Here is a 144,179-nt window from a genome sequence, read left to right as displayed (position 1 = left end):
AATCCCATAACCCTTACACCTGTCTGGGGTCCATGAAGTCAAAACAATTTTCATATTAATACTAAGGTGTTTTAATTTATGATAAAGAAAATATCAATAGGCGTAGTCCTCATAAACAAAAGCTCTTTGAGGGGTCCTCAATAATTTTTAAGGGTATTAAGGAATCCTGAGATGAAGAGCTTGAGAACTGCTGAATGAGACAAAGGCATAGTGCCAGACACATTTTTCAATACTTTAAGTATGTCTGATTTCATTTTTGTGGTTGTTCCCTTTACTAATGAAGATTGCACCCCTCTAAGACATGTTATTGTCATAGGAGCTTCAGATTTGAAAAGAATCTTAGAGACTATTTAGTCTGACAGTTCTTAACCTGGGACCCACATACAGTGAGTACATGGATAGATTTCAAGGGGCCTTTGAACTTGAATGGGAAAAAATTTGCATTTTTATTTTCACTAACTTTCGTTTTCTGTTGTAATCCTTTGTACTTTTTTATGCATTTAAAAATATCCTTCTGAAAAGGGGTCCTTAGGGGTCTAGGGCACAAGAAACCAAAGGGGTCTAGAACACAAGGAACATTAAGCGTACATGATTTAGTTCAACCCATTCATTTTCCAAATAAGAAAAACGAATCTCAAAGACAGGAAATGACTTGCCCCATGTCATATGGAGAGTGAGTAGCAGAATTAGAATTGTAACCCTTTGACTCCAACTACAATAAATTTCATAGTCTGTGGCTAAAAAGACACACACCCATATATATATATGTTTTTCTCCATGCATATACATATAAGACATGTACATGTGTGTATACACACATGTATAACACATGTCAGTGTAATGGGAATGTAAATTTATATTGTTGGCATCTTTCTAAGATTGTATTGTGTAAGATCTCCCCTGCCCCTAGGCCCTTTGATAGGCTTAAGTGCACCTGGAGCCTATGCTGGGAGGCTTGTTTTTCAGAAGATACTTTGTGATTGGGCAGTGGGTCAAGAGGGTTGTTACATTCTCTGACCCAGGAGAAGGCTGTATAAATCCTGATGTGAGGCTTTGTTTTGGGGCTCACTTTAAGAAGTGTTGTGTTATTTGACCAGATGAGACTCTGGGCAGCCATTGAGAGCGCCCTGGCTTTGAAAACCCAGATGTTGATGCTTCCCTCTCTGGTAACTGTGACTAGGTATGGATGTAATGGTTGGACAGTTGGAGGCCCGTCTGCTTGATCTGTTTGTTTCTCTGTCTTCTTGTAACTTCTGCTTGTAACCTCTGTATACTCTGAAGTTCAGGGTGCTGATATGTTTGATTGATTAAAGCAAGATTGTTAACCCATTTTGAGTTGCTTTCCTTTAGAAAAGCAGATCTAAGAACCTGTGTTGGCAGCCACCATGGGGATGCTGGGGTGCTTGCTGCTATAGTCAGAGAAACATATATGATATGATGATTGTACATATACATATATAATCATAATATACTCTAAAGTCTCTCTCTCTATATATATACATATATGTGTTTTTGTGTGTGTACATACAGTATAGCATATATGTGGTCTATACACAGTGATTCTGCTGTGGTCAATAAAGTATCCCTTGGGACCAAGGGAAACATTTACATATTATAATTTAAAATATATAAACCAGTAAACATAAATAATAATAATGAAATTTAAATATGAAAAAATCAACAGGTATATGGTAGGGGCTTGAGATAAAATGGAAAAGATTTTGGGGGGGGTCAGAGAGGTATAAAATGTGACCTAGTTTTCATACAGTGTTGAGGGCCTGACTTGCAGCCAACTTGGTGGCCAACCACCTCTGACCTTAGTTAGGTTGGTCCTTGTATAGCAGACGGACTTTCCATCACTAAGCCTATCCTCAAATAGAGAGACCTTATTCTCCTCTGTCATAACCTTTGAGAACCCAGGGCTACCTCCAGAACACAATGACACGCCAGAATTAGACTATAATTTACATCTAGGTACAAAACTGAGACCTTGTCTTTAGGAACTTGTAATCTATTCATGTTACTTTACAAATAAGTTTCACATCCGTATCTCATTTGACATTCACAAAACACTATGAGGGTTGTCGGGGCAGGTGATTAACTATATTTTATGTATGAGGAAATCGAATCTCAGAGACCTCTGATAAACTTGACCTAGTAATATTAGCTCATTCTTGGTGTTATGTAATACACGTACTTAAATTTGTCCACGTTGTTTATCAAGGCTTGCTCTTATACTTCTGTAAATGTCCTTTTATGTTTTTATGTGTTTATGATGTCTGGTATAACCCTTTGATTCCCTGGTTACTGCCCTGAGAGCGTTACCATAGAGACACCAGATTGCAGAAATGGTTGAATAGACTGTGGAAGAGTTTGCCCGTTTGGTGATTTTTTTTAAACTTGACTTTGGGAATTGTGGGAAATAAGAGTGGAAAGACCTTCCATCTTATGTACGGTGCAGGAGCAGGGGCTGCAGGCAGGATTTAACATGTGCATCCAATCTCTGGAAGCCTGTTGCCCTCACCCCTTCCTAAGGGACTCTGGTGGGCTATGATTTACAAGATGGCAGTCATCAGAATTAATGGGATGCTCATTATTCACTCTACTTTGTTTCCTGCTTGATTAGGGGAGGAAGACACTGGAAGAGAGAGCAAGATGTGTTCTTCTTGGCTGCTACCCAAAAGCAGCCAATGCCTGCTGACTTCATTTACTTTCCGACCCTATCTCCTTTGCATTCTATATATGTCTTTGTGACAGAAAATGCAAAAAAAAAAAAAAATCAGATGGTCACCTATATCCTTATTTGTGTGGCTATTGCCAGCCCAAATAGTGATTTAAGAGGATATTTTGGCTCTTAAAGGGGCAGGAGACATTAACCCTCATGCCAGAGTGAGGTAAATGTTGAGAAGAGGTGGACATGAATCCTATCAGGATTTCTCAAACACAAGAGAAAGATGTTAAAGTAAATGTGAGTTTCTCATAAACAGGGAATGTATAAGCACACATGATGATTTGACCTAACATTATCTTTTACCTTGAGGCAAATTAAGCCTAGTCAGGATAAGCCTCATGGGGAAAACAACCTATCCTTAACTTATGTCATGGAGGGGTAGGGGTGAGGGTAGAGATACTGAGGAATCTCAGGAATAATTTCCCTCAAACTACCTTATGCCCACCTGGCACCATAGGGAATATATTAGATTATATGAGTCTGGAAGCTTCTTTCTGATCCTGTCACATTTTTCGCCTCCAGTCTCTGTGTGACTTTGCCTAGAATTCACTCCTTACTTACCTTTATCTCTTAGAATCCATAGTTTCCTTCAAAACTTAGCTCAGATGTCACCTCCAACCTGAGTTTTTCCTGATCCCCAGCTCCTCCTTGAATTTGTCAGCATCACGGCCCTCCAGAGAGGTGCTATATATATATACACACATACATATATATATATATATATTTAGCATACATTTATATGTCTATATATAATATATATGTGTATATATAAAATGTCAACTGCTTAAACAATGAGTGATTTGTTTTGTCTTTGTATTAACTGGAACACAGTAATTACTTAAATAGGGGCAGCTAGGTGGCACAGTGAATAGAGTACCAGGCTTGGAGTCAGAAACACATTGTCCTGAGTTCAAATTTGACTGCAGACACTTACTAACTGTGTGACCCTGGGCAAGTCACTTAACCCTGTTTGCCTTAATTTCCTCATTTGTAAAACAAGATGGAGAAGCAAATGGCAAACCACTCCAGTACCTTTGCCAAGAAAATTCCAAATGGGGTCATGAATAATCAGACAACTGAAAAACAACAAATTACTTAAATGTTTGTTAATTGGTTAATTTTATCCTTATTTTTAAAAGGAGAATGTTTAGTTAACCCAACATAATCTCTAATTGGTAAAATTTCAGATAGTGAAGTAGAAAAAAATGCAAGTAGCGCCAGATAAGGTATGGTTAGACCAGGTAAGGTAGGAGGATGTCAGTCATAAACATTCTTCTTGGGCGGTCTACCCCAAGTGTCAGCTTTCCAAAGCTGTCAGGCACAAGGACTTTTTGACCTTCCATTTCTGAACTTCTTGGTTCTCCAAAACCTTCCTCCTCCCCTTTTATAATTTCACGCAGGTTTCCAATGGAATACAGTGAGGGTAGGGAGGAGCTTTGGTGATCACTTGTGTGCATAGATCATTTGTGAGTTGTTAATAACGTATATTTTGTTTCCATAGCTTTAGACAGCCTGCCAAAGAGGTGCTACACCTCACTTCTGGATCTTGACTCAAGAGAAAGCATCACAAAACTTAAGGGTTTTTTTGTTTGTTTTTGTTTTCCTTTTGCTTTTTTGGAGAGGGAAGGCAGGGCAATTGGGGTTAAGTGACTTGCCCAAGGTCACATGGCTAGTAAGTGTTAAGTGTCTGAGGCCAAATTTGAACTCAGGTCCTCCTGACTCCAGGGCCAGTGCTCTATTCACTGTGCCACCTAGCTGCCCCATAAAACTTAGTTTTAAAGTACTGAAAATGATAATACCATAATTCCAAATACAGTAAAAAACTGCACTTCTCCAAAATGCTTAAGAAATAAGCAAGCTCTGAAAATAATACCTGAAAAGGTAACCATTTACACTCCAATTTTAAAAAATGTATTTTAACAGCAGATAAGATTTATTATTATATGCATTCCTGTTTCCTTTATATTGAAATATTTTAATTTTTTCTTCATGGCTCTGGCCAACATTTTGAGTATCATTTCTTGATGAGTGCTATAAATGCTGGGTACTATTCCTTGTGACATAATGTGAATGTCCCACCCAAACCCAACTCTAACTTTGACTCTAAATCTAATTCTGAAGATTAATTAACTGAGTTGGCAGATGTAGAACTAAGAAGTGCTATGTAGTGATCTCCTTAGCTTTTGGTTAACTGCACTGATCAGTTGTGGTATGGTGGGTATAATAATCTTTGGGTCTTTAGTTACTTTTGGCTGCTTTATGACTATAAGTAGCTGCTTGTTTTCTGCTAAACACTTTTGATCCATGATATATTTTTTTAAAGTTTTATTAATGCATTTTGCTTATATATCACAATCATTCCCAAGTACTACCCCATGAGCAAAACCTACTGATAGTGAATACAACATTGCACAGCTATCATCTACTGCAAGGTGGGAGGTGTTTCCACATCTTTTCTCTGGGGTCAGTACTGGTTAGCAAAAGTATTTAGCATTTTATCCATTACCTGTATACTGACCATTAAAACAGGACAATATTTGGAAGATGGAGTATCAATGTCTATACAATGACAGCCTTTTGAAGGAATCTTGTTGTTCAGTTGTTTCAGTTGTGTCTGACTCTTTGTGAACCCATTTAGGGTTTTCTTGGCAGAGATACTGTAAATAGTTTGCCATTTCCTTCTCCAGATCATTTTACAGATGGGGAAACCAAGGCAAACAAAATTAAATTACTTACCCAGGGTCACACAGCTAATAAATCTCTGAGTCCAAGAACACAAGTCATTCCCTAATTGATGAAGGGTCAGAGGATATTAACAGGCAGTTTTCAAATGAGAAAGTTAAAGCTAGCTATAGGCATATGAAAAAAAAATACTCTAAATCACTATTGATTAGAGAAATGTAAATTAAAACAACTCAGAGTCACCACATCACACCTATGAGATTGACTAACATGACAAAACAGGAAAATGATTGATGTTGGGGAATATGTGGGAAAATTGGAACACTAATGTGGAGTTTTGAACTGGTCCAACCATTCTGGAGAAAAATTTGAAACTATGCCCAAAAGGCTATAAAAATGTGCATACCCTTTGATTCAGCAATATCACTACTAGGTCTGTATCCCAAAAAGACCATAAAAAAGGGAAAAGGACCCATATGTACAAAAATATTTGTAACAGCTCTTTTTGTGGTGGCAAAGAATTAGAAACTGAGGGGATGCCTATCAATTGGGGAATGACTGAATAAGTTGTATTATAGGAATGTAATGGAATACTATTATACTCTAAGAAATGATGAGCAGACTGTCTTCAGAAAAACCTGGAAAGACACATGTGAACTGATGCTGAGTGAAATGAGCAGAACCAGAACAGGGTGCCCAGTAACAGCAACATTATGTGATGACCAGCTCTGAAAGACTTAGCTCTTCTGAGCAATGCAATGATCTAAGACAGTTCCAAAAGACTCATGATAGAAAATGCTATCTACATCCAGAGAAAGAACTATGGAGTTTGAGAGCAGATTGAAGCATACTATTTTCTCCCTTTTTGTTTTTTGTTTGTTTTCTGTCTCATGTTTTTCCCTTTTGTTCCAATTCTTCTTTCACAACATGACTAATGTGGAATTATGTTTAATATAATCATAAAAAAATAAAAACACATTCCGGAAAGAAGAAAAAAATATGGAAGCAAATAAAATACCTACTTCTGTGTTTTTAAGGTTTATGTTAAAGAAAAGCCTCATCCACTGTTCCAATCAATTTTCACCTTTTTTGTTTTTCCTTCTTGTGGTTTTCCCCTTTTGTTCTGTTTCTTCTTTCACAACACGACTAATGTGGAAATATGTTTAACAGAATTGTACATGTATAGCCAATATCGGATTGCTTGCTGTCTTGGGAAGGGGCTAGGGGAAGAATGGAGGATAAAAAATTTGGAACTCAAAATCTTATAAAAATGAATGTTGAAAATTATCTTTACATACATTTTGGGAAAAAATAGTATTAAGTGGTGGGGCAGTCGGGGGTGGGGAGAAGAATTTTGTAAATCGTTATGAGAAAAAAGCATCTGAGGCCAGATTTGAACTCTGGAAGATACGTCTCCCTGACTCAAAGTCTACGACCCTATCTACTGTGCTACCTAGCCACCCACTTTTTGAAGAAACAGAGGAACAAAAGGAGACAGGGGAAAAGGAAAAAAAAGAAAAGCAGAAAGAAGGGGAGAGACAAAAGTGGGTAATCAGAGAAGCAGCAACCCTCCTAATATGGCAAATATGGTGGAGATTTGACGTTGTGCCTGAGAAGTTGATCAGGAGACTGATAGTGGAGAAGAGAGTCACAAGTGAAGAGATAGAAGATAACAATAGCCCTGAATAATGGAGGGAAAAGTGGAGAAAGAATTGCCTCTACCTTGGGAGCCCTTTATAAAAGACACAAGCTCAGCACATGTCTTTTTCCATGTATTGCCACTGGGAGCAGCAGTGAGGGCTGTTCTGAAAGTACATCCTTCCATACAGTACATAGGTGCTGCATTTACTGTATATTAAAGGAGTTAGTCTCCATCAACCCCCATGTCTTTTACTAGCCACACTATCTCTATAACTACCATATAGGGGAAAAGGAAGAGAAGAGGAGGGACATTTATATAGCTCCTACTATGTGCCAGGTGCTTTATAAATATTGTCTCATTTGATCCTCACAAAAATTCTGGGAAGTAGGTATTGTTATTTTCTCCATTTTACAGGTAAAGGAACTGAGGTAAACACAGGTTACCTGATTTGCCCAGAGCCACTCAGCTAGTGAGTGTCTGAGGCTGGATTCGAATTCAGCTCTTCCCTTATTCCAGACCCAGGACTCTATCTGCTGCATAACCAGATGACTTTAATAATGATCATATCAATGACCTGGAGTCATCAAGGCTTGGTTATTTTCAGTATCCATTGTTGAAGAAGGCAGGTTAAGTATACTATACATTTGTTAAAAAAAGATTTATATTTAAAATACAATCGTTCTGGTGCCACTTCCTTCTTTTTCTGAGAAATTATCTTATTCACAAATATTCATTTACCAATGATGTCATAGCCCTGGGACTACTTTACTTTATATGTATAGAGCAAGATTTAAACAAATAAGTATATAGTTAAAATAATAGCATGTTACAGTTTACAAAGGTTTTCTCATTGAATCCTCACAATCACCTGGTGAGGTAGTGTAGTGCCAATGCAATATTCACAGCACCAATGGTGACTATGAATATGCCAGCATAGTTCTGAATCACAAAATATAACAGACTCTTCCTATAGACGACAGAAGCAAAACATTTATTCAGACGCCAGAAAGCCAAATCCCAATTCCAGAAAGTCAAATTCATCATAGCGACAAAGAAGTTAATACACCATAACACAGCAGGGAACCACACCATCCTTTAGCCTTCTCACAAACAAATACTCACAAGCCTAGTCATCTCTTTGCCTGTGTCATCTCTCCTCCCTCCATCTAACGCTCTGACTCCTAGCTTCCTCTGGGCTCTGCTTCACCTGTTCAGCAATCTCCTCCCACCACAGGTTCCATGTGATTTCATTCAACCTATTGAGGAGCAGGGAAGATCTTTAAATTTCCATTACCATTACAAGTAGGCGGTATTATTTTCATTATTTACAGGTGAGGAAACTATGGATGAAAGGTTAAGTCACTTGCTGAGGGTTATACAGCCAGTAAATGTCTGAGATAAGATTTGAACTTAGGTCTTCCAGACTACAAACCCAACACTCTATTCACTGAACCTCCTAATTGCCCATTAAAATTTCATAACTTTCTCACTGTTCCTTAACAGCTATGACTAATAATCTTTTTCCCCTTTTGCCTTCTAAATCCTTTTAACTCCTTCTTTCACCTATTTTGGTATTGAAATTTTTACATACTTGTCTACAGCCCTGTGGTACAACCCATTGGCCTTAATGAGCCAATACAGTTATCCCTTCCATATCATAGGGTTTAGGGGCACAGTGCATAATTGGAGATGATCTGGAAAATCTGCATATAGGTTTTTGACCCTCCCCTCATATTCAAGAAGTCAGAATTATTTTGGTATTAAAAGATAAAATATGTTGATATTATGTAATGCAATACAATGCACATATTTTATACATTTCTGAGTTTCCATATTTTTTTTTAAAGCAATTGGGATTAAGTAACTTGCTCAAGGTTACATGGCCAGTTATTTCAGGGTGTGGTGCTAAATATCTGAGCCCGGATTTGATCCCAGGTCATCCCAACTCTGGGGCCGGTGCTCTTACTCGCTGTGCTACCTGGCCACCCCAAGTTTCCATCTTTTTCTGTGTCACCTTCTGGCCTCTGCATCTTGTTTGTGGCTTCTGCAAAACTCGTGCAAAGTTCCCATTTAATTGCTTATGCTGACCAGTGATATACTGAAACTACAATGGGGAAAGTCATGATGTGGAAGAGATAATAACTCTACTTTCTTTTGTCATTGTATCCTTTTTCTTCTTCATTTAGCTAGGGGAAGGATGAGAGAGGGAAAATATCCATCTCTTCCCCAGTACTCTTTCCTTATTATGAAATCCATTTACCTTAAAGAATTATTCTTATAATCCTCTCTCAAAATCTTCATATGAAGTCACTATTAGATTGTGAGCTTCTCCTGGGCCACACTGTCCTTTGTACTTTGCCTTTCTTTTTCTTTTATACCCTCAACACTTAGTTCAGTATCAGACAAATAGTAGGCCCTTAATAAATATTTGGCTATATTTTGATTGATTTCTCTGAAATTTCATCTTTTTTTTCTTTGAAAACTTGGCTTTCATTTCTAGACAGCTGCTGTTACAGTGGAAAACCAACTTCATTAGGAAGTAGGCCAACTCCCTGATTGGTTGGTTGGTTGTTATCCTTCATTCTTGAAGAGGACCAAAATGACATCACTATGCTAGAGTCAAGTTTCAATGGGTTGGGTTGTGGCTGATCAGGCAAATATGAGCTTGGAATGCTCTACCACAGGTCTGACACAAATAGTCTACATGAACATTTGGGGCGAATTCTCTAAACTTGTGCATCCTGCATTTCCTTTGAGCTGTTTCAATTATGCCTTAGTCACAGAGCACAGCACCTTCACTGATGTGGGCACACCATGCTGAGCAGTCCTGTGCCAGTGTCTCCCTTGTCACACAATCAATTCCAATGTTCTTGAGAGTGTCCTTGTATTGCTTCTTCTGACCACCATGTGGATGCTTGCCCTGTGTGAGTTCTTCATAGGCAAGTGGTCATTTTTTATTCAAACAACATGGCCAGATCATCGGAGTTGCATCTGGTTTGATGAAAATTATGGGGAAATTCAGAAGCTGCTAAATGAAAAAACGAGAACTCCACAGGGTTTGCCAGCAGAATAATTCATCCATCTCTAAGAAGGCAGCATTTAATTCCATCAAAAGTAAAGTACAAGCAAAACTTAGAGAGATGCAGTATTCTTGGCTCAGTAAGAAGGCAAATGAAATTCAGTTTTATGCTAATGGTAACAATACAAAGAGCTTTTATGATGCCCTGAAGGCGATTTATGGACCAAAGACCTACGGGTCTCAACTACTAACTGCTGATGAAGTCACATTGATTAGTGATAAGGACATGATCCTAGAGAGATGGACTGAACACTTCCATAGTGTCATCAACACACGATCATCAATCAATACTAAAGGCATTGATTTCAGGTTGAAGTCAATCCCTCCTTAGCTGAAGCTCCAACTGAAGAAGAGGTTTTGAATGTCATTAGGCTCTTTTTGTGTGGCAAAGCACCTGGTGCTCATTCTATTCCAGCTAAGATTTACAAGGTAGAGGGTCCACTGCTCACACAAAAGCTGACTGAAATTTTCCAGGTTATATGGCAGGAGGAAGTTATCCCTTAGGAGTTCAAGGATGCCTCCATTGTCCATCTCTATAAAAATAAAGGAAATAGATTGTCCTGTGACAATCACAGTGGGGTCTCTCTCTTAGTCATTGCCGGTAAGATTCTTGCCAAAATCTTCCTTAATAGACTGATCCCTTACCTGGAAGATGGTTACCTACCTTCCATTTGAATTGTCTTAGGAAGATTCTAAAGATCACTTGGCAGGATAAGGTACCAGATACTGAGGTCCTTACTAGAACTAAACTGCCAAGTAGTCAAACTCTGCTTCAGAGAGCGCAACTACGATGAGCTCGCCACTCCTTGATGGAATGGTTCTGAATGAGTTTCTTTTTAAAAAAAAAATCTTATATTTAATTAATGTCTTTTGCTTGTAGACCACCTTAATTTCTGAAAATTTCCTTCTCTCATCTCTATCCAGCAAGCCAAACAAACAAAAGTAGCAGCATAGCAAAATCTACTAACACAGAGTTTCTGAGAGTGCAGGGAATATTCTACACCCATAGACTCCCACCTCTGCAAAGAAGGGGGAGGTTATATGACTTTTTTTTCAAGACGTTTCTCCATCTATCTTTCTTAGTGAAATTTGCTTTTGCTTTTTATTTGAGGGCTCTCATCCCCCCCCATTCCTTCCCACAGGGTATTTTTATTATATTGTTGTTCAGTGATTCAGTTGTGTTTGATTCTCCATGATACTGTGGACCATAGAATGCCAATACCATCAATGGGATTTTCTTGGCAAAGATATTGGAGAATTTACCATTTCCTTAAGGCTGATAAAGGTTAAATGACTTTCCCAGGGTCATATAGCTTGTGTCTTTCTTTTTCTTATAGCTCTATATAATTATCCTCCTTATTAACTAGTTCTAACTCAAGAACTAGTTGTTTGTAAACAGCTTACAAGTTGTCTCCCCCATTAAATGGTGAACTCTTTGAGAAAGGGGACTGTCTTTTGCCTTTCTTAGTATTGCTGGAATAAAATAGGAGTTTAATAAATGCTATTGACTGAGTAAGCTTCAGTTTACATAACTTTTTAAACACATTTGAACAAGGGTTAAAAATAGAGAAGTTTACATCTTCACACCATCTTAGAAAAGCATTCAATCTTGCTTCTTTAAATGTCATCAATCCTTATTAACTAATATACAAGATTCAGGGGTAGACATGTATACAAAAATCTGTTTTCCAAATATTTGTTACATTTTCTAGCAGTGTGGGGGTAATGGAAAGAGTACTGGATTTGAAGTCGGATGAATTGGCCTCTAATCCAAGCACTTATGCTGACGAACTTGTGTCTTCAGCTAAGACACTTAATTTCTCTGAGTCTTTTTCATCATCTATAACACGAGAGTATTGAAGATCTTATGACCAACCAAAATGCTTTCCAAATCTAAAGCTATGAGGCAAAGTCATCTTGTTTCCAATCTGCTCCTCCCAGCCAGAACTATGATTTGATCTTAGACCACAGGGCACTCCAGCTTCCAAAGAAAGCGATCTGTCACTGAATTCAAGGAACGGCTAAGGCTAATGAAGTCCAACAAAAACTGGGTAGCAGGCTCATTAATAAGAGAGAAAATTGCCTTTCAAATCCAATGACATAATGCAGAGGAGGAAAAGGTAAGTGAGTTTTATGTTTCAATTCCCAGGGCCATTTATTGGCTAGAGAAATCATACTTCTTTGGGGCCTTTAACCTCCCTCATTTAACTTTCTCTTATAATAAAGAAAAATATTTATGCAAAACTAACTGATACAGCGGGCCTTCCATGACAGAATGACATATTCCACGCGCATAGTCTCCTATATCTATACTAGAAGGAAGGAAGTGTGTTTCACTATCTGTCCCCTGGGACTAAGATAGTTCACTATAATTCATCATAGTTCAAATGCTTTTTAGTGTTGCCATTTATGTCACTGTACTCATTGTATATGTGGTTTTGTCCTGCTTTCTTTGAGTACATTTATTTTCATAGAAATGAGAATAGTAAAAATGGATGGGATCAGGGGCAACGTGAGGTTAAGCAGTGAGAAGAAGCATTCCACTTTTCCCTTTGAAGTAAGTGCACAGCTTTCCTTTGTCCTGCCAGAACTTCTAATGAGAAAGAAATGAATGAATATAAAATGAAATATGGGGAAGGTTTCCAAATCTCTCCCTGTATGGTTTCCTTTCTGGATTTATCAAAATAATTGGTTGGATGTTGCTTTAAAGCAAAACTGGGGCTACAAAGTTGATGACATTTCACATTCTCTTTTAAAATGGTCACCAAGTGCTTTTAAGAATAGATTGTACCCCACAGGCCTTCTGTTACTGGGCAGGAAATCCCTGCTTTTTAGCTGCCAGGCAAGCTATGCATTTATGACCTAATGACTCAGATAGCATAGAAACATAGGATCATAAGATTCAGAGTTTCAAGAAATCATCTAGATGAGCCCCACCTTTTATAAATCATGAAACGAAGACCCAGAGGGGTGAGTGGTGAATGACTTCTCCACTGTCACATATCTATTGAGGGTTAGAGCTAGGTTTTTGAACCAGAGATTGGTTTCTGATAACAGTAGCTCTAGAAACCTTCAGCACCAGAAATCTTCCTCCTCTAATCACTCACTCACACCTCCAATACTATTAAAGGTTCCCTACCACTGACCAATCTTAACTCTTTATATTGACATTCAAGGCCTTTCATAGTTTGTCTTCAGTTTAGGATGGCAATAGGATCATGGGATTATAAACTATAAGAGAGTTTAGAGTTCATTTAACCCAATCCATATCTGAAGAATGAGTCCCTTCTATAGCATTCCTATGTGCCTGATAACTTAATAATTTGATAAGTTATTCACTATGTGCTTGAAGAGTTCTTGTTAAAGGAAAGTCACAACTTCCCAAGGCCTCCTAAGTCCCTTTTTTACTGACATTGAGCTGAAATCCATCCCACTATTTCTGCCAAGTTCTGTCTCTGTAATGGTAATTTGAAGATCTTCCCTGTGGCTTAATAGGCCAAATGTAATCACATGGAGCACATAAACGGGGACGGGGGAAGGTGGGGGTGGGGTAGGTTGCTGAAAGTGTAGAACAGGAAGGGTGGAGCAGAGGAGAGCCAGAACAGAGCTGGGAGCAAGAACCATGGAGGCAGAGCAGTTAGTGTGAGTGAGAGAGGGACATTTTTGCTTAAGGGAGCCTGTTCTGTTTTGAAGGTCTGATGGAGGGAAGGCTTGGGAATGTCACTATTTGCTGCATTGGTTATGTGTACCAACTTCTTGGTTGCTTTGATAGATTTGGCTTTCTGGTGTTGGGATTTGGCTTTTTTGGTGTTTGAATAAATGTTTTGTTTCTTTCTTCCACATGGAGAGTCTGTTACTTTTGTGATTCAGAACTACACCAGCATATTCATAGCCACTGTGGGTGCTGTGAATTTCACATTGGCATTATAGTCCCCTGGAACAAATGGGATAAGTCTCGTTCCTCTTCTACATGACCACCCTTCAATATTTATAGACAAAATTGTTGTTGTCGGGGCAACTAGGTGATGAAGTGAATAGAGCAGAAGTCCTGAAGTCAGGAGGACCTGAGTTCAAATGCAGCCTCAGACATTTAACACTTACTAGCTGTGTGACCTTGGGCAAGTCACTTAATCCCAATTGCCCTGCCCTCCCCCCTGCAAAAAAAAAAAGAAACAAAAAAATTGTTGTTGTTGCTATTGTTGTTGTTGAGTCATGTCCAACTCTTCGTGACTCTGTGGACCACACTATCCATGAGCTTTTCTTGGCAAAGATACTGTAGTGGTTTGCCTTTTCCATTTCCAGTGGATTAAGGCAAACAGAGGTTAAGTGACTTAACCAGGTCACACAGCTAGTAAATATATGAGGTCCAATTTCAACTTAGGTCTTCCTGACTCCAGGTCCAGCACAGTATCCACTGAGCCACCTGACTGCTTCTAGCTAATCTTTAGACAAAGATTGTTGTTCTGTCATTTCAGTTGTATCTGACTCTCTGTGACTCCATTTTGGGGTTTTCTTAGCAAAAATAATAAAGTGAGTTGCCATTTCCTTCTATAACTCATTTACAGATGAGGAAACTGAGGCAAACAGGGTTAAGTGACTTGTCCAGGGTCATACAGCTAGTAAGTGTCTGAGGCTACATTTAAATTCATGAAGATGAAACCTTCCTGATTCCAAGCCCAGTGTTTCATCCATTGTGCCTATTACAACCTCTCTAATGCTTCTCTTTCCGTGGAAAACATCTAAATAATCCCTTCATTCTTTTACTGGCCCCTAGAACATCTTGGACACCCTCCTTTGGGCCCATAGCTTTTCAGTCTCCCTCCTGAAATATGGCAGCCAGACTTAATACAATATTCCATAAGAATTTTGATAAGGGCAGAATATGGAAGAATTATCACCTCCTTTGTGCTGTATAATTTATCCTAAAGTCTTATCTACTACATTTTTGGCTACTGTATCTAGTGATGCATATGGGGCTTGCAGTTCACTAAAATGTAAGGGAATTTTTGTACAAACCATTGTGTAGCCAAGTCTTCTCCCTCCCTCTATTTGGGCAATTGAATTTTTTTTTAAGCAATTGGGGTTAAGTAACTTGCTCAAGGTTACATGGCCAGTTATTTTGTGTGGGTGCTAAATATCTGAGGCTGGAACTGATCCCAGGTCTCCCGACTCTGGGGCTGGTGCTCTTACTCACTGCACCACCTGGTTGCCCCTGGGCAATTGAATTTTTAAACCCATATATAGGACTTGACATTTTTCCAAATTAAATTTTATTTTCTTAGAGTTCACTCAACTAAGCATTCATAAGCAGGTCAGGCTAAATTAGGTCAGGAATATTTGGATCTGGGTCCATTCTAGCTTTGTTTCATCTGTAAATTTTATAAGTATGCTACCTATACTTTGATCCATGTGCACTGATAAAAAAAAATTTTTGAAATCAGAGAAGTGTTGATGTAGGAAGGAGGTAGCCCCTGAACTCTGTCTCAAAGGAAGGTAGGGATTATAAAAAGCAAAGGTGAAAAGGGCATGTATTCCTGCAAGGGAGATAATGGCAAAAAAATCAGTCAGCTAGTCAATTGATAAACATTTGGGTTTTTTTTTTTACTAATTAATTTATTTTTAGTTTTCAACATTCATCTACAGAAGATTTTGAGTTCTGAATTTTCTCCCCATCTCTCCCCTCTTCCCACCCCAAGATAGTGTGCATTCTGATTACCCCTTCCCTCAATCTGCCCTCCCTTCTATCACCTCCCTTCCTTCTCTTATCCCCTTCCCTTCTTTTTTCCCATAGGGCAAAATAGATTTCTATACCCCATTGCCTGTATATATTATTTCCCAGTTGCATGAAAAAACAATTTTTAACATTTGTTTTTAGAATTTTGAATTTCACATTCCCTCCTTTCTTCCCTCCCCACCCACCAGCAAGCAATTTGATATAGGTTATACATGTGTAGTGATGCAAAACACTACCATACTAGTTCAGGTTGTGAAAGACTAACTATATTTCCCTCCATCTTATCCTTTCCCCCATAGCACCAATGCAATATTTGCAGGGCCCATGATAACAATCAAAACGATGACTATAAATATCGCATGGCATTTGATCGCAAAATATACCAAACTCTCCATATAGAGGACAGAACTGAAACATTTATTTAGATACCAAAAAACCCAATCCCCAAACCCAATTCCATCACAATAGTAAAGAAATTAACAAGCTGTAATAATGCTGAGAGCCACAGCATCCTTTAGCTTTCCCACAAACCAATACAAAATCAATATTTACTTACAAACCTCTCTATCTCCTTGCCTCGACCTCCTCTCTCTCCCACCCTCTCTCTGGCTCTGATTCCCAGCTTCCTGTGGGCTCTGCTTCCCTTCAGCAAACTCCTCCCACCACAGGCTCCATGTGACTACATTAGGCCGATTAGGGGCTGGAGTTTATCTTCACAGCAGGGAAGCTTCCTGTGGACTCTGCTCCACCCTTCAGCAAATTCCCTCCATCACAGGCTCCATGTGATTACATTCAGCCTATTAGGGTGTAATGTTTACTTTCAAAGCATGGAAGGTCCTCAAATCCCCCCCTAGGTCTATTAAGGGGCAAGAGAGATCTTCAAATTCCCATTTCCATTACACCCTCCCCCCATTTTTTCTATTCTCTCCTCTGACCCTGTCCCACCTCAAAAGTGCTTGCTTCTGATTATGCCCCCCTTTGTCCTCTCGTCTATCATCTTCACCTCTTATCCCCTTCCCCCCGCTTTCCTGTAGGGTACAATAGATTTCCATACCCAACTGAGTGTGTATGTTATTCCCTCCTTCTGCCAAATGTGATGGGAGTAAGGTTCACCCACTCCCTCTTCCCTTCACTGTAAAAGCTTTTTCCTGCCTCTTTTATGTGAAAAAATTTACCCCATTCTACCTCTCCCTTTCTCTTTTTATTTTTTAGATATCACTCCTTCATATTCAATTCACCCTATGCCCTCTGTCTAGATAGATAAAGAGATAGATATAGATGTATAATCCCTCCAAATACTCTAACAGTGAGAAATGTCTCACGAGTTACAAATATCATCCTTCCATGTACGAATGCAAACAGTTTAACTCTAATAAGTCCCTTATTTTTCTTTCTTATATAACTTTTCATGCTTCCCTTGAATCTTGTATTTGAAAGTCAAATTTTCTATTCACCTCTGGTCTTTTCATTAAGAATGCTGTAAAATCCTCTATTTCATTGAATATCCATTTTCCTCTGTGAAGTATTATACTCAGTTTTGCTGGGTAGGTGATTCTTGGTTTTAATCATAGCTCCATTGACCTCTGGAATATTATAAGGGTCCTCGATCCCTTAATGTAGAAACTGCTAAATCTTGCATTATCTTTTTTTTTTTTTTAAAGCAATCGGGGTTAAGTAACTTGCTCACTTGCAGTTTTCCATGATAATTTCTTGAAAGATGAAGTCTAGGCTCTTTTTTTTAAATCATGATTTTCAGGTCGTCCTATAATTTTTAAATGCTCTCTTCTGAATCTGTTTTACAGGTCAGTGGTTTTTCCAATGATATATTTCACATTGTCTTCTATTTTTTCATTCTTTTGGTTTTCTTTTATAACTTCTTGATTTCTTATGAAATCATTAGTTTCTATTTGCTCCATTCTAATTTTGAAGGAATTCTCTTTTAGTGAACTTTTGGACCTCCTTTTTCATTTGGCCAATTTTGCTTTTGAAGGCATTCTTTTCCTCATTGGTGTTTTGGACTTCTTTTGCTGCTTGGGTTAGTATTTTTTTAAAGTTATTTTTTTCAGGATTTATTTGGGTCCCCTTTAGCAAGTTGTTGATTTGTTTTTTTATGATTTTCTTGCATGACTCATTTCTCTTCTGAATTTTTCCTCTACTTCTCTTACTTGGTTTTCAAAATCCTTTTTGACTTCTTCCATGGCCTAAGATCAATTAATATTTTTCTTGTAGGTTTTGGATGTAGGAGCTTTGATTTTGTTGTCTGGTTGTTTATTTTGATCTTTCTTATCACCAAAGTAAGATTCTACAGTCTGAGGGTTTTTCTTTCTGTTTGTTCATTTCCCCTGCCAATTACTTGACTTTTTAGCTCTTTGGTAAGGTAGATCTCTGCTTCCAGAGTGGAGAGTGTCCTGATCTTCAGGAGTTTTGCACAGCTGTTTTCAGTGATATTTCTATGGACCTGTAAATTTTTAGTTCTTCCAAGGTTTTATGATCAAAGGAGAAATGTTTACTCCTCTCCTGGTCTGTGAGTGACCACAAGCACTCTTTTCTGCCTTGAAACTGTGAGGAGGATTCCTCTCTACCACCACCACAAGCTCTGCCACGCCAACACTCCTACTCACCCCAGGATTACCATCCAGGACTGTGACCCAGATCCAAGCAAAGACAAAGCAACAGAATCCTGCCTCAGCATCAGTATAGATCCCTGCAATTTCCCTCTGATCAGCTGCTTAATCCCCCCACAGTCTGTGGGTCCTGAGCTCTGGAAGCAACTGCTGCCTGCTGCTGCCACCACTGCCATTGCCTTTCTGGGACTGGGAGCAGATCATGCTCTTCTCTCACCAAGGGCCCATAGTCCTTTCCTACTGATCTTCTTGGTTGTCTTTGGCATTTGTGGGTTGAGAAGTCTGGAAACCACCACAGATGCCAGTGATTCAGTGCCGTGAGGCCTGCTCTGATCCTATCTGTACAGATGCGGCCCATGCTGGCCTGTCTGGTGTAATAGACCTTTCCTGTCTGCTTTCCGGTTGTCCTGGGCTAGAAATTTGTTTCACTCTGTCATTTTGTGGGCTCTGCTGCTCTAGAATTTGTTTAGATTAATTTTTACAGGAGGAGTTTGGGAGAGCTCTTAAGAAAGTGTCTGCTTTCACTCCGCCATCTTAGCTCCACCCCCAATTGATAAACATGTATTAAGTCCCTGCTATGTGCCTAGCACTGTGCTAAGCACTGAAAATATCTAGAAAAGGAAAAAAGAAACAAAAGTCCCTTCTCTCAAGGGGTTTATAGTCTATGTAAATAACTATGTACTAACAAACTATATACATAATAAATTGGATATAATCAAGAGAAGGAAGTCATCAGCATTCAGGGGGCCAAGGAAAAGTTTGTAGAAGGTGGGATTTTAGCTGAGACATGAAGGAAGTCAGGAGATAGAAATGAGGAGAAAGAGCTCTCCAGGCATGGTACACAACCTGTAAAGACAAAGAGGTCAGTGTCACTGCATCACAAAGTATGGGGGTAGGGGAGAAGGGAGGGGAGGAAGAGGATGACGTGAGGGGGAGTAAGGTGGGAGAAGACTACAAAGGTAAAAAAGAGACCAGCTTATGAAGGGCTTTGAAAGTCAAACTTTATATTTGATCTGAAGGTGATTGGGTGGATAGATTAGAATCTATTGGGAGGGAGGATTGGTGCTGAGAGGGTGCATGGTCAGACTTGGGCTTTGGGAAGATTATTTTGATATCTAAATGGAAGATGGATTATAGTGGAGAGTCTTGGGACAAGGAGACCAACCAGAAGTCTATTTCAACAATTCAGGGGCTGCACCAGGGTGATGGCAGAGTCAGAGGAACGAAGGGACATATTTGAGAGATGTTAGGCTTTTGTCAGGAGATTGAATGTCATGAATGAGAAACAGCTAACAGACCTATTTAACTGGAAAAGACACTACAGGAAATGAAGCAATATAAAGTAAGACTGGAAAGATAGGTGGAACCACAATTGTGTTGGGCCCTAAAAAAAATAGACTGAGGATTTTGTACATTATCCTTGAGGAGGTAGGGAGCCATTGAACTTTGTGCACAGAATGGGGGTAGAAGGGTGTGTATGAAATCCTTAGCTCTGTATTTCAGGAATATCAACTTGGCAGCTGTGTGGAATATAGATTAAAGAGGGAGGAAGACTGGATGCAGGGAGACCAATTAAAGAATGGAATACATCATGAATGTGTGTTATCACAAGAGCTGATTGGCCCCAGGCAAGGCACAGCTTTCTTAGACCTGATGTGATGAAATGCAGGTTAGAAAAGTTTCCGCTGTGAGAGAGAGTGGCAATCATGGGATTGGCAAAGCCTCGTTTCTCTAGTAAGCAGAATGAACACAGTTAAGGATATTCTGGGACATCCAGGGCATTGCTGCAGTCTCCTAATTATGCTTTCAAAAACGGTTCTGCCAGATCATAGAGCCAAGCAAACTTACGTAAAGGAATTAGAGATACTATAACTTTATCCCCTCTCTCACAGTTACTACTATGTTTTAGTGAAGCATTTCACAAAATCACTCACGATATCTTTCAAGATGAGATGGGGAGACAAGCACAGTTAGGTTGATTTGGAACTGGTTGAATGATTAGACTCTCAATAGCTCTATTAACAATATTACTGCTGACTATGCAAAGCACTATGCTAAGCCCTGGACATACAAATGGAAAAAGCAAGATAGTCTCTGCTCTCAAAGAACTCACATTCTAATAAGAACAGGAAAAATATAGACATGTAATATATATTTATACACACATATACAGGAAAATGTATAGAACATGCATATGTATATATTTATACATGCGTGTATGAATGTATACATACATACATATTTATATTATGCATTTATTATATGTATTATTATATATTATATTATATTCCCTCTACTTGAATGTGAGATCTGTGAGAGCAGACTGCTGCTTTTTGATTTGTATCTCTGTTGTTTAGCACAATGCTTTCCACACAGTAAGTGCTTAATAAATGCTTTTTTCATTCATTCACTTACTTAAGGTTTGAAAAAATATCACTGGTTTTTCTTCTCTTTTTCCATTATTCTGACCCCCTGTTTCTCCTATATATTTTTTTAAAGTTTGTCATTTCATATATATTGCTTTCTGTAGGATACAATCAGCATGGTGCAATGGTGTACACACACAGACATACACACATATGACTGGATTTGGACTCAGAACATTCTAATCTGAATACTGGATCTCTCACTAGCCATGTGACCTTGAGCAGATCATCCAATTTAACCCCCAAATAAAGCATGAATCTCTTCTACAATCTCCTTGGCAAATGCTTATGAATGTCTGCTGGACTACCTCCAATAATAGGGAGCTCACTACCTCACAAGGCAACCCATTTCATGCCCAGATAGCTCTAATCACTTAAAACTTCCTAATATTCAGTCATAACCTTTCTCCTTTTCTCTCCTACCTTTTGGTGCTAGTTCTGTTACACTAAATAAATTTAATCTCTCTGCAAGATGACAATCATTCAAATATTTGAAGACAGTGAGCAGCTTCCCTACTTCTCCAGAAAAGCACCCGGGTAGCTTTTCACCTTTCCATAGAGCTGGCATGGTTGTAAGTTCTCTCTCCATCTTGGTTGCCCCAAGGCTATGGGGTATGTGGGGTGATCAAGGTGTACTAGCACCTCTGGTGTGAGGGCTTGCCCAGCCCTTCACAGGGCCACTTATCTACTTTTGGCGTCTATTCACCCAATTCTCACCTGTGTCTCCAAGAAGTTATAGCATGCACAGTGGCCACACTTCCAGTAAACTGTCTTGGCAGATGCACTAACCCAGGCTGAGGGTAACTGACAGGCCTCAGACTTGTCGGTGAGTTAGGGAAATGTCTGCTCCAAGCATGTAGAGACTCCTGGCAACAGAATGGGCAGATGAGAACAACTCATTCCAACATCTGTGAAGGCAGCTGAAGAGTTTATGCCAAAGTCATCTACTGCATCCTGGGCCATTGCAATCTTTCTGACTTTCGTCTTGTCACTGGACATCAATGACATTGGAAGAGAGGGTGAGGTTGAGGACTTTGTGCAACTCTGCCTTGTTTAAATCCAATTCATGTCCAGTGAAGACATCACCCTTTGATGTCACTGGTTCTCCCTCTTCAAAAATGAAAGATAAACAATGTGACTCCCCAGTTTAAGCCTGGGGATACTTACTGTGTTTCTTGTTTTGTGAACTGTGATTTTTTCTGAAGTCTGTTCCTGAAAAGTTACCCCATGGGTATTGTGGGACTTTCTGAACCTCACTAGAGAGATGCTCTAGCATATAGCCTCCACCTGCTTTTGCTGCCCCTGGCTGATGGCTTCTTTATTGCCATAGCTTCAGGAGTATTCCCTTTTATTTCTGGTACCAATACATGCTCATGGAAATTGTCTTGAGCAGAGGTCTCAAATATACCACCGGCAGGCCCCCTATGGCCAGCATGCTCCTGAGTGACTTGAACCAAATTAAAATGTAATTGGGAAATATATATATTTTTAAAGCAATCTGGGTTAAGTAACTTGCTCAAGGTTACACGGCCAGTTATTTCTGGGTGTGGTGCTGAGTATCTGAGCCTGGATTTGATCCAGGTCATCCCGACACTGGAGCCAGTGCTTTTACTCGCTGAGCCACCTGGCTGCCCCTAAGCAATTGGGGTTAAGTAACTTGCTCAAGGTTACACGTGCAGGTGTTTCTGGGTGGGTGCTAAGTGTCTGAGCCCGGATTCGATCTTCAGGTCATCCCAACACTGGAGCCGGTGCTCTTACTAGCTGTGCTACCTGGCCACCCCATAAGAAATATTTAACAATATAAACATACAACAAAAATATAGATAATGTTAATATGTGACTTTCTAAGTCACTATATGGCCCCCAGGGTTCCTTATAGATGGTTTAGTGGCCCTGTTTCTTTTTGAGTTTGACACCAGTGGTCTTCTTGTGTACCACATGAATCTATGGCACTACAGGTGTATGAGACTGTATTAAGGTAGATAATTATAGGTATATAAAATCGGGATATAAGCTTATAGGTTTAGCGCCAGAAGGGACTTTAAAGGTCATTGAATCCAACTTCCTCATTTTATAGAAAATGAAACTGAGTCACAAAGAAATTAAGGTCACTTGCCCAGTTTCACACAGTTAACAAATATATGAGATGGGATTTCAACCCAAGTTTTCCTGCCTCCACTGAAGTTCTGTGATTCTGGAGGAGAGAATGAGGCTGATTACTTTGAACAGCTCTGCTTCACACATCCAATCCATGCATATGTCAAGACATCACCCTTGTGACATCATTGGTCTTCTTGAAAATGACGGATCAACAGCAACAACAAGTAGTTTCTTCTCAATCCAGAATTAGAAAAAGCTTCTCTAGAAATCTTTGCTTTCCTACTTACAATCTGCAGTGTAATAACTGAGCTTTGCATAGTGCTTCACATTTTAAAAAGTGCTTTTCTCAAGACAGTCTTTTAAAAAAGTTCCCGACTATTATTATCCCTATTTTAAAGAGGACACTCAGGGTCTGAGTAGTGAAGCACCATGACAAAGGAAAGACAAATAGCTTATCAGAGGCAAAATAGGGATAAGAATCAAGATCTGACTTCAAGTCCAGTTCTCTTTCTCAAGCAGCAAGGTGGTGCAGTAGATAAAGTGCTGAACCTAGATTTGGGAAGATATGAGTTCAGATCCAACCTCTGACACTTAACAGTTGTGTGACGCTGGGTAAGTCAGTTAACCTCTGTTTTCTCCTCATTTATAGAATGAGGATGCCTCCCAGGTTGTTGTGAGGAAAAGTTAGTTAATATGTGTAAAGTGCTTTGCAAACCTTAAAGTGCCATATAAATGCTAGTTATCATAAACATCATTATTGTACCTCATTTCACTATGGCCAAGCCTTCACTCTCTCCCTTCCCCCCATCCATGAAGCAAACCTCTCCTGATTTCTAGTGCCTGTAACTAGGAACCTTTTTTCTTGGTCCAACAATCTTCCTTGGACTCCAGCCCACAGGCCTCAGTTCCCATTTTATCTATTTCTCCTTAGAGCTCAGAAGGAGTATAGAATTTGAGTTTAGGTATTCCTGACTCTAGATTCTACCCAATAGACCACATGGTCTGTCATACATAGATAAGTGGGACTTCTCTGGGCATACACAGTCTCCTAACATGGGGATGCCCCTGAAGGGCAGATCAGAAAAGAATGCACGGGAAAAAGCAACAGAAAGAGAAAGTGTTGTAAAGGGGCCACTAGATGGTTCAGTGAATAAAGCACTGGCCCTGAAGTCAGAAGGACCTGAGTTCCAATTTGGCCTCAGACACTTAACACTTAGTAGCCATGTGACCTTGAGAAAGTCACTTAACCCCAATTGTCCTACCTTCCCCCCTCCAAAAAACAAAACAAAAAAAGCACCCCCCCCAAAAAAAAAGAGAGAAAGAGTTTTAAAGACACAGACCAAAAGAGACAACTCTTCCCCTTGTAGAAGGGGACACAGGGGCCTCCGTGTTAGCAGAACTGTGCACACCCAGACCAGCCTGGGTTACACATAACATGTAAGGGTTCACTGGCATTGAGAAGTAAAATGTATTTGTCTGGCTCCTTCTGAATTGAGTGGAGGGGGATGGGGTAAGGAGAAAAAGAAGGATATCTGTATCTGAGATTTCACTGGTATAGGGAATTCCTGGTAAGGAAATCTCTTCAATCATTGTATATCATGTTCTGCAACTTATAGGCATAGAGAGTTGTCTGAGGCCTTGAGAGGTTAAGGGATTTGTTCAGGGTGATACAGCCTATGTTAAAGCGAGGACTTGGAAACTAAGTCTTGCTGAGTCTGGGGCCAGCTTTCTGCCCATTGTGCCCTCCTGCCTCTCTAAAAAGTGATTGTTGACCCTTCAAGCTCATAAAAATATAAGTTTTCATTATATCATAATTTGTTTATATGTACACACATATACATACGTGTATTGTATCTATTATTATGGCTCTACCTACTGATATGTATCAAGAGGTAAAGATGGAGAGAGAGCAAACATACACTATGACTTTTGCCCTGAGTCTCAAAGAATGGCCACAATTAAATGGTAGGAAGAAAAATAAAAACCACTTAAGAAGAGAGAAGTAACAATCAGAATTGTAGTGTAATGTTCTGGAAGCTGAAGAAGGGTTTCAAGAAAATATTACTAAATCATGCATACATATTCACACACATATTTATTATAAGTATTCCTGACACTAGATTTTCCCAGTAATGAAAGAAGAAAGTATGAAAGAAAGAATGAATGAAAGAAAGAAATTCAAATCAGCAAATAATTTTGGGAAAAAAAAAGAAATAATGTATCTTAAATTATATTAGGAGCCTAGGAAGATGGGGGAAAGGTATAATTTTGTGGCTCAAATAGAGGAGTAAACACAAAAACCTTTCTAAACTTCAAAAATGAACATATAACTCGTCACATTACTGAGCTCAGACTGCCTGCTGATTTTTTGCTGAAAAGAACTGAGAAGAGGGAGGACAGGAGGCAGATGCTTTGACAAGGTGAAACAAAGGACAATGTATACCTCAGCTAGTTAAAATATGCATTTTCTCCATGTTTCATGCTTGGTTTTAGCCTCAAAATGCACTACAAAAACAGATGCAGACTTTTTGACAAGTTTGTCAGCATACATCTATCATTTGTCAAAGTTAGTACCAATGGATACTGGTTTTTAAAAACACTATATTTATACCGTATATATACTGTCAAACTTACCAGAGTTTGTTCTAAGAAAGAGACAAATGAATTAGGTCATCTCCATGTTTTTAATTTCATTCACAAGCTGGTGGCACGCATTGAGTGGGAGCTGCAGTCCAGAACTGGCTTAGTGTGGGGGTTGGGTGTACAGTTATATGCCCTTTGAAGAGTAGGCGTTCCCAAGGGGTGCCAACCAACTCTGGCTGGTCAACACATTGGGAGGTGAGCTATATTAAAATGAGGGCCTTGAGTACTTGACTTAGGTCACCTTAATCCTAGTCAAAGGGACATCAATTTCATTATCACCTGTCTTGACAATAGGGAGGAATTAACATTTTCCCAGACCTATCTGGGCAACACCTTGAGCAGGAAGAGATTAGATAAAGGTGGGGTGTGGGAAGCTCTGAGTCTCCAAGGTAATCACTACTCAGAAAAATCTTTTTTTATGATACAAAGATATAAACACAGATAAACACTTGGATACACACACACTCATCTATAAATCATCCATATCTATCACTATAAGTAATATCATCTCTATCTCTTTCTCTAGAATTTAACTATATTTCCTGAAACTCTCTTCCCTTGGATTTCATGACATTGTACTCTCCTAGCTCTCTCCCAGTACTTCTGACTATCCCTTCTCTGTCTTAAATGACCTTCCTTCTCATGCCTACTAATTGGGCTCATTTTCCAAGGCTCAATCTTTGGCCTTGTAGTTCCTGTTATCCCCTGTGACAAGGACATATACAGTTGAGAATAAAAGTTCTGCTGGTTGGGATGGAAATTTATCCATTTGTTATGACCCAAAGACTAAAGGAGGATTGTGTTTTAAAGGGACAGTGTTGCTTTTCATTTTGTCTTGAAGTGATAGTGAGAAGCATGGGTACTCAGAGTATTCATGAAAGCAAGGAAGGCAGGAAGGCAGGAAGGAAGGAAGAAAGGAAGGAAGGAAGGAAGAAGGAAGGAAGGAAGGAAGGAAGGAAGGAAGGAAGGAAGGAAGGAAGGAAGGAAGGAAGGAAGGAAGAAAGGAAGGAAGGAGGGAGGGAAGGCAGAAAGGAAGGAAAAAGGGAATAAAAAGGAAGGAAGGAAAAAAGGAAGAGGAAAGAAGGAAAGAAACGTGTATTTATTAAGCATCTACTAAGTACCTAGCATCAAACTAAGTGTTTTACAAATATTTTCTCATTTGATCCTCACAATAGCCCTGGGAGGTAGGTGCAATTATTGTGCCTATTTTACAGTTGAGGAAACTTACTCAGAATCACACAGTGTCTGAGAGGAGATTAGAACACAGGTCTTTCTCAGTTCAGGTGTAGTACTCTTTCCATTTCACAAGTGTGAAAAGATGAAGGGACAGTTAGAAGAGGATTTTTTTTATTTTTTGCTTTTTGGAGGGCAATTGGGTTTAAGTAACTTGCCCAAGGTCACATGGCTAGGTTTTTTGTTTGTGTGTGTTAAGTGTCTGAGGCTGGATTTGAACTCAGGTCCCTCCTGACTCCAGGGCCAGCACTCTACTCACTACACCACCTAGCTGCCCCCTAGAAGAGGATTTGTAATGTTGCTGGAATAGGAAGATCTTCCCCACCCATTAATAGGCCTATGTGACTTGCTTTGAACTCTGGCCCAGCTCACAGCCTGAGTCACATGGAGCCCGGTATGGGAGGAGTGTGCCCAATTGAGGAGAGAGTGAGACTGAAACAGAACAGGAGAGGCAGAGCAGAGAGCAGAGGGAGGAACTTGCCTAGGGGAACTTGTTTGTGGGGAGACCTGACAGAAGGAATGCTTAAGATGTCAGTGCTGCCTGGATTAGTGATGAGTACCTTGCTAAATCTTACCTCCTGGTATCTTAATAGTGATGTTCCAGATAAATATTTTGGTTTTGCCTTTGAGGAAGAGGGTTTATTTTATGAATCTACCCTGGAAATACATATGCATATTCATAGCAGCTGCTATGGGTATCGCATTGGTGTTACACAATTACAGCAAGTGATTTGGAAGAAAAGTAAAATGGACTAGAGAGGAGAAGAAAAGCAAGGATGAAATACAGGAAAAATTGGTATTTGAGTAATTGCCTCTGTTGCTGCATCACCTTCATTTGTCAGGACCCCAGTGAGCTGTGGGATTGGAACAGAGTAATACTGCAGAACCTTCCTTCCCAGGAAACTGATAAAGGACAGTAATGTGCTTCATCCCTCCTTTCCCTACCCCTCACCTCTTCTTTCTACCAGAGTGTGCAGATATTAAATCTAAAGATTTCCTGTTATTTAAAGTTCATTTACACTCCCTATTTTACCTAATACCATAGCTGCTTTTGATAAAGATTTGATAAGTTGTAATTTCTTTGATTTAAAAGCTTTATTATTTGTGTTTAAGGAGTTACAAAGGAGGGATAGTGGAATATATATGTATGTGTATACATACAAAAATATACACATGTGTGCATAAATATATGTATATATGAGAGAGGGAGAGACAGAGAAACAGAATGGGGGAAGGAAGGAGACAGAGAGACAGAAAAAGAAGAGACAGAGATAGAAAAGAAGAGACAGAGACTGAGAATAAAGGTTCTTTTCCCTCCTCACTAAGTTCGGGACCTCAAAGAGAGAAAAATCTCATTAACTGTTATATTGGATGAATTTCCCTAAAGCACAGAGATTAAGTCATAAGTATCTAGTCTTACTGCCCCCCCGCCCCATTTGGCTAAAACTAGTGGCTTCAAAAAAAAATAGCAGTGTGGCTAATTGGCATCACAATGCCACAAGAGAGCTTATGACTCATTGGAAGGAAAAAGGTAGTGTCTGGAAAAGAACTACAATGCCTAAGTGGTGTATGGGGTGTTCAGGGAGGACTAGCAGCTCTGGTGTGAAGGCTTGCTGAGCCCTTTTCATGGCTGCCCATCCACCTTTGATGTTCACCTGGCATTCAACTCTCACCTGTGGCTCCAAGAAGCTGCAGCATGGGCGGTGGCCACATCCTGATAAAGCATCTTAACAGACCTGGTTGATAGATTAAGTCTCAATAGGCCTCAAACCTGTTGGTGTGTTAGGGAGATGTCTACCTCCCAAGCATGTGAAGACTTTCCCTAGCGGGATGGGCAATGAGAACAATTTGTCTCGGTGGTCATGAAGGTGGCTGAAGTAGGTGCTATGGAGAGCTTAGGGGTTGGTTAGGAATTTGCTAAGGTCATTCACTGTATCCGGGGCCACTGCCAGTTATTTTTACTTTTGTCCTGCCATTGGACTTTGATGACTCAGGAAAAGTGAGGCTGACAATTTTGTGCAACTCTGCCTCACTTAAATCCAATTCACACACAAGTTAGGACATCACCCCATGATGTCATTAGCCCTATTCCAAAATAGTGACAATACCTGTATTCCAAGGGTGAGGACCAAAAGCTAGACAACAGCTAGTTTTCTCTCCTCACTTTCTAGATCCTACGCACCCAGCCATACTTGTATGTTCTCTTTATAGTTCCTTCTACAGAGAATTCATTACCTTCCATTGCTTTAACCATTACTATTCTCTTACTCCAAAATTTTCAATGATTCCTGATTCTTGTGTCAAATCTAAATATGATCTGACTTTGAAAGCTCTTCATAATCTGATTCCAATTTATCCATCCAAATTCATTTCTGAGGTAATTTTCTCTAATGATATCTCCACCCCAGGTTGGGATAAATAGGACATACCTGATTAGGTTGCCTCCACTGAGATATTTTAACACAGTTAAGTAACAATGCTTTGAAAGCTAACCCTGAGAGCATGGGTATTTATCTATCACTATCTTTTCAGGATATTAAGAAGCAACGGGGTAATAAGATAAAATTTGGAGAGAGGGCTTTGCAAACTTTAGATCACAATATGACTATTCTCATATTGGATGGAACTTGGATACAAAGGGTTTGAGCACAAGTTACTATCCTACTGTTATTTTTGTATTTTAGAGTTTGGAAGACTTGCATGATAAAATGATTGCTTTTTTCTTATTAAATTCAAATATTGGGCTGTAAGTTCATCTTTGGTAAGCTCAGTGAAAGCCTCTTCAAGACAACTCCAGTAATAGACAACATAATGAGGATGATTGGTACTTAATCCTGTTCCCATATCGTTTTGATTTTTGTGGCTAGGTCTTCATATTCTGAGAGCTTTTCATTTTACATAGTTTGTAGGGTTTTGTTTTGTTTTTTGCAGTTCTACCTCACTTAAATCCAATTCACTTGCAAGTCAAGATGTCACCCTCCTGATGTCATTGGTCCTCTTGGAGAACAACAGAGGAACAGTTTGGAGGTTATTAGTTTGGAGGGCAGCTAAGTAGTGCAGATGGAATTCAAGGGCCAGAGTCAGGAAGAGCCATCTTCCTGAATTCAAATCTAGCTTCAGACACTAAGTAGCTGTGTGACTCTGGGTAAGTCATTTCACTCAGTTTCTTCATCCATAAAATGAGCTAGAGGAGGAAATGGCAAACCACTCCAGTATCTTTGCCAAGAAAACCCCAAATGGGGTCACAAAGAGTCACATACATTAATACAAAACTAGCCCTATGACCTTGGGCGAGTCACTTAACCCCAATTGCCCTACCTTCCCCCCCTCCAAAAAAAAAAAAAAGAATATGTTCCTAATTTACGGGTGGCTAAGTGATGCAGTGAATAGAACACCAGCCCTGGAGTCAGGAGGACCTGAGTTCAAATCCGGCCTCAGACACTTAACACAAAACTAGCCATGTGACTTTGGGCAAGTCACTTAACCTGAATTGCCCTACCTTCCCCCCTCCAGAAAGCAAAAAGAAAAATCTAAAAAAAAAAAGAGTCACATACAACTGGAAAATGACTGAACAACAACAAAAGAGATTATGACAATTTGGTATAACAGCATCTATTTAAAATGCTATTCTTGAATTTTTATGGGGCAACATTATGTCCAAACAATTGTGAGCAAAATTTTTATCTGTGATGATGGAAAAAATCTAGTTCTAAGACAGTTTGTTGAATTCTCAAGGAAACTTTGGGCTTCATATTTGTAGTATGGGAATTTGTCATTTGCTAGTTTATGAAGGATAATGAACTTCTGATATGCAATCTTGGACATGAGTGAAGGAAGAAAGAAATGAACAAAGGAAGGAATAAGGGAAAAATGATTATTAAGCATTTATTATGGGCTGTGTGCTGATGACACAATTTGAAAAGAGACATCCCTTTTCTCAAAGAGCTCAATTTCTAATTGGAGAGAAAGACAATGAATTTAGGAAAACTCCACATTGTGAATGTCAAGGCCTAAAGGGAAAGATAATGAGTTTTGTTTTGGACATGTTTCATTCGATGTACTTGGAGGACATTCAGTTGATGTCTATGACTAGAGGGCTATGGACAGATAGATATTCCCAACAGGTAGTAGGAGATGTAGAATTGGAGCTCGTGAGAGAGATGAGGGCTAGAAATGTTGTTTTAGGAATAACTGCTTGAGAATTGGTGAGGTCAACGAGAGAGAAAGAAGAAAGAAAAAAACTCAGAATAGAGCTTTAGCATTCTGAAAAGTTCATGGTGGATCATACTGGCAAAATACTTACCAGAATTGTTACTAATCAATACATATTCCACTATATATAAATATCAATATATTATGCATACATAATATGCTATACATATTTATACCTATTATACCTATAATTCAGGTAAAATCTAGTTCAGTTTTGTTTTCAATAATTTGAATGGTGTCCATCACACTCTTACCATTCTATTTCTTCCAATTCCTTACCTGAATCATATTAACAATAATTATAATAATAGCTAACATTTATATAGTGCTTTAAGGTTTGAAAATGTTTTATAAACATTGTCATTTAACTCTCACAACAACCCCTGAAAGAAGGTGCTATTATTTCCCCCATTTTTACAGATGAGGAAACTGAAGGAGACAGATGTTAAGTGACATATTCAGGGTCACACAGTTTCTGCAACTGGATTTTAATTCAGTTCTTCCTAACTCCAGGTTCAGCTTACTATCCACGACATCTAGTTACCTTTTTAAGTCATCAATAGGCACTTTTTTTTTTTTTTTTTGCAATTTACAAAGAAATATTGAGTTCTTTCTACCATTTACTTGCAAAATCAGCCCTTACCAAGAAATCTGGGTTCCTTAAGAATGACAATTTGTCATTTCTGGAGGTGATAACCTAGGCTTCTGTCATTATTATAAACCCCACATACCCTGTTTCTGTTAACAAAGTCACATGACAGCTTCTTTGTTAACATTGCTAATGACTTCTTATCATTACAGTTACTGCTATTACTAGGCATGGACTTATTGCCATGATTATATTTGATTACTGTATTCAACCTCACTTTGCTTGTGCATATGGCAAATACAGCAAACCAAAACTTTAGTTGCCAAAGATAAGTACTCACATGTCATATTGGACAGGAAAGCTCCCATATGTAGTGAATAACTAGGAAGATTCCCACACATAGTCTTTAAAGGGAATGTGGTCGCTTGGGGTATGGTTTCAATGTGCCTCCAATGTGCTTATGACTTCTGAATATCTATTCTTCCCCAACTTGTGCCTCAGACTTGTTAAAATGAGGATGTTTTCACCATGTCTTTACATATTCAAACTTTTCCCTAAATTTCTCCCCATACAAGTTTTTTAATGACACCAGACAAACATTTGGTAGCTGCCAGATTTTCTTTTATATAAAGGAGGAATAACATGATAGCAATGGAAGGAGAGTGAGCACGGGGGAAGAAGAGTTCACTTAGATAGAGTGAAGCCATTAGCTCACACTGCTGGCTGCCAAGGCTGAAGCAGCTTCTCCCTCTGAACTCAGCCCTCTCTTAAAGGGAGGAGAAATCATCTACCATCTTAAAACAGGGGCAAACTTTGAACAAATCTCCCCCTAGCAGGTTCATGGGAAGAAAGGTAGTTCCCTCCTTCTGCTTTACAATCTCATCCTTAGTTCTTGTATTGTTAATGTCTTGTTATTGGAATGGGAAGATTTTTCTTGCCCATTAATAGGCCTATGTGATGTCACCTGCTTTGAGCCTGAATCACATAGAAACCTGAGTCACATGAGCTTGTAGTGGGAGGAGCTTGCCAGATGAGTGGAGCAAGAAGAGGTGGATCTGAGAGAGAGAGGAGGCAGAGAGGCAGAGCGGCTAGCAGGTGAGAGAGGGGCATTTTGCCTAAGGGAGCTTGTTTGTGGGGAGGCCTGAAGAAAGGAAGGCTTGGGGATGGCAGTGCTTCCTGCATTGGTAATGTGTAACAACTTCTTTATCACCATGGTGGATTTGGCTTTCTAGTATACAAATAAATATCTTCATTTTGTCTTTGAAGAAGAGAGTCTGTTATATCTTGTGATTCAAACATAGAAATACACCTGCATATTCATAGCAGTTGCTGTGAGTATCACATTGGTGAAATAGTTCTCGTCTAGGGAGGAGAGAGATGACCCTTCTCAAAGTCAGATTACATTGTTTACAAAAAGAGTTCATCAGTTCAAGGAGGCAGCATAAGGTGAGTCAACACCCAGAGCATGGGTTGTCCTATGGGCCTTGCCTGCTTTTCTCCCTTCCTGTGGGGGGCAAAAATGACTGCGTGTTCTGTCCAAGGCTTTTCTCTCTGAGAAGACTCCAACCATGTTGTCCCAGAAAGCAAAGTTACAATGAACATCACAAGATATTTATTTTTTTCTTTAATCTTTAACTTTGCTTTATTTTAGGTGAATGATGGATTGGCATTCAATAGGCCCTTTGCAATGTCATCCAGGACTGATTGATGATGGTGGTGATAGTAACAGGTATGTCGTACAAGTTTTACAAAGCGCTTTGTAAATGTTATCTCATTTGATCCTCACAACAACCCTAGGAGGTAGGTGTTATCATTATCCCCATTTTACAGATGAGAGAACTGAAGCAGACCCAGGTTAAGTGACTTGCTCAGGGTCACACAGTAAGCGTCTGAGGCCAGAGTTGAACTCAGGTCTTCCTGACTATGGGTCGCAAGCATTATCCATTGTATTGTATTGTTGATTGATGGATTGGTTTATATATAATCATCAATGTAAGAATTGAAAACACTCAAGCAAAGTAAATGGTGCTTACTCATAAACTCATCTGTCCACTTTTATCCTCATGACAACATAAATATTTACAGGTTTTTCATTGGGTCCCTAATTATAGAAAGAAAGTTCTTGTGTATTATAATTATACTGTCAGATAATCCAATCCTATAACATATCCCCCCCCCATTAAGTTAATTGTATTAGTATGTTCAGTTCAATTATTGTTAGACATGGTATCTGTCTTCTGGTTTTTGAAGGACTGTCCCATATGAAAGAGGGATTATAGCTGTTAGCTTTTCCCCCAAAAAACTCAGTGTAATTTGCAAAAGTGAAAATTTAGGTTTGATATAATGAAAACTATAGAACAGTGTCATTCACAGGTAGAATGGTGTGCTTTGGGAAGTGATGTATTTATTCCCTCTCCTTGGAAGCCTTCAAGAAAAGGTTGTGTTGGATATGTCTTAGGAAAAAGTGGTTTGTGGAATATGCATTGGCCTCTGAGATTCCTTCCAACCCTGAAATTCTATGATTCTATAATGTTTAAAGGGGGAAAAAAAGAATTTTTAATGAGAGTCTTAAAAAACTTTCCTCTCAGAGCCATAGCATGCTTGTGTTGGTTGAAGTAAAGTACAGAGAGTTTTATCATAGAGGAATTTTCCAATCACAATATATCTCATATTTGGCAGCAGCTAATCTCAGGAGCATGGAGCACCTTTCATCCCATTACAAATCCCCATGTGAATGTAAATCCTATGCTTACAAAATAATTGAACCAGTAGTTCCCCATGAGGACGATAGACATTAATAGCACATTCAGCCAAAATGAAGGGAAGCGAGGAGCCCAGATGTGTAGCTCAGCTTTACGCTTGAGCACTCTCACCTTTGTCTACTTCTTGTGCTGTCTTATCCAAGAGGCTAGAGAACAGGATCCACTTAAAAACCTGCATTATACAAGGGCCTTTCCTTCCTAAATGTATACTTGATCTTCATGCTAGCGAAAAATGAAAATATTTTATTGGTGGCAATTATTGAAGGCAGCCTAGTATGAGCATGAAGTATTAGGCCAGGTATTACCAGATCTAGCTCCATCATATCATTGGATAAATGCTCACAGAATGAATATCCTGTCAGAACTTTATTGCAAGTTTTACTTGATTATAACAAAATATGGATACATTTTTCATTCTCTGAGATCTTTGGAAAATAAACTAAAGTAATTTGGTTAACCTCTCTGATCATCAATTTCCTCATGTGTAAAATGAGGGGATTGAGGAAGACAGATTTTTTTTAAGCCAACTTTTTCTTCTTACTACCTATCTGACGTTTTGTAAGTCACTTAACCTCTCCTGGCCTCAGTTTCCTCACCTAAAAAATGAGGAAGTTGAACCAGATAGCAGCTAAGATCTCTTTCAACTCTAAGTCAAGGATGCAGAAAAAGCTTTTGACAATTATATAACAATTTCTGTTCAAAAAAATCGAAAAGCTTAGGAATAAACTAAACATTTCTTAATTTGGTAAATAACATCTTTTTTAAATCAAGAGTTAGCATTACTTATAATGGAAAAACACTAGAGGCCTTTCCAATAAGATTAGAAGTAAGGCAAGAATGTTCATCAGTTCAACTATTATTTGATATACTGTAGAAATACTAGCTATATGCAACAAGACAAGAGAAAGAAACTGAGGGAATAAGAACAAAGAGAAAACAAAAGTATTACTTTTTGAATAAACACGGTACTTTACTTAGAGAACCCTAGCATGAACTCAACATTAATTGAAATAATGAAAACCTCATATGGTAGGAGGATATAATATAAACTCATAAGATTATTGGCTTTTCTGCACATTATCCAAAAAAATGGGAAGAGAAAGAGAATGAAACTTAATTCTAAACTGCAGAATGTATCAAGTTTACATTAGCATTCCAGCTTTTGATTATTGTTGTTCATTTGTTTTAGTCATGGCTGACGCTTCGTGACCCCATTTGGGGTTTTCTTGGCAAAGATACTGGAGTAGTCTGCCATTTCCTTCCCCAGCTCATTTTACAGATGAGGAAACTGAGGCAAATAGGGTTAAGTGATTTGCCCAGAATCACAGAGCTAATAAGCATCATTGCTGAGATGTGAAAAACTAATGAAAAATGAAAGATTCTGAATTTTTCAGAGAGCTGAGTTAATTCTGAAAACTCTTTATAAGTTTGTGCAAATGTTACTTCAATGATAGCATATTTAATGTTTTGATCAATTTTCTTGCTCCTCAGTTGTCATTGCATACCTCAATATTTAAGGCTTGTGTGATTTCACTAGCATGAATATTGCCACCCCTGACTCAGATTGCAACCCTTCTGTGTAGTAGAAAATCTATTCAATTTGGCGTAGGGCTTAGGATCAAATTCCATCTCGGCTACTTAGTACCTTTGTGGCATTGGACAAATCCCTTCTCCTTTGTGGATCTCAGTTTTCTAATTATTAAATTTTCTAATTTCTAAAGTGGAGGGGTTGGGGTAGATGATCTTTTAGGTTCCTTTGTCTCTAGACTTGTGATCCTGTGACTTAGTAGATGGTTTTTGAGAGCTGTGACTGAAAAGGGCAGCTAGAGGATAGAGTGCTGGGTCTGAAGTCAGGAAGGCTCATTTTCCTGAGTTCAAATTTGACCTCAGACAATTATTAGTTGCATGACGCTGGGCAAATCATCTAACCCTGTTTGCCTCAGTTTCCTCATCTGCAAAGTGAGCTGGAGAAGGAAATGGCAAACTACTTCAGTGTCTTTGCCAGGAAAACCCCAAATGGGGTCAGGAGAGTTGGACACAATGGAAAAAACGGAACAACAGGAACAGTGACTGAAAAAAGTCACTACCTTGAAGCCAACAGAATGATGAGTCTGTCCAAAACTAGCTAGGCTCATTCATATAGAATAACATACAGTAATAATAGTATCTAGCATTTTATACAATACTTTAAGATTTGAAAAATGCTCTTATAATTTTCACATTTTATCCTCATGACAACCCAGAGAGGCAGGTGCTATTATTATCCCCATTTTGCAGCTGAGGAAACTGAGGTTTACAAAGATTAATTTACTTTCCCAGGGTCACAAAGCTAGTAAGCATCAGAGGCCATATTTGAACTCAGTTCTTCCTGGCTCCAGGTCCAGGGCTCTATCTGTTGCCTCCTCTTTCCATATTGCTAAGACCTTCCTGAATATGCCCTCTTTTGGCATAACCTTTGAGAATCCAGGGGTACTCTTACACCATAATGAAATTTAAAAATAGAACCTTAGTGGATTATCCATTGCATCACTCCCCCAAAATGCAAAATGTTGCCATTTGTCCTAAAGTATCTGCATATTCAGAATATTTTATGATGTTTTGGAAGAAATTTTCCAGGCACTAGACTGGTAGTCAGAAGACTTCAAATCAAGTTACAGCCGTGCTGCTCACCAGATGTGTGGCCTTGAATGAGTCATTATAACTCCAGACCTCAGTTTTCTCATCTAAGAAATGAAGATAGTAATAATTGCCTAACCAGGCTGTGAAGATCAAATGAATGAATGTCTGGCAAAGAACTTTGTAAAGTGTAAAGTATTATATACAAGTGTGAGATAGCAAGAATATTATTATGCACAGTGTTAGCTATGCAGGAAGTTAATAGATCAAGTAGATGGTGTTTCCTTTTTTAAAAATAAATTTTTTTGTTTTCAGATATCATTTAATTTTTAATGTTATCTGACATATAAAGTTCTTTAAATTATTTTATATTATAATATAATGAAGCCATAATCATTTTGATAATAATAGTAATAGGCAGTTAAATGGCACAGTGGATAGAATGCTACGCCTGGAGCAAAGAAGACCTTAGTTCAAATCCTGTCTCAGATACTCGCTATAGGGCCTGCCTCAGTTTCCTTACCTATAAAATAAGGGAAATATTAGCTCTTAATCCCTAATACTGTAGTGAAGATAAGATAAGATATGTGTAAAACACTTGGCAAACCTTAAAATGCTATGTAAATGCTCATTGTTATTACTAATAACAAGGACTGACATTTATGCAGTGCTTTCAAGTTTCCAGGTTACTTTTAAATACATTATCTCATTTGAACTTCACAGGTACTATAACTATTATTATCCTCATCATAAAGATTACGAAACTGAGGTTCAGAAACGCTTTCCCCCAGCTCACACAGCTAGTGTCTGAGGCAAGATTTGAATCTTTTAATATGTTTTTATTGGATCTCATTAGATAGATACTATTCCTGATCAAGAGCTAATTATTTCTGCATTTTAAGACATAGTTGAGAAACCAAAATCCCATTCTTAGATATCATATTCTTAGTCAGTTGACTAAGAATTTACAAGGGAATTTACAAGGATTGATTTTTACCCAACTTTGATTTTCATTTGTCTTGAACTAGACACAGACTTGTACTTTCAAATGACTGAGAGCTATTTAAGGAACCTAAACTACACATTTCATTTCAAAGTCATGAACTCCTGTGAACTCTGAATGTAAGTCTTTTGGATCTTTTAAATATTTGTGTTCTAATAACTCACCATGACATAATGTACATGAAAAATTTGCATTTTGGTTTGGATGTAAATGATGAAAAAATGAAAAGGAGAAAATATTTCTTTGGTAATCTACTTGAAAAGCAAAAGATAAATATTCTCATCACAAGGCTCATTGCCTCTCAGTTAAAAATTAGAATTTGAATGAGATAGAAGTATAAGAATGATTTATCTTTTCCTTCCCTACCCCCCTGTCTCACCAAGTCAGGTTGTGAGATGGTTCTGTGTCTTTACAGCCAGAGAATAGAGGAGAGGTACAACCAAGAAGGCAGAAAAGATTATGGAATTGTACATTAAGAGCTGAGACCCTGGAGGTCGAGCCATAACTTGTTGTTCAGTCGTTTCAGTTGGGTCTGACTTTTCATGATTCCATTTTAAATTTCCTTGGCAAAGATAGTGGAGTGGCTTGCCATTTCCTTCTCTAGCTCATTTTTTTTTTTTTGCTTTTTGGAGGGTAATTGGGGTTAAGTGACTTGCCCAAGGTCACACGGCTAGTTTTTGTGTTGTGTCTGAGGTCAGATTTGAACTCAGGTACTCCTGACTCCAGGGCCGGTGCTCTATTCACTGTGCCACCTAGCTGCCCCTCTAGCTCATTTTCCAGATGAGGACACTGAGGCAAAGTGGGTTAAGTGCCTTGTCCAGGGTTATACAACTAGTAAGTGTCTGAGGCTGAATTGGAACTCACGTCTTCCTGACTCCAGGCACTGCCTAACCAATCCACTAACCCGGGCACATTTCTTTTTCCAAGGCTTGCACACTCTAGGTGGTTAGTTTCTTCACCTTGTAGCTCCATTCCTCTCCCATTCTTTCTCATCACCTTCCTGCTCCTTTCTAATAATAGTCAATCCTTCAGCAAAGCAGAAACCTTGTCAAGAGGCAGCCACATTCCAGGTGAATGTCACCCTCTTCCTTAAGCACTTTATTTCCCTTCCCCCCACTCCCTGTCCTAGGCCAAAAAAAAAATCCTATTTAATGTTCTGTTTAGAATTTATTTTTTATTTTACAGATGAGGAAACTGTCTTAGTGTAGTCAAGCGATTCTCTCAAGTCACATAAGTAATTGGAATCAAGGCAGGATTCAAACATAAATCTTGTTCCAAATCCAGCACTCTTTATACTCTCTTATGCGGCCTTTTCTAAAGTAGTGCTATTCCCAATAATCCCTATCTAGCAGGTCAGCCCCCCACACCAGCAAGGAGGACTCTTCTCAGTGGAGCTACTTCCAGAGCTAATGGCCCCTAGGGTGAGGCCAGCACTTAGCAGCACTATGATGTCAGTGATTCAGCAAACTGTCTTTGAGGGGAAAAAAGCAATCAAAGATGAAGGACTAGGGTTATTAAGGGAGAGGAGACAGCAAAGAAGTTTCTCCCTGAAAACCATTCAGTTATGTAATACTGCCTTCTCCCCAAACCCAAACTCCCACTGCTTTTCAAGTTCCTTTTGGGTACTGACTTCCCCCAATTAATTGTAAGCTCCTTAAGTGCAGGGCCTATCTTTGTTTTTGTTTTTAGTTTTTTTTTTGTATTTGTGTCCCCAGCATTTAAAACAAAACCTGGCACATAAGTAGGTGCTTAATAAATATTTGCTGACTGACTAGTACCATTGATTCTCTGAGACTTATCATATCTATTCAGTAATCAGATTAGAGAAAGAGTTTCTTAGAGAAGAACTAGAAGAAAGGGCAATCCAAAGCTGTGGTGTCAGTAGTTAAAAAGAAAAGTTAGGAACTAAGGCTCCATTATGCCTGTATAGTCCTCAACACCATTGCCACAGAGGACAAAGACCCTCAACCCAAGGGTTTATCTTCCCTGCTGTACTAGTTAACAAAGGTGATGACAGACCTCAGATTAGAATTCTGGGGTCAGACACCCTAGGCGGTATTGTTGTTGCTGCTGCTGCTGCTGTTCTTGTGGCTGTTGCTGTGGTTCATCCTTAGTTTTCTAAGAGGACCAATGACATCATGGGGTGATGTTGTGACTTGCTTGAATTGGATTTAAGTGAGGCAGAGTTGGACAAAGTCATCAACTTCATTCTCTATACAAAAAATGGCCTTGGGGCAGCTAGGTGGTGCATTGAATAGAGCCCTGACTCTGGAGTCAGGAGGACTTGAGTTCAAATTCAGCCTCAGACACTTGACACTAACTGTCTGACCTTGGGCAAGTCACTTAACCCCCATTGCCTTACCTTCCCCCCTCTAAAAGATGGCCTTTCATATCCATATAGCCTACATGAACCCCCTCTCCCAAGAAGGATTCTCAAATTGTACAGAAGAAAAAGTAGGAAGATCAGAAAGAATTACAGATCAGCAAGACAGCTTTTAAAGCTACTGGTTAAATTTACTATATAATTACAACAAAAAGTAAGTTCTATATAAGAGAAATATGAAGTTTTATGTATGATCTTTTTATGTTCTACTGTGCATATGTAGGGGCAGCTAGGTGGTACAGTGGATAGAGTGCAGGGCCTGGAGTCAGGAAGACCTGAGTTCAAATTCAGCCTCAGACACTTATGAGCTGTGTGACCCTGGGTAAGTCACTTCATTCTGTTTGCCTCAGTTTGCTCATCTGTAAAATGAGCTGAAGAAGAAAATGGCAAACCATTCCAATATCTTTACTAAGAAGATCCCAAATGGGGTCACCAAGACTTGGACACAGCTGAACAACAAAAATGCATATGTAGCTAGGTTCTTCTTCAATTGATGACTCCTATGAAAATTCAAACTGACTAGACCATATTTGCTAAAGCGGAGGGAGGGGGAAGGTGATTAATAATTTTTTGTAATGATACTGCTCTCCCCTGGCTCAATCAAAGAGAGGTCCTTATATTTCATAAGTAGACCTCCACAAAGATAAGCAGTGCTGAGCAGGGCACTTAGTAATTGATTAATAAATGCTTGTTGCTTACCTTCATAAAGTGATAAGAAGGTATTAACACCTAGGTAGAACATTAACTGGTCACCATCTATGATTATGACCTGTGACTACATCTAGTGAGCCGGGGATGGAGAAGACCAAATTTCTTTCCTCTCCCAACCCACCAGAGTAGGTAACGTTGTTTGGTAGAAAGGTGTACCTACAGATCCTTAAAAGTTCACAAATTTGGAATTTCAAGGTCTGCTAGACTGAGGAAAGTGTGACTTATTGGATGCCTTCATCCTACATCCTTTTCCACATGACTAATTGGTGTAAACTATCCTCCAGCAGATATACCAGCATTGTCTGTGCCAAACTAGAGAAATGTCAGTTGGAGAAGGAAGAAACAAGAGTCCCTAGAGAATATTAACAGAGGAGTGGAGGGCCTGTATCAATCCACACAAGAGGCACTAAGTCTCCCAGAACCAAGATTATTACACGAGGGAAACATCTCTACCAACTTCCCTTTCATAGTGGTAGGTAGTCTAGGCCTTTGTTAGTTCTCTGTCTGGGTGGTTTGTGTGCTAGGATGGCAGAACTGGGTCTTAATTGGTATCAATTAAGTAACAAAAGTCTGCTTTCTTTAAAACCTGTATCCCGCGCATCGTGAGATGGAGCAGGAGGGTCTGTCAAAATTTTAGCCATGATCAAAGGTGGAACTTGATGAAATTGGTAGCTATGTTCAGCCAGGCCAGTTTGGATAGATTCAACTACAGAATTCAAAAATTAATCCACCAGAACCAAGGTTATAACTTAAGATCTAGGAGGAACCAAGATGTACTGTCATTGTTATCTGAGTTGAAGCGAGCTATGTTTCAGGCCAGCTATCATGGCCTTAATGCCATAGGTCATCTCCTTAAGATATTGAATTAATTCTATGTTGTCCAATGGAAGTTATTATCATTATGGTAGGCCAGTGGGTAGCCTGTCCTACTAAGTAGGATAACATTAAGGGGCTGAGGCCAGTGCCATTGACTTCCAGGGCTGCCCACACTAAAGGTTTGCTGCCTTCAGAAGGGGCAAATGTATCTTGCAGGGAGTCTAGGTTCTCAGACTTTGGGGAAAGTTTTTATTGCTGCTCCCTTGCTGGATACATTGCAATATGACAAGCAACTCTGCCATTCTTAACCACAGTCTATCTATTTGGGAGCCAAACGAAGCTGGCATATTCTGTCCAAAGTCGGGTGAACAGAGAAGGGTGAATAGAGAAACCATAAGACAGATGAGATTTGAAATGGAAGAATATAGATCCAGTTGGGAGAACAAATGAAAATTAAAAATTCAGACTGATTAGGAAACCAGTTGTTACTCTGATTCTCATATAGAATCATAGATTTAGAATTGCAAAGAAATAACCTTTAAAAGGATCATTGAATCCTTCCCTGCGCCTTCCATTTGATAGCTAAAGACACTGAGGCACAGAGGTTAACTTGCCTGGCCATGGTCACACCAAGAAGCAAGCAGCACAGTCAAGATTAGGACTCAAAACTTCAAATTCCGAATTCAGAGGGCTTCTCATTGTGCCATAATTCCATTATATTGTCTCTCATGGAAAGAGATTCAGGCCTGAAGGTCCATACTAGATCAGGAAGTAAACTTTAAGGAGTGCTGATCACCTGATTATTTTTCTGATTTAATCTAATCTTCTCAAAAGATGTGTTATTGTGGATAGAGTGTTGGGTTTGAAGTCAGGTTCAAAGGCTTACTAGCAATGTGACTCTGGGTAAATCACTTAACCTCTATCTGCCTTAGTCTCTTCAACTGCAAAAATGGGAATAATAATAGTTCCTCCCTCCCAGGGTTTTTGTGAAGGTCAAATGAGACGATATTTTTTTGTTTCATTCTTTCCTTTCTCCCTTCTTTCCAAGCCTCTTTCTTTTCATGGAGTTACTGGAATTCCTAGAGTTCCAATAACTCCATAGAGTTACTGGAATTCAGTTACTAGAATTCCTGATTCCTTCTGCCTCTTGTCAATTATGTGCAGTTGTGGTCAAATAAGGCTCTTCATGACGCCTTCCTTTTTAGCTGATCCTTTAAGACTATATGCTCAAGAAGCAAGCAGAAGGTTGGATGAAGCCAAAGAATTATTTCTTACCAGATAGCAAGTCTGGGGCCAATGGCAACAGGCATGCTCAAGGTTTCAAAATACAAGTCAGCTTTTGAAACAGACAAGCACTGTTTAGACAGCAAGATGGGATCAAAAGAATTCAAAGGGGGAAACGAGGCCAAGCATGGTCAATGGTCAAGCACAATTTCAGGGGCACAGGTTTATAAGTGGATGTGAGCTGATGCTCATTATAATTCCACCTAAAACTCACTCAGAGAGGGGCAGCTGGGTGGCACAGTGAGTAAAGCGCCAGCCCCAGAGTCAGGAGGACCTGAGTTTGGTTCTGGCCTCAGACACTTAACACCCACAGAAAAGAAAAACTAGCTGTGGAAACTTGGGCAAGTTACTTAACCCCAATTGCCCTCCAAAAGGCAAAAACAAACAAACAAACAAACGAAAACCACCTCACTCAGGGCAAAAAATCACACTCCTATCCCTTTAAGCCCTAATGTTTGTGGAAAATCTTCCCTCCTCAGTGTCCCTTACTCCTATGCTTCTGCATGAGTTAGCTACAAAAAGCTCTCACTTTCCTGACAGTATTTCCTATAATGGAAATAAAGAGATTTCGCATACTGGCAAAGAACTCCAGAGTGAAGGAAGACTATTTTATAGGCACAGGGGATGGTGTCAAGTATTACGGTATGGAGTAAAGTAAAATCTGCAATGTACAGTTGTCAATGTCCTCTGACAGGGTAGTAATGCATCAAATCAGACAGAGACTTGTGTCTTAAGAGACAGAGGTTAGGCAGTAGTCAGGCCAAAAATAACAGAATACCCCCAGGCTGGTAAGCAAATACACATTCAAGATAGGTAATAGCCCAATTTCCTCCACTGCCTAAGTGCCATAGAACAATGGCCACCACCACCACAGTCATAATAGTTACCATTTATATAGCACTTTCAGGTTGGAAAGCACTTTACATGTTATCTCATTTGGTTCTCATAACAACCCTGTGCTATTATCATCCCCATTTTATCAATGAGGAAACTGAGGATAAAAATACCCACAACTGCATAGCTAAGAAAGAGATCGAGGAAGGATTTGAACTTACTCCTCCATCTCACTGCTTTATAGTGATTGGACAATCCTGTTACAGATTGTGGGTACCCACTTCCACCACATTCTACCTGTACATCCATTGTATCTAGCCCCTATCCCTGAAAAGCTTTCTCAAGCAATGCTGTTTAGTACAAAACTCATCAATACAATAAGATTGAGAACTGAACTCTCCTCCTTCTATCTAAAGGCAGTATGTTATATACCCTTAAACTTTTGAGATTTCCCTTGGAATGGATCCAAGATCAGGAAATCAGTTTTGCACTATTCTTGGAAACTGTTTCAATTCACTTGTTCCAAGAGACATTCTTCCTAGAATGACTTAAAATATTTGCTGTAGGGGTGGCTAGGTGGCACAGTGAGTAAAGCGCCGGCCCCGGAGTCAGGAGGACCTGAGTTTGGTTCCAGCCTCAGACACTTAACACACACACACAAAATCTAACCGTGTAACATTGGGCAAGTTACTTAACCCTATTGCTCTACAAAAAGGCAAAAAAAAAATATTTGCTGTATTATTGAAGATAATTGCAGGGCTGCTGCTGCCATGAAGAACATCCAACCCCGTGTTTTGGGTTGGGCTACTTGAGATGGCACTTGGCCCAAATACAGATCCCATATTTCTCTTGCTTTGATCAAGAGCCTTGCTGTTAGAGAGAAAAACTCATTGATAAAAAGTAGAAATTGTTGATGCCAGACCTAATAAAAGCACAACATGGAATAAAAAAGACTAAGTATCCCATTACAAAATACCAAATTTTTTTCTATTTGTCCCTTAATTTGAAACATATAATAAAAGGGTTTTTAAATATATCTGTTGGTACTAATGAGGAGTTGAGAAAATGTACCTTTTTCCCTTCTTTGCAAACCTGGGAGATTATAGATGCAGAGTGTCATATATACTGTACAACTCAGTTGATGTGGTGATCGGTTTCAGGGAACTAGTTTTTCTCCCCACTTTTGAGAATCTTTGTCACAAGAGAAGTTTTTCTAGGTAGGGAGTGGGGAGGAACATATATCTATATCACGTATTTCTATATCTATATCTGTATCTCTCCATATGCATGGAAATAAAGATGATATGAAAATGGAAGATACCAATGCAGGTTAAAAAAAAAATAAAAACATAGCTGTTAAATAACTGGCATGTCAGACATTCCAAATATGGATAGCTTTGCTCCAGTCATCAAAAGTGGCAAAATAGTTCTCTAAATTCTCAGAAGGCCAAAAGGAGGGGGCAGAGTCAAGATGGCAGAGTAGAAACAGGACTTTCTCACAGCTCCAGCTCCCACCTCCCCCAATTCATGTAAAAAATGACTCTAGACAAACTTTAGAGCTACAGACCCCACAAAATGACACAGAGAATCTAACCTCCTGCTGAGGACAGCCCAGCAGACCAGCAGCAAGTGGCCAGCTCAGCGCTCTGGGAGCTGACCCCAACCCTGCTCAAGCCGGAGGCCTTAGCCTCAGGGTGGGCCTGATCAGCTGCTGGCTGGAGGGACTTCAGATCACTAGTAGCTGTGGTGGTTTCCAGAATTATCAACCCATAGATGCCAAGGACAAATGAGAAGTCAGTGCAGTGTGGACTTTGGGACCTGGGAATTCAGAGTGCAATCTGGCCTTTGTCCCAAGGGCAAAAAGCGACTGAGATGCCACGGCCATGAAGCCACCGCCATGTGGCAGCTTCAGCTCCTGGTCTGCAGATTGTAGGGGGACCAAGTGACCATTCTGAGGAGTAATCACTCTTGATTTAACCTGCTTGGATCTGGATTGCTGTCTAGGGTGGAGGTTTTGGGGTGTGTGACCAGCTTGCCAGAGCATATGGAAGCTTCAGAGAGGGTACCCATCTAATTCCTCCAGCAGCTGCGAAAACCCCAGTGTCGGGGATGAAGTTCCCATTTCTGGTAGCAGAGTTCTACTGTGGCAAAAAGCCCAAAAGTCAAGTAATTGAGTGGCAACATGAGCAGGCAAAGGAAGCAAAGCAAACATAGCAACCCAACTTTACATTCCTATTTTTGGGAAAAAAAGATCAAAGCATGAAACAGAAGGAAGACAGCGAAGTCAGAACTCCTGCATCAAAGCTTCCAAGAAAAATACGAGTTGGTTACAGGCCATAGAGGAGCTTAAAAAGGATTTTGAAAATCAAATAAGAGAAGTGGAGGAAAAATTGGGAAGAGAAATGAGAACAATGCAAGAAAATTATGAAATGAGAGTTAACAACCTGACTGAAGAAAACACCTTAAAAAATAGACTAACTCAGATGGCAAAAGAGGCTCAAAAAGTCAATGAGGAGAAGAATGCCTTAAAAAGCTGAATTTGCCAGATGGAAAAAGAATCTCAAAAGCTCACTAAAGAGAATCTTTCCTTCAGAATTATATGGGAGCAAATGGAAGCTAGTGACTTTATGAGAAATCAAGATACTATTAAATAGATTCAAACAAATGAAAAAATAGAAGACAATGGGAAATATCTCATTAGAAAAATCACTGACCTGGGAAATAGATACAGGAGAGATAATTTAAAAATTACTGGACTGGGGCAACTAGGTGGTGCAGTGAATAGAGCACTGGCCCTGGAGTCAAGAGGACCTGAGTTCAAATCCAGACTCAGACACTTAACACAAATACTAGCCATGTGACCTTTGGCAAATCACTTAACCCCAATTGCCCTCCAAAAAGTGAAAAGCAAAAAAAAAATTATTGGACTACCTGAAAGTCATAATCAAAAAAAGAACGTAGAAATCATCCTTCAAGAAATTCTCAAGGAAAATTTCCCTGATGTTTTAGAATCAGAGGGCAAAATAGAGGTTGAAAGAGTCCACTGATCACCTCCTGAAAAAGATCCCCAAAAGAAAACTCCTAGGAATTTATAGCCAGGTTCCAGAGTTCCCAAATCAAGGAGAAAATATTACAAGCAGCCAGGAAGAAACAATTTGAATATTGTGGAAACACAATCAGGATAATTCAGGACCTGGCAACTTCTACATTGAAGGATCAAAGGACTTGGAATATGATATTCCAGAGGGCAAAGGAGCTGGGATTAAAACCAAGAATAACCTACCCAGCAAAACTGAGTATAATGTTTCAGGGGAAAATATGGTTATTCAATTAAATAGAGACTTTCAAGCATTCTTGATAAAAAAAACCAGAGTTGAATAGAAAATTTGACATTCAGATACAAGAAGCAAGAAAAGCATGAGAAGGTAAACAGGGAAAAGAAATTATAAAGAACTTATCAGAGTTGAACTACTTATATTCCTACATTAAAAAACAATAATTGTAACTTATGAAAGTTTTCTCAGTATGAGAATAGTTGAAGGGAATAGAAATGTATATATGTGTGTATGTATATATATATGTATGTGTGTATATGTATACATGCATATATATGTCTCTATAGGAGGGTATATGGGCATATGAATACATATGTGAGTGTGTGTATATATGTCTACAGGTATACATAGACAGAGTGCACTGGACCAATTAAATAAGAAGGGTGGTAAAATTAAAAAGGTGAAATTAAGAGGTGATAGAGGAATATAATGAGAGGAGATGGGGAGAGACAGAATGGGGTAAATCATCTCATATAGAAAAGACAAGGGGAAATGGTTACAATGGAAGGGAGGAACAGGAAGGCAAAAGGGAATGAGTCAACCTTATTCTCATTGAATTTGGCTTAAGGAGGGGATGACATACACACTAAATAGGGTATCTCACCCTACAGGAGAGTAGAGGGGAAAGGGGAAGAGAGGGGGGATGATGGAAGGGAGGGCAGGCTGGCAGGGAGTGAAGTTTGAAGTACCCACTTCTGAAAAGGGAAAGGATCAAAGTAGAGAATAAAACAAGTGGAGGGTGGCATAGGATAGAGGGAAATATAGTCAGTCTTCCACAATATATCTACTATGGAAATATTTTGTGTAGCTACTCGTTTACAACCTATATTAAATTTCTTATCTTCCCAGTGAAGGTGGGTGACAAGGCAGGAAGGGAAAGAATCTGGAATTCAAAGTTTTAAAATCAAATGTTTAAAAAAATATATATTATTACTAATATTTTACATGTAACTGGGAAATGAGATATACAGGCACTGGGGCATAGAGACCCACCATGCCCTACTGGAGAGTCGAAGGGGAAATGAGGGAAGATATGGGAGAGAGCAGAGTGGGAAAAGGGATATTCAGTGGGAACACTGTTTTGGGGTGGTGGGTAGGGAAAATTGGGGAGAAAATTTGTAACTCAAAATCTTGTGGAAATGAATGATGTAAACTAAAAAATAAAAAAGAGAGAGAAAAAAAGGCCAAAAGGAGACTGGAATACATTGTTGTCACTCACAGATGTAAATTACTTGCAATGTTCTTGACTGTATCTTCAATTGTAGCATGAAAGCACGTCAGTGAATTTAAAAAAACAATTATTAAGTGCCTACTGTGTACCTACAAGGCACTGTGGTAAGCACTAGAGAAGAGAGAGTGGGAAAAAAAAGAACAGAGTAGCAAATTCAAGAATGTGCATCAGAACATGTCAGAAGCCTGGAATGATGGATTTTTACTATTTCCTTGCACGATCTGCCTTGATCAAGAAGTACAGGGTTTTTTTTTTTTACTTTTCTATAATTTCTGATGGTAAAGACCTGGTCCTAAATTGTCCTCATAAACTCCTTTGTTCCCATAAACATAGCCATAAAATAGTCATTTATCAACACTGTCAACACGTTATAGGCTGATTTCAGGGTTAGTTTAACAAATAGCTTTCAAAAAACCCAAACTTTTAATTTCAGTCTGTATTATTAACACTTTCTTATGTTTAGACAATAAACAAAACAATCAACTGTAGCAGCTGATGAATTCTGAACTGAAAATTGAACAGTAGTTCTAATGGGCTAGTTAGAGCTGTCTCCTGCACATGCCTGGTTTAGTTTATGTAGCTCTCACTCATGGAAGGCCTTTTAGTTCTACATTTGAACCTCAGCCATTGGTTCCATCCACTATATAGCCACTTTTGATTACATTCTATAAATCCAATAACATATACCTGTTGTTAACTTTACTATTATTTGGTGTGCACTTATTTCCAAAAAAGGGGTTTGGGGGCAGGTTTAAAAATTTTTTATCATGAGACTATCTGAGAATATCATGTCTATTTTCTTCCCTTTTTTGGGGGAAGAAATGTTTGCTTTTCTATGGTTGTCTTAGGGTAATGGGCCCAGTTAATGTGTAGGTCTTTCTTTGTTAGGATACTTTCTAAATCAATCATCGTTCATTTTACAATTCAAAAGCATACATTAAGATCAGTATCATGTAGGTCTTAATTGCTTTAAATGTGTTCTTTATACCAAGCTTTGATTCAAAGATGCCATAAAATATTCAATCTAGGCCTTCCCTCTCAATATCTGCACCTTGGTTAAAGGATAGCAGGGTATCTGTAGATATTACCTTTGTCTTTTGGTGGTTTGATTTCTAGACTTGAGCTTGAAGCCATCACTCTCAATCTTGGTAATATGTTGTAGATTTTACATTTACATTTAAAGAGTCCAAAGGCCATTTGTATCTCATTGGAAAAAGATTCCACAAGATAAGAGATGTTTAAAGTGTTTATCAGTGGAGTCATATAGCTTGATGTGATATGTCATACCAAACAATTAATAAGATGTTTTTGTCTGACTCATTTAATTTGGAATTCATACTTAATTCTAGTTTTCTCTAAAAATGTCATGTTTTATATTAATTTTTCTTGACATTTGATCAATGACATATTTTAAGTAGAGAATAGTTTTACATTTGAATATCAAAGACTCTAGTGTTCTTATGAAATTTTCATCTTGTTAAAAAATATACATATATATTTACTATATTTTACAATATGTGAATAAACTCTGAGTTTGCAATTCAGTTTGGAAATAAATCTATGCATATATTATATATTAATATATTACACATGTATACATTAATACATATTACATACATACTTTCAGGCAGCTTGTTTGACAATTCTAAACTAGAACAAATTACTCTTTAAATCCCTAGGATATTTTGACACACCCTTTTTGATCCTTAGTCAATATATTGGACTTTTAAAAATAGATTTTTCTCATGATAGAAGCTGTAAATGTCTCATATAAAGTACATAAGCATGTAATAGACATGTATCTGGACAAAGCCACATATGGTAGATATGTGATTCCTTCTATTAAGAAAGGTGGAATCAGGCTCTCTCTGAGAAGAAGATGGTGAAATATCTTGTTGGTAATTCATGGGCCATTGTGAAGCATTTTAACCAGTAATTATGATTCTTATCCAACCCTACCCCTTTCCAATTCTGAAAAGAGACTGGAGTTTCATAACCTTTCTTGTTATAATTGTTTTGTCATTCATTACATTAGATGTGGTACAAGCTTTCTTTTTCTCACTCAATCCGATCTACATTTTCATTCAGTTGGACTTCTTGTAACCATATAGATGATTAGAACACTTCCACATACTCCTTTCTCCAGAATTCTCTCATTCCTTTGATCTTTTTACTCCTTAAACCTCCACAGTAAAGTTTTTGATGGACTTATTTTGTTCTCCCTTAAATCTTTTGACTTTTTACTTGCAGTTGCTAATTGAGCAAATTTAAAATTTCTAATATGCTTTTGTATTACAGATTCAATTTCATGTATTTCTTTTATGTCATCCTTATTGGCAATGTGGCATTCAAGTTTTCTTGAATATCTGGGTGCACCAGCTAGATATTGAGATAATCTTCTAATAACTTTTTATAGATCTTAAATAGTTCTCTCAAGTCATTTCTGCCATGATGGTGCTTGATGCCTATCTTTAGGGGTATTACTTTGTAGTTCCCCCTCTCCTTCTAAGGGTCTTTCTATGCCAATTGCTGCCATATACATACACTCTTCTGTGTAGATCCTGAAATGTTTTTTTTACACCTTCTTTCAAATACCACAGGAGAATTTGTTCATTTTGGGGTGATTGTAGTAGATAACAGCTTTTGGAATTACAGTTTTGTATAATTAGTCTGCTAATCGGATTCATGTTAACAAACTTTAAAAAGACTTTTTGGAACTCTAGTTAAAGTATGCCCCTCTCCTTTTCAAAATTATCTAAGTCATCAGTGATATTTTTGTTATCTACTCAGGGGTATTCTGGTAAATGTTTAATGGGCTCTCTGGGGGAAAAAAAAAGGATGTGCGACTCTTTTAAGTTTAATATGGATCATTAATATTTTCTCCCTCACTTTCTTCAGTCTAGACAATCAACAAAGAAATTAAGCAAGCCCTGATTTTTGGCCTTTGCTACAAATTTGTAAATGCTTATGCTAAAAATTTAGAAATCGAGCTCCAGCAAACCCCTCGATTAGTTCCATATTAGGAATAATTTCTGGAGTATGTATTAAGTAAAGATTTTAAGGTTCTTCAACTTTTCTCTTTTTTAGGTATTTCACCTAATCTAAGCTTATAGATATGATGATGCTTTATTATTACCCTCACTGTTCAGCAACACATTGTTGTGTGATTTAAGGGTACAATTGACAATAACAACAAAAAGAAGTATGAAGTTCTTGCCTAGAGTTAGTGAGATAATTTCAATTTTGCTCTGAAATAGCAATGGTATATAATGAATGAATTAATAAATGAAAAATAATTTATTAAGCGCTTACTATATGCCAAATATTGTACTAAGGATGCAAATAGAAAATAAGGCAGTCTGTAGAGTTCATACTGTAGTTGAGAAAAGCATAAGCATATGAGAGTATAGATGTAGTCCGGGTGGAAAGCACCAGAGATTCTCATGGTGTATCAACAAGGAAGATGGGAGGTATCAGGAGTCCCTTGGATGTATTGAGGTGTCAATTCTACCCGGCAGGTAGCATGGAGGGGACTAGCCCACCACTAATGGAACTGGGGGAAGTAGGACTTATGGTTAAAGTAGAGTGGGGAGTATGGGTTCCCTCTAGCAAGGGTGAGGATAGGGATTCAGGGTTTGGCCAAGGGAGGAAGAGAAGGGAACATTTGGAAGAAAAATTGGTAGTGGGCTCTGGGATAGTGTAGGGTGGGGAAAAGGGTGGTCTTACTTGGGACCAGCACTAACTGGGCCTCTCTAAGTGTACCTGACTGGAACACCATGTAGTGCAAGGAGAAGCAAAAGAATTCATGCATTCAATTCATTTCATGACCATTTGTGGTTTGCCTTTGGTGGTCAGAATCATCGGCTATGTCCGATTTATTCTAATAAGAGCAGCACTTTGATGTCAAGCTAATATCCATGACAGTTTTGAGTACGGCCAGACTTCAACCCTTTGCTACTCCATCTATTTCTTTTGACTCTTAGGAAGAGTTCTAACTCAGTGGTGTCACCAGAGCCCAGCTAGCCAATGTCAGGATTCTTGCCAGGCCTTAGAACTACTGTAACAGGCTTAGGTCATATGCAATCCCAGCTGAATATCACCCTGGCTAGCAATTCCTATTTTACCTCTTCTTCCTTTTTTATTCCCCCTCCTCATCATGGCATGGAAAAATGGGTTGGATTTCCATAAAATTACTATTATTTTCTATTCCTGAAGACCCCAACATATTAAACAACATTTGATTAAATAAGAATGCTAACACCCAGAATTCTTCCTCTAAATAGCAGTTGAGAGAGTTGTAATCAGGCCTAAGATAAGGCATCTAAGTGCAATGGAAACAGCTCTGAACTTGGAATCTGAGTTCAAATCCTGATTCTGTTAATCACATGTGATTTTGGACAAGTCATTTAACTTCCCTTGAGCTATTTCCTCAATGGTAAGATGAGAAAGCTGAAATGAATGATTTCTAAAGTACTTTCCAACTCTAGATTTTTATTACTTTCATATACAAAAAATCATTGATCTTCATATTCCCATAACTGTAAAGATTACACCCAAATTTTACTAAAGTTTTATACCATTCATGGGGTCCATCTCCAAATCTGTGATACTATGATCCCATCTATAGGTTAAAGGGCCTTAGAGGTTGTATAACTAAGATTCTTTGGGTACTTCAGTAATTATATTACTTTGGATGGAGTCCAAAATGAGGAAATCTCTTTATTTCAATTATTGCTGTACACTTTATGTGTGTATATATGTGTGTTATCACCAAATACATGCATTTAAAAAAGTTTTACACAAATAAGTTCAAGGATGCTTGAATAATAGAAAATGCATGGTTTGAGAGAATAATCTTTGAATTATAGATCTCCAATCATATTCTCAGTTTTTTCTTTTTTAAATATGTAACGCTTCACGAATTTGCGTGTCATCCTTCCTCAGGGACCATGCTAATCTTCTCTGTACCGTTCCAATTTTAGTATATGTGCTGCCAAAGCCAGCACATATTCTTAGTTTTTGAAGGCTAAAATAATGAAATACAAGCTCTAGAAGGTTCTAGATCCACCAACAGGGACTGCAAACCCTATACACTTGAGTGAACGATCCTCATGAACTGGCTTGGCTAAAAAAAAATATTATTATATGGTGGCCAGGATTCTAGTGATTTAATCTTCTCTATACTTATCTAGATTAGTCCATATATCTGTCTCTCTGTCTACACCTGCACATGCACGCGCGCACACACACACATTTCCCTGAAATACAGGTAGGTGATGCACTAACAATACTGAACTTAGAGTTAGGAAGGCCTGAGATCAAATCCTGCCTCTAAAACTTCCTAGCTGATTAACCCTGGGAAAGCCACTTAGCTCTCTTAGCCAGTTTCCTCATCTGTAAAATGAGAATAGTAACAGCACTTACCTCACAGACTTGCCCTGAGTACACGGCTCTGCAAATCTTAAAGGGCTAAGTAAATGCTAACTCTAATAATCGCTGGGGCAGCTAGGTGGTTCAGTGAATAGAGAGCCAGGCCTGGAGTTAGTAGAACTTGAGTTCAAATCTAGCCTCAAACACTTACTAGCTGTGTGACCCTGGGCAAGTCACTGAAGTCTGCCTCAGTTTCCTTATCTGTAAAATAAACTGGAGAAGGAAATGGCAAACCACTCCAGCATTTCTGCCAAGTAAACTTCAAATGGGATCACAAAGAGTTGGACGTGACTAATCAACAAAACAAATAACTGTTATTGTTATATGTAGAAATACATCCATCTGTATATATTTATATTTCTGTGTATACATACATACACACACAGCTATCCAGACTACATCTATACGGTACATTACTGGGCTCATACCTGAAGTCTCTTCAGGCTAACCAAACCTGTGAAGGTTGGCAGTGTTCTGGCATGGCCTTTGAGAAGACAGGATCACCTCCATAAGATTTTGGGGGAGGTTTTGAACAATTTTTTTAAATTGGGAATCATAAGCTCATAGATTTGGGAACTAGAAGGGACCTTAGAGGTCATCAAGCCCATTTTTTGGGATGAGGAATCTGAGGCTGAAAGAGGGCAGAGCAATTTGCCCCAGGGTTACACACCTAGCAATTGTCTGAGGAGGGATTTAATCTCTGCCAAACCCAGCACTTTGGCCACTGGGCACCCAGCTAGGGGTGGCTCTGCCCCTGTGATTTCATAGGTGTGGGAAAATTCTGGTGAGGAAACTCCCTCCACTGATGTAGATGCAAATTACCATCTCTTGGAGAGTTAACTAGGACACCAGGAAGTTAAGTGATTTGCCCAAACTCACCCACACACAGAGGCTTTGCTTGAATCCAGTTCTCTCTGACTCAATAGCCAGACCTCAGTCTCTGCAAAGTGATTAGTAAATGGACCACCCTGGAGTCAGTAGGACCTGAATTCAAATGTAGCCTCAAACACTTGACGCACTAGCCATGTGACCTTGGGCAAGTTACTTAACCCCAATTATGCTTTGGTCCCCCCTCCAAAAAAGGAAAAAAAAAGTAAATGGTTGCTGCCATTGACAATCAGTCATGCATCCATCTGTCCATCTGTCCACCCATCCATCTGGCCAGCATTTAAGGAATGCCCACTGTCTGCAGAGAATCACAGCTGGCCCTGGGCAATACAAAGGCATTGAAACACCTGAACTATTCTTAAGCATTTTTTTTCTGTTCCATTTGCAAAGTACTTTGTGCTGTACTCTCCCTAAATGTATGGACTTGACTGATTTATTAAGCAAAGCAAAAATTCAACAAGAAAATGAAGCACATGTGCTTATTAAGTAGGTCTTTTGTAGATTTACTGATTTCCCCATACTGGAATAGCCTTTCTTCCTGGCTCACTTGATGGCCAATTACAAGATGATTACCTAAGAAAGGACAAAAGCACCCTTGGGTGTACACATTTTTACATACAACTCTCTGAGCCAGTTCCATATATATTCCTCCAAATTGAACCTCCTGTGAACTATTCTGCTAGACAAGAATTCACCACATAAAAGTCACACATTGGAAGAACAGGAAAGCAATGGCGTCCTCTCCCTTCCAAATCTAGATCTATGATGTGTGTGTGAAACGTGCTTCTGGAAAAAATAAGTAAATCAGCTCCCTGTTTAAGAGTAATTACAAATTTTCTAAGCAAGCACTTTTAAAAAATGTACACTTAAAATAAAAAGAAAAGAAAAAACCAGACTATAGTTGGGAGAGGGGAAAGCACATGTTACCTCTGGTAATAAGAATGACGCTTGAAGTCATTACATGCTACCTTTACCAAGTCAGCTGAAAAAAAAAGATGAGAGCAGAAATAAAATTAGCTGGAATCCCCTCAGTGTGGCTCTCCCACACCAATGGCAAAGAAAATCAAACAGAAAGAGCATTCTTTTCACTTTGGAGTGAAACAAAGAACCTACAGAAAAATCTAAAATGGGTATATTTAATGTAAAGTAACAACAGAAAGCAGGGCTCCCTGCCTCTGGGGTATCTGGTTTCAATGTAAACATCTTAAAAATGTTTGGGGAAAAAGATGGATCTACATCTGATTTATTCATCACTTCAAAATATTTATAAATGTGTGTATGTGTGGAGGTATGACAGTATTATGTGTATGTCTGTGTCTGCTGTGGAGGAATGGATGCTAAAGGTTATCAGGCCCCAGGTAAACACCAATCTTCTTATTTTGGGTGGATCTTATTTTTGATATACATACATAAGTGTGTATACATATAAATAAATATATATGTACACACACATACTCTTAGTTTTGGGGAATCTATGAATTTGTAATTAGTACCTTTGCTCTTTATTTATTTATTTGCTTTTTTTTTTTTTGAGGGGGGAAGGCAGGGAAGTTGGGGTTAAGTGACTTGCCCAAGGTCACACAGCTAGTAAGTGTTAAGTGTCTGAGGTCAAATTTGAACTCAGGCCCTCCTGACTGCAGGGTCGGTGCTCTATTCACTGCACCGCCTAGCTGCCCCCATTCACTCTTAATAATATATGAAATTTATTAATTATTTTTGATATTGGAATAAAATGAGACACTGGTAGGTCATTTAGCCAACTAAAAACACCTTTGCCTATATTGGCAAAGTAGATACAGTGCTGGATTTGCAGTCAGGAAGACCTGACTCAGATACTTCCTAGCTGAGTGACCCTGGGCAAGTCACTTAACCTCTCTCAGTCTCAATTTCCTCATCTGCAAAATGGTGATAAAACAGGAATAGGTAGCTTCCCAGGGAAGTTTTGAGAATCTGATGAGATTAAATATGTAAAGTACTTCGAAAACATAAAAGCATGCTGATGATCATAATTATCATTATTATTCAACAGTTAACTAAAGGAAATTCACTTAGTCATAGCATGAGATGGTTATTTAGTAAGGATATGTATTGAGGATACTCTCAGTTACTTTAGCTCAGCAAAGTTCACTTGTCTGAGTTGTCCATTGTAGTCCACTAGCCAAGTATCAGCACTCTCCCGGAGATCCTCACAGGTACTCAGGAGTCTGAGAAGTGATGTCAAACACTCGAGCCTTTAGGCTCTTGAACCACTCAAGTCTCAAGTTTGGTTTAAATACCTTTTAAGAAAAAACAAGCCTAATGGCAGAGGAGTGGGGGGTGGTTATGATATTGCTTCCATCCCACCAACCTTATTTTCAAAATGGTCTTAATACACTTTGAGATGATGTTAGGATTTATTTGGTTGGTTGGTTTTTGTTGCCATGCCACACACACTGTTGAGTTTCTGGTCCACTCAACCTGCACAACTTTCCCATTTGACCAATTAACTAGTTTTGTGTCTCCCTCATTCTTTACTTGTGGAGTTGATTTTGTTTTAATGAAAGTAAATGACTTAAATGTATCCCTATGAAATTTCATCTTAGTAAACTTAGATCATCATCTGTAGCCAGTTGAGATCTTTTTGTACTACCCAGTTTGCATCACCTACAAATTTGATTAGTGTGTCACCCAAGTCAACGCTAAAAAATGTTAACTAGCACGGTGTCAAGGACAGGTTTTTAGGGCATTTCATTACAAATTTCTTTCCAGTTCATGATGACATATAACTACTCATTGAATCTAGTTCTTAATTCGCATAAACAGACCACCTCCATCTCTTCATTTAGTCCATAAGGAGGGACTTTGTCTTATGCTTTTACTGTTAGGGAAGAATCATGGCTATTGTTATTATCTCTTGATCTTTTACACAAGAAAATTGTGAGAGAATGTCAAATGCTTGCTAACTTTCAAGTACAGTCTGTCTAGAAATGAGACATGTCTAAATTTGGATGCATCTCCACTGCAAATACTCATATGGATTATTTGTGCCCAATCTGTGGTAGAGTCTCCCTGGTTCGTATTGGTCCAACCAGCCACAATTAGACACACCGTACTTTGACCCCAATATAGTGACATAATTTTGGTCCTCTTTGAGCATGAAGGACAACGACTGATTGTTCCCCCACCAATCAAGTGATCCTGTCAAAAATGGAAATGGAATTAAGAAGCATGACATCTTGATAAGCTTGTCATAACCTGAGCTTCCAGTCTTTTTTATGTGTTTCTCTCCCCGAAGAGTATCTAGAACCACACATATCTCTAATCCAAAGCGTGCAGAACCACATGTGTCTCTCCTCCAAGAAGCTTTGGCATCAAATCTGCTCCTTCCACAGGAACTCTGTCAAGTCATATTGGGCACCAATTAGGAGTTATATTGGTTTCCTCATACACAGACAAACTAAATGCCCTAGGTTTAGCTGGAAACCCAGGTTCTACTGTGTTAGCTATTAGTGATCACGTAAACCTCCCCTGTCAATTACCACCTGTGCTTATCTATCTCTGGTAAGTTTTTATCTATCTTGGTAGTTTTTAGTCCCAGGTCCCCAAAACAAAAATTGCAAATGGTGCTTGTCTGTTTCCTCTACTACTATATAAAGTTTCATTTCTCTTTATTAAGCTTTAATAATCTGCTTACATTTTTGACTGAACAAAGGGACAAAGAGTTGAATAATATACAGATGGGGTTTGAGGAGAAAGAGTGTTGGCAGCATGGCCTAGATTTAGTCTTAGATATCTCAATTCCAATCCATTTTCCTCATTTTACAGAAGAGGAAATTAAGACGAAAGAAGATTTGACTGAGGCCACACAGTTAAATAGTAGCAAAATTAGAACTAGTATTCAAGCTGCTATGTACATAATCCCCTGCAATCATGTGTATTTAACCAGACTTGTTATACCATATTTTACTGCATAATCATAGCAGATTTTATGCCAATTTTTTTTTTTTGCTTTTTTGCAAACTTAGTGGTGTGTGACCATTATGTGAAACTTAAAAAAAAAATTGTGCTGGTATTACTTAAAAATCATTTACTACCAAAAAGTCTTTGGTACAAGATTAGGATGCATGGAATATTAGTGAATACATATTAAAAATGAATATTGACAATATACATGCACTGAGAATTCTAGGCTCGGGGCTCACAATGTATAAATTGTGTATAAATTGTATGCCACTGGTGAATACATTGCTGCTCTGTTTACTTTTAAGCAGCATGACCAAAAGAATTATATCATGCGACAATTACGTGATGAAAGGTTATAAACCTTTTTTTGGGACTTGGAGAAAAACCAGGGTGTGATGATTATGTGGTGGTGATGATTATGCGATGAAATATGGTTCTTGGACCTAAAGAGTAGAACTAGGAACAATGGTTAGAAACTGTACAGGAAGAAATTTAGGTTTGATGTATGTAAACACGTCCTGATAATTAGAGCTGTCAAAGGATAGAACAGACTACATCAGGGGTAGTAAGACTTCACTAGAGGTCTTTAAAAAACAACAATCTAAATGACTATTTGTTGGGTATATTGAATAGGGGACTTTTTTTTAAGTATGTATGGGTTAAACTAGCTGGTTTTTTGATGTTTGAGATTCAACGATTCTGTGACCTCCTTCCTTAAGATTCCCTATTCTACACAGATAAAAGCCTCATGTCTCATGACTCCCATGTCTAGCACTTCCCCCACCCACCATGGCTTTTACTTTTTGTTCTTCTCTTGAAAGGTCATATCCCTTGTTCTGTTTATATGACTTCTGTCAGCAACAATTGATTACTGGTTCCTATGCTTTCCTTCCTTGCTGCATCCTATACCTTCTTTTCTTATTACTTCCACATCTAGGGTAGATGCCTAAATTTAAAATTTCTGTTTGCTGTGGTTTTCTCCTTACTCTTATAAACAAGGTCATTTGGAACTGTCTGTCTGGAACCCCAGTCAATTCAATGGCATTCTTTTCCATATCCCAGAGATCATTGTTTCACTCTGCCTAAATGTACAAAGGTGAGCCAGTCTAATTAAATCTGCTGGCACCAATAACTGCCTTTCCTCTGCCTGAAATATTCTTTATAATGCCTCACTATACTTCCACAGCAGCAAGGGATTGCAGACTAGCTGTAAGGGCCCCATTGTTATCTGCCACCTTAGTGTCAAACCAGTTAACTGCAGCTACCTTTGCTTCAAACTTTTGTCCTGGTGCTGACTACTTCTCAGAAAATACTCATAAATAAAGAAAAGAATAATAGTGCACTTTACTTAGCATAATTTTTTCAATTGGGTGGAATATTGTTTTCAATAAAATTCCTATGGTAAATTGTAAGTTTCCTTAAATATAGAGTATTAGTGCAAAGTCACAAAATTGTGGTATAGAATAACCTGGTCTGAACTTTTGCTGCTGCTCTGCAATCCTACTTTACCCTCATTGATTCCCTATGTTGTTCCCCACAACGACTACTCCAGACCTTTTTCTCTTTCTTCAAGCTGCCAACTACATCTCTAATTTACACATTTAAATGCAGATAATTTAACTTTCTAAGAAAATTAAGCCACTAAGAAAATTAAAGTGACCAAATTAAATTTCCTTAGCTCTCCTCTTCTATTCCACAGAACTTCTTAGTATCATTACCCATTTTCTTCCTAAAACACTTTTGTGAGTTGTGAAAAAGAGACATTTCTACTTCTCACTAGGCTGATGCTTCTGTTTGTACAGGTGAAATCATTCCTTCCCACCTCTTCCTGTTCTAGCAGTCATCCCCTTTGTTCATGTATCTTCATGGTATCTCTCTCTTGACTGGCTTTTGTCTATCTGACCACTCAAACCTGCCTAATCCTGAAAAAGTCTTCCTTTGGTCCTTTTACCATATCCAGGTACCATCCTACATCTCTCCTTTGCTGATAAACTTCTTTAAAAAGTTATTCAACATCCATTCAACATCCCTGGTTTTTGACTGTCTCCTTAACCTCGTGCCATTTGGTCTTCACCACCACCATTCTCCTGAAACTGCATGCCCAAAGGTCACCAGAGACGTCTTAATAGCCCAATCTTTTGGTCTGTTTAAAGCCATCCTTCTTTATCTCCCTATTATATTTGGGAATGCTGGCCATGTGTTCCCTCTAGATTCTTTCTCCTTTGGCTTCAGTAACACCACACAGTTTCCTAAAGTGAAAAATGCAGCTAATAATAGAATCTATTTTGTGGAGCCGTTGTGAGGATCAAATGAAATAACATTTATAAAAGTGTTTTGTATAGTGCCTGGCACATAGTAGGTACGATATGCATACTTATTCTGTTTCCTTTCCATATAGTCTCCTGGTTCTCCTACTGCTCTAAACATTCCTTCTCTCTGTCTTTTGAAGGATCTTTATCCTTTTCTTAATCCTCTGTGGGGAAGAGAGAGAAAGGGTTGAATGTCAAGATTCTACGCACAGACTTCTTTTCTTTTTATATCCCTTGGGAATCTAATTTACTTTCACTATTTCTATGCGGACAACTCCCAAATCGGTATTTCCAAACATTCATTGAAGGAGGGTGTAGAGGCCCAGACCAGGACCCAGCAAACCAGGAGAAGGTCTTGGGAGTGACTAAATCAGCAGTTGCTTCTGGAGCTCTCAGCCCACAGAGTAAGGGGGTTGAACAACTAGTCAGAAGGACATTACATCTGTCTTTTGCTAGCACTGAGGCAGGACTCTGTTGTTTTGCCCAGACTTGGATCCAGGTCCCAGTGGTGGGTGGCAGTCCCAGGGCAAGAAGGAGCACTAGTTTAGCAGAACTTGCAGAAGCATTGAAGGGGGGGACCTTCCTCACAGTTTCAGGGCAGAAAAGAGTGCTTGTGGTTACTCACAGACCAGAGTGCAGGATAGGAGAGTAGCTAACACTTTCCTTTGGTTAGACCTGCACAACATATGCCCCACCAAAGGATTTCAGGTGGCCTGTGAAGAATGTAGGGTTGCTACTGCTCAGTCACCTGTTTGTCATGTGACCCACAGCAACTAACCATTATCACTCTCTCTCTCTAGTCTAACCTATCAGCAGCCCAAAGAAGTTTACAAGTTATGCAGGTCTGCCTTAGATCATACCAATTTAGAAGAAATGAAAACTTACAGGTCCCTAGAAGTACCTGCAAAAAAATCTGTACAAAAGCCCTGAAGCTTGGGACAATGCACCCTCCACCGTGGAAGCAGAGCCCCACTTTAATAAACAGTTAAAAGTCAAGTAATAGGTCAGGGAAATGAGCAAACAATGGAAAAAAAACAAAATTGACCATAGAAAGTTATTTTGGTGACAAGGAAGATCAAAACATACACTCAGAAGAAGGCAACACAGTCAAAGCTCCTACATCCAAAGCCTCTAAGAAAAATATGAATTGGTCTTAGGCCATGGAAGAGCTCAAAAAGGATTTTTAAAATCAAGTAAGAGAAGTAGAGGAAAAAATGGGAAGAGAAATGAGAGTGAAGCAAGAAAATCATGAGAAAAGAGTCAACGGCTTGGTAAAGAAGACACAAAAAAAGATAGTGAAGAAAGTAACACCTTAAAAAACAGACTAGGCCAAATGATAAAAGAAGTCCTAAAAGCCAATGAGGAGAAGAATGCCTTAAGAAGAAAAATTGGCCATATAGAAAAGGAAGTCCAAAAGATCACTGAAGAAAATAATTCCTTAAAAATTAGAATGGAGCAAATGGAAGCTAATGACTTTATCAGAAATCAAGAAACAATAAAACAAAACCAAAGGAATGAAAAAAATAGAAGACAATATGAAATACCTCACTGGAAAAATAACTGACCTGGAAAATAGATCCAGGAGAGATAATCTAAAAATTATTGGACTACCTTATTCTAGAACCAGAGGGTAAAATAGAAATTAAAAGAATCCACCAATCTCCTCCTGAAAGATATCCCAAGAGGAAAACTGCCAGGAATATTGTAGCCAAATTCCAGAGTTCCCAGGTCAAGGAGAAAATAATGCAAGCAGCCAGAAAGAAACAATTCAAGTATGGTGGAACCAGAGTCAGGATAACACAAGATTTATCAGTTTATACATTAAAAGATGGGAGAGCTTGGAATATGATATTCCAGAGGTCAAAGGAGTTAGGATTGCAACCAAGAATCATCATCCCAGCAAAACTGAGTATAATACTTCAGGGGCAAAAATAGATATTCAATGAGATAGAGGACTTTCAAGCATTCTTGATGAAAAGACCAGAGATGAATAGAAAATTTAATTTTCAAATACAAGACCCAAGAGAAGCATAAAAAAATAAACAGGAAAGGGAACTCATAAGGGACTTAATAAGGTTAAACTGTTTACATTCTTATAGGGAAAGATGATATTTGTAACTCATTAGGCCTTTCTCATTATTTGGGTAGTTAGGAATATATATAGACAGAGGGCACAGGTGTGAGCTGAATATGAATAGATGATATTTAAAAAATAAAATTTAGGGGTGAAAGAAGAATGTACTGGGAGAAAGGGAAAAGTAGAATGAGATAAATTATCTCACATAAAAGAGGCAAGAAAAAGCTTTTATAGTGGAGGGAAAGAGGGGGGAGTGAGTGAACCGCACTCTCATCAGAACTGACTTAGAAAGGGAATAACATACACATGCAATTGGGCATAGAAATCTATCTTACCCTACAGGAGTAAAGGGAAGGGGATAAGAGAAAGGGAAGGGGTGCTAGGAGGGAGGACAGATTGGGGCAGGTTGTTAGTCAGAAGCAAAACACTTTTGAGGAGGAACAAAGTGAAAGGAGAGAATAGAATAAATGGGAGGGGGAATAGGATGAAGGGAAATACAATTAGCAATAGTGACTGTGAAAAAAAATTTGAAGCAAGTGTCTCTGATAAAGGCATTGTTTCTCAAGCATATGGAGAACCAAATCAAATTTATAAAAGTAAGAGCCATTCTCCAATTGATAAATGGTCAAAAGATATGTTTTCAGATGAAGTAATTAAAGTTATCTATAGCCATATGAAAAAATATTCTAACTCACTATTGATTGGAGAAATGCAAATTAAAACAATTCTGAGGTACTACTTCATACCATTAGATTGTCTAATAGGACAGAAAAGGTAAATGACAAATGTTAGATACATTAAAGCATTATTGGGGGAGTTGTAAACTGATTCAACCATTCTTTAGAGCAATTTGGAACTATGCCCAAATGATTATAAAACCAGGCATACCCTTTGACCTAAAAATACTACTACTAGGTCTGTATCCCAAAAAAGATTTTAAAAAAGGAAAAAGTCATATGTACAAAAATATCGATAGCAGATCTTTTCTGGGGGCAAAGAATTAGAAATTGAGGGAATGCCCACCAATTGGGGAATGGTTGAACAAATTGTATTATGTGATTATGATGGAATACTATTGTACTACAAGAAGTGATGAGCATGATGCTCTCAGAAAAACCTGGAAAGACTTGCATGGGATGATGCAAAGTGAAATGTACTATGTACAAGTAACAGCACCACTGGAAGATAATCAATCATGAATGACTTAGTTATTCTCAGCAATACAACAATCTAAGACAACTCTCAAGGATTTATAATGAAAAATGCTATCCATTCCCAGAGAAAGAACTGATGGTGTCTCAATAAAGATTGAAGCATACTTGTTTTTTGCTTTATTTTTCTTGGGGTTTTTTTGTCTATGTTTTCTTTTCCAACATGACTATTATGTATATTGTTTTGCATGACTGCACATGTTTTTGCTTGCCTTCTCAACTGGGGTGTGGATAGGATGGGGAGGGAGGAACGGAAGGAAACTAGAACTCAAATTTTTTAAAACTGTTAAAAATTGTTTTACATGTAACTTAGGAAAAATAAAATAATAAATATAAAAGAAGAAAAGAAAAATGGCATAGAGTAAGTGTCAAAATCACTGTAATAACAGTCAGGAAGCTTCACACCAGTTCAATTTCTGTCATTGACTCAGTGTGACTTTTCGGAAGTCATATAATCTCTTTGTGTCTCAGTTTCTTTGTTTATAAAATAGATATACAACTCTGTGAGGACAAAAGGAAATCATATATATGGTTTGTTTTTTTTCTGGAAAATTATTTTTGGAGGGCAATTGGAGTTAAGTGACTTGCCCAAGGTCACACGGCTAGTTTTTGTGTTAAGCATCTGAGGCCGAATTTGAACTCAGGTCCTCCTGACTCCAGGGCCAGTGCTCTACTCACTGCACCACCTAGTTGCCCCCATATGTATGTTTTTAAAAAATTAAGTGCTTTATACAATTATTATTTTTCAGTATTGTTATTACTGATGCCTGGAAGTGTTTAATGTAGTAACACTGAATTTCTTTTAAAAACAGTCCTTTGAGTAACTGAAACTGGTCTTCCCACATCAATCCAATTCAATAAAAAAAATTTAATGTATGTAACTAATAAGCTTCCACTAAAGTCTTATTCTGGAGAAGAAAATGGCAACTGGAGAAGGATATGACAAACCACTCTAGCATCTTTGCCAAAAAAACTCCCAACAGATTTTTCTTAGGATGTTCTGATTTAGCTAGGTCTCATGTGAAAGATAAGTTCACATAGTAGAAAAAAAAATTTATTTGAACTCAAAGGACCTGAATTTGAAACTCTCTAGGCCCAAGTTTCCTCATCTGTAAAATGAGTAAGTTTGATTGAATGACTTCTAAATCCCTCTCAATTCTAAATCCTATCATTCTAAGTTATTTGAAACTTCATTCTCCATACAACTGTCCTTTGATGTTTCTAAAGCAATATTATTTACAATCTTCTACCAACCTTCTCTTCATTTGTGAATGAACTTATATTCTGAACCTGTGATGCCTTTTGGCAGCCATATCTTCTCTCTGTTTGGCAAGAAGATCCAGTGTCTGCTGGCTAAATTAGTTTCTGGGTTCTTTCTACCTCTTCTTCCTGGCAACAGTTTTGCATCAAATTAAGGTCTCTAAGATATGGTGATAATAAGGTTCAATGTTTTTACATTTTCCATTTGGAGGAGTTAAAATCTCATTCTTTTTGTATTGGAGTGAAATCAAAGCATGTATCAGCAGCTTTATCTTACCATTAATCGGAATTTTGTTGTTTGCATCCATAAAACATTAGCTTAGACCAACATTGGCACAACAAATCACCAGTTCTTCATTTAATCAGTTAAACATTCATTTGTTCATTTTTTGTTTGTTATTGTATACCTAATAACATAGTTCAAATCATTTTAGTCCCAGCATTGCTGTTCCACTAGCTACGGGATTTTTAACAAATCACGTAATTTTCCTGGATATCAGTTCTCCTTATCTGCAAAATGAGATTATAACTCATAGATTCTTAGCTATTCTTTGTATCATGGACCATTTTGGCAGTCTGATGAAGCTGTGGACCCTACTCAGAATAATGATTTTAAATAGTTGACATAAAATACTTAGAATTACAAGGTAAAGCAATTATACTGAAATACAGTTATCTATAAATGGAAAGAACAGTCACACACAAAACCCAAAAGTGAATGTAGCAAGATTATAAAGACCAAGAATGATCCAAATGAAGGGATATGAGAGGACAACTTCAAGACACCCTTTCTGGAGGTGGTAGGTCCACAAGTGTTGCCCATTGAACATGTTATCAGACTTCTTCAATGTATTAATTGCTTGTACTGATTGTTCTCTCTTCTTTTTCTTGTTTTTTTTGTCTTTAAAAAATACGTTTTGTTATATGGATGACTTTCTGGAGGGGAGAGGGGAAGAATACTGGGAGAAACTATGATGATGTAAAAAATAAAAGGTCTCAAAAAAAACTTAATTAAAAAATGAAATATAGTTATAAAAATATTTTTGTAAAACAATTTCAAGGATCTCAGGTAAAGAAACCTTGCAGTAGAAAATCTCTAAGGTCCCTTTTGTAGCTATAAAGTTATGTGATTCTAGTTTTCATTTTGTCCTCCCCTTCATTTTCATTTCTCTTATTCACTACCTTTGTTAACCTACAGTGACTTCCAAAGTAGAAGTGCCTATCTAATTCTTGCAGACTTAATACTTCCCAGGTCCCCAACCCTTCACATTCCTGAACTCTTTATCATGGTGAAGGCTTGAAGGGGAACAGCTCAAGGCAGATAGCACAAACCTGGCCCTAAAAGTGGGGTAAATTGTTGCTTGTCATCTGGTCCTGACAGGCTTGCACTTGGAGAGGCTGTCATTCCCTTGTGGTGAAGTGAAAATGCCTTATAAGGGAAAGGCTGAGCAGCCCATTAAGCAGCCTGAAGTGTTCCTCAGCATAGCAAACCTCCAGGGAATGCACAGCGTACTCCTGGCAAAGATTACAGTCTATTTTATGGCAAACTTGTGGAATAACAGAGCACATATTGTTAACTCGGGATTTCAAACTCTACAGGCCACTTAAGAAAATAGTGTGCCTCCCACTTACTATATACCTTTTTAATGGGATGAGGGGGTCTAGTCTGTCTGCAACATATTGGAAGGAGTCATAACACACTCTTTAAGTCGAGGGTGAGTTTATGTAACAGGGAGCCAAATTGAAAGTCCAGTCAGAGTAAGATCACTATTATTTCTTAATCTTGTGGATAAGCCAAAGAGAGCTTTCTTTCTGGCAGTTGTATTGTTGCGTACTTGTCTGTGGAGAGAGTTTGTTTGAAATATTTCCCAGTTGTTTTAACTATCTGGCTGTCTTTTTTTTTTCCTCTAAACTTACTTACTATTAATAGAGCCTCTGCTTGTAGACCAACTTTTCTCTTTTTCTTCTTTTCCTTCCTTCCTTTCTTTTTTCTGTGCTCTTTTCCTTCCTGCCTGCCTCCCTCCCTCCCCTCTCTCTCTCTCTCTCTCTCTCTCTTTCTCAGGTAAGAATGGGCAGCTAAATAAAACTCTGGAGACCATGATATAAAACTAAGTATCCAGTGAAGTCTAATGAAGAAAGGGAGATCCAAGTATCTGAACATCTGACTAAAGTAGTTTGATGTTGTGCTTTCTTTAATTTATACCCACATACTTATTCAACATGAGCTAATGAAGGAAAGGGAAAGGGGGAAGGGAAAAGGAAAGTAAAAAGGAAAAGGGAGGGGACAAAGAAAACAAAAAAGAGGATACTATCCAAAAAACTTCTTACAATATGGAAGTAGGAATAGAGGAGAAATGAAAACATTTTTTAAAATTAGGGCCATTTCCTCCTTAATCACATCACATGTCATAACTGTAAGGCACAGAACATATATCCTACATTCTAGATCAAGGGTAGGACTCATGGCTAGCATCTAAAAAATAGTCACTAAATCAATAAATGATTAAGTCCTTGTTCTGTCCTTCCCTAGGTGCTGGTTTTGGGCAACTCACTTAAATCTCTGACCCATTTTTCTCATCTGTAAAATTGGTTTAATTTGTTGGTAATGGATGTTATATATTCATATGAATTACCATAGTCAGTCAAATACTCCAAATATAAGGATAGACAGTTATTGAAGAATATAATAGAAAAATTATATAGAAAAATATTCTATTATTACAGAATAATGATTTTAATGAAGCAAGATTCATTCATTAGACAAGTAGGACATCTTCAGATAATAAACCTTTTGAGTTTTGCTTGCTTTGGATTCAGAATAACTTACATTTTATCTGCTAGAAATTGTTTTGGGAACCCAGAGCTGAGAACTATAGCAGGAATGATTAAGGACAACCTTTACAAACCAGACTCTGGAGGTGAGGGGTCAGTATGGCTCTTTTCCTGCTGGAGTCGCCAAGGAGGCATTCTGCCACTAGTTGCTGACATAAACATCGTGTTGTTGGGGCAGATTTGGGCGGTAGAAGTGGGAGACCACATTTTTGAGAATGCTCATGCTGAAATTTGGTTGATGAAAGTAGTGGAGAGAATTTTATCCTTCTCCAGGATAAAGTGAGATGATATTTATAAGGTACTTAGCACAGGACCTAGCACCTTGGAATAGGAGTATCTGGAATTCTTATAAAAATCCCTGGATCTGCAGTTATTTCTAGGGATCATATTAAGTTAAGAGAGAAGAAATTCCATCTACTGGAGAAAATCTCTAGCATCATTAAAATTTATTTACCTTAATGCAGGAGTCCTTAACCTTTTTTGTGTGCATCATGGACCCCTTTGGCTGTCAGGTAAAAACTATGAACTCTTTTTCAGAAGCATGTTTTTAAATATATGAAATAAAATGCATAGGATTTTGAAGGAAACAAAATATATTGAAATAGCTATTACAATATTTTCTTAAAAAAAAAAAACAAGTTCAGGGGAGGCTAGGTGATGCAGTGAATAGAGCACCAGCCCTGGAGTCAGGAGGACCCAAGTTCAAATCCAGCCTCAGACACTTGACACAATTACTAGTTGTGTGACTTTGGGCAAGTCACTAAACCCCAATTGCCCTCCAAAAAAAAAAACCCAAAACAAAACAAAAAAACAAGTTCACCAGGAAATAAGATATACAGGCAATGGGGTATAGAAATCCATCTTTCCCTACAAGAAAGCAAGGGGGAATGGGGGAGGACATAAGAGAGAACAGATTGGGGGAAGGGTTATTCAGTATGCTTACTATCTTGGGGTAGGATAGGGGAGAAATGGGGAGAAAATTTATAACTCAAAATCTTGTGGAAGCAAATGTTTAAAACTAGAAAATAAATAAATAAATTTATGGAAAAAAAAAAAACAAGTTCGTGGATTTCTGGTTAAGAACCTCTACATTAATGAAATATTAAAGGCAAAGGCAACAAGGATGATAAATCAACTGAAGGTGATGCTATAAAAGAATCATTTGAAGGGACTGAGAATATTTAACCCAAAGAAGAGACAATTTAGGAAAAACATCAGGTCTGTTTTCTAAATGTGTCTTTATGGAAGAGGGATTAGATTTGTTCTACTGGACAGGAGAGCAAGAACTAGGAGCTGCTGATAGAAGCTGCAGAACGGCATATTTAGGCTAAATATAAAGTACATTTTCCTAACAATCAACTTGTTGAAAAGTGAAATGTCCATGAAGGAGGAAATTCTTTATCATTAGCCATTTTCAAGTAGAAGTAGATAAGCAGTTATTAAAAATGTCACAGAAGGGATTTCTGTTTAGGTATATATTGGATAGGATGACTTTTAATGTTTCATTCAACTCTGATATTTTGAGATTTTCAATGCATCATTTACTCAGGTTCCTCATTCACAACTCTACCAACAATGTATTCATGCCCCAATTTTCCCACATGTTTCCAGCATTTCTCATTTTCCTTTTTTGTCATATTAGCCAATCTGACAGGTGTGAGGTGGTACCTCAGAGTTGTTCTAAATCTGAATTTCTCTAATCAAAATTGATTTAGAGGAGGGCTTCTCAAACTTTTTCCACTCATGATCCCTTCACTGCTCCTTTGTATACCTATAGATAGCTTTGATTTCTTTATCTGAAAACTTTATATCCTTTGACCATTTATCGATTGGGGAATGGCTTATGTTCTTATAAATTTGACTCAGTTCTCTACATATTTGAGAAATGAGACCTTTATGTAATGGTAATGGGATCTGAAGATCTTCCATGCTCCTTGAACTTGCTGATGTAGCAGGAAGGGGTGGCGCAGGAAGGAGCAGAGGTGAGTAGGAGCCAGGCTAGAGCCAGCACGGCGACTGGAAGTGGTGGCTTTTTTTTTTTAGCCAGCCAGAATTTCTGCTAAGGACTCCTGCTGAGGACTGCCAGGGACAGGAACTGTGGGGGGCCGGAGCTGCTGGGAATGAGCTGTGTGGAGGTTGAGCAGTTACCATGAGTTAGGAGAGGAGGATCTTTGCCTGAGGTGGCCTGTTCTGTTTTGAAGGCTTGAGAATGTGGATGATTACTGCATTAACTACGTATGCCAACTCCATGGCTACTGAGATGGCTTTGACTTTCTGGTTTGGGGACTCAATTTTCTGGTATTTGAATAAATGTTCTAGTCATGTCCCCATGTAGAAAGCCTGTTACATTTTGTGATTAATAACCATATCAGTATATTTATAGTTATCCTAGGCATTTTGAATACTGCATTGTTGATACACTTTATCAGAGACACTTGCTATAAAGATTGTTTCCCAGTTTTCTGCTTTCTAATCTTGGTTGCATTGGTTTTGTCTGTACAAAAGCTTTTTATTTTAATATAGTAAAAATTATCTATTTTGCATTTCATAATGCTCTCTATCTCTTTTTTTGTTATGAATTCTTCACTTCCCCCATAGATCTGACAGGTAAACTATCCCTTATTCTTCTGAAGCTATCCCCCCCCCCCCAATTCAATCCTTGAGATTGGGTTGGGATCTTGAAAGAGTCATAATAGTAATAATAACTTCCATTTAATAGCATTTTAGTCACATAACTTTCACCTACATTATTTCATTTGATAAAGGTTTGTTAAAATCATTTTGAAAACAAAGTGTTAGTTGGAATGGATGGATGCAATGATGGAATCAATGCTGCATTCAAATTATTATTTTCCATGATCTCCTCTGCACACTAGAAGTCAGGATTGTCCTGATCAAATTACAAACTGGTTGGTCCAACCAGCCTTTAGCTCTGCCACTAGAGAAAGTAAGTCCCAGGAATTCTCTGTCTCAAACCCAAGATGCTGGCTTTAAACTTTATGCCCTAGACATCAAACACAATTTCTAGCAGCAAGCCTTACCAGAAGAAATCTGAGGTTCATTTGAGTCTTCCTTTTATTCTTCTATTTTAAAAAAGCACTGATGTGAGGGTCAGAAGCCTTGGATTTGAGTCCTTACTATGACTTGTACTAGCTATGTGACTGTAGGCAAGTTTCATAGCCTCCCTAAGCCTCAATATCCTCATATGTAAAATGGGGATAATACCATTTAATGTAAGTATTTTGTAAACTTTAATGTACTGTATGATTGTGAAATGTTCTTGGTGAATCTTTAGTGACCTTTTAAGGTTGTTATGGGAATAAAAAGTAATTCCCCAAATAAAGAATAGTTGGAGACTGGTTGGTTCAGTTTGGAACATCTTTTTCAGTTGTCTTAGAAATTAAAATGGCTTTTATGGAAAAGAATTTTGTTGAAGGCTATGCCACAAAAACTCAACAGCCCTGATAACGCATGAGAAACTGACAAATTGCCTTGTTCCTGAATTTTGCATCATATGTTTAGTCCCCTTCTCCTCCCTAGAGACTAAGGTGATACAAAGGATAGGGGAGGAGGGAGAAAGATTATGTCCCTCATGTGTCTGGTCAGTAAATGTGTATATTTGTGATTATACATTCTGAAGTAAATATTTCTGTGTAAAAGCATTAAAAAAAGAACATATATTCATAGGGAGCATCACGTTTACAAAGGAGTTTCCTTATACCAAATCTGTGGGATAGGTATGGTAAATATTTGGTCTGGACCTTGTGGTTACAGGTATTATTTCCATTTTATAGAAGAAGAAATTGAAAATAAGAGGTTCAATGACTTGCCCAAATTTATACAGCTAGCAAGTGACCAAGTATGGACTTGAATTCAGGTCTATGGGTTACAAATCGCCACACCCTGCCATCTCAAACCTGCATGCTTTTAAAAGCAATTACCAGATCCCAAAAGCTCAGAGTGGCAGACAAATGGTCATTCAACTCTACTTGAAGCTCTCCAGGGAAGGGGAGTTTACTGTCCCCATAACCCCAAAAGTTAGCCCATTCTATTTTGTACAGACCTTTTCTTTTTTTTTTTTTTTTCTTTTTTGGAGGGGGGAAGGTAGGGCAGTTGAGGTTAAGTGACTTGCTCAAGGTCACATGGCTAGTTTTTTGTGTTAAGTGTCTGAGGCTGGATTTTAACTCAGGTCCTCCTGACTCCAAGGCCAGTGCTCTATTCACTGTACCACCCAGCTGCCCCTTTCAATCATTTTAATGAACATGTTTTCCTTCTTCCCTATCTCCAATCCCAACCATATTCCAGTATCTGAATTATTGACATCCTATTTTGTTGGTAAAGTGGTGTGTTATTTGTGAATGGGGGCCCAATAGGGCAGTCATTGACTATTTAAATGACTTTGGGCCAAGCCACTTCACCTCTGAAGGATGCAATTCCTCATCTGGGAAATGTGGAGGTAGAATCTGTAGGTGATTTCCAAGCTCTTTCACAACTCTAAAATCCTATGACCCTTAGAGTACCATGACTTTTCCTCCATGATCATCCTTGATTGCAACATGTGATTTGGATCTGCCTTCAGCTGTCATGTCCCAGCTGTCCATAGTTCTGTAGCATAGCTTTACGCAGTATTAAATCATGTTTCAAAAGCTTTCCTCCTGTCTGTCCGGCTCGTAGTTGCCCTGCTTCTGGCTACTCCAGACCAGTTGCTGGTGCGTCTCACTGACAGCTGTTCTTTATACACACTAACCTTTATTTGTGGTAAGCATTTATTCAGTACTGGTAAGTCTGGGGGTGTTCCAGGTCCTATTGTTAGATATCAATCTTGTTGTCTATTAATGTCCAGTAGTTTTCATAGATGGCACTGACCAAATAGTCCCACAAGCTGAATCTGACACTCTCCTGTGGTTGCTGTGGTAGAGAGGAAAGAAGACTGAATTTGAAGACTGAAGGTCTTGATTTAAGTCCCAGTGCTTCTAGCTATGTGACTTGGGGAGAGTCTCTTAATGCAATTCAGTTAACTTTACTAAATTAAATTGACATGTATTGAGTTCCCACTGTTGTTCGTCCTTCTTTTTCAAAGAGGATCAAAGGCATAGATGTGATGACTTACGCATGAATTGGATTTGAATGACGCTGAGTTGTCCAAAGTCATCAGCCTCATTCTCTTTTCCAGTCATCAAAGTCCAGTGGCAAGACAAAAGTCAAGACAACTGGTGATGGCCTGAGCCTTGGTATCTTTGATATCTGACCAAGCTCTAAGCACTCCACAGCACCTGCTTCAGTTGCCTTCATGGCAGTTGGAATAAATTGCTCTCATCCACCGATTCCACTGGGAGAAGTCTTCACATGCTTGGAGTAGACATCCCTCTCCCTAATTCACTGATGGGTTTGAGACCCTTGGTTACCCTCAGTCTTGTTTATCTCAGCTGCCAAGATGGTTTTACCAGAGTGTGGCTGTTGCACATGCTACAGCATCTTGGAGCCACGTGGAAGTATTGGTGACTAGTGGACACCAAAGGTGGATGAGCAGCCCTGAAAAGGGCTCAGCAAGCCCTCACATCAGAGGGGCTAGTCCTCCTTGAACATCCCATATACCCCTGTTACCTGTAAGGCATTGTGCTGTGACTGGGGATACAAAGGTAGATGAGACAAAGACCCTATTCTCAAGGAAGTCTTTAGTCTAAGAGGGTGGAAAGAAATGTACACAAATTACTATGATGCCTGAGAGAGTGAGATAAGTGCAAGGGCTGAGTCCAGGTAAAAGGCTGTGAGAAATCTGAGATGGTTGAGTTAGGAATCATGGAAAGCACCTGGAGGAAGTGGCACCTGAGGTTGGCCTTAAAGGAGAAGGGCTAAACAGATGGGACTGTGTTGTGCTGGGGATGTGGAAACTTGAGGGGAGACTTGAGCAAACCACAGAGATGGAGAAAGGAAGCATGAGAACAAAGAATAGAGAGAAGGGTTCAATTAGAGTAGAATATGGGGTGGACAATGAAGAATAGTAGCAGAAATGGCAGAGAGGGCTGAAGTCAGGTCGTGGTGGGTCTGAAATATATTTTAGTAAGCAATAGGGAGTTACAGAAAATTTGAGCAAAAGAATTGATATGATGTTCACTCTAATCATGTAATCTACTAGAGCCTTAGCTATTTCTTTTAATAAGGATAATGACATTTGTTCTACCTTTCTGAAAAGGGCTGTTATGCAGATAAGTTGGGTTAATATACGTAAAATACTTTAGCCAATACTGTAATCTAAGGAATGAATAGATATGGTGCTTCTGTGACAGCAACTGTCAAAAGCATTATAATTATTTTAAAAGGCCATTATGGTTATTTCATTGATATCTCCTGGTACAGTGAAAGGGGTGCTGAATTTGGAGAAGTCCAGTTTTGCCACCTTTTTTTTTTGGTATTGGAATGCACTTTATTATATTTAAAGTCTTTGAAAACTGGCCCCCCTTGAATGACATATATGGTGCCTCTCTATTAACATGGGTACTGAATTAACCTGGGCATTCAATTTCTCAAACATTCCATATGAGTATATGCCTAATCATAGAATTTCTGAGCCAAAGGGGACTTTTAAGATCACTTAGCTCAGCTCCATCAATTTATATTTGATATTTGAATAACTGAAGACCAAAAGGATAAAATGATCTGCCCAAGGTTACACAACTAGTTAAGGGCTGAGATGAAACTGGATCCCAGACATTTTGACATCCTATCTAGGGTACTTTTCACTGTTCCTAGCTTTCTTCCAGTATATTGAGTTTCCCTTTTATTTTTTCACCACATTTCTATTAATTAATTTATTTTAGTTTGCAACATTCACTTCCACAAGATTTTGAGTTACAAATTTTCTCCCCATCTCTCACTTCCCTCTACCCAATGATGGCATACATTCTGATTACCCCTTCTCTCAATTTGCCCTTCCTTCTATCACCCCCCTCTTCTCTTACCCTCTTCCCCTTCTATGTTCCTCTAGGGTAAGCTAGATTTCTATACTCCATTGCCTGTGTATCTTATTTCCCAGTTGCTTGTAAAAACAATTTTCAACATTCATTTTTTCAAAACTTTGAGATCCAGATTCTCTCTCTTCCTCCCTCCCCACTCACCCTCAATGAGAGGTCAAGAAATTCAAGAGGTTATACATGTGTAGTCAGTCAAGCAAAACACTGCCATAATAGTCATGAAGTGAAAGACTAACTATATTTCCTTCCATCCTATCCTGCCCTGCCACCCTGTTTATTTTATTCTCTCCTTTGACCCTGTCCCTCCTCAAAAGTGTTTGCTTCTGATTACCCCCTCCCCCAATCTGCCTTCCCTTCTATTACGACCCCTCTCTCCTATTTCCTTCCCCCCTACTTTCCTATAGGATAAGATAGATTTCCAAACCCAATTGAGTGTGTATGTTATTCCCTCCTTAAGCCAAATTTGATGAAAGGTTCACTCATTCCCTCTCAATTCCTCCCTCCTCCCCCTCACTGTAAAAGCTTTTTCTTGCCTCTTTTATGTGAGATAGTTTTTTTTTACCCAATTCCACCTCTCCCTTTCTCCTTTTCCCAGTACATTCCTCTTTCATCACTTAATTTTATTTTTTAGATATCATCCTTTCATATTCAACTCACCCTGTGCCCTCTGTCTATATATGTTCCCTCCAACTACCCTAATAATGAGAAAGGTCCCATGAATCATCTTTCCATGTAGGAATGTAAACAGTTCAACTTTAATAAGTTCCTTATGATTTCTCTTTCCTGTTTACCTCTGCCACTTTCTATTTGAGTGCCTTTGCACAAGTAACTTTAGGTCTCCGAGACTTAGTTTCCTCAACTGTAAAATGAGGGGATTAGAGTAGCTGACCTTGCAGGTCCCACCAGTTCTGAATCAATGATCCAGTGATCTGATTTCTACTTCCACATGAACATAATTCATAAGAGCTGAACTAAAATGCCAGGGCTTATTATTGCTCCTCATGCTTAAGAATTAATCATGTTCCTGGGTGCTGAGATGAAGAGCAAATTTCCACTGTGAATTTGGCCTATTGCCTGAAAGCCTGCAGTAGATTTTTTTGCTATGGGAAATGACCTCAACATGGACTAAAGATAACCACTGTGGGAGAAATTTCTACTTAGCTTTCATCTTTATGCTTTGCCAAGTTCCTTTCCATCTGAGAAAGAGCAAATTCCTTAAAGTTCATCACCAGTGCGATCAGTTATAAATGAAAAGAAGGTAGAGCAAGACACAGCTCAGGAAAAAGCAAAACTCCAACAGCAACAAAGAATGGACCAGGAGTTTACTTTCCCACTCATCAGTTTAATGAAAAAATGAATCAGAGTCAGGGATTAGGAGAGCTGAAAGGGATGTTAGAGATTAGTTTTACAGATGAGGAAACTGAGACCCAGAAAATTGAAGTGATGCCTCTGCGATCACAGAGTAAGTTACCGGCAGAATCAGAACCAGAGCATGGGGCTCTAGATTCACTCCGGGGGTGGGGAACCTGCAGCCTCAAGGCCACATGTGGTCTTCTAGGTCCTCGGGGGCAGCCTTTTGACTGAATTCAAGTTTTACAGAACAAATTCTTTTAATAAGGGGATCTGTTCTGTGAAATTTAGATTCAGTCTAAGGGCCACTCTTGAGGACCTAGGGGGCCACATGTGGCCTTGAGGTCGCAGGTTCTCCACCCCTACTGGTCTAGGTCTCTTTTCACTCCATCTTTTATGGAGATAGCTGCTGCTTTGAAAAAGAAAAAAAAGAGAGAAAAATGCTGCTCTTTGGACCCCAGTTTCCTTCTCTGTATATGTAGACAGTAGTTTGGGATTGTCACACTTCTGTGGAGCTGAACATGTGTCCTGTGGGCTCCGTGGGGAGGGACCTGGGTTGTTACAAAGCTCAAATAAAATAATAGATGTAAAACACTTTGCTAATCTTAAAGTACTATATAAAAGTCTATCATCATCATCATCATCAGCCAACAGTCACCAGGCCTCCAATTTAGTGATAACTTCGCTCCTGAGCCTTCAAATACACTCCTACTAAACTCAAGCAATGCTTACAGAGCTATATAAGGATTTACTGGTGAATGCTTAACTGCTATCCAGGAAAAACAAATGTATGCACACCCACGCTTCTAAGTTTAAGCCACATTATTCATACTTTCTTAAATCCAGACAAGAAATAAAGCCCCAATCAATAAAGCCTGAGTTTGTAACAACTGCTATTACTGAGGTGTAAATACACAGAAAATGTAATAATCTGACTGTGAAGGCAGGGTAGAGCTGGTTCAAGCACACCTCTGGGAGTGACACATGTGCACTGGGCCTTTGCTTAAAAAATAAAAATAAAAAGCATATGCAACCAGAAGCTCTTAATTGGTCCCTTGGATCCCAGGAAATAGGGTCCTATGACAAAGAAGACTGGCAGCTTACCCAGGAAAAGCCACCTACTCTGTGCCATAAGGTGCTATGGGAGATACCTACTCTCCCTCAAGGAGCTTCTTTGTTGGGACATAGCTAATGCCAGTTCTTCATTGGATTTTCAGAAACAGAGATAAGAGATTTTCCCCTTCTTCCTCTCACAAAACAGCCACAGTATGTAGTTGCTTAGATGAGGAGATTGTTTGCTGAGACTGGACCTCAAGTCCCTGGATGTCTGTTTCTTTCCTTGTGCCCAGTTCACCAAAGAACAATCATAACTGATTTATATTTCTAGTCTTGAAAATGAATGAATACATAAATGAATGGATTTTAAAATATTTATTAAGTGGTACTCTGTGCCAAGTATTGTGTTTAGCTCTGCAAAGACAAAGAGAAAATTCAGACAGGTTCTGCTCTCAAGGAGCTCACACTCTAATTGGAGGAGACAATAAATATATTTTTTAATTTTAAATTTAAATTTTTTTTAAAAGTTCTATGTCAGGGAAAAGCTTGTGTTCCTTACATTTCATCAGTAGGTCAGATAACAGTGCCAGAGATCTGGAGGGCATAAATGCAGAGCAGATGGTATTGCTTGGAAGACCTTAGGACTCCATGGTAAGCCAGGTGGTCCTCCATCTTACCTGAATGAATAGAGCTGGTGACTCCCTTCTCATCCAAGCAGTCTAGATAGGTTCTGGGTAACTGAGGCCAGAGGAGGGAGTAAAGAGAAAACAAGGAGAAAGTCTTTGAACAGATTGTTGCCTACCAGGAGGCAACTGAAATTACACCATTCTTAGGGGAGAAGTGGATCGCCTCTAGAAGAATAAGTTATTCTCTGGCTGGCCAGAAATCTGGACCTTAAGCTGCTGTTGGAACAGTGCAGAATGGGGTGAAAGGACAATCTATTCTACAGTCCCGCAGATCTCCCAAGAGCCTTTCAGTTACCTTTATTATATATCACAAGAGATAGGAAACTTCAAAGGAGAACTCACTTTAAGTGTGTACTGACAAAAAAGGCCCCCTTTAAAAAATGGAAGGCTTCTCCCCTTACTCATTATGGCCCAAGACAGTACTTCCTGACTCAATCATCAATCCTCTATGGCACAGTTCCCCTTCTCCCTGTTGTGCGGACCATGGGTCCACTCAGGAAGTTCTGATCATATATCTCTTTAGCCAATAGTCACAGAGTACACATGTCCTTTTTTGTGGAACCAAAGCACACACCCAACTCATGAGAAATGCTACAATTCAACCTGCAGCTACATTCACAACATGAAGTTGGATCCAGCTTTGACATTCTACTATATGGTTCTAGGAAAGATCTATTTTATTGAAAGCAAAAATCTGCGAACATCTCATTCTCTTCCAATAATAAGGCAATAATCCAAATTATCTCCTGTCAAAGGAAAAAGATATAGAGATCAGTGCAGAATGAGGAGGACAAGAATGGGAGAGATCAATTTGATGTAAGAATGAGAGAGTTTGACGCAAGAGATGGGTTTTATTTCTGACACCATGACCAACCTGCCACGTGACATTAAGTGATTCATTTAGCCTCCTTCTGTCCATCTATAAAAGGGAAATCATAAGGTATTTTAGAAGCCCTTTGTGTTACTGGCATTGGGAGTGAGAAGCAATGAATGAGTTGAAGACTATGTTATGTGTAACTTGTTGGAGCAGTTAGGTGATGCCATGGATAGAGCACTGGCCCTGAAGTAGGGAAGACCTGTGTGAGTGTGTGTGTGTGTGTGTGTGTGTGTATGTCTGTGTGTGTGTGTGTGTGTGTGTGTGTGTAATTTGTTGAGAGATGGCATGATGTAATGGATACAGTGCTGGACAGAGACAGAAATTTTATCTGCTCAAACCTTTCCCCTTGGGGCAGCTAGGTGGTGCAGTGAATAGAGCAACAGTCCTGGAGTCAGGAGGACCTGAATTCAAATGTGATCTCAGACACTCGTGTGACACTTTCTAACTGTGTGACCTTGGGCAAGTCACTTAACCCCAATTGCCTTTCCTTCCCCCCCCTCCAAAAACAAAACCAAAAACCCTTCCTCGAGGAGCTGAATGATTTTACATGAGTTATTTCACCTCAGGAAACTGAGCCTCCATTTCCTCATTAATAAAATCAAAGAAACATACTTAACTTTACAGAAATGCTTGCTGACCAATCCTTTAAGCACTGTGCTTAAGTGCTGGAGATACAAGGAAAAAGCAAAATTATTCCCTGTCCTCAAGGAACTTACATTCTAATGGAGAAGAAAACATGTACATGCAGAGATAAACATAAGACACATACAAAGTAGAGATAAGGTAACTTTAGAGGGGAAGGCACTGGAAGCTGGAAGGACAAGGAAAGGCCTCTGGCAGAAGATGACACAAGCGGACTTTTAAAGGAAACCAGGGATTCTGAGACAGAGAAGTGAAGATAAAGGAACAACTCTAGGCATGGGGTTCAGATGATTCAAAAACATGGAGGGAAGAAATGCAATATTGCATGTGGAGCAGAATATTATACAAGAAAACTGAAAATAAAGAGGCCAAGTTGGAAAGAGCTTTAAATGCCAAATAGAGGAGTTTATGTTTTATACAGCCCAAATGATATAAGGTATGTGGAAGTACTTTAAATTTTTTTCAACTTTGTAATAACTGATCACAAAAACCAAAAAATCAAATATTTAATTTTAAAATTATTTAATTTAAAAAGGATCATGCATGAAACCACAAGCTGCTATTTACATTTTAAAAAGAAAATGTACAGTTTACATTAACAAAATCTTAAGAAAAACCTCTTATTTGCTTCTCTGACCCCTTATAATCTATGTATTTCTGAATTTTTTTCATCTTTTATTGTATTGTTTTCATGCTTTGTTGTAGTCAGCACATACATTTTTCTCATTCTTCAGCATTCTTCATTCTGCATGACCTCATACAAGCCTTTCCTTATTTAGTTCCATTATAAGTGGAGAAATCATTGTGGAGAGGGAGCCCACCTTTCTCATCATCACCAGCAGCAACTGCTGACCAACTGCCACCTAAGGCAAATGGTCATGGGAGCCCTGAGAATTTAGGCAGCACCTTCCTCGTCCTGTGTCCAGGCCCACCCTCACAGTCATCATCCAGAAAGGCAATTCCTTGAGGAAAAAAGGCTAGCCATACCCTACCTGCCAACCAATGGCCACACATAGGGCAGCCAAGCCAGCCTAACTGAAACAGCAAGGTTCCTTGAGGAAGAGACAGGAGGCAGCATGTGCCTGTCAGGTTAAACGTTTAGCATCACTTTAACCAAAACAGTACAAAGCCCTGAACCCAAGAGCCTTGGGAACAGCAGTGCTCCCAGCCCAAGGTCCACAGCCATCATCCTAGATGGTAACCCCTGTGTAGATGGAGTGTGGCAACTTCTGTTGTAGATGTTACAGCCATAGCTACTTAAAACCCACAAAAGAACATTCTTGCCACCAAAATTCTTGGCCCTGTCAAATGATTCAATATCAGTAATTGATATTTTTATATATTTTTATTTTTTACATATAATATATATAAATTACAATTTTATCAATGGAAATGACATTAAAGAAGGGGCATTATCAGCTTTTCCACTACACCTTAAGGATCATAAGTCTATAAACAATTATTAAGCACCTATTATGTGCCAACCAGTCAGGAAGACTAATCATCCTGAGTTCAAATCTGACCTCAGACACTAGCTGTGACCCTGGGCAAGTCACTTAACCCTATTTGCCTCAGTTTCCTCATCTGTAAAATGAGCTGGAGAAGGAAGTGTCAAACCACTCCAATATCTTTAGCTCCCTCCCCCCAAAAACAAATGGGGTCACAAAGAGTTGGACACAACAGAAAAATGACTGAACAGCAACATGTACTAGGTACTGTGCTAAGGGTTGGGATGAAAATAAAAGAGACAAGAGATAGTCCTGGCCCTCATGGAGCTTACAATCTAATGCAGGAGACAACAGGCAAATAACCATGTACAAACAAGATACAAACAAGCTCAATAGGAAATAATTAACAGAGGGGAGGCACTAGAATTAAGAAGGGTTGGAAAAGTCTTCCTGCAGAAGGCAGAATTGTAGTTGGGACTTAAAAAAAGTCAGGAAGGTCAATGGTAAGAAAAGAGGAGGAATGATGTTCTAGGCATGAGGGAGAGCCAGATAAAATGTCTGGAGTGCAGAGATGGAGTGGAACAGCCAAGAGGCCAGTCATTAGATCTGAGAGTATGTGGTGGGAAGTGGAGACTAGAATGGTAGGAGGGGTTAGATGATAAAGGGCTTTGAATGCCAAGCAGGATGTTTTACATTGGATTCTGCAGGTGATAGGAAGCCACTGGAGTTTATTTGGGGATGGGGAGCTGACATTGTCAGAGCTGTACTTCAGGAAAACCACTTTAATATGTAAATAAAGAATGAATTAAAGTGGGGAGACTTGAGGCTGGCAGATCCACCAGCAGACTATTATAATAGTCAAGGCATTAGGGGATGAGGACCTGCACCAGAGGAGAGAAGGGAGCATATTAGAGGGATGTTGCAAAGGTGAAATCCATAGGCTTGGCAAGAGATTGGATATGGGGTGGGGGAGGGTAAGGGATAGTGAGGGGTCAAAGATGACACCTTTGCCTAGAGCCTAAGGCACTAGGAGGTTGATGTTGCCCATAACAGTAATAGGGAAGGTGGTTGCAGGGTCCAGGAGGGAGGGGACAGTTGGAGTATGAGTCCACTTTGGGAAGGCTGAATTTAAGATGTCTGCTAGGTATCTAGTTTGAAATGTCTGAAAGGCAGTCAGAGATGCGAGGTTAACAGAGAAGTTAGGGCAGGATAGGTAGATCTGAGAATCATAAGCATAGAGATGGTAATTAAATTCATGGGAACCAATGGAAATACCAAGTGAAGTGGTATACACAGAGAAGAGAAGAGGGCTTGGGACAGAACTCTGAGTGACATCTGTGATTAGAGGGTATGATCTGGAGGAGGATTCATCAAAGGAGACTGAGAAGGAATAGTCAGGTAGGTAGGAGAAGAACCAGGAAAGCAGTGAGGGAGGGCAGGGGGAACCTAGAGAGAAGAGAGAATCAAGAGAGTGATCAACAATGTCAAAGGCAACAAAGAGGTTGAAGAGAATGAGAATTTAGAAAAGGTCATTGAATCTGGCAAATAAGAGATCATTGGTATCTTTGTGGAGAATAGTTTAATAGAATCATGAGGTCAGAAGCCAGATTAATAAGGTATTAAGAAAAGAAAGAAAGCGGAGGCTCCTGTTGTAGATAGCCTTTTCAAGGAATTTACATACAAAGGACAGAAGAGACATAGGATAATAGTTATTGGGGATAGAAGGATTATTTGATGTTTTTTTTTTCTTTTTGGAGGAAGAAGGCAGGGCAATTGGGGTTAAGTGACTTGCCCACAGCTAGTAAGTGTTAAGTATCTGGGGCTGGATTTGATCTCAGGTCCTCCTGACTCCAGGGCCAGTGCTCTATTCACTGCACCACCTAGCCACTCCATATGTGATGGTTTTTTATAGGCAGTGGGGAATGAGACAATTATCAGGGAAAGACAAAAAATAAGTGAAAGAGTAAGGGTGACAGAAGGGGCAACCTGTTGAAGGATACTGGGACTGTCTTACTTTACTATTTGTAGCCACAGCACTTAGCACAGGGCTTTGGATGTAGAAAGCACATAATAATACATTTTTTCATTTACAAGCCATTATTTGTCTAACCATTCCCCAGTTGGTGAACACTAAGATTGTTTACAATTTATTATTTTTTTTCTACTACTACTAAATCTACTATGACATTCATAGTAGCATAGATAGAGAGCCAGCTGTGCAGTCAGGAAAACCTGGTTCAAGTCCCACCTCTGACACCTACTATGTAAACCTAGTATAAGATTGTTCCAAGTGTTTGGTAAAGTTCTATATAGCTATGAGCTATTCTTATCATGTGTTGGTATCCCAAATCAAAAAAGTGGAAACTTTTATTATAATTTTGATCTTTAAAAAAATGTGCCCTAAGATTCTCAGGCCCCCAAAATATATTTCTTGACCCTATTCACTAAATAGAAACTTGAAAAGTAAGTTTTTTAACCAAGGTCACCCAAAAAGCCATAAGTCTGCTTCTCTGGGAATAGAAAAGGCCATGCTCAGAAGAGCAAAAACTTTTTCTTTAGTAAATAATAACTACAATGTCACAGATGCTTTCAATAACTTTCTAGACCCAGTTAACAACTGGGGAATAATGGGAGTATTTAAAATTCAACTCAAACCAACTCAAAAAATTTATTAAGTTCCTACTATGTAAAAAGAATTATGCTTATAGTTTTCTTCAAGATTCAGCTCAAGTATCACCTTCTATTGAAGATTTTCCATTGAAAACACATACACACACATACACACAATGTTAGAAATGTATTAAATTCAATGGGAATAAGGAGGATACAGGAAGAAGGGAGCAGGCATTAAGAGGGAGTGTATTTGAAGAGAGATTAGTCATAGGCAACACAAATACCTGAAATCTTCAGAGAATAGTGCATGAAGGGGGAAATAAAAGGAATGAAAAAGTGGTAAGCACGCATGTTTAGAGACTGGGTTGAAGGAAAGAGAAGAGGAGTAGCAGAAAAGAAGTAGATTGAACCAAATATAGGTCATAGAGTTCAGTATATTTCTCTCTTAATACCCTTTTCTTTCTAAAGAAAAGTAGTGAGAGTAGAGAGGGAAAAGTACCAAAGGAAAAGATGGAGGGAAATACACAATTAATACAAAATTGACAATCATAACTAGTGTACAAATTGTATGAATTCACCCATAAAATTGAGAAGGGTAGTAAAGTGGATTAGAAAGCAGAATCCAACAGTAGTTGTTTAAAAAGAAACATTCTTGAAACACAAAGATTCACAGAAAAATATGTCAGCAGCAAAATCTATTATGCTTTAGGTAAAAGCAGAATGAGCAGTCATGATTCCAGACAAAGAAATAATAAAAATAGATTGGATTTAAAAATATAAATAGGAAAAAAAAGATTAACAAGAGAACTATATTATGTTTAAAGGAACTATAGACAATGAATTAATTGAATGAATATTAATACTACAGAGAGAGAGAGAGAGAGAGAGAGAGAGAGAGAGAGAGAGAGAGAGAGAGAGAGAGAGAGAGAGAGAGAGAGAGAGAGAGAGAGAGAGAGAGAGAACCTAGTATCTGAATACTTACAGGAAACAAATCCATGAAATTCGGGCCTCTGGCTCAGACTTCTTTCCGGCCCCTCTAGGAGCCTGGTGGGCATGCCATGATGGCCTTAACTAGTGCATCTCTGCTACAGTGTTCCTCAGAAAACAACAACACACTGAGGGCCCCCTGTATATCCTAGTGGCCATAATTCCCCGGGTCACCCTTCTCCCAAGTGAACAAGGTTGCCATTACTTTTCCCAGTAGGGCAACTGAGCCACCACTGAAGGTGGGAAGTACCGCTCCTCATTCTCATCTCAGTGGGCTTGGGCCTTGTGGGTGTAATTAATTGATACTAAACAGTTTTACTGCTACAGGATTGCAGCCTTGATTAAGAGGGAAGCCAACTATCAGGCCTTAAGTACACAGGTAAATATCAACCTCTCCCACACAGAGCAGTCCATCTCAGCCCTGGAAAGACAGCTGGACTCTCTGGTAGAGGTGGTTCTCCAGAACCACAGAGGCCTTGACCTTCTTTTTCTTAAACAGGGTGGCCTGTGTGCAGCCCTTTGTGAGGCTTGTTGCTTCTGTGTAAACAATTCTGGAGTGGTGCGGGAGAGTCTGAAGTTGGTAGTCAGAATATTGCTAGGGGGGTTGGAAAAGTCTGAGAACTGGTATCAGTCCTTATTCAGGACACCCCCCTAGCTCACGCCATTGGTATCAGCCTTGGTTGGTCCTCTCCTCCTCCTGACCATAGCCCTGACTGTAGGACCCTGTCTCATTATTCGCTTTCTACAATTTGTCAAGTCCCGTGTCAATTCCATTAAAATGTTAGTTGTCAGGGACCCCGCTACCATCCTTTAGGAACAGAATTGGGTAACCTGGATGATGTGGCCCCAGCCATGTCAAAGGTTTGACATACCTACAAAGAAAAGTAGGGAACGTTCAGCACAACTCCACCTTCCCTCCCCTAATTGATCCATGGGCAGGAGTTTCAGCCTAGGGTAAAATCCCTGCTCCATTCTTCTCTGTCTCCTGCCCCCCCACTCCCCTACTGGTGTTCCCCATCTCCACCCACTCTGGGTTCCCTGTCCCTCAGCCTAGGAAAAAACCTTGTGGCACAGTAAAATTTAAATATACAATGACCAATCACTGATCGTAGTTTCAGCTTATGTAACCTGACTATTGTAATCTCTTAAAAAACCGGCACATTGTCCATGCCAATTCACTGTCTCATCTGGGTATGTGACCCCAGCAGTCCTGTGGTAATAAAATCCACTTCCAAATTTATTCTTGGGGATCTTCTGTCTTGCTCTTTATGCTCTACACCTGATATTTCTTTCCAATCAATTATCTGGTCCCCTTGCTGTCCTTGCTCTCCACAATTGTTGCCACCATAGCCTCACCACCATAGTCCATTGCCCCGTACTCCAGGTCATCCCCCATTCTGATGTCTTTGAACCCCTCTGTCTTCCTAAGCTGCCCTGGGCTAGGAAAATGACTGCTGTGACTTATTGTTGACTTTCCTACTCTGAATTTGGTTTGGCATATTTTCTGTGCTCATTGTACAAAAGGTTTTTGGGGAGGTATGGCAATGTAACCTTTCCTTCCACCATCTTCACTCCTTGCTCTGGGATGTAGCTCCAAAATGCTTTCTGAGATGGTTGAACCAATTTATAGCTCTACCAACAATACACTCATGTGCCTATCCTTTCAACATGCTCTCCAACAATTGCTATTTTTCTGTTTGGTCTTCTTTGTCAAGCTTATGGTATGAGGTAGAACTTCAAAATTTGTTTTACTTTGAATTTCTCCTAAGTGACTGGTAGTATTTTTCCATATGGTTGTTAGCAGCTTGCATTTCTACATTTGCAAACCAGATGTTCATGTCTTTTGACTATATATTAGGGAATGGCTCTATTTCTTATATATTTCTAAAAGTTTCTTTATATATCTTGTATTTTGAAATTTTTTGTAAAGATTTTTCTAAATGAATGATTTCTCTTCTTATTGTATCTGGATTTATTTTGCTTATTAAGAAAAATTTCAATGTCATGTAATCAAAATTAATCATTTTATCTTTTATAATCATCTCCATTGTTTCTTAAGGTAAAAATTCTCATTCTAAGGTACAGTTGTGGAAAGTATCTCCTTCCTTTGTCCTCCAGTTTTATTATATTACCTTTCATATTTAGGTCATGCATCCATTTAGAGTTTATTACAGTGTATGGCTTAAAGTATTAGTCTAAACATAATTTCTGTTAGACCATTTGGCAATTTTCCAAGTACTTTCCAAATACTCGAGTAAGAGAATTTTTATTCCCTACTACTCCCAGAAGTGAATGTCCTTATGTTTATTGAATACTATATTGCATGTCTATGTTTTCTTGTCTCTGGGTATTATTTACCTAACCTGTTCATTCCATTTATAAACTTTTGTATTATTTAATTGATACTGAACAGTTTTACTGATATATAATATGGTATCAGATGTGATACTGCTAGGCCCCCTTACTTCATACTTAAAACTTTTTTTCCTTGAGATTCCTGACCTTCTATTCCTATAGACAAACTGCATTATTATTTTATCTAGTTCTATATAATAACTACTTGGTAGGTATTGATTGGTATGATGCTCAATTTAAAAATTAATTTAGGCAAATCACTATTTTAATTATATTGATACAATCCAACCATGAAATATTACTGTCTCTCCAATTATTTGTCTTCTTTTATTTCTGAAAAGTGTTTTGTAATTGGATTCATATAGATTCTGACTGTGTCCTGGCAGATGGACTTAAAGATATTTTATATATACTGTACCTAATTTTAATAGGATTTCTTTTTCTATTTCTGCTGGGATGTTTTAAAGTAACATACAGAAAAGTTGATTGGGGTTATTTTATATATGTCTGCTGAAGTTATTAAGTATTTCAATAAATTTTAGTTGAAATTCTAGGGTTTGGGTTTTATTTTGTTTTGTTTTGTTTTTAGTAAACCATCACCTCATCTGCAAATACAGATAATTTTGGTACTTCTTTACCAATGTTTATTTACTCAAGTTATTTTTCTTACCATATTGCCATAGCTAACATTACTGGAACTATATTAAATAATGCTCATGGCAACTGATCCTTCCTTTATCCCTGATCTTCATGGGAAGACTTCTACTGTTTCTATTTTACAGAGAATAATGGGTTTGGGTTTTTGCTAAATACTAATTGCTATTTTGAAAAAATGTCTGCTTATTCCTGTGCTTTCTAGTAGTTATTCACATAAATGCATATTATATTTGTCTCATTTTTTCTGAATCTCTTGATATAATTATGTGAATTTATTGTTATTATTATTCACATGATATATAATATACATTCATAATGTTAACTTATCTCTGCATTCTTGGAATAAATTTATTCTGATCAGAGTGGATAATCTTTTAAATATGTAATTGTAGGCTTTTCCCAAATATTTGTTTAATATTTTGCAGCAATTATCATTAGGGATATTTGTATTTTTTCCCCTGATTTGACTCTTCCCAGTTTAAATATTAGAATCATACTTGTTTTGTAAAAAAAATTTTGGTTGAATACTTTCTATATTTTTTTCCTAATAACATATAGCACTGGAATTGATTATTCTTTGAATGCTTGATAGAATTCACTTTTTTTTTAATTTAATTTTTTTTATGAGCAATCAGGGTTAAGTAACTTGCTCAAGGTTACACAGCCAGTTATTTCTGGGTGTGGTGCTAAGTGTTGGAGCCTGGATTCTATCCCAGGTTATCCAGACTCTGGAGCCAGTGCTCTTACTCGCTGAGCCACCTGGCCTCCCCTAAGCAATTGGGGTTAAGTAACTTGCTCAAGGTTACACGGCCAGGTGTTTCTGGGTGGGTGCTAAGTGTTGGAGCCCAGATTCGATCCCCAGGTCATCCCGACACTGAAGCTGGTGCTCTTACTTGCTGTGCTACCTGGCCGCCCCAAGAATTCACTTTTAAATCCATGTGAGCCTGTTTTTGTTCCCTTTAAGAATTCATTTATTGTCCATTCAATTTTTTTGTTCTGAAATCAGGTTATCAAAATCCTCTATTTCTTGTACTGTTAATACTGATATTTTATAATTTTGTAAGTATTCAACTATCTCTGAGTTATCAGTTTGAGGCATATGTAATTAGACAAAACAATTTTTAACAAATTCTTTCATTAATTCTTCATCCATTCAATTTCTGCTTTTTCATCTATTTTATATTGGTAATTTGGTTTTTCATTTTTGGGGGGAATGAAATTAGCTAATGTTTGTCTATTTTAGTAGTTTTTCCCCCCACAAAATGCTATATCAGACCACTGCTGTCTTGTGAGATGAAGCAATTGTCCTATACAGTCCTAGATACCCAATACCTTTTTCTTCAACAATGTGTCAGTCAGGCTGTTGCTTTAATGAGAGGACATAGTGATTAAAAATTCTTCAACAATGAGTCAGTCAGGTTGTTGCTTTGATGAGAGGACATAGTGATTAAACCCAATGCCAAAATTCACCAGTACAGGGCAAAGAAATTATGGTGTTGGGACCCAACATGGTATAGTTTAAAGAATGCTAAACTTGGACTAAGGAAAGCAGATCCCATCTTTCCAACTCACTACCTGTGTGATCTTGAGCCAGAAAATTCAATTTCTTCATCTGTATAAAAAAAGAAAATTGGACTAGATGACCTCCAAGGTTCCTTCCATCTCTGAATTTATGGTCCTATATGTAAAACATTTAACTTCTCAACAAACTCAGTTTCCACATCTGTAAAAGAGAGGACAATAGAGGACAAAATTATTGCCCAGTGGTCATGAAAGAAGTATTTCGCAAAATTAAAGGTGTTATTTATATGAGATTACATGGCATAGTAAATACAGAACTGGTCTTGAGGTCATAAAGTCTTGGGTCCAATTTCTACCACTGATATGTAATGTCTATTAAGATATGGATTAAGTCATCTAAACTTTCTGTATCTCCAGATATGATCTAATTTTGTAATTCTTAGTCTTTTTTGTGACATAGATCCTTTAGGCAGTCCATTGAAGCCTTTGGACCTCTTATCAGAATAAATTTTTAAGTGAGCAAAATAAAATTAAAAAGGATTGCAAAGAAGACCAATTACACTGAAATATATTTATTAAAAACATTTTTAAAACCAAATTCACAGACTCCAGATTAACAAGCTTTGCTCTTAATGATCATAGAAAAACACGGATACACTTGCATGAAATATTGAAGAGAAAAATGAGCAGAACCAAGGGAATATTGCATATATTAATAGCAGTATTGTTTTACAAACATCTTTGAATGAATGAGTCATTTTAACTATTATAAATAACCAAATTAACTACAAAGGACATATAAAGGAAGATGATATCTGCATCCAGAGGAAAAAAAAATTGATAAATAGAAGTATGTATAGGATGATTTTACACACACACACACAATTTGTGTATAATGGTAGCCATCTCTATGGTGGGGGGAGGAAAGAAAAAAAAAAGAAAAAAATTTACACGATAACTTTATTACATATTTTAAAAGAATAGCAAGTTGTACATAATAGATTTGCAGTTTCATGTGCAATCATCTTTTTTAATAGTATGTCACAGAAATGCTTTGCTTTATTCCATAAATTAAAAATAAAATAAATGTATATTTTTTAAATATACAGTGTAGATGGAAGGCAGCCTTATAGCAGACACTATTAGCAAAGGAGGTGGAGTGGGGGAACCAGGAAAGGCCTTCTACTAAAAGGTGGTGCTTAACATGAATTTTGAAAATATCCAGGGATTCAACAAGCAGAGATGAGGGGGAAGGGAATTCCAAGAACGGCGAATAGCCAGAGCAAAGGTATGAAGAGAGGGAAATGGAACTTTGTGTATAAGAAACAACAAGTACACCAGTTTGACTGGTTTGTAGAGGTCATGGAGGGGAGCAAATTGTAAAGAGTCTGGAAAGATGGGATGATAAGAAGATGTCAAATTGACAAGAGCTTTAAATGACAAACAGAACTGGTTATATTTAACCTTAGAGGGAACAAGGAGCCATTGGAATGGATTGAACAGTAGGATAACATTGCTAGACTTTAGCAAAATTCTTCTGGCAGTTATGTGGAGTGTGGACTCAAGTAGGGAGAGATTGGAGGCAGGAACACTAATTAAAAGTTTATTGCAGGGGCAGCTAGGTGGTACAGTGAATAGAGCACCAACACTGGAGTCAGGAGGACCTGAGTTCAAATCTGGCCTCAGACACTTAACACTTACTAGCCATGTGACCTTGGGCAAGTCACTTAACCCCAATTGCCCTCCATAAAAGCAAAAAAAAAAGTTTATTGCAGTAGTTCAGGAAAGTATAAAGCCAAGCACAAGCAGCTTTCCAGAAGACTGCTGCTGTGAACAGCTTCAAGGTTCTTATTATATAGTATAGTGAATTCTCCATTTACCCAGCAGTAAATTAAGGTAAAACATTCACAGAAATCAAACTATAGCATTCACAATGTCACATAACAACTTATCGCTAAAATGGCCACATAGGTTTCACCAAAGTGACCACATAGTTTTAAACAAAGTACAATCATTTAGTAACTCAATCATTTAGTAAGTCCTTAATTCAATCATCTTTAAGGAAGCTTGTCTTCTTGACGGACAGAAAAGACAAAGGTCAAAGTTCTCCACCCCTAGATCACAGTAAATCATAGTCTTCTCAGTCAGCATCAGGTACCCAAGAAGAGATCTTTTCATCCTGACTCGAGGCTGGCTCTCAGCTTGGTTCCTCTTCCATGGTCCCAGTTCCTCCTAGAATCTACACAGCTGTCACCTGGGTTCAAAGGCAGGCAGCTCCCAGTTCCTCATACAGCATCTTGTCCAGTTCCCATTTCATATTGAAGCTCACGGTGTCCTGTCCACCTCAAGTCCTTCACAGTTCTTGTTTCTGGGACTACAAAGCTTAGCAGAGCCAAGACAACATTCATGCACATTGCCAACACCATCATCATTTCACTATCTGCCTGTGAAATTAACAGGAACCCACAAACAAGGTCCAAGAGGTCAACATAAATCATCAATATAGAAATCAACACAGACACACAAACAAAGTCTGAGAATTCAACACAAATCATCAGTATAGTCCCAGGACCTCCAAATCCCTCCTCCAGGACTTCTGTAAACAGACAACCAGAAAATCCTCTTTCAGGGCTTCTAATAAGATTCCAGGGCTTCTGTACAAAGAATCACACAAAAAAAACATCAACACAGACAGAACAGACAAACATAGAGTGCTGTAATGGGAATGTAAATTTTTAAGATCTTCCCTGCCCCTAGGCTAAAGTGCACCTGGAGCCTGGGGTAGGAGGCTTGTTTTTCAGTAGATACTTTTTGATTGGCCAGTGGGTCCAAAAGGTTGTTACATTCTCTGAGCCAGGAGAAGGCTATATAAGCCCTGATGTGTAGCTTTGTTTTGGGGTTCACTTTGAGAAGTGTTCTGTGATTTGATCTGGATTCTGGGAAGCTGTTATTGAGAGCCCCACCTCGGCTTTGAAAAACCCAGATGTTGATTGTAGTGGTTGGACAGTTTGGAAACTGTCTACTTGATCTGTTTCTCTGTCTTGATAATTCTGTCTGTATATTCTGAAGTTTGGGGTAGTGATCTTTTTCCCCTGAACTAGGTAAACGATACATATGTTTGACTGATTAAAAGTAAGCTTGTTAACCCATTTTGAGTTGCTTTCCTTTAACAAAGCAGATCCAAGAACCTGTGTGAGCAGCCACCCTGGGGACGCTGGGGTGCTTGCTGCTACAAGTGCCAATGCCACAAGTTTTCTCTTTCTCTACCACAAGAGATCACTTCTCAGTTCTGCTCTCTCCAGCCTGGGCCTCTCCTTATACATGGTCATTAGCTCCTCTCTTTCCTGTTGCAGGAGTTCATAAGTTCTAGGGTTCACAAGTTATGGGATTCACAAGTTCTGGATCTTAATACTTGCTACAATACAAACTGAAACAGGTGTTAACTACTTCTGTGTTAATTAAATAGCTGAAACAAGGTATTAATTCAATAACTGAAAAAAGGTGTTAACTACTTCTTTGCTTGCCATTACAGCAAGCAGTGCTGAGGGCCTAAACAAAAGTTGTGATTGTGTGAGTGGAGAGATGGGAGCATATGGGAGATGGAATGTGGAGAAAACAAAATTACAAAATTTGGCAACTTATTGGATATGTGGGCAGAGTGAGAAGGAGAGGGTGCCACTGAAGTTGTTGACCTAGGTCACTGGAAAAATATCAATACGGGAAAATCTGGAAAAGTGAAAGGTTGGAGATGAGGAGGAAAATGATGAGTTCTGTTTTGAACATGTTGAATTTCAGATACCAATAGGATTTCTAATTCCAAATGTCCAATAGGCAGTTGGTGAAGCAGGACTGAAGCTCTGATTTGCGAGTAGGTACCATTGGTAATGGGGGTCTTCACTGGTAACGAAATATCAGATCTATTTCTAAAAGGTACTATGTATATGTATACAGATCTATTTCTAAAAGGTATTATGGGGGCGGCTAGGTAGCAGTGAATAGAGCACTGGCCCTGGAGTCAGGAAGACTTGAGTTCAAATCCAGCTTCATACACTAAACACAAAAACTAGCCCTGTGACCTTGAGCGAGTCACTTAACCCCAAATTGCCCTCCAAAAAGCAAAAATAAATAAATAAAAGGTATTATGTATATATACAGATCTATTTTTAAAAGGTATTGTATATGTATATACAGCCATATAATATGCTTTCTTTTTATTATGATGATGACCATCATCATCACTGCTCTTCTCTCCTTTGTGAAATATGTGAAAAAGCTGCAACAATTCAATGTGGGATATTGGGGAACCAAGAATTGATATTAACTTAAAGTTAAGCACTAAGCACAGTGCCTGGCACATGGTAAGTGTTTAATAAATGTTTATTGACTGACTGAGTTATTTAAAGCTGTAATAGAACCCCAGATCAACTGTGAGATTCAAGATCAGAGTGTTTTGCCTGAGTTGGAAATTCGAGGAAATGAGAGATTTCTGTAGAAACTTCTGTGACACAGGAAAGAAGATGTCTTGGCTTCTAGCATCACTCTTGAAGAATACAGGATTGAATTTTCCCACACTCTTCAGTAGGCATGCAGGCATTCATGGGGATGGGTACATACTGTAGTAGCAAGCACCCCAGCGTCCCCAGGGTTGCTGCCACCACAGGTTCTTGGATCTGCTTTGATAAAGGAAAGCAACTCAAAATGGGTTGACAAGCTTACTTTAATCAGTCAAATATGTATCATTTACCTAGTTCAGGGGGAAAAGGTTAGCACCCTGAACTTCAGAATATACAGACAGAATTATCAAGACAGAGAAACAGATCAAGTAGGCAGTTCCAAACTGTCCAACCATTATATCCATACCAAATCAACATCTGGGTTTCAAAGCCAGGGGGCTCTGGACAACGGCTTCCCAGAGTTTCATCTGATCAAATCACAGAACACTTCTCAAAGTGAGCCCCCAAACAAAGCTACACATCAGGGCTTATATAGCCTTCTCCTGGCTCAGAGAATGTAACAACCTTATTGACTCACTGGCCAATCAAGAAGTATCTACTGAAAAACAAGCCTCCCACCCCAGGCTCCAGGTGCACTTTAGCCTAGGGGCAGGGAAGATCTTACAAATTTACATTCCCATTACACATACACACACCTGCACATGTATACACACAGCAGACATACACACACCCACACATGTATACACACACATACACACACACTCACTCAGGATGAACCATCTCTACCCTAGCAATGCAGCACAGAAGAACTTGGAGGGACAGATAAGAAGAATACCATTCATTTTTTGGTTACAGTGATATAGAAAAATGACTGCCGAAAAGGCAACGTGATCTAAAGGAAAGAACTTTTGCTCAAAACGAGATCTGTGTTGCCCTGTGTGATTTTGTGTAAGTTATTTAACCTAGTCATAGCTCAATTTCCCATCGCCTAAAATATGAATATCAAACTGTCCCTCTCTTGACCTCAAGGTCATTTGTGAGGGTGAAATCATAGTGATTGTATATTTGGACCTGTTAGTAGCTATATCCACTCAGAAATATATAAAGTATTATGAAATTCAATCCAACAAATATTTGCTAAAGACTACTAAAAACAAAGAACTATGACATATGATGGTGTTACAAAGATGAGCAATATACAGTCCTTGCCCTCAGAGAGTTTACAATCTAATAGAAGATTTAGGAAATATTAGAGATAAGTAAACTACAAAGTTGAGTAGGAAACGGCATGAAAAGTAACAGGTACAATTAAAGTTCATGATAGGGAGGGATTTTGACCCAATACATAGAATGGGCTGGGTCGGGATTTGAAAAGGGATGGGGGCAGTGACACTACATGACACTATATGTCTTATAAGTCACTTGAGGCATTCATGATGTCAGCAGTCATTTAACTTCCATTTATTAAGCCCAGAGCTGGGCTTTCTCACCCTCAGTGTGTAAGGTGAGAAAGGGAATTCTTGCTTTTCAAAATCAGAGTGTATTATGAGTTAGCTTCTCCACTTTCTATGTGCCTCTGGGTCTATAAGATAGGGGAAAAAATCATATCTTTACTTCATACCTGTAAATGGCACCACTATTCTCTGAGAAACCTAGTCTTACAATCCTGAAGTTATCTTTGGTGCCTCTTTCTCCTTTGCTCCCAAACATGAATGTTGCCAAGTTCTGTTGTTTCTCACTTACCAATATCTCTTACATCTATGTCCCTTTCTTTTCATTCCCATGACACAAGTTCAGTCCCTGATTACCTTATGCCTGGACTTTTACAAGAGCCTCTTAACCAGTCGCAGTGACTCGAGTCTTCTTCTCCACTATGGCCACTCTATATTAATTTTAATGTATGGCTCTAATAAAATCATTTTATTTCTCAAGAATCATCATGGTTCTAATTGCCTACTGGATGAAGACCAAACTTACTGGTCTTGATTTTAAGTATCTTCAAAATTTGGCCTTAACCCACCTTTTTGCTTTAGCCTCTATTATTCCTCTAAGAGAATCCCTTCAAGTCAAGCAGCATTTAGTAAGAGTCTACAGATCTGTGACAGGCGTCAGACTGGGTAATGTGACAAAAATGGGGCAAGTGTCTGCTTCTGAGGGGCTTATATTTTACTAGGGCAAAGAACTTCACAGGTATGTATATAAAGTGTATATAGAATATTCAGGGAAAGTCCTAACAGCCAAGATCGAGAAAGGTCTTTTAATAGTAGGTACCATGTAAGTTGAGCATTTAATGAATTTAGAGATTCCTAAGCATGAAGGCAAAGAGAGAAAGTATTCCAGGTATGGGGGACAGCTTGTGGGAGATGTAAAACAGAAGGCCATAGAGAGAAAAGCAAGTAGTCTATCTTGTCCAGAATGTACTGTAAGTAGAAGGGAATGGAGTGAAATATGTGAATCTTTCTCTCTAGTCAGACTGGACTAGCTCACTCTTGCCTGTATATCTTATATTTCATTTTTCTACAGTTTTGTTCAAGAAAAAAGGCCTCTCTTTCCCAGCTCTGTCTGTTGAAACCCTAGGCCATCCGTCAAGGCCCCATTAAAATGATAGCTACTATATAAAAGTTTTCACTGATGTCACTTTCCTTTGTATGTTCTCAGCTTTTTATTGTTTTCAGTGAAGGTACAATTCTAATGTGTAGCTTATAAAATTTTAAGTTTACTAATGGAAATGGACTGTGTCTTATTCAGGTTTGCATCTCCCATAGTTCCTTTCATATAACAATAACACACTTAGATAAAAATAGTGTTTTTAAATGTATAAAATAAAATACATACAATTTCAAAGGAAGTCAATTAAATTGAATACAGGTATCAAAATTAATATTAAAATAAAGAGTTTATAGACTACAGGTTAAGACCCCTGATCAAGTGCCTCAGCTTGACATATGGAGACCTCAGTCTGATTCTAGCTTACCTTTTTAAGTATAAAATCACATTTTCTTCGTTAGATTGTAAATTTTGTTAGCTTAGTGAATAGAACACCATGCCTGGAGTCAGAAAGCTCTGAGTTCAAATGTGTCCTCCATCATTTACCAGCTTTTTGGCCCTGGGTAAGTCACTTAACTGCTGTCTGCCTCAGTTTCTTCATCTCTAACATGAGGATTAAAATAACACCTACCTCCGAGGGTTGTTGCGAGGACCAAATTAAATCACGTTTGTAAACTGCTTAGCAAAATTCCCAGCACATAGTAGGTGCTTAATATATGCTGTTTAAGTTCCCTCTTCCCCCTTCATCTGTCTGCTCACACACACACACACACACACACACACACACACACACACATCCATGCCAAACTTCCTGTTTCCTGTGCATGACATTCTTTTGCACAGTCTGTTTTCCAGGCTTGCAATACCCTTCCTCTTCACTCTGACCTCTTGGAATCCCTAGAGTCCTCCAAGGTTCAGTTCTGATACTCTTCCTACAGGATGCCTTTCTTTATCATCCCAATTATTACCTCATCATTTACTTTGTATATATCTTGTATTGACTTCTCTGATTGTAAGATCCTTAAAAACAGGAACAGTCTCATTTTTTTTTACCTTTTTAGCCCCAGTGTTATATCTGATGCATAAAAGGCACATCATAAATGCTTCTTAAATTGTTAAAGAAAGCAAAGGTTCTGAGTGGCAGACAGATAAATAAAGGTATTCCTTTTAGTTCTGTCAAACAGTCTAGAACAAAATGTCCTACAAAACCATTTATTATGATTTACAGTTTAAAAAGTGGTTTCACATACATTTCAGTTGATCCTCGCAATGAAACTGTGGATGTAACTCACACAAGAGTTATCATCACCATGTTACAGGTGAAGAAACTGAAGTTCAAAGTTAAAGTGACTCGATTAAGTTCACAAAGCAAATAAAGTACCAGAGACAATGTTGTTTGTTGTTTAGTCAGTTAATTGTGTACAACTCTTTGTGACCCCATTTGAGGTTTCCTTGGCAAAGATACTGGAGTAACTACTGCCATTTCCTTCTCCAGCTCATTTTACAGATGAGGAAAGTGAGGCAAACTGGGTTAAATGACTTGCTCAGGGTCACACAGCCAATAAATGTCTGAAGCTGGATTTTTAACTTAGTTCCTCCTGACTCCAGGTCCGGCATTCTATCTACTGTGCCACCTAGCTTACTTGAATTCAAATCTTTCTAAGTCCAATGCATGCCATCTGTGGATGAAGGAAGAAAAATCATATAGTCACCTTGAGATAAGTAACCTAAAAAGTTTTAATGATGAGTCAATCAGAAGAATATGGAGAAAAACAGCAAGGAAGAGCTTTTGAAACCAAGTTAAAATTCAGATCTGATAAAATCTGATCTAATAAAGATAGGCTATAAGTTAATGAGAAAGATATAGAAGTATATGCTAAAGTTTTTTTACCTTAAAAATACTGTAAAATATAATTATACAAATAAGTGTTTGACCAAATTTTAAATCTAGTGATTTATCAAGGAGTGATGTATAAGAACAACAACAATAGATGCAAGAAATTAAGGACTGGCTTTGGAGTCAGGGCCAGTTTCAAATCCTGATTAAAAAATTTACTTGCTTGTGTGACCCTGGGTAGGTCACTTAATCTGCCTGCCTCAGTTTCATCATCTATAAAATGGAGCTAATAATAGTGTCACAATTGTTCAGAGTATAAAATAAGATGACATTTGTAAAGTGCTTTGTAAACTTCATAATGATATGAAAAAGCTATCTATACTTTAGCAGTAAGAAAAGAAAAAGAAATTGAAGGAATTAGAATAAGCAATGAATAAACAAAGCTATCATCTTTGCAGATGATATGATGGTATACTTAAGAGAATCCTAGAGAATCAAGTAAAAAACTACTTGAAATAATGAACAATTTTAGCAAAATTTTAAGATATAAAATAAACTCACACAAATAATTGGCATTCCTATATATTACTAACAAAGCCCAATAGCAAGAGGTAGAGAAATTCCATTTAAAGTAACTGCAGACAGCATAAAATATTTGGGAGTCTACCTGCCAAGACAAATGCAGGAAGTATATTAACACAATTACAAAATAGTCTTCACACAAATAAAGTTAGATCTAAATCACTGGAAAAACATTAGTTGCTCATAGGTAGGTCTAGATAATATAATAAAAATGACGATTCTACCTAAATTAATTTTCTTATTTAGTGTCATACCAAACTACCAAAAAGTTATTTTGTAGATCTAAAAAAATAAATAACAAAATCCATCTGAAAGAGCAAAAGGTCCAGAATATCAAGGGAACTTAATGAAAAGAAATGTTAGGAAAGGTGGCCTAGTCATACCAGATCTCCAATTGTATTATAAAACAGCAATCATCAAAACTACTTGATACCAGCTAAGAAACAGAGTGGCAGATCAGTGGAATAGGTTAGGTACAGAAGACACAAAAGTCAACGACCATAGTAATCTACTTTTTGATAAACCTAATGACTCCAGCTGCTGGGATATGAGTTCAGTATTTAATAAAAACTGCTGGAAAAACTGGAAAAGAGTATGGCAGAAATTAGGCATAGACTAACATTTTCTACCATATACCAAGATGATATAAAGGTTGATACAATAAACAAATTAGTAGAGTAAGGAATAGTTTATCTATCAAATCTATGGAGAAGGGAAGAATTTATGACCAAACAAGAAATAGAGGACATTATGAAATAGAAAATGGATAATTTTTATTACATTAAATTAAAAAGGTTTTGCACAAAGTCAATGCAACCAAGATTAGAAAGGAAGTAGAAAGCTGAGAAACAATTTTTACAGTCAGTGTCTCTGATTAAAGGCCTCATTTCCAAAATATATAGAGAACTAAGTCAAATCTATAAGAATACAAGCCATTCCCTAATCGATAAATGGTCAGAGAATATGAATAGGCAGTTTAATGATGAAGAAATTAAAGCCATTCATAGTGGGACAGCTAGGTGGCACAGTGAATAGAGCATCGGCCCTGGAGTCAGTAGGACCCGAGTTCAAATCCAGCCTCAGACACTTACTGCCATGTTTCCCTGATAATAAGACACTGTCTTATTAATTTTTTTGGACAGAAAAACACCAGAGGGCTTATTTTCAGGGGAGGGCTTATTTTAATGAACATTGACAGCAATTTTAATAAACAGGTAAATGTGAACAAAAAAATGTACCTTTATTCAATAAGCAAATCAGTGGGGAAGAACACGATGACGCACTCACTGCTGCAGCTCTGATTGGATGTAGCTCGGAGCGCAGCCGCAGTGTGCGTTTCATGGGGGGGGGGGGACGGGACGGTGCATACAGAGGGTACCGTAATGTAGCGTGTAGCGCAGGGGATCACCTTCACTACAGTAGCAATCTCAATAGGGCTTATTTTGGGAGGAGGGCTTATTTTAGAGGAATCTTACACAGTAAGAGGAGGGCTTATTTTCAGGATAGATCTTATTACCGGGGAAACAGGGTAGCTGTGTGACCTTGGGCAAGTCACTTAACCTCAATTGCCCTGCTTTCCCCCCTTCAAAAAGACAAAAAAAAAAGTCATCCATAGTCATATGAAAAAATGCTCTAAATCACTACTAATCAGAGAAATACCAATTGAAACAGCTCTTAGGTACCACATAACACTTTATCAGATTGGCTAACATGTCAAAATAGGACAATTACAAATTCTGGAGAAGATGTGGGAAAATTGGAAGACTAGTTCATTGTTGGTGGAGTTGTCAACTGTTCCAACCATTCTGGAGAGCAATTTGGAACTATATACCAAGGGCTATAAAAATGTGCATTCCTTTTGATCCAGAAATACCACTACTAGGCTGATAATCCAAAGAGATCATAAAAATGGGAAAAGGACCCACATATACAAAAATATTTATAGTAGCTCTTTTTGTGGTGTCCAAGAATTGGAAATTGATGGATACCCATAAATTGGGGAATGGCTGAACAAGTAGTATATGAATGGAATGGAATGCTATTGTTCCATAAGAAATGATGAGCAGGTAGCTTTCAGAAAAACTTGGAAAGACTTGCACAAACATTGATGCTGACTGAAATGAGCAGAAGCAGGAAAACATTGTACACAGTAACAGCTACATTTTGTGATGACCAACTTTGATAGACTTAGCTCTTCTGAGCAATGCAATGATCTAAGAAATTCCAAAAGACTCATGATGGAAAACGCTATCTACTCCCAGAAAAAGAACTATGGAGTCTGAATGCAGATTGAAGCATACTATTTTCTCTTTCTCTCTCTCTCTTTTTTGTTTTTGTTTTTCTTTCTCACAATCTTCCCCTTGGGTTCTAATTCTTCTTTACAATATGGCTAATGTGGAAATACATTTAATATGATTGCACATGTATAGCCTGTATCAGATTGCACACTGTCTTGGGGAGGGGAAGAAAATTTAAAACTAAAAATCTTATAAAAGTGAACATTGAAAACTAAAAATAAATATTTTTAAAAAGAAAATGCTAGCTATAATGATTATCATTATTAGCTATTTGACAAATAAGGTGTAGAAATTTTATGAATTTATGATTATAAATCTATATAGAGAAAGAGGTCTCATCCTGAACTCCATTTGAATTCTAAGCAAAGCAGTATCTCACTGAGAACATATGATTGATTTATCACCATGACTTGGCATAAGTTCAATTTTTGTCTGGTTAGTAGTACTCTCTGTGTTTTTTAAATCATATCATATCATATAATAATCATATCTAATTATAGATGCATAACTGCTTACTCTGCCTATGAAAAGGAATGACTCTGCTATATGGCCACTATTTTTAAAAAATATTTTAGTAGATCTGTGATCTCATGAAGGTGGTTACACTCTCCCTTCATATTTTCTCATCTTGTGTGATCCTTACCTATGTCCTATAAATCTGTCATAGAAGATCCACTCAGCATCCTGGAAGCATTCATTTAGCTCTATTAGTAGCAATGCACTCCTCTACATGAATGGCTTAGTCCCAGGAGGCAGCAGTCCCCATTCAGAACCAAACAGGACATAAATAATCATTAGGACAGTCGAAGCACATCTCTGGAAATCTAAGATCTAAGTTTCCTGGAAGCAGCTTAAGTGTTTCCTTTTCTGCAGTCCCTGATTTACAGTCCCCTCATTTTTGGTAGATTCCTAAAGCTTTGAATTCTGGGAATGGTCTTACCCTTTGTCTTAGTCTCTTGGATCACAGAACCATGCCATGGTCCCTCTATTAATGACTCATCCTAACCTTTATCTTACGTCTTCTCTAGGCTATTCTACCCTTAGAGAAACATTGGGCTTTAATGGAAAGTACATTGTACTTCCCCATTGAACTCGGAGATATGATATTTGATTTGAATCCTGGCTCTTTCATTTACTACCTTTGTGTCCTTGGGCAAATTACTTAAACTCTATGAGCCTGTTTCCTTATATGTAAAATGAATGAGGGAGAGTTGAACCAAAGAGCCTTGAAGGTCCATCCCAGCTCTCCATGTATAATTAGAAGATTTCTAGAGCCCTGTAAGGATTACTCTTCCCTGAACTGAAGATTTATTTAATCAATGGAATATATATACATATATATATATATATATATATGGATTCCATGGCATACTTGGTTGTCCCTCTTCCTAATATATAATGAATTCCTTTCTTTTCTCAAGCATACATGCACCTGATGGTGGTTTTAAAAATATGTTTAAAAATTACTACTGTTGACATGACCTTTACAGGTCATTTACATTTCAAACCTTGAAATGGTTTTATTATAGATTGAATTATTTTAAAATGCTATTGAGAAAAAAAAACAAGTAGTTCCTTTAGTCATGAATGCTTATAATCTTTGCAAAATCTTACTTTCCCAAGTTTTTTTTTAATATATCACATGGTATTGCTTTAAAGTTTACAAAATACTTTCTTCTCAATTACCTTGTAACTTAGGTAATGCAACTATTATTATTCCCATTTCCTTTATTAGGAAACTAGGTTTGGAGAGGGCATGACTAAAATGGTATAACATCTAACCAAACTTTGGGCTTCTGACTCTTAAGTTTAATCATCTTTCTACTATACCAAACCACTCCTATTATATGTACCCCTGTGTGGCAATTCTGCTCAACACCGCTAATAAATTGTTTGAACCACTCCATAAAGAGGACCATTATCAAACACCTTATATTTCCCCATAGCAACAATATTATGATTGAAGGTGAGGTTTTTAACAAAAACTCAGCATCAAATCAATAACCCTTAAGCACCATCATAGCACCATAGCATAGACACTGTAGATCAGGAAGGGGGATGAGATCTTCATCAATAAATTAGTAACCATTTATTAAATACATCCTATGTTTCAAGACAGTGTGCTAAGTGCTGAAAGTATGTTGTTGTTCAATTGTTTCAGTGGTGTCCAACTTTTTGGGACCACATTTGGGATTTTCTTGGCAAAGATACTGGAGTGGTTTGCCATTTCTTTCTCCTGCTCATTTTACAGATAAGGAACTGAGGCAAATAGGGTTAGATGGCTTGCCGAGGGTCACACAGTTAGTGAGTATCAGAGGTTGCATTTGAACTCGGGAAGATGAATCTTCTTGACTTCAGGCTCAATACTCTATCCACTGTGCCACCTAGTATAAAGACAAAAATAGAATAATTTTGGCAAATAAGGAGCTTGTAGTCAATTTGGGGAAGTAACAAAAAATGCAAGGAAATTTCAGGGGGCAATGCCAGCACCCAGGAGGATTAAGAAGGGACTCCTGTAGAATGTGTTTGTTGAGCTGAGCTTTAAAGGAAGCCAAGGGTTCTAAGTTGTGTAGATGAGGAGCAGGATGAAAGATACAACAGTAAACCTTTATTGGCATTTAAAACAGTAAGATTGGTGGTGCAGCCAAGATGTCATAGTAAAAGTGGGGACTTGCTTGAGATCTCCCCCAAACCCCTCCAAATACCTGCAAAAAAATGACTCTAAATAAATTCTAGAGCAGCAGAACCCACAAAATGACAGAGTGAAATAAACCTGGAAGCCAAAGGCAGCCCAAGGCAACCTGGAAGGTTGACAGGAAAGGTCTGTTGCACCAGACTGAAAGAGAGGAGCGCAGCACAGTAAAACCACACCAGCACAGACCTGGCCCCAACAAACCTGGAGCAGGTCTCAGGGGATTGAATCACTGGTAGCAGTGGCAGTGTCCAGGTTTCTCAGCCCACAAACACCAAAGACAACTTAAGGGATCAGTGTGAAAGGTCTGTCCGATCTGGGTGAAAGAGGAGCCCAAGCTCTGGGTGGTGGCAGCAGCTGCTTTTGGAGCTCTCAGCCAAATGGACTGTGGGGGGATTGAGCAGTTGATCGAGGGATATTGCAGGGATCTCTTTTCTGCCACTGAGGCAGGAATCTCTTGCTTTGCCTTTTCCTGGAACTGGGTTGCCGTTCTGAGTGGTGGTCCTGGGGCGAGGAGTAACACTGGGGAGGCAGGGCTTGTGGCAGTGGTGGAGAGGAAATCCTCCTCATGGTTTCAAGGCGGAAAACAGTGCTTGTGGTCAATCACAGACCAGAGTATAGGCAGGAGAGGAGTAAACACCTCTCCTTTGACCAAATGACCTTAGAAGAACTGAAAATTTACATGTCCCTAGAAGTACTCCGAAAACGGTTGTGCAAAACCTCTGAAGCTTGGAAAGTGCACCCTCCATCCTGGAAGAGTCCTACCTTAACAAAGAGTTAAAAAGTAAAGTAATTGGGGGAGGCTAGGTGGCTCAGTGAATAGAGCACTGAGTTCAAATCTGGCCTCAGATACTTAACATTTACTAGCCTTGTGACCTTGGACAAGTCACTTAACCCCAATTGCCCCACCTCCAAAAAGCAAAAAAAAGTCAAGTAATGGATTGGCAAAATGAGCAGAGAAAAAATCAGATTACAGAATCTTCCTTTGCTGACAAAGAAGATCAAAACATACAACCAGAAGAAGACAACAAAGTCAAAGCTCCTACATCCAAAACTTTCAGGAAAAATATGAATTGTTCGCAAGCCATGGAAGAGCTTGAAAAGGATTCTGAAAATCAAGGAAGAGAAGTAAAGGAAAAATTCAGGAAAAAATGAGAGTGATACAAAAAAAAAATCATGAAAAACAAGTCAACAACTTGCTAAAGGAGACCCCCCCCAAAATACTGAAGAAAATAACACCTTAAAAATACAATAAACCAAATGACAAAAGAAGTCCAAAAAGCCAATGAGGAGAAGAATGGCTTAAAAATAGAATTGGCCAAATGGAAAAGGAGGCCCAAAAACTCACTGAAGAAAATAATTCCTTAAAAATTAGAATGGAGGAAATGGAAGCTAAGAACTCTATGAGAAATCAAGGAATTTGAAAACAAAACCAAAAGAATGAAAAAAAAATAGAAGAAAATGTAAAAAACAAGTGACCTGAAAAATAGATCCAGGAGAGATAATTTAAAAATTATTGGACTACCTGAAAGCCATGATAGAAAAAAAGAGCCTAGACATCATCTTTCAAGAAATTATCAAGGAAAACTGCCCTGATATTCTAGAATCTGAGGGTAAAAAAAAAATTGGAAAGGGGAAGCTAGGTGGCACAGAGAGTAGAGCACTGATCCTGGAGTCAGGAGGACCTGAGTTCAAATCCGGCTTCACACACTTAACACAAAAACTAGCCATGTGATCTTGGGCAAGTCACTTAACCCCAACTGCCCTTCAAAAAGCAAAATAAAATAAAATAAAAATGGAAAGAATCCACCAATCACGTCCTGAAAGAAATCCCAAAAGGAAAACTCCTAGGAACATTGTAGTCAAATTCCAGAGTTCTCAGGTCAAGGAGAAAATATTGCAAGCATCCAGAAAGAAGCAATTGAAGTAATGTGGAAACATAATCAGGATAACACAAGATTTAGCAGCTTCTACATTAAGGAAACAGGGGGCTTGGAATTAGGAGTTAGAATTAAAACCAAGAATCACCTACTCAGCAAAACTGAGTATAATCTTTCAAGGGGAAAAATGGATATTCAATGAAATAGAGGACTTCCAAGCATTCTTGATGAAAAGACTAGAGCTAACTAGAAAATTCAACTTTCAAATACAAGACACAAGAGAAGCATGAAAAAGGTAAACAGGAAAGAGAAATCATAAGGAACTTATTAAAGTTGAACTGCTTATACTCCTACATGGAAAGATGATATTTGTAACTCATGATTATAGATGATATAGATACAGATACAGACATAGATATACACACCCAGAAGGCACAGGGTGAGTTGAATATGAAGGGATGATATCTAAAAAATAAAATTAAGGGGTGAGAGAGGAATGTCCTGGGAGAAGGAGAAAGGAAGAGGTAGAATGGGATAAATTATCTCACATAAAAGAAGCAAGAAAAAGCTTTTACCATGGAGTGAAAGAGGGGGGAGGTGAGAGGGAATGAATGAAATTTATTTTCATTGGATTTGGCTTAAGGAGGGAATAACATGCACAGTCAATTGGGTACAGATATCTATATAACCTTCTTTTGCTTTTTTTTTTTTTGGAGGGGGGAGGGCAGAGCAATTGGGGTTAAGTGACTTGCCCAAGGTCACATGACTAGTAAGTGTTAAGTGTCTGAGGCAAGATTTGAACTCAGGTCCTCCTGACTTCAGGGCTCGTGCTCTATTCACTGTGCCACCTAGCCACCCCAAAATCTATATAACCTTACAGGAAAGTAAGGGAAAGGGGGATAAGAGAGGGGGCAATAATAGAAGGGAGGGCATATTGGGGGAGAGGGTAATCAGAAGCAAACACTTTTGAGGAGGGACAGGGTCAAAGGAGAGAATAGAATAAATGGGTGAAGGGTGGGATAGGATGGAGGGAAATATAGTTAGTCTTTCACAACATGACTATTTTGGAAGTGTTTTGCATGACTACATATCTATAACCTATATCTAATTGCTTGCCCTCTCTATGAGGGTGGGTGGGGAAGGAGGAAGGGAGAGAATTTGGCACTCAAAAATTTTAAAAACTAATATTAAAAATTGTTTTTACATGCAACTGGGAAATAAGATATACAGGCAATGGAGTATAGAAATCTAGTTGCCCTACAGGAAAATAGAAGGGGAAGAGAATAAGAGAAACTGGGGCAGAGGAGTGATAGAAAGGAGGACAGAGTGGGGGAAAGGGTAAACAGAATGCCTTGGGGTGGGGAGAGGGAACTTCATTTCACTTTGCATCAATTCAAACAAGAGTTACCAGATTTTTCTAAAACCATCCCTTTCATCATTTCTTCCAGTACACTTGTATTCTATTGCATGCATATACCATAATTTGTTCAGTCACATTGATGACTGTCCCCTGTGTTTCCAATTCTTTGCCACCACAGAAATAAAAAAAAACTGCTATAAATGTTTTTGTATACATGGTTCCTTTCCCCTCTTTATTTGATCACTTTGGAGTATAGACCTAGTAGCATCATTGCTGGGTCAAAGAATTCACATAGTTTAATAGTTTGGGGACATGGTTCCAAAATGCTTTCCAGAATGGTTGGACTAGCTCACTGCTCTAACAAAAGTGCCTTGGTGTGCCTGTTTTCCCACATCCTTCCAGCATTTATCATTTTCCTTTTCTGTCATTTCAGTGAATGTGATGAGAATGAGTTGGTATCTCAGAGTTCTTTTAATATGCATTTCTCTACTTGTGTTTCTTACTTTAAAAACTGCCTACTCATATCCAGTAATCATTTATCAATTAGGGAATAGCTCTTATTCTTGTCAATTTGACTCCGTTATATTTTAGAAATTTTGACTTGTAAATTTGACTCAGTAATATATCTTAGAAATGAAACCTTTATGAGAGAAACTTCTACAAAGATCTACCCCGCCACCCAGTTTTATGCTTCTCTTCTAATTTAACTTCATTGGTTTTGTGACTAGTGGTTCTGGACCCTGGTTTTTGTGACACCTCGATACCTACTTTGTCTTCAATTATCCTAAGAAGAGTTGTAAAATTTTAAAAACACAAACCAGACAATGAGTGTTTATTAAACACTCACTATGTGCAATAGGAATAGATGTGATATTATAAAATTATAAAATATTTGGGAGTCTACCTGCCAAAACAACCTTAGCTGGGCAGCTAGGTGGTGCAGTGAATAGAGCACTGGCCCTGGAGTCAAGAGGACCTGAGTTCAAATTTGGCCTCAGACACTTAAAACACACACACACACACACACACACACACACACACACAAAATAGCTGTGTGACCTTGGGCAAGTCACTTAACCACAATTGCCCTACCTTTCCCCCCCAAAAAAAGCAAAAAAAAAAAAAAAGCCCAACCTTAGGAACTATATGCATGCAATTACAAAACACTTTTCATATAAATAAGGTCAGATCTAAATAATTGGAAAAATATCAGTTGGTCATAGGTAGGCTGAGCTAAAAATGAGAATTCTACCTAAATCAATTTACTTATTCAGTGCCATACCAATCAAACTACCAAAAATTATTTTATAGATCTAGAAAATATAATAACAAAATTCATCTGGAAGAACAAAAGGTCCAGAATATCAAGAGAATTCATTAAAAGTAATGCTAGGAAAGGTGGCCTCGCCATACTAGATCTTAAATTGTATTATAAAGCAGAAGTCATCAAAACTACTTGGTAGTGGCTAAGAAACAGAGGGGTAGATCAATGGAATAGATTAGGTACACAAGACACAGTAGTCAATGACTACAGTAATCTACTGTTTGATAAACCCAGAGACCCCAGATTCTAGGATAAGAACTCACTATTTGACAAAAACTGCTGGGAAAACTGGAAAATAATCTGGCAGAAACTGGACATAGGCAAACGTCTTGATATGAAAACTCTCTTTCCTGAGCAGATTGACAATGATGACAACTTATAGTCTTACAGTTGTCTGAAGGCACTGAGAGTGACTTGCCTATGGTCACGTGGCTTGTATGTAGTTATGCTTAGGCAAATATTTAGCTGATTAAGTACATGCCTTATTTCATGTGAGTTAGTGGGGTCTCTGACACCTTCAGTATTTGCATCTACCCTTTTTTTGTGAGCTTATATTTGCAAAATAAAGTCCAAATGAGTACACAATTTAGATGTAAAGGCTGATACTATAAGCAAATAAAGAAAGCAAGGAATAGTTTACCTGTCAGATTTATGGAGAGTGGAGGAATTAATGACCAAAAAAGAGATAGAGAACATATGAAATGCAAAATGGATAATTTTGATTACATTAAATCGAAAAGTTTTTGCACAAAATCAATGCAACCAAGATTAGGAGGGAAGCAGAAAATTGGGAAAGAATTTTTACAACCAGTGTCCCTGATAAAGGCCTCATTTCTAAAATATTTAGAGAACTGAATTTATTTTTTTATATTTTATATATAAAAAACTCCAATTGATAAATGGTCAAAGGATATTAATAGGCAGTTTTCAGAGGAAGAAATTAAAGATATTTATAATCATATGGGAAAATGTTCTAAGTCACTATTGATTAGAGAAATGTAAATCAAAACAGCTCTTAGGTACCACATCATACCTGTCAGATTGGCTAACATGATGAAACAGGAAAATTATAAATGTTTTAAATGTGGGAAAATTAAAACACTAACACATTGTTAGTGAAGTTGTGAACTGATCCAACCATTCTGGAGTGATTTGGAACTCTGCATAAAGGGCTATAAAAATGTACATACCCTTTGACCCAGCAATACCACTGCTAGGGCTGTATCTCAAAGAGATCATACAGATGGGAAAAGGACCCACTTGTACAAAAATATTTACAGCAGTTCTTTTTTTTCCCTTCAATTTTATTTTATTAAATTTTGTTACAGCAGCTGTTTTTGTGTTGGCTAGGAACTGGATTTTGAGAGGATGCCTATCAATTGGGGAATGGCTGAACAAGTTGTGGTATATGAGTATAATGGAATGCTATTGTGCTATAAAAAATGACAAGCAGGCAGACATCAGAAAAACCTGGAAAGACTTATATGAACTAGTGCTGAGTGAAGTGAGCATTGCTGGGAGAATATTATACATAGTAACAGACACATTGTGTGAAGACTGACTTTGATAGACTTAATTCTTCTCAGCAATTCAAGGACCTAAGACAATGCCAAAAGACTCATGATGGAAAATGCTATCCACATTCAGAGAAAGAAATATGGAGTCTGAATGCAGATCAAAGCATACTATTTGCCCTCTTTTGAAAATTTGTTTTGTTTTTTCTTTCTCATGGTCCCTCATATTTGTTCAAATTTTTCTTTACAACATAACTAACGTGAGAATATGTTTAAAAAGAATGTATATGTAGAGCCTGTATCAGATTGCATTTTGTCTTGGGGAGGAGAGAGGGAGGGAGTCAGAGAAAATTTAAAACTTATGGAAGTGAATGTTGAAAAATAAAAATAAATTAATTAGTTTAAAAAAGAAAGAAGTAGAAAGGGCTTATTCCCAGCCCTACTTTTCACTGCCACCCCACTTAGAAACAGCTGTATATTCACCAAAAGGCAAAAGACAATAATTTGAAAAATTCGAATGAACATGGAAATACTTATTTAAGAGACTATTTTTTTCCCCTTAAACTGTAGTCCTAGCTTTGTAATCAACTAATTGTATGTCTTTGGACATCTTAGGAGTTGTTTTGGGTGAAAATATTCACCATCTAGTTAAAAACTTTCTGTGATGAATCCTTTAATAACATGTAAGCAGCTAGGCGACACAAGGGTTAAAGCACTGGGCCTACAGTTAGGAATTTCAAATCCAGGCTTTTCCACTTACTAGAAGTCACTTAACCCCTATTTGCCAGTTTCCTCACCTGTAAAATAGGGATAATAATAGCATTTACTTGTCAGAGTTGTAGTAAGGACCAAATGAGATAATAATTATAAAAGAACTTAGCACAGTGCCTGGCACACAATGAATGATATATAAACATTAACTATGTTTATCATTATTTAATAATTTACAAGATTGAGGAATATGTCTTAGCCCATTTTACTAATGACAAAGACGAGGCCAGGAAAAGCAAAATTTTAAAAGCAAAAATAAAATAATAAATATTGAGTCATCCTAGGTATTTTAGACTGTGCTAGATGGTATTGGGCATGAAAAGGTGAACCTATCTAGTTTTGTGGGCTTATCACCCTGCCACATTTTGGCTATTTCTGGACTCGTTTTCTGGGTCAGCAGCTTCCATATATGGCTTGTCTGAAAAGTGATTCTAAAAATATTCAGGGACGACTCTGCAGTATGTGCGGTTTCAAATCTGTCATTCTTCTTTGGGTGTCCAAGCTTTGTATCTGATGTCTGAACCCAAACTCTGACTGTGGGAACATATTTGATTCCACAAGATTTACATTATTGTTACAAATAATTAACTAGATGCTCTTTAAAAAAAAACAAAAACAAATCCAAACACATTTCTCAAAGCTGTCTCTCTAGGCCAGTCATCTCATACCTCCTGGTGAAAGTCTGAGAGTTCTGCCATGTACATCTTTGAAATGCAGCACAGGAATTCCAGGGCTGAGACAGTCGGAGGGCCTCTGCTGACACTCCTATCACATCTCTGGTTACCAGATTTAGGATGTGTGAATGAGGCTTTTTGAAACGAAAAAAGAAGAGGCCTCAGAGCCTAAATCTTAGCATATTTCTCAGTTTAGGATTATGTTTTATGCTCTTTTATTTTGAGGGGAAAGTGAGGTTCCTTCTGACACCTGGGGAACTGTGATTCCCAAAGTATTGTTTTAATTCACTATCGAAGCAGCTTTGGTATAATGGATGAGGCACATGATGGACTCAGAGTCAGGGAGATGTGGCTTCAAATCCTCTTCCCTGCCAGGCCACATAAATCAGTTAGACTCTCTGGGCCTCAGTTTCCTGAACTGTAGAATGAAAAGACCAGACTCACTAGCCTTGAAGGTCCCTTCTAGCTTTAAATCTATGATGTTATAGATTATACAATGGGGCAGCTAAGGGACTCAGTGGCCCTAGAGTTAGGAGTACCTGAGTTCAAATCCAACCCCAGACACTTACTACATGGTCCCTTCCTACATTTCTAGTCTTCTTTTAACTTACTCCCTTCCATATATTTTATGATCCAGTGGCCCTGGCCTTTCTTGAAATTCCTCGCACACCCCACACCATCTCTCGACTCCATTCCTTTTCATTAGCTGTCTCCTATGCCTAGAGTACTCTCTCTCCTGACCCCCTGGCTTCTCTATCAAGAAGATAGAGCCAAGAGGGCCCAAATCCCACTTTCTCCAAGAAGCCCTTTCTGATCTCTTCCTCCTACCTGCTCAATTTTCACTCCCCATAGCTAGTCTCTTTCCCTCTGAGATCACCTTCCTTTTGCCCATTACCACCTTTGTGGCAAGTCATTGCACATCCCTGCTCCTCAGTTTCCTTCTTTGTCAAATGGAGTACTGGATGAATTTGGGTCAGGTTTAGTATTTCAAAGAATGCAGATAAAATCTCACAGTAAATTGATTTAAAAGGCATAGAAAGTGATATCTAAACCACAAGGACATAAGTGTAAAACTGGTACCTGCTGTGTACCCAAATTTGTAAGGTCCAAGGACACAAAAGACACATACAGAACTGATTTTAAAAGGACAGTGCTCTCCAAACCCAATTAGTCAATATGAAATAGAGGCTTTGTGTTTTTATACTAATGTGGTCACCAGAAGCTAGGGCCTTTTGCAAATGTACTAATCGTAGGGTAGACAGAATTACTTGTACCTTTAAATGCATTGATCATGACAGATCAAATAACACTAAACATAGGGAGTTAGTAGACTTCCTTTGGAGTCAGAGGCTACACTTATGGAAATTTATTAATCATTCTGTCTTGATTCATGTTCTCCTGACCCCCTCCTCTAAGGCAGAGGTCTTGATCAGCCTAAATCTAAAATGTTTTAAGGTAATATTTCCAAGAGGAAAGTGAGCTCTCTTCCTTCTCAAGTTTCTCAGTACTTTGTCTACATTTCCTGTTTGCCTTTATCTCATGTGTGTGTGTGTGTTTGTGTGTGTGTGTTTGTGTGTGTGTGTGTACTTTTCTTCCTTTTCATTATATGGTGTAAGCTTTTAAAGAACAGAATCTGTATCACATCTATTCCTATATTTTATAATGTCTACAGTAACTTTAAATGGAATTTCTTTTTCTCTCTCTTACTGTTGGGCTTTGTTAGTAATATGTAGAAATGCCAATGATTTATTTTATATCCTGCAACTTTGCTAAAGTTGTTTATTATTTCAAGTAGTTTTTTACTTGATTCTTCAAGATTTTCTGAGTATATCATCAAATCATCATCAAAGAGTGATAGCTTAGTTTCTTCTTTGCCTATACTAATTACTTCAATTTCTTTTTCTTATTGCTAAAGTCGTTTCTAGTACCATATTGAATAACACTGGTGAGAATTGGCATCCTTGTTTCACCCTTGATCTTATTGGAAATGCTTCTAGCTTATCCCCATTACATATAATGCTTGCTGATGATTTTAGGTAGATGCTACTTAATCATTTTAAGTAAGGCTTCATTTATTCCTATGTTCTCTAATGTTTTTAATAGGAATGGGTATTGTATTTTGTCAAAAGCTTTTTCTGGATCTATTGAGATAATCATATGGTTTCTGTTAATTTTGTTGCTGATATGATCAATTATGCTGATAATTTTCCTAATATTCAACCAGCTCTGCATTCCTGGTATAAATCCTACTTGATCATAGTGTATTGTTTTCATGACAAGTTGCTCTAATTTTTTGCTAATATTTTATTTAAAATTTTTGCATCTACATTAATTCCCCTCTGCTTTTATATTATGCCTTTCGCTCCAAACTCACTTGACCTTCAGAAAATAAATCCTGGTTTCTGTTGGATCAAAGTGCCCACCAAGTTAAGCACTTTAAACATTGCTTTAGACTAATGAAAACAATCCCATTTGCTTTCAAATTGGATTTCTACCTCCATTACTATGAAAATATAAGTGACTCAATCCCTTAAGTAGGAACTTTTCTTTTTTTCCCTTTGAATAAAAAGGAGATTACATTCAAAAGCCATCTCAAAGTTTAAAAATAGATCACAAATATAAGCTCACAAAAAAGGGTAGATACAAATACTGAGGGTGTCAGGACCCACTAACTCACCTAAAATAAGGCATGTATTTAATCAACTAAATTTGCCTAAGCATAGCCACATACAAACCATGTGACCATAGGCAAGTCGCTTTCAGTGCCTTCAGACAACTGTAAGACTCTAAGTTGTCATTGTAAATCTGCTCAGGGAACAGAGTTTTCATAGCAATAATTCCCTACACTGACGAAATCATAGGTCTCAACAATAACAACAGCAACAGAGAAAACATTTGTTCAAAAACTGTATGTATAGTAAGAATAATTTAATGTGAATGAGAATATGATCTCTTCTTATTAAAATATCTAAGCTATCTAGTTATCTTCATGAATAAATGACCATACTCATAAGAATTTGAAAAGCCCTCATTGGGTTAAAATGATGGGTCCAAGTCAATAAGATGATTTTAGTGGGGATAAATGGAAAGGTCTTTTTAAAAAAAATCAATTGCATGGATAAAAAGCTTGAGTGAATAATAAGCTCAATATAAGTCAACAGTAAAACATGGCATCCAACAAAGTTGATGGGATCTTGTTGTTGTTCAATTGTTTCAGTTGAGTCAGACACTTCTTGACCCTATTTGGGGTTTTTTGGCAAAGATACTGGAGTGGTTTACCATTTCCTCCTCCAGCTCATTTTATAGATAAGGCATCTGAGGCAAACAGGGTTAAGTGACTTGCCCAGGGTCACATAGCTGGTGAGAGTCCGAGTCCAGATTTGAAATCAAAGACATGATTCTTCCTGATTCTAAGCCTGGCATTCTATTCATTGTGACACTTAGCTGTGCCAATGTGCTCTCAGGTTGCATTAAAAAATATATTGAGGGGCAGCCAGGTAGCACAGCGAGTAAGAGCACCAGTTCCAGTGTCGGACTGACCTGGAGATCAAATCCCAGGCTCAGACACTTAGTACCCAACCAGAAACACCTGGCCATGTAATCTTGAGTAAGTTACTTAACCTCAGTTGCTTAGGGGCGGCCAGGTGGCTCAGCGAGTAAGAGCACCGGCTCCAGTGTTGGGATGACCTGGATCAAATCCGGGCTCAGATATTCAGCACCACACCCAGAAATAACTGGCTGTGTAACCTTAAGCAAGTTAACCCCAATTGATTAAAAAAAAAAAATATTATATCTAGAATCAAGGGCATGGTGTTTCTGCTGTATTTTGTCTTGGTCAGACCACACCTGGGGTATTATGCTGACTTCTGAAGGACATAATTGAGGTAGCTAGGTGACATAATGAATAAAGTGCTAAACTTGGAAGACCTGAGTTTGAATCCTGATTTTGGCACTTACTAGTTATGTGATCCTGAGCAAGTCATTTAACCTCTCAGCCTCAGTTTCTTTATATGTAAAATGGGGATAATTATAATCCCTTCCTTACAGGGATGTTGTGAGGATCAAATGAGATAATACAGGTAAAGAAAATGCTTTGCAAACCTTAAAGCACTATATAAATATTAGATACTATTACTAAAAATAAATTGACAAGTAGGAACTCAACAAGAGGAATGCAACCAAGATTAATAATAGCAATAGTTAATATTTATATAGCATTTACTATGTGGCAGGCATTGTGCTAAGTGCTGGAATTATTATCTCATTTGATCCTCATAATCTGAAAGGAAGGTGCTATTACTATCCCCACTGGGAGGTGGGAGATAGTAGGAGATTGGGAACCCCACCAAAAGAAGAACTCCCTAAAGAAAGTGAGGGTATTTAGCCTGGGGAGGCAAAGCTTTAGGACACATAAAATAACCTTCTTATATTTGAATAGCTGCTATTAAAAAAAGAAAAAAAATAGATTTCTTGGCTTGCTACAAAGAGCAGAAGGAGGTGTGATGGAAAGAAATTACAGAGGCAGATTTCTGATTACTTTTGAGGAAAAACAACCTAAAAACCAAAGCAGAATGGACAACTCTAAAGGGTACAGAGTTTTGTATCACTTGAAGGGAGTTTGGAACTCAAGTAAGAGCTGAACTAGATGACATCTGAGGTTCCTTCCAGTTGTGAAAGTCTGTGATTCAATGGTTCTAACAGAAATAGTACAGTCATGAGTTTGAACTGCATCTAGATCAATTTGTTTTGCTCTGTTTCATAGATATGGATTAGAATCCTACTTACTACCTATCAGATTGGCTAACATAGCAAAAAAAGGAAAGTGACAAATTCTGAAGGAGATGTGGAGAAATAGGGACACTAATGTAGTTGGTGGAGTTGTGAACTGGTCCAACCATTCTGGAGAGCTATTTGAAACTATGCCCAACAGGCTATAAACTTGTGCATATCTTTTGACCCAGCAATATCACTACTAAGTGTATATACCACAGAGATCAAAGAAAAGGGGAAAGATCCTATTTGCACAAAAATATTTATAGCAGCTCTTTTTGTGGTGGCAAACAATTGGAAATTGAGGGAATAGCCATCAAATGGGGAATGGCTGAACAAGTTGTGGTATATAATTGTGATTGAATGTTATTGTGCTATAAGAAATGATGGCAGGATGGTTTCAGAATAACCTGAAAAGGCTTATATGAACTGATACGAAGTAAATGAGAACTAGGAAAACATTGTATGTAGTAACGCAAAAATGTAATGATCAGCTGTGAAAGACTTAGCTACTCTGAGGAAAACAACGATGCAAGACAATTTCAATACTCTTTGCCTCCAAAGAGAGAATTGATGAACTCTCAATACAGATTGAAGCATACTTTTTTCACTATGTTTTTCTTGGGATTTTTCTGCACATGTATTTTCTTTTGAAATACAGATAATATTGAAATAAATTTTTCATGACTTCACATGTATAATTTAATATCATATTTCTCAAGGAGGAAGAGAGGGAAAGAATTTGGAACTGAAATTTTTTTAAATGAATGTTTTTAAATGTAAATAGAAAATATTTAAGGAAATAAATACAAATACATCTTTTGAAAAACAACAGAATCTTTCCTTCAAAGCATAACTTACATTCTCTTGAAAGAAATAGTATAAAACACATAAATTTATACACAATAATTGAGAATAACTATAGACAAACTTCAGAGCAGATATTTACTCACACCTGGGGAAATCAGGAAAGGCTTCCTGTAGGAAATGATTTCCCCAGGTCTGAGTAAATATCTCCTCTGAAGTTTCTCTATAGTTATTCTCAATTGTTTTGTATAAAAGTGTGTGTTTTTATGCTATTTCTTTCAAAAGAATGTAAGTTTCCTCGAGGGAAGCAAGAGTTTTCTTTCTTCTTCATACCCACAGTGACAAGTACAATTTCTGACAAATATTAAGCATTCAATAAATGCTTACTGAGTTGAATTGGCAAAAACAGATCAAAATAATAACAATAGAAATAATAATAATCATTTACATATTTAAATGTAAGCATTGCACTTCATAATGTACTTGCTCTAAGTGAAATGAGCAGAGTCAGGAAAACATTTTATTTTATTTTTTTATGTTCTATTGTGTCTTTATTTATTTCTTTCCCCCCCTTTTTTAAAGTTAAATTTTGTTTATTTTTAGTTTACATCATTTATTTCTACAAGATTTTGAGTTACAAATTTTCTCCCCATCTTTCCCCTACCCACCACCTCAAAACAGCGATCCCACTGTATACTCCCTCCCCCAATCTGCTCTCTCCTTTAACCCCCCCCACTTCCCCCCTCCAACTTTCCAGTAGGACAAGATGGATCTCTATACCCCAGTGCCTGTATATCTTTTTTCCCACTTGCATTTAAGAAAAAAAAAAAAATATATATATATATATATATATATATATTTTAACATTTGATTTTAAAACTGAATTCTAGATTCTTTCCCTTCTTCCCTTATCATCCACACTTACTGGGAAGATAGGCAATTCAATATACGTTCTACATGTGTAGCTACACAAAACATTTTCCATAGTGGATATATTGTGAAAGACTGACTATATTTCCCTCCATCCTATCCCTCCCCCCACTTGTACTATTCTCTACTTTGACCCTGACCCTTTTCAAAAAGTGTGTGCTTCTAACTTTTCTCCCCCCAACCTGCCCTCCCCTCAGTCATTTGCCCTCTCATCCTCTCCCCCCCTACTCTCCTGTAGGGTGAGATACCCTATTTAGTGTGTACGTCATTCCCTCCCTAAGCCAAATTCAATGAGAGTAAGGTTGAACCATTCCCTTTTGCCTTCCTGTTCTTCCCCTCCATTGTAAGAGTTTTCCCTTACCTCTTCTATATGAGATAATTTACCCCATTCTGTCTCTCCCCATCTCCTCTCATTATATTCCTCTCTCACCTCTCAATTTCACCTTTAAAGTATCATCCCTTCCTATTCAATTGGTCCTGTGCCCTCTGTCTATGTATACCTGTACACATATATACATACACACTCACATATGTATTCATATGCCCATATACCATCCTATATAGACATATCTATATATTCCCTTCAACTATTCCCTTACTGAGAAAACTTTCATAAGTTACAATTATCATTCTTCCATGTAGGATTGTAAATAGTTCAACTTTGATAAGTTCCTTATGATTTCTTTTCCCTGTTTACCTTCTCATGCTTCTCTTGCTTCTTATATCTGAATGTCAAATTTTCTATTCAACTCTGGTTTTTTCATCAAGAATGCTCGAAAGTCCTCTATTTCATTGAATAACCATATTTTCCCCTGAAACATTATACTCAGTTTTGCTGGGTAGGTGACTCTTGGTTTTAATCCCAGCTCCTTTGACCTCTGGAATATCATATTCCAAACCCTTCAATCCCTCAGTGTAGAAGCTACCAGATCTTGTGTTATCCTGATTGTGTTTCCACAGTATTCAAATTGTTTCTTCCTGGCTGTTTGTAATATTTTCTCCTTGATCTGGGAACTCTGGAACCTGGCTATAATATTCCTAGGAGTTTTCTTTTTGGGATCTTTTTCAGGAGGTGATTGGTGGATTCTTTCAACCTCTATTTTGCCCTCTGATTCTAAAACCTCAGGGCAATTTTCCTTGAGAATTTCTTGAAGGATGATTTCTAGGTTCCTTTTTTGAACATGGCTTTCAGGTAGTCCAATAATTTTTAAATTATCTCTCCTGGATCTATTTTCCAGGTCAGTGGTTTTCCCAATGAAATATTTCACATTGCCTTCTATTTTTTCATTTGTTTGGATCTGTTTAATAGTGTCTTGATTTCTCATATGGTCACTAGCTTCCATTTGCTCCAATCTCATTTTGAAGGAATGATTCTCTTCAGTGTGCTTTTGAGATTCTTTTTCCATCTGGCACATTTGGCTTTTTAAGGCATTCTTTTTGTCACTGGCTTTTTAAGCCTCTTTTGACATTTGAGTTAGTCTGTTTTTTGAGGTGTTATTTTCTTCAGTCAGGTTGTTGATTCTCATTTCATAATTTTCTTGCATCATTCTCATTTCTCTTCCCAATTTTTCCTCCACTACTCTTACTTGGTTTTCAAAATCCTTCTTAAGCTCCTCTATGGCCTGTAAGCAGCTTATTCTTTTGATGGGAGCTTTTGGTATAGGAGCTCTGACTTAGGTGTCTTCCTTCTGTTCCATGCTTTGATCCTTTTTGTCCCCAAAAAAGGAATCCAAAGTTGGACCTCCGTGCTTGCCTTGCTTCCTTTGCTTGCTCATATCATCACTCAATTACTTGAGTTTTGAGCTTTTGGCCACAGTAGAACTCTGCTACCAGAGTGGGGAGCTTTGTCCTAAGTTGCTGGGGTTTTCTCAGCTGCCAGAGCTATTAGTTGGCTGCCCTCTCTGAAGCCTCCACATGCTCTGGCTGACTGCTCATACACCCCAGGACCTCCACCCTAGACAGTGATCCAGATACAAGCAGGTTAAAGCAAGAGTGATGATCCCTTGGAATGGTTGCTTGGTCCCCCTACAATCTGCAGGCTAGGAGCTCTGAAGCAGCCACATGGCAGCAGCTGAATGGCTGCCACACCTCTGCTGCTTCTCCCTCCAGGAGCAGAGGCCAGACCACACTCCCAGACCCCTTATTCCCACAGAGTCCACACTGACCTCTCACTTTGTCTTTGGCATCTATGTGTTGATAATTCTGGAAACTGCCACAGCTGCTGGTGATCTACTCTCCCAATGTCCCTCTAGCCACAGCTAGTCAGGCCACTCTAGGTCTAAAACTGCGGGTTGACGGGGGGCTAGGCTCTGCTCCCAGTGGGCTGCAATGGACCTTTCCTACTGGCCTGCCAGGCTGTCTTCAGTGGGAGATTGTTTCTCTCTGTCACTTTGTGGGTTCTGTAGCCCTACAGTTTGTTTAGAATCATTTTTTATGGGTATTTGATGTGGTTGGGGGGGGGGAGCAGGGAGTTTTCCTGCCTCTATGCCACCATTTTGGCTCCACCCCCAGGAAAACATTTTAGACAATAAAAGCAATATTGCACAATGATCAACTATGAATGACTTAGCTATTCTCAGTAACACAATGATCTAAGACAGTTCCAAAATGCTTATGATGAAAAATACTATCCACCACCAGAGAAAGAACTGGTGGAGACTGAGTGATGACAGAAACATACATTTTTATTTTATTTTTCTTAGGTTTTTTTGCTTTTGTTTTCTTTTGTAACATGGCTTATAGGAAAATGTATTTTGCATGACTCCACATATATAATCTATATTAAATTGTTTGCCTTCTCAAGGGAGGAGACGGGGAGAATTTGCAACTCAAAAAATATTTTTTAAATGAGTATTAAAATTTCTTTTTACATGTAATTGAGAAAAATGCATTTAAAAAAATAAAGCACTTTATAGCAAGCCTATGAAATGGGTAATAAAAGAGTAATTATAAAGGACCAGATGCTCAAGGAAATGAGGTAATCTGTTTTAAGTTACTTCAAGCTAGTAAATTAGTGGTGCTTCTCTTTTGGAATCAATGGCTATAGTTAAGACTTATAAGGAATAAAACAATATCCATGCTCTTGAAACCTGTTAGTAAAAACAGTGGTCACTTTTTGCTTCTTCATATTAGCTATGTCCATCAATCTCTATGTTCTATAGAATCATAAATTTAAATATTGAGTTATTCTGAACACCAAGGTTCAAATAAAGCTAGATGAAAATTCAGAGATGTATGGACATATAACTGATATACAGACATATAACTGATGTAGAGTGAAGAAGTAGAATCAGAATAACAAAATATATATGATGATTGCAACAGTGTAAATGTTGATAACCAAAAAAACTGAAACTAAACACTGTAAATATAATGACCAAGAGGTTTGACCTTGGTGAGGTTGTGAAAACGTACCATTCTCCTTTCTTTGTAGAGGCAGGAGGACTATGGGTGTGGAATATACATTGCCAGACTTAGTTAATATATTGGTTGGTTATGTTGAAAAACATTTTTTCTTTAAGAAATTCTCCATTATAAGAGACAACATGCCGGGTAAAAGGGGGAAGAGGACAGTTCAAAATGAGGGTGATAAAAAATAGCAAGAAAATAAAATGTTTTCTATAATCATATTTCGTAGAGCTGAGCTCTCAAGAGGTCATATGGTCCAGTACTCTGTGTTCAAATGGCGTAGGGATTATTATCTCCATTTTGCAGAAGAGTTAATGAAGGTTTAAGAGTTTGTATGATTATTTATCATACAACTAAGCTGTAAAAAACAGGATTGGGGTTAGGAATAGTTGAGAAGAGAACTAGAATCCATATCTTCTGAATCTTGCCACAGTTCCCTTTCTGACATATTGTGAATCAGAGCCCCGACATGTATTTTCCCACACTTGTCGCACTTGTATATATTCTTGTATATATTGTATATAGTCTGATCTTCAACACATCCTCTTGGCAAAACTAGTGAGTAAAGACATACAAATTAAGTTGTTATTTCTTGGGCTGCTTTATTTGCCCTAGTAATATTTGTCTTGAAATTTCATGTGCTTGACTGTAAGCTTCTCCTAGGCTAGGGACTCTCAAATCTAAAGGCCCAAGACTGCACAGAGCTGTTGGCAGACTCCTCTAGATATATTTTGAACCCTTTCGTTTAAGACAAAACCATATGTCCCTAGTCTAACTTCCTGCTTTCAGGCAAGATTTAACCCACAACAACTTTAAGGTTCTAAGATAAATTTGTAGAGAATAGCTACCATGGGGTACCATTTTTTGCAATATTTTATCACATTGCAAAGTAATGCTCAGTTGGAACATGATGCTTGTCTAATAGAGGAAATGTCAGGCATACCATTACAGTTGTGGGGGCAGGTACTATTCTTCCTGTGAGGTCCATGAAGATATATGTGTGTATTTATGTATGAATATATATATATATATATATATATTGTGTGTGTGCATATATATATGTATATACATACACCACAACATACATATTTTTGTATACACATATATTCATTCATTTATTTATTTCCACCCTGACTTGTATTAATATTATGGATAAAAGTTACACACACATGTGCATGTATGTATAAATGATATATATTCTGAAAGACAAAGAGATATTATAAATGAAAATAATAATAATTCACATTTATATCTAGCTTTTTAGTCTAAAAAGCATTCTCTTCATAATAAGTCTGTGCCTAGGTAATATAAGCATTATACCTATTTTAAAGATGGGGAAATTGAGACTTTTAGAGATAAAGTGACTTACCTATGGTTGTATAGGGGCACATAAAACTACTCTAAACAACCAGCAAAGGAGAAAGATAGTCATTATTACAGCATTACCATTTTGAAATAAAGAGGAAATATGAAGTTAGCCAAGATGCTGTCAAATTCTGGATCAGGTTGGCTGCTGTCAAATTAACCCAACTAGTATGCATTTTTTGGAGCTATTAATGTAATGCACATCATAAATTAGCAGCTGTGTTGAAATGAGTTATCATGGCTATGGAATCTTAGAATTCTAAGAATCATCTAGACAAACTTTCTGCTTATGGACAAATCTCTCCTATGATGTCATCAGACTCTATTTGAATACCTTCAGTGACAGATAACTTGCTACCTATCAAGACAGCCTGTTCCCATCTCCAGACAGGTCTAATTGTTAAAAATAAAACCTCCAGACACTTGCAGGAAGATGGTTCTAGTTTAAGTGAGAATAAATGCCTCATGTTTTATAGCTACAAGGCCAAATGTTTCCCTAACTAGCCTCCTTCACCACTTTCTTTCAATATAAACATTTCATGAGATCAGCCAAAACTAAACTAAAGGGACAGGTGGTACACAACATTTTATTTACAGATGACTGTGCACTCAGTGCAGCCTCTGAGGCTAAGATGCAACCAAGTATGGATCAATTCAATGCTGCTTGTGCTAATTTTGGTCTGACAATTAATGCCAAGAAAGCACAGGTTTTCCACCAGCCAATACTGCACCAAAACATCAGTTAGAGCAAATGGAGAAATTTTAAATGCTGTGGATAAGTTCACTTATCTTAGCAGTATACTTCCCAGGGATGTACAAATAGATGATGAGGTTGACACACACATTGACAGAGATAGATCATTACCTGAGAAACTACAAAGGAAAGTGTGGGAGAGAAGAGCTATTATACAGCTTACCAAACTGAACATCTACGGAGCTGTTGTGCTGACCTCATTGTTGCATGCCTGTGAAATCTGGACAGTATACCAGCTCCATGCTAGGAAACTGAATCACTTCCATTTGAATCGTCCTAGGAAGATTCTGAAGATCGACTGGAAAGATAAGGTACTGGACTTTGAGGTTCTTTCTTGAGCTGAATAGCCAAGCATTCAAACTCTACTGCAGAGAACACAACTCCAATGAGTTGGTCACATTGTTTGAATGCCAAATGTTCATTTGTCTAACAGACTATTTTACAGAGAACAAGGAAAGAGCTCACACAGAGCTTAAAAGAAGTGATATGAGGACACTCAAGGTCTTTCTGAAGAACTTTGGAATTGATTGTAAGATATAGGAGACACTGGCATAGGACCACCCAACATGGTGTGGTGTAATGGAAAGCAAAGTAGGACTTTATGCTGTTTTTCTGGATTGAGTTTCAGTCAATCAAGTGCCTTTGACTGAGCCTCTCCTTTGACTGAATTAAGAGTCTGATTGGAAACAGTAGACTGTTATGGTAATGGTAATTTGAAGATCTTCCCTGTGCCTTAATAGGCCTAAGGGAATTTGAATATCTTCCCTGCCCTTAATAAAAATGGTCAAATGTAATCACAAGGAGCCCATGGCAGGAGGAGTTTGCAAAAAGGGTAGAACAGGAAGGGTGGAGCAGGAAGGAGCAGAACAGAGCACAAGGAGAGCTGAGAGAGAAAATGTCTGTGAAGTTGGTGCTCTGTCTGTTGATCTGTGTTGATTTCTCAGACAGAAAGTGAATTGAGATGATAGTGCTAGTAATGTGTGTAAATATTGTTGTAATCCTGTTAAGCTTTGTCTTCCTAGAAATAGAAGCTGTGGGCAGGAGCCCTGGAGCCTACTGTCAATTAAGAGCAGGAAGAGCTTGGAGTGGAGAACCCCCTGTGAGCTGAGACAAGGAGCAGGTGCAGAGAGCTGCCTGTGTTCGAATCCAGATAAGAGTTGTATGAATTCAAGTGAGAGTTGTGTGAATCCAGGTAAGAACTGGGAGTTCTCAGTTCACAGAGGAAGAACCATGGGATTTGGAAGCCAACCTCAAGTCAAGATGAAAGAGGACTTTACTTGGACACTCTGTATTAACTGAGTGTGACCTAAGGGTGGATGGTGTTTGTATTTTCTGTTACCCCTTAAGGATGTGTTATGCTAGCAAAACCCTAGCTTGGCACCCCCTGACTTTGGGGATGCAATAATATATGTTGTGTGGGGATTCTGAGGAATGTCATAAGAAATACTGAATGATATATTTTGTTTAAGACTATGTGGCCACCTTAGTAATAAACTGTTATATTGTTGTGAATGTTATACTTTTCTTTATTGAACAAAATTTAGTTCTAAATAAAGAGTGTTCATTATACTATGTGATTACACTCTTAAAATTATTCACAGCAGCAGTCCTCGGGAGAGCTACCATGGTTGGGGTTACACGTGTCCACATCAAAGAAGGTGCTGTGCTCTATGAGCAAAGCAGAATTGCAGTAGCTCAAAAGAACTATGAGATACACAAATTTAGAGTCATCTCCACTCCAAATGTTCTTATGGACTACTTGAGCCATGCGGGTGGTAGAGTCTTCTCACCTCATATTAGTCTGATCAACTATAGTTGGATGCACTGTACCTTGACCCTGACATCATCATATCATCTTGTCCTAGTAATGGCAAGCAAAGTAGTACTTTGCTGCTTGTTTCAGCTATTCAAGTGTCCTTGACTCTCTTGTTTGATCATGTCAGGTCTTTATTGGAAACAGTATACATTTGTGTTGCCTTTAACAGGCCTAACATCATCACATGGAGCCCATGGTGGGAGGAGCTTGCCAAAAGAGCAAGCAGAACAGGAAGAGCAGAACAGGAAGGAGAAGGGCAAAGAAAACCTCGAGCACAAGCTGGGACCAAGTGGAACTGAGAGTGAGAATGCTTGTGATTTGGGCGTTCTGTCCGTCTCTTCTGTCTGTGTTGGTGTTACTTTGTCAGAACAAAGTATTTGGTCTGTGGAAAGAGAACTTTACTGCTGATACAGAGGCCCTGAAAGAGGGCTTTACTGCTATTTACACAAGTCCTGGGACTTTACTGTTCATTTGTGAGTGGTGGGTGGAGGTGGGATAGTTGCTGCCAAATTGGGGGACCTTTTAAAAAGTGAGCAATGGAGAATTCTGGTCAAGATGGCAACCCAAACAGCTACAAAGAAGACCCGCTCTTCCATATAGGTATAGATATAAATAGAGATGGAGATATATGTATATATTACATGTATGTATACATATACATATATGTATACCAGTAATGATTCAAAAAAATAATCAGATTGAATACTGACCAAGAACTCTAAAGAGAAGTAACAGTAAAAGACTTCATCCAGAACAGTATAATGAGATAGCCAGATACTCCTAGTCTGGGAAAGGGCATCACCACCCACATGACTCAGTGCCTAATTAGATTAGTACCAAAAGGTATGAAAGCCTTCCTGCTAGCAAGCCTCCCCCTAAGAAAGCCTTCCCTTAGTCAAGCTCCTCCCCCAATGGGTTCTATGTAACTCAGGATATATCACAGCTGTGAGTTAAATACCTGTGTACTTTTAGGCCTGGTAATATGGCTGCTGGTCCAAGGGAAAAGGGAACACATGTGGTCACTTAGGCCTATTAATTGACAGGGAAGATCTTCCTATTCCATTAACATTATATTCAGTCAATGAAAAAACAACACCACCAGGAAACCCAAGCAGGATGTGAAGCCCAAAACAGCAGAAGGAACTTTGCCTAAGTAGGTACCTGGGAAGTAATAGCAAAAGCTGCCCTTTAAGTGAACTTATGATGTAGAGAGACTTATTATAAAATGATTATCATACATATATATCCACCCAAATTCATTCTGTATGCATTGTGGGTAATCACACACATAGTTCTACTGTGGCTAGGACCCTTCCCCATTACCTAATCCTTTAACAAACCCATCCTGCCTTTTCAATATTCATAATTTCTATCATATAATTACATCTTTACCCTATAAAAATCTATCTTGCTTTCTCAGAAGTTGCTGGTTCCTCTTGGAACTTAGCCCACTTTATGAGAAGCATCAATCTCAATAAATGCCTATACTTAGATTAGAGGTCGTCTGACTCTGAGTTCTTTGAGATGGTTCTGGCACAACACATCATAAAACCACAACACTTTGCTGACTACAACACAATAAAAATTATAGTCAATAAAGGGCCTTTGAAGAAAGGATTCAAAATTAAATGGAAATTAAATAGTTTAATCTTGAATAACTTATATGTCAAAGAACAAATCATAGGAATCATAGATAATTTTGTCAAAGAAGATTCATGAAACAATATTAGTTAAATGATTTCCCTGATTGAGATGAAACATACCAAATTTGGGGGAGTATAGCCAAAGCAGTCCTTAGAGAAAAATTTTATTTCCAAGAACTTTCATCAATAAAATAGAAAGAAAGAAGATCAATGAATTGGGCATATAGTTAAAGACAAGCTATAGAAAAGTAATACATCTTTTTAAAACCCAAATAAATAACAAAATGGAAATTCTGGAAAACCCCCAAAAATTCAATAAAATATAAAAAAAATTCAAATGATAAATTGTTTTAAAAATAATTTTTTAGATAAAAAAACAAAAAATTTAAAAATAAAGTTGCTTTTAAAATCCAATAGAATCGATGAGTAATTAAGAAAAAAAGAAAGCTGTATCTCTAACATAAAAAATGAAAAGGAATTTATAATAAATGAAGAAAAAATAAAGGAAACTGTTAGAAACTATTTTACCTAGTTATATGAATACCACTAGAAAATGGTCTTTACGTAATTAAGGACAGAATATCTTCCCTAAATAACTGGGGAAATGTTAATTGCCCATGATTGGGCCCTGACAATGTAATTTTAAAAAACTACCTAAGATTATTTATTATTAATAAAGATAAGATAATTTATTATTAAATTTCAAGATTAGCAAAAAGTAGCAGAAGGTTACTTTATTATAGTTCCTAATTATTTTAGGAAGATTCTGAAGATTACCTGACAAGATAAGGTACCTAACACTAAAATCCTTTCTTGAGCTAAACCGCCAAGTGTTCAAATTCTACTGCAGAAAGTGCAACTGCCATGGACTGGACACATTGTTCAAATGCTAAATGCATATTTACCTAAAAGATTATTTTACAGAGAACTCACACAAGGCAAGTACTCACACAGAGGTCAGGAGAAGTGATACAAGGACACTCTCAAGGTCTTGCTGAAGAACTTCGAAATCACTTATGTGACATGGGAGAAACTGGTATAGGACCACCTAGTATGGTGTGCTTGCATCAAAGAAGGCATTGTGCTCTATGAGCAAAGCAGAATTGCAATAGCTCAAAAGAAATTTGAGACATAAAAATTTAGAGACATCTCTATTCCAAATGCTTATATGGACTACTTGTACCCAACCCGTAGTAGAGCCTTCTGAGCTTATATTGGCCTGATTAACCACAGCTGGGCACATTGTACCTTGACTCCAACATAGAGATATTATTTTAGTCCTCTTCAGGCCACCACCAATCACACCAGCACTTAGCACATATTAAGCAAGTAATAAATTTTACTGATACTAGATTAATTGTTCAGTTGTGAATTATGGGATGCAACTTGGGTTCAAACTGGAATATTTGCATAAGTTTCCTTATTCATGGAGATAATAATGCTCCTCACCTATTTGAGGAGCAGAGTTAGTGAGAGTGGGAGAAAGAAATCCTTCTTCTTATGGCATCCAGTTTCAAAAAAGGAAATATATAGGAGATACAATTAGACTAGCAGGCAAAATGGTAGCCAACTGGAAGGTCCTCCTGAAGAGGCACCTGAAGAATACAGTCTAGGGCCAGAGTAAATAGTGGTAGTAGGGCAAAATAGGAGAAATGATTTCCTTTCTGCAAGTGGTATTTTGGAATAAATGAGCAGGAATAATGTTGACAAGTTGTATTGAGGTATCAGGGCAATTCAGTCCTTGGGAAGGGAAGGTAAGAGAGTTGAGAATAGACAACCCAAATCAGAATCAGAAGGAAAAATAAAAGGAAAAAAGTTAGGTAAAACTAACCCACAGGTCAACCAAGTCAGACATTACATTCCACATCCATAGTGTCCTCCACCTCTAAAAAGGGATGGGTTTTCTTGTCTTTTCTTTGAGGCCAAATTTAGTCTCAATAATTACACAATGTTCCATTGGGTTGTTTCCATTTACATTGTTACTGTTATTGTGCATATTGTTTTCATTGGAATAGATATATTGAGAGGTATGACTCTGAATTTAGCTGAAGGAAGACACCAATTTGCAGTAAGGAAGATAGCAAGTAATACAGTTTTAGTGGGAAAAATAAAAATGGACCCAATCACTTTGCCTGAACCTTCTGAAGTAATTATTTTAAAGCATTATCATGTGCCAGGTGGCTAAAATGAGATTGCCAATACCATAAAGGAATATGTTGAAGCAAGAGTGTTAGCCCCTACAACCACATGATGGAATAATACTGTCTGGCCAGTACCAAAATCAGATAGGACATGGAGAATGACAGTGGATTATACACAACTGAATAAGGTGACTCTTCCCTTTTATGCTTCTGTTCCAGATACTAACATCTTAATAGAAAGGATCCAGAAATATGATGAGACTTAGCACACAGTTATTGATTTGGCCAATACTTTCTTCACCATCCCAATAGACTCTTAACGATGGGATCAGTCTGATTTCACTTGGCAGGGAAGACAATATTCTTTTACCCACTTGTCATAAGGATATCTGTAAAGCCTCACTATTTGTTATAGGATTGTGGCTGAACATTTGAATGAATTAAAGCTGCACGGTGTACAGCTTACCCACTACATTAATGATATTATGATACAAGGAAAAGATGTAAAAGAAGTAGAGATGAGTTTGACACTTTTAATTGAGCATATGAAAAAACAAAGGGTGGGAAATTAACCCTGGAAAGATTCAAGGATCAGCTCAAAATGTAAAATTTAACTTCTATGTTACTATGATGGATTTGGTTTTCTGGTATCTGAATAAATGTTTCGCTTCTGTCTTTTATATGGAGAGTCTGCTATATTTTGTGATTGAGCACCATGCTGGAATATTTATAGTCCCAGTCAGTACTAGAAATTTTGCATTGGCACCACATCTCTCCCATTATATTGTAAGCTCCATGAGAGCAGGGACTATTTTTTGGCTCTTTTTATATCTCCAGTGATTGGCACAGCACCTAACACATAGTTGGTGCTAAATAAATGCTTATTGATTGATTGATCTATAAAAAATGGGTTAAGTTAGTTGGTTTCCAAGGTTCCTTCAAGTTCTCATTTGTTCCAAGTCTATGGGAAGGCAGCTTTCCTTTTGAAGAGCTTGGGAATGCGGAGGCAAGACCACTTATTCCTCTGTTTTATTTTCCTTCCATGTGATTAGTCTCCCAAAGAAGCTCAGATTTCACATTCACAGGCTTATGATTATAGATCTAGAGCTGGAAGGAATCTTAGAAATCATCTTGTTCAAATCCCTCATTTCACAAATTAGGAAACTGAGGCTTAGAGAGGGTGACATGCCAAAAGTCACACAGGTAGTAAGTAGCAGAACCAGAATTTGAATTTAGTTCCTGTGACTCCTATATGCAATGTTCTTTTTATTGTACCACTGTGACTGTTATCACCATATTTGTTTCAGCTTTCTTTTTTAAAATTTATTTTTAACATTCTTTTCAAGCTTTGAGTTCCAGATTCTCTCTCCCATGCACCCCTCCCTCCCTCACTGAGAAGACAAAAAATATGATATTAGTTATACATGTGAAATTACATAAAACACATTTCCATGTTAGCCATATTGTCTCCCCCCAAAAAGAAAAAAAAAACAAAGGAAGAAAGAAAGAGAGAAAGAAAAATAGGAAATACTCCTATGATGAACTCAGAGTTCATCAGTTTTCTCTCTGGAGGTGAACAGCATTTTTTCATCATGAGTCTTTTAGAGTTGTCTTGGATCATTATCTCTATCAAAGCAGCTAAGTCTTTCACAGTTAATTCATCATTATAACATTGCTGTTATTGTGCACAATTATCTCCTAGTTATTCTCACTTCACTTTGCATCAATTCATGTAGATCATACCATGTTTTTGAAACCAAGGCCCTTTTCATTTCTTGTAGCACAAAAGTATTCCATCACAATCATATGATAAAACTTTTTCAGCCATTCTCCAATTTATGATCATCCCCTCAATTTCCAATTCTTTACCACAACAAAAGGAGCTGTTATAAATGTTTTTGTACATATAGGCCATTTTCCTTTTTCTTTGATCTCTTTGGGATACAGACCTATTATTGGTATTGTTGGATCAAGGAGTATGCACAGTTTTGTAGCCCTTTAAGGGCCATAGTTCTGGATTGTTCTCCAGAATGGTTGGCTCAATTCACTACTCTGTAAACAATTCATTAAGGTACCTATTTTCCTTCATCTCCTCTAACATTTGTTATTTCTGATAAGTGTGAGGTGGTACCTCAGAGTTGTTTTAATTTGACTTTCTCTAATCAATAGTGATTTAGAACATTTTTTCCATATGAGTATAAATACCTTTGATTTCTTCATCTGAAAACTGTTTATATCCTTTGACCGTTTGTTAATTGGAGAATGACTCTTATTTTTCTAAATTTGACTCAATTCCCTATATTTAAGAAATGGGCCCTTTATCAGAGAAACTTTCTGTAAAAGTTTTTTATATTCATTGTCTATGGTACCTTTTAGCAAAATGTTATTTACTTGGTTATCTCTTTTATTAGGTCTATTTGCTTCTGCTTGCTCTGAGGTCACGAGTGCTACCACTGCCTTTCTTAGTTCAGCTGAAGCATACTAAAATCTGCTCCAGTTCTTTATTTTGACTCTGTATGTGTCTCTTTCTGAATCAAGTACAACTCTTGTGTACAACATATTGTTGGATTCTGGTTTCTAATCCATTCTGCTATCCAGCTCCATTTTATGGGTTAATTCATCCCATTCACATTCACTGTTATGATTACTGTGTATTCCACCCCCCCCCCCATCATATTTTCTTCCTTCTCTCCTTTCCCTTCTCAGAAGTCTGTTTTGCTTCTGACTATTGCCTCCCTTAATCCACTCTCCCTTTTTTATCAACACCCCTCCCTTCTTCTTCCCCTCCCATTTCCCTATTGGGGAAAATAGATTTCTCCACTCAACTAAGTGTGTATATATAATTTCTTCCTCTTTGAACCAATTCCTATCAGAACAAGGTTCAAATAATGCCTGCCATCTCATTCCCTTTTCCCTCTCTACTATAAAAGCTCTTTTTTCCATATCTCTTTTATGTGAGAAAATTTTCCCCCATTCTACCTCTCCCTTTCCCCTTCTTCCAGAACATCCCACTTTCTCACTCCTACTTTTTTTTAAGATCATCACAATAGAATCAACACACACCCATGCCATCTGTCTGTGTAGACTCCTTCTAACTGCCCTAGTAATGATAAAGTTCTTAGGAGTTACATTTATCATCTTCTCAATAGGAATGTAAACAGTTTAACTTTATTGATTCACTTGTGATTTCTCTTTCATATTTACCTTTTTTATTCTTCTTTTAAGTCTTCTGTGTGAATGTCAAATTTTCTATTGAACTCTTTTTTTTCCATCAGAATGTTTGGAAGTCCTCTATTTCATTAAATATCCATTTTTTCCCCTGAAGTATTATGTTCAATTTTGTTGAGCAGGTTATTTTTGCTTGTAATCCTAGCTACTTTTTGCCTTCTAGAATATATTTCCAGACCTCTGTTCCTTTAACATGGAAGCTATTAAATTGTGTGTAATCCTGATGGTGGCTCCATATTTGAATTGTTTCTTTCTGGCTACTTGCAATATTTTTTTCCTTGACCTAGAAGGTCTGGAATTTGGCTATAATATTTCTATGAGTTTTCATTTTAGGATCTCTTTCAAGAGGTGATCAGTGGATTCTTTCCATTTCTATTTTACTCTTTGAATATAAGATACTGGGGCAGTTTTTCTTGGTAATTTCTTGAAATATGATGTCTAGGCTCTTTATTTTTATCATGACTTTTAGGTAGTCTAATAATTCTTAAATTATCTCTCCTAATTCCCAGGTCATTTGTTTTTTTAATGATATATTTCACATTTCCTTCTACTTTTTCATTCTTTTTAATTTCTGTTATTGATTTTTTTTTAAGCCTTGTGGAGTCATTAGCTTCCACTTGCCCAATTCTAATTTTTAAGGAATTATTTTCTTTTGTGAACTTTTGTGCCTTTTTTTTCCCATTTGGTTAATTCTGCTTTTTAAGGAGTTGTTTTCTTCAGTTAATTTTTGTGCCTCTTTTACTATTAAGTCAATTCTGTTTTTTTAAGGTGTTATTTTCATCAGTATTTCATGTGCCTCTTTTATCAGGCTCTTAATTCTCTTTTCATAATTTTCTTACATCACTATTATTTCTTTCCCTAATTTTCCTCCTACCACTCATCTCTTTAACTCTTCCAGGAATTCTTGCTGGCCTTGGGTTCAATTAGCATTTTGGGGGAGGGGGGAGACTTTTCTAGTAGCTGTTTTGCATCATTGTCTTCTTCTAACTATATGTCTTGGTCTTCCCTGCCACCACAATAATTTTCATGGTCAAGTTCTTTTTTTGTTGTTTGCTCATTTTCCCAGTCTATTTTTTTCACTTTGAACTTTATGTTAAAGTTGAGTTCTGCCCACCTAAGGGTGGAGAGGCACTGTCCCAAGCTTCAGACTTTTTCCTGTTGCTGTTTTCAAAGCTAGTTCTGGGGATCTGCAGGTTTTTGATGCTTCCAAGGTGGGAGAGGTATAGCCACTGCTCTCCTGGTCTGTACTCTGGTCTTTATCTAGGAAGAGCCCCTGCTCTCCTATGGTCACAAGTATTAGTGCTCCTCTTGGCCCTGGAGCTGTGACCAGGGCCCCTGTGACCAATTCCAAGTGCTCCTCTCTGCCTTGGAACTTCAACTCAGAACTGCTTATGGGCAACAGCGTTTCCTATCAGTGCCAGCTGCACACAGTGCCAGCAAAGGGTCCTCTGTAATCTCTGGGCTGAGAGCTCCCAATGATACTGCTGCTTTGGAGGTCATCTCCAAGGCTCACCTCTAGTAATCTTGCCATGCTCCAGGCTTACACCTACACCAGGATTGCAAAGATCTCCTGTGGACCTAACACCTAAGTTGGCTTAGTATAGAAAAATATTGCATTTGACCCTTTTTTTTTTTACTTTGCCACTCCAAAATTTTAATTGAGGCATTATTTTCAAGTTGCTGAGAGAGTTCAGCTGGGTCTCAGTCTGTATTCTACCATCTTGGCTCCACCTGCTCCTTGGAATTTCTAATAAAACTTCTAACAATTATTTTTTTTTGCATTTTTGGAGGGTGATTAGGGTTAAGTAACTTGCCCGAGGTTACATGGCTAGTTTTTTTGTGTGGGTATTAAGTGTCTGAGGCCGGAACCAAACTCGGGTCCTCCTGACTCCGGGGCCTCCCGACTCTGTGGCCAGCGCTTTACTCACTGTGTCACCTAGCTGCCCCTAACAATTATTTTCAAACCCCACATTTTCCACTACTCATATATTCTATTATAATGTAATAGAAAATTGGTCTGTAATATTTGGGGTGTCATTTCATTTCTCTTTTATCACATATAGCTGAGAATTGGTTGGATGGACATCCCTTTTCCCCTCAAAATGGCATCTGCAGCAGAACATGTGAAATATAGTCATCCTAATCTCAATTTACCTTATTAAATCAAAAGCAATTAATTTTCTTCTTCATACTGAAAAGGGAGCAAATCAGTGGGAAAAGGGGGCAGAATTTTGCAATCACTCCCACCCTACTTTATTTACCTCTTCTATTTCATGCTCTTCAAATTCTTATCCATCCTTCCTACCCCAGATTCATATGCCTATAGCCATAAATACCCAATCACTTACCTATATTCCCTTACTAATCTTCTCTGTAGATTTTTCCCCCTCTACTTCAATGTAAGCAATGCCTAATTCATACAGAGCACTACACACTAGAAAAAAATCTGAAGATTACTTAGGCAGGATCCTTGCCTTCACAGAGCTCATATATCCTTGTATGAGCCCACAGTAGTAGTCACTCTATTACCTCCAACCCAACAGCTAATAATTTGGCAAAATAAGCAGGGGGAAATGGTGATAGTGGTGGTGAATCTGATGGAATTAAGGAGTGAAAAGACAGTGTAAATGAGAGGGAAATTTCCCATCCTTCTTCTTGGATAGATATATCCTTGTTCTGTTTAGAATTGGAAGGTCAGCTATCAGATTATCATAATGATATAGTAAAATGAAAGTATTTCCAATGGAAAGCCATCACTCTAGTCACTATTCTCAGAACTCTTCCTCTCAGCTATAAGTGATGACCATTGCTGCTCCCCTGCCATCCCCTAAAGACTGTGTGATGGGAGATCAAGGTACCTCCCCTGCCTCTGAAGTATGAGCTCACCATTCAGATGTACAACCATTCTGTAATAGAAGCCAGATGTCAAACCAGCTTGGCTTCCTAATTAGCCAAGAGCTCCCTTTAAGGAAAGCATACTTTGGTGAAGATCCTCAAATCCAACCATTGGGTTAATTTTTCAAATGAAACAAAGATAAATATAATAACAAGAGCAAATCTATGTGCTGGTGGTGATGACACACAATGTTTTTTGAGCTTTTTCCCTCACAGAAGATGAAGAATTCAGTCCAGTAAAAATATAGGCTTGTCCAAGTTCTGCTATATAGCACAGGAATCTTACAAAGATCTGTTTCATATATACATCATATATATGACAGATATTATATATATATATATATATATATATATATATATATGCCATATATGTGTGTGGATAGAGTGCTGAACCTGGAGCCTGGAAGACCTGGGTTCAAATCCAACTTCAGACATCTACTAGCTGTGTAACACTGGACAAATTTCTTGACCTCTGTTTGCCTCAGTTTTCTCATATGTAAACTGGGGATATTAATAGCATCCACCTTGCAATGTCCTTGTGAAGATAAAATGAAATATTTTTAAAGTGCTTTGCAAACTTTGAAGTGCTATTTAAATGCTATGATGATGATGATGGTGATGATATCAATATTGTCTGTGTAGAAGAGGCATAATTTCCCACTAGAGCAGAGGTTCCCAAACTTATTTGGCCTACAGCCACCTTTTAAAAAAATTACTCAGCACTCCCATGGAAAGCTATTTTTATTAACCCTTTAATGTTTTTTTAAATTGTATCATTTCAAAAATATATTATTTTCAAACGATACATCTTAAATTTAATAATTTATTTTAAATTTGTGGGGTTTTTTCCCTGCACTGAAATTTTGATGACAATATTGAGTCATGTAATATTGTACTGTAAAAATCATTATACCCACATGTTCCTGCTGAAGCATGCTGGACTTCCCAACAATGCACAACACTTGTTTGTTAAGGTCTGTAAGGGCACTTGACCACTGATTGGTTATAACTTGCATTTTGTGTGCTTATTTGGAAAATAAGGTAAGCACTATAAACTTTACCTCTGTTACAAAACAGTTGAAATACATACAAACAGTATTAAAAATTCTCTTCTCTTCTTTCCTTATGCTGCCACTGTCTCCTTATTTTTATTCAATGTCCCCCAAATTGCACCCAAAGCTACAACCAGCCCCTGGATCAGTTCAGCACCCCTTAGGGGATGGTATTACCCACTTGGACTATAATCTAATTTGAAGGGTCCATTGCCTCTTTGTCAAGCAGTAGGGCAGTTAGGTGGTGCAGTGGATAGAGCACTGGGCTAAGAATCAGAAAAACTCATCTTCTTGAATTCAAATATGGCCTCAGACACTAGCTGTGTGACCCTGGGCAAATCACTTCACCCTGTTTGACTCAGTTTCCTCATCTGTAAAATGAGCTGGAGAAGGAAATGACAAACCACTCCAGAACCTCTGCTAAGAAAAGCCCAAATGGGCTCACAAAGAGTCAGCTATGACTGAAATGACTGAACAACAAAAGAAGGTATGCTTCATCAGTGTCTCACAATCACTATTCCTTGCTGCTTTGTGTAGAATATTGAGGTCTTGCAAAGTTGTTTTTCTTCATGTTATTATTGTTATTGCATAAATTGTTCTTCCAGTCTTCATTATTTCACCTCTGCATTTCCTAGATTTCTCTTAACTATGTAATTTTTTAAGGCACAATAATATTCCATTACATTCCTGTAATATTCAACCATTCTCCAATTGATGAGCACCCATTCTGTTTCCTGTTCTTTATTACTCCAAAAAGTGTAGTTATTAATATTTATGCATGTACCAGTCTTGTCACTGGTCTCCTTGGAACATATGCCTGACAGTATTGCTTGAGATATAGAATGAGACATAACAGACATGACAATGTGTTTATTTGGTTTGTTGAGCTATATCTATTTGTTTCAAAGGAATGCTTCTCCTTGGGGAGGTCCAGTGGGGGTGGTAGGTTAGTAGGTACTAATAGAAATGCCAAAAAAAAAAAGCATTAATACTACATTTCCAAGGTAAAAAACAAACCAAAAAATTACAGAAGGGGAGACAAACAAAATATAATAGTTTTGTATGAATGTCAAATTATATGCACACACATATTTATATACTTAAAAAAATTGTACATGAGGAAGGTTTCTTATATGAGCCTCTTATTCTTTTTTATATGCTGGAATATTTGTGGATGGTTTCTAAATTCACAATAAATATTTTTAAAATAATTTAATTGGGCATATTTCTTCCTCATTAATTAATACTGATCTATGATGAAACAACCAAAATTTCAACCCAGCTAAAAGTAAGCAAATTCAGTGTAAGAAAAAAAAATTCACAAAACAAATTGTTACCTGGTCTTTCAATACCTAGAGTTTATTCCTTTTAATTTTCCTACACATCAACGCTGAATTCATTTTTCTAGAGCATAGCTTTGAGAATATTATTCCCTCTGCTCAACAACTTTCAAGGATCTACTCAAAAGTCTAAACTCCATAGCCTGGCACCCAAAGTGTCCCCCATTCCCTGGTTTCAAACATATTTCTCTATCTTTATCTCCCACAAGTTGTAAATATCACAAAAGGAATGAAAAAGAAAACAATAGATTGACAATACAAAAACATAAACATGAAGGACAATTTGGAAGAAGAAAAAACATGAAAATGTTAAAAGAAAAAACGATCTCTATATAAGGAAACATACTGATCTAGAAGACAAGATGAGGTGTGATCGCTTAAGGAGTATAGGTCTCCCAGAAAAATGCAATAAGTCCATTAACCTGAACACCATGATGTTCAATGATGAGGTATGGGCTCTGGGAGCCCCCTTCAAGCTCTCCTTGAGTCCTTGAGTTACAGGCCCTTGAACTCTGACTAAATCATCTCATTTAGGAGCAGCTAGGTGGCAGCAGTGAATAGAGCACTGGCCCTGGAGTAAGGAGGACACAAAAACTAGCTGTGTGACCTTGGGCAAGTCACTTAACCCCAATTGCAGAAAGCAAAAAAAAAATCATCTCATTTTATGAGGCAAGTCTGTTACTAGACTTCCCACCCTCTGTTACTAGATTTACTAGACTTCCCACCCTATGGATCCACCATTGAACTGGCCTAGCCCACCACTGTTTGTGGTCTCCAGGTGGCCTCCAGCTATTTCCTACCCTTAATCACTCATTGACCTCATTAACTCCTCTTGAAGACCCTCCCCAAATGACACCCCTAGACCACCCTTAGATTCCTCCCATAACCTTCTGTATATAAGGTCCCATCCTGTCTTTATGTTTGTGAGAGTGCCATAGAATAGTGAGAGTGCCATAGAATGACCTAGCACAGACTTATTCTGTGTCTAATATAAGCGAATTTTTAATAAGCTTTACTTTTCTTTGGCTGAGAGAAGACTTGAGTCGAATTCATTTGGCCAGACCCAGCATGTTGGTATTTTGGGGTCTCCAGAGCAACCCTAACCCTCTTAGTGGGTAACCTCTTCATTCAGCACCATGATTGTGCACCCCACTTAATACAAGATTATTGCCCAGAACTTCTGAACACAGAAAAGCAAATGCCAAATAAAAGAATCCACAAGTCACCTCCAGAAAGAAAAAAGACCCAATACTGCAAACGTCAAAATAGTGGTTAGATTTAATAATTCCAAAGATGAGCAACAAATTTTTCCAGCAACAGGAGGAAAGGCCTTCAAATAATAAAGAAAAAAAATCTGAGTAACACAGACAATTCTGTACCTATTAGAAACCAGAGAAAGAAATGATATGTGATCTAAAGCTGCTTCCCTTGAGGGGTTGCCCCCCTTAATGGGCTGCCTCCCTTAAGGCGCTGTGACCTCCCTTAAGAAGGAGCCTACATAGAATAAATGCCTCTATTTGATTTGGAGACAGCCTGAGTAAATTCTTCCAAGACTACACTATCACACACACACACACACACACACACACACACACACACACACTCACACACACACACCTTGCACTTGATCCTTATCAAGAGGACTTAGAGTTTTTATTTTATTTTAATAAATGGTTATAAAACTATTATTTGCTCTATCTTTACTTTAATAACATATGGCTGATGGGGTTTAGGTTCTGGGAACACCCTTGAATCTTCCCACTAGATTTGGTGTTTCCCAGAGCCCAAAAGTCTTCCATTATCAGTATGAGTGAATATCTGTTACCCTTAACCTAGCCTAGCCCTCCATCTTCTGTTATCTCCAGGTATCCTTCAGCTACCTCCCAGTCTAGATCCTATCAAAATATCTATGACCAAATCTGTTACCCTTAACCTAGCCTAGCCTTCCATCTTCTGTTATCTCCAGATAGTCTTCAGCTACCTCCCACCCTTGATCCTATCAAAATATCTATGACCAAATCTGTTACCCTTAAACTAGTCTAGCCCTCCATTGTCAGTTGCCTCCACCTCCCAGCTGGTTCCCACCCTTGATCCCATCAAAATCCCATTCTCTTGGTTTCTGGAGTCTGACCTCTGTCCCATCAAGACCCTCCCTGGACCCCTCTTCCCATCACCCCTGACTTCTAGACCACCCCAAGATCCCTCCCACAGTCCTTCTTGTATATAAGATCCATCTTGCCTCCATAAAGGCACTCTGATCCAATCTAGCTGAGATCCAATCTGGCCAACTTGTCAATACAAGTGTCATAAATGCTCATTATGACCATTCTTTAATAAACTTTTCTTTGGCTGAGAGAAGGCTTAAGTAGAATTCATTCGGCAGGACCTGGCATGTTGGTATTTTGGGGTCTCAAAAACCCCTAAACCTAAACCTCAACATGGCCAGATGGGATTCATTTGGTGCATAGATCCTGATTAGGAACACAAAGCAATTCAATTAGAATATTTTTTCCTGTGGACAATGGGACTATAGATTTACAACTGGAAGAGACCTCAAAAGTTCTCTTGCCAACCTAACTCCTTAATTTTATAGGTATGAGAAATGCTGGCAATTTGGTTTCTACATATTCTACGGGAACAATGGGTGTTTACATGCATGAAGGCATAAATCTGTAAAGGGGCCTGAGCTAGGCTGGCTTGAACCAGATGGGGGATGGTCACCAACTTTTCATTAATGCATGCTTAATGGGCAGGTGGGGAAAGTTATAACCCAGAAGAGCTGGAGTCAACCCCAGCTCTGAAGGGAGGAACAAAGCAGGGAAATTCAAATGGGAACAACATAAAAAGGGCTTGCCTCTGATCCTTTGTAGTCTTTTTCGGGAGCCTCCCCATTTATTCATTACAAAATAAATATAAAATAAAGAAAATGAAAACCCTTCCTGGATCTCCAACAAGCATGGTTTATTTCTAGACAGAGCACAGAGCATGTTTATAACAAAGATAAGGAAACCCAGGTCCAGAGAGATTAAGTGACAACCTCAGGATCACCCAGGGTCAGAATCTGAACCCAGGTCCCCTGACTTCAAATCTAATGATTCTTCTTCGCACCTATAAATAATATCTTGAAGATTCAAAGCTTCCTTCCATCCCTCCACTCCCCTTTAACCCCTGCAGGCACCCTCCTTCCAAAGTTCAGACTTCAAGTTCAGTTGTTCTCCAGGACTTTACTGATTATGAGATTGCATTGACTCTCCTTATCCTGACCCGTACTCCACCTGCACCTCACCCCCCCCCCCCAAGCTTGCAAGTAATTTGGTCTAAAGTAGGAAGGCCCATTTATGTTCTACTCAAGATTAGGTGGAGACAGATTCTTTTGTCTAGGTAGGCCAAGGCTGGAAGTGGTCTGGTATATCTGGGAGTGGTCTAGTATAGAGATATTTTCTCTGTCTGGGGTGAAATGATGATTGAGTGACTTCAGTCCCTGTTGAAAGGGTACAAACTGTGCACCCTAACTCCAAAGTGAGCTCATTTCCAACCTGCAGCTCCCAGGCATGGATGCATGCATTCTGCCTGCTTTAAGAGAAATAAACACAGATACAGCCTAAATCAGTTTGTCTTTCTTAGACCAAACTCTGAAGGTTGACATACCACAATGGCTCAATATGCCCCACTTTATGCTACAGTTTTCAAGAGCATATTGCAGCGGGGAGGGGGAAGGAATTACTTTTATTCCAGGGTAATCACAAATCCCACGGAAGGTTGCCACGACACTATCCCCCCAGCTCCACCCCCCCCCAAAAAAAAAATTGGCCAAGAGTACAAAATGAAGACACATTTTTGGAAGCCCTGTCTCTATTCTAGGCAACCCCAGCTGGTTCTGGGTGGGGTACAAGGGTGGAACACCAGCCTTTTTTTTGTGAGAGATTACTTTCTTAAATCCTCTTTTCAGCAATTCCTTTTATGGACTGCAATCAAATTCCTCTAAGTACCCTTAGATAACTGCATACCAAGGGACTCTTGTCAGCCAACCAGTCTCCTTTTGTAAAGAGTAGGCTGTACACAGGTAAACACCAGGTCAGGTCTTAGGCTCCAAAAAGTACAGAAGTTCATGCTGAAGAGCAGTATGGTTGATGTGCACCTGTTCTGTGGGACATTGCAACAGTACCCATCAATTATATTCCCTGGCATAGTCAAGATTCCCAAGACAGCAAACTATACTTCATTAAATAATTTTACAGAACAATCCAATTAATTTGAATTTTAAATCAGTTCAGTGGGAGAAAAAGACATCATCACATTCTGTATATATTACTTAGCCTGGGTTATCCTGAATCTAAATTATATTGGTAAGAAAGGCATTTGTGGGAAAATAGTTACTGTATCCTTCCTCTTGCCTTGCTGATAAATTACATCTCTTCTCCTAGGGAATAAATTTGATGTCTACAAAGTACTATTTGATATATGCCCTAATTGTCACATTTAATGAAACTTTTTCTGAAAAGTATATGTATGTATACATGTATATATACACATATGTATGTATACATGTATATATACACATATGTATGTATGTACATACACACATATATATCAACATTTTTGAGCAATGTATTTTTTGTTTACTTTTTATCAACATTTTTGAGCAATATACTTTTGGAAATATCAGCAAAATAGGGAAGTAAATGGGTCTGCCTGTCCTAGGTTAAATATTTGGGTAGCATCAATACTTTTGTTTATATCAATACTTTGTTTATATCAGAGTTTTTGTAAGATTAATTATTGTGGGGATTGAAGAGTAGAAAAAGAAACTGATTTTCTATTTTATAGATTTGGCAAGAAATTAATTTTTAGTAATCAGTTGGACTTTAGGCAAATCACTTAACATCTTAGTACCCCTAAGCAATTCTCTAAGACTAGAAATTTTAGGTAAATTGTCAATGAAATCATGAGTCTCTTCTGTTAGAATAACCAAGAGTTTTACCTGGCTATGAGTGAATTTAGGAAAAATAAAAAGACTTTTATTTCATGTCATTTCAGACAGGTAACTTGGCCTTTTATTAAGCCCTTGTGAAAGGCAGCAAGTCCAATGTTAAACTAAACACAATCTTTATAATTCATCTAGATTGGAATTCCGCACCTTGAATCCCATAGGTTAGTATTTCAGGGTTCACTAAATCCCACCCCTTGACCATATCCTCTCATTTCCACATTTCAATTCCCCCTTCCTCATCCTCATATACTTTATTCTTTATAAAAGGCAATGCCAACCCAGAATATTTTTAGTAACCTCTCCATTTGTCTGTATCAGATAGCATGAGAAAAGGTTTCTCCTCAATTGCTAATAGATATGACAAAAGTATTAGTTTGAAGATTCTAGTCCAGGATATCAATAATGAAAGTCCCATTATCTAATACCAAGTCTGGGTTAATGGGCCTTGTCTTTGTGAATGACACCTGGCCTGGCAGTCCCTTTTGCTATACAGGAAGAAGCCTTCTTAGATATGCTGATTTTCAGGTGCCAGCCTCCCCACTGTCCTCTACAAGCAGTTTTTGTCTCTGACATTAGCTATCAGTATGGCTTCAAATCAGGTTTCATATGATTTCTGTGGAAACAAAATTAAATCATATCTTACATTCCAAAAAATAATAACTTTTAAAATATTAACTACTAATAATCTTTGGCATTATCAAATGGTTCAATATCAAGACACAAAACTATTTCATCAGTGGAAATAACATTGAAGAAAAGTTACTAACACATCTGCTTTGCTACTACACCGTAAGGACCATGAGGTCCTTCCATCTGACTTTCAGCTAAAACCTTCAATATGTGTTGTTTCCCCCATTAGAATGTGAGCTACTTAAGAGCAGGGACTGTCTTACTTTTCTGTTGGAATCTCCAACTTAGCACAGTGCTTTGCGTATAATAAGTACTTAATAGATGCTTTATTCCTTCCTTCATTTAATAGTGTATTCATTTGCAGTGTATGGGTGTTCAGGGAGGACTAGCACCTTTGGCATAAGGGTCTGCCAAGCACTTATTCACTTCTGGTGCCCACTTGCCACCCAGCTCTCACCTGTGCTTTGCATGTGCAGTAACCATACCCTGGTAAATGTCTCAGCAGACAGGTTAGACCAGTTTGAGACAGGTCACAAACCCTTTGGTGAGTTAGCCTACCCTAAGCGTATGAAGACTTGCCTTGGATGAATGGGTGGATGAGAACAATTTTTCCAACCACCATGAAGGGAGCTACATCAGAAGCTGTGGACCACTAGAGCTCAGTCAGACATTAAAGATGCCAAGGTCATCCACTGC

The 144,179-nt window shown here is 38.2% G+C and overlaps 1 long non-coding RNA gene and 1 other non-coding gene across 3 annotated transcripts; one reads left to right on the top strand and one right to left on the bottom strand.

Moving 5' to 3' along the window:
• The first annotated feature begins 32,489 nt into the window (after positions 1-32,489).
• Positions 32,490-125,260, top strand: LOC138176647 (uncharacterized). Of its 2 annotated transcripts, none has more exons than XR_011172352.1 (3): positions 32,490-32,790; positions 33,347-33,424; positions 124,771-125,260. It is a non-coding gene; the product is annotated as an uncharacterized lncRNA (long non-coding RNA). The 2 variants fall into 2 exon arrangements; XR_011172353.1 differs by lacking the exon at positions 32,490-32,790 and adding an exon at positions 32,799-33,141.
• On the bottom strand, positions 53,570-53,676 carry LOC138176656 (U6 spliceosomal RNA). Its single transcript, XR_011172356.1, has one exon. It is a non-coding gene; the product is annotated as a U6 spliceosomal RNA (small nuclear RNA).
• Positions 125,261-144,179: the final 18,919 nt, after the last annotated feature.

Source organism: Petaurus breviceps, unplaced genomic scaffold, assembly GCF_028583685.1.
Source record: "Petaurus breviceps papuanus isolate PSGF00001 unplaced genomic scaffold, PetGlider_PUasm1.0 90062, whole genome shotgun sequence".
NCBI classification, from domain to species: domain Eukaryota; kingdom Metazoa; phylum Chordata; class Mammalia; order Diprotodontia; family Petauridae; genus Petaurus; species Petaurus breviceps.
The sequence above is the reverse complement of the archived record's forward strand: the minus strand, read 5'-3'. Positions and strand labels throughout refer to the sequence as shown.